The sequence below is a fragment of the Patiria miniata genome, unplaced genomic scaffold, assembly GCF_015706575.1.
Source record: "Patiria miniata isolate m_02_andy unplaced genomic scaffold, ASM1570657v1 HiC_scaffold_3, whole genome shotgun sequence".
In the NCBI taxonomy this organism is placed as follows: Eukaryota; Metazoa; Echinodermata; class Asteroidea; order Valvatida; family Asterinidae; genus Patiria; species Patiria miniata.
This window is the reverse complement of record NW_024037069.1, coordinates 31090177-31234355: the sequence shown is the minus strand read 5'-3', so window position 1 is coordinate 31234355 and position 144179 is coordinate 31090177. Positions and strand designations below refer to the sequence as shown.

At 39.8% G+C, this 144179-nt stretch overlaps 8 protein-coding genes and 1 long non-coding RNA gene across 11 annotated transcripts; 4 read left to right on the top strand and 5 right to left on the bottom strand.

The window, feature by feature from the left end:
- Positions 1-4477: 4477 nt before the first annotated feature.
- Positions 4478-4998, top strand: LOC119736663 (scavenger receptor cysteine-rich domain-containing group B protein-like). The gene is made up of 2 exons (XM_038210679.1): positions 4478-4508; positions 4646-4998. Exons 1-2 carry the CDS (start codon positions 4478-4480, stop codon positions 4996-4998), a joined length of 384 nt encoding a protein of 127 aa, XP_038066607.1.
- On the top strand, positions 4604-18512 carry LOC119738785. The gene is made up of 18 exons (XM_038213745.1): positions 4604-4993; positions 5675-6013; positions 6472-6927; positions 9444-9695; positions 10256-10367; positions 10959-11108; positions 12662-12842; positions 13142-13184; positions 13330-13487; positions 14027-14249; positions 14645-14755; positions 14898-15064; positions 15250-15363; positions 15601-15671; positions 15801-15841; positions 16010-16106; positions 16889-16994; positions 18142-18512. Exons 2-18 carry the CDS (start codon positions 5776-5778, stop codon positions 18211-18213), a joined length of 2592 nt encoding a protein of 863 aa, XP_038069673.1. The 5' UTR covers positions 4604-4993; positions 5675-5775; the 3' UTR covers positions 18214-18512.
- An 11891-nt stretch (positions 18513-30403) lies between these two features.
- LOC119737808 lies at positions 30404-67346 on the top strand. The gene is made up of 43 exons (XM_038212424.1): positions 30404-30762; positions 31578-31841; positions 32547-32684; positions 32993-33148; positions 34944-35108; positions 35837-35980; positions 36701-37006; positions 38545-38871; positions 39397-39464; positions 39765-40002; positions 41195-41521; positions 43103-43402; positions 44562-44867; positions 45213-45512; positions 47071-47397; positions 47921-47988; positions 48271-48508; positions 49286-49621; positions 51332-51631; positions 52323-52628; positions 52951-53250; positions 54012-54238; positions 54565-54634; positions 55175-55426; positions 55917-56060; positions 56843-57103; positions 58191-58319; positions 58432-58544; positions 58940-59174; positions 59908-60019; positions 60240-60389; positions 61520-61700; positions 62019-62061; positions 62179-62336; positions 63081-63300; positions 63625-63735; positions 64333-64499; positions 64660-64773; positions 65245-65315; positions 65515-65555; positions 65752-65848; positions 66193-66298; positions 66488-67346. Exons 1-43 carry the CDS (start codon positions 30627-30629, stop codon positions 66557-66559), a joined length of 8124 nt encoding a protein of 2707 aa, XP_038068352.1. The 5' UTR covers positions 30404-30626; the 3' UTR covers positions 66560-67346.
- Positions 67347-75341: 7995 nt separating this feature from the next.
- Positions 75342-85368, bottom strand: LOC119738449 (fibroblast growth factor receptor-like). Of its 3 annotated transcripts, none has more exons than XM_038213346.1 (19): positions 85282-85368; positions 84688-84837; positions 84310-84456; positions 83976-84079; positions 83270-83492; positions 83053-83164; positions 82653-82802; positions 81982-82168; positions 81391-81433; positions 81092-81255; positions 80679-80898; positions 79902-80012; positions 79414-79580; positions 79145-79258; positions 78801-78871; positions 78526-78566; positions 78260-78356; positions 76640-76745; positions 75342-75828 (listed from the first exon to the last, which is right to left on the bottom strand). In XM_038213346.1, exons 2-19 carry the CDS (start codon positions 84758-84760, stop codon positions 75757-75759), a joined length of 2202 nt encoding a protein of 733 aa, XP_038069274.1. In that variant the 5' UTR covers positions 84761-84837; positions 85282-85368; the 3' UTR covers positions 75342-75756. The 3 variants fall into 3 exon arrangements, with proteins under 3 accessions (XP_038069274.1, XP_038069273.1, XP_038069275.1); XM_038213345.1 differs by lacking the exon at positions 85282-85368 and adding an exon at positions 85084-85267; XM_038213347.1 differs by lacking the exons at positions 75342-75828; positions 78526-78566; positions 85282-85368 and adding an exon at positions 85084-85267.
- A 1256-nt stretch (positions 85369-86624) lies between these two features.
- LOC119736662 (fibropellin-3-like) lies at positions 86625-92867 on the bottom strand. Its single transcript, XM_038210678.1, has 7 exons — positions 92816-92867; positions 91818-92096; positions 90248-90361; positions 89288-89401; positions 88334-88444; positions 87636-87749; positions 86625-86755 (listed from the first exon to the last, which is right to left on the bottom strand). Exons 1-7 carry the CDS (start codon positions 92865-92867, stop codon positions 86625-86627), a joined length of 915 nt encoding a protein of 304 aa, XP_038066606.1.
- A 2226-nt stretch (positions 92868-95093) lies between these two features.
- Positions 95094-103650, bottom strand: LOC119736661 (angiopoietin-1 receptor-like). Its single transcript, XM_038210677.1, has 13 exons — positions 103199-103650; positions 101855-102041; positions 101120-101162; positions 100671-100816; positions 100133-100352; positions 99604-99714; positions 99005-99171; positions 98709-98822; positions 98376-98446; positions 98098-98138; positions 97847-97943; positions 96977-97082; positions 95094-96162 (listed from the first exon to the last, which is right to left on the bottom strand). Exons 1-13 carry the CDS (start codon positions 103648-103650, stop codon positions 96091-96093), a joined length of 1827 nt encoding a protein of 608 aa, XP_038066605.1. The 3' UTR covers positions 95094-96090.
- Positions 103651-105061: 1411 nt separating this feature from the next.
- On the bottom strand, positions 105062-107591 carry LOC119736660. Its single transcript, XM_038210676.1, has 2 exons — positions 106759-107591; positions 105062-106388 (listed from the first exon to the last, which is right to left on the bottom strand). The coding sequence occupies exons 1-2, from the start codon at positions 107589-107591 to the stop codon at positions 105062-105064; spliced, it is 2160 nt and encodes a 719-aa protein (XP_038066604.1).
- Positions 107592-111093: 3502 nt separating this feature from the next.
- On the bottom strand, positions 111094-130093 carry LOC119736659. The gene is made up of 19 exons (XM_038210674.1): positions 130036-130093; positions 129523-129618; positions 124103-124360; positions 122920-123063; positions 122429-122551; positions 121757-122005; positions 119495-119638; positions 118725-118985; positions 118109-118237; positions 117160-117288; positions 115675-115977; positions 114967-115269; positions 114192-114485; positions 113673-113822; positions 113112-113270; positions 112704-112807; positions 111955-112189; positions 111603-111714; positions 111094-111247 (listed from the first exon to the last, which is right to left on the bottom strand). Exons 1-19 carry the CDS (start codon positions 130091-130093, stop codon positions 111094-111096), a joined length of 3405 nt encoding a protein of 1134 aa, XP_038066602.1.
- Positions 130094-132713: 2620 nt separating this feature from the next.
- Positions 132714-142536, top strand: LOC119738716. Its single transcript, XR_005272494.1, has 4 exons — positions 132714-132891; positions 134282-134340; positions 141887-141975; positions 142447-142536. It is a non-coding gene; the product is annotated as an uncharacterized LOC119738716 (long non-coding RNA).
- Positions 142537-144179: the final 1643 nt, after the last annotated feature.

Sequence of the window (144179 nt, the reverse complement as noted above, 5' to 3'; positions counted from 1 at the left end):
ATTAGATGGCTTTCTTTACTCATAATTGTTTTGGAGTAGTAATATGGCGGACGGTGACTTCACTTCTAACTATAGTACCAGCCAACGGACTATCAAAATTTTTATATGGCGATTTCGTTGAAGCTTGGTCAATAATGCGACGCCATTTCGGGATATACAGACGTGCATATGCTACAAGTTTATTATGCTACAAGTAAAAAATTACACAGCATTTCATATCTAAGTAAAGTTACTCCACTGCTACATTAAACGGGATTTTTACTAGTGTTTGTAGTTTGTACCCACAAAATGGCGTCTTTACAGCGCCCTCATCGCTCAAAAATATGGCAAATTTCTTAGCAAATGTATGTTCTAAGCAAAAGTCAGCTGGGAACGAATCACACATGTTAACACCATGCAATTAAATTTGGCTGGTTACCGGCTTTTGCTAAAAAAATATTTTCTGTGCTTAACAAAATCGTCATGCTCAAGCAGCTCCACGAAAGGCCCCCTGTTGTCTTCTCCGGAATTTCAAGGTCGTTGCCCTCCAAAGTTGAAATAACAAGTTTGTTCGTAATTCCTCGTCAAATTCTCACTGAACCGTGGCGTGCAGTCGGCACCCTGCGGTTCAAACATGCCAAAAGGAAGACAAGTCTAAGGTTAATTGTTTAAGGTTCTCGCTCGTTTAGCACGAACTTTTGCACGGATCGTGTATTTTAATCTGATGTGCCACTGAGCTGTTACGAGGATTGTCAAATCCTCTCGACAGCACTGATGCCCTTACATCTACACATAATTTAAGACTTAACACAGTCGATTTAGGTCTATAGTAATTTCAAGGCAATTATTTAAATTAAACAGTGTGACGTAATTTTGAGATTTACTGCTTCCTTTGAGGGAGCCATTCTTCAGCAATATTTGTAGTATGATTTGCTATTTTTTCATTCGTTTTGATTTCTACTTGTGCACATTCTGATCGATGTTCTTCCTTAGGTATTATAATGCGTCCCAGCCAAGGTTAAAGTTTGCCTGTAATGTTCGGCTTGTTTACATATAAATTTACTTCAGTTAGTTTCCGGTATTAAAACCTTTATAAACTTCCTCGTTGCTGAATGCTGATGTCAAGGAAAATCAATAAATATTCAAATAAGTTAAACATAAATATTCAATAAGAGATGAATATTCATATATAGCTTGACCGTTGGAGTTGTTTTTATTCCCAGATGCATCACTATCTCAGCACTCCAACTCCTCACTACCAGGTAAGTATATCCGTCATTTTAGTAAGCTTTACTTAACCCTAAAGACCCCCCTCCAAAAAAACCTTTTTGCGCGATTGCTTTAAAAAAAATCGCGACCCAAGCTGTTCAGACTTTTTAGCCTCGAGCCTTGCGCATCTTTTGATATCAAAACATAAAAATTGGACCAGGGGTTGCTGCACAGCGAAAAATTTGCCGTGAAAAATGTATTATCACATACACGTAGTGTACACAGAGCAGAATTAACATTCATGAATATGAATAATTAATTACCCATAATTCCAAAACCCTTTCACCTGCAGTCATGACATTTCTAGGGTATGATTATGATACGTTGTTCTATGCATGTACCGAGTTTCAATTTTTTTCGTCACTCGATGGCCGAGATCCCCCCCCCCCTCCGGCTGAGAGATGATCAAAATAGCCCGGCCCTTTAGGATTAAAGAAAATAGTTTGTTACTGCTGATTTTCTCGCAATACAAAACGTATTATTACTTTTTAATTAGACATCGAATGAAGTTATTGAATAATTACTTTACGAATTTCGAATTATTTGTGAGCCGACAATAATGCAGTTCCCGCAAAGGGTAGACAAGTTCCCCTTATCAGAATCTGTAATGTAGAGACTGGGCACCAGTCGCCCGCAATGTGTTTGTGAGCATAACAGCATTTTAGAAGGTTGCTTACGAAAAATTGAAGGAAAAAATCCCGAATTAGTTGAAAAGACTATATAACACCTACACGCAACACTGCGCTTTTGGTGTCTCTTTATTATTCTGTCCAGTTAGACTGATCATGAATTACACATTCGACTTGTTTGCAGATAAATACATCAATCTATAAGGCCCCATGATGTTTGACCAGTGATGATTAATGTCCAACATGCGCGCACGTGCGTATGACACTCGTGCGCGCAGCAGCAGTGGCAAATTACCCACGTGTGCGGGGGGCGGGGCCTAATTAATCAGCTATCCGGTGCGTTATAGTAAAAACGTCATACAGGCACGCGCACCACTGATCACTATCGCTCATTGGGTAAACACTCAAATTGCGTTAACTTCCGGTTCCAATGGTTCAAATGCTACTTAATGGGCAGTGGGCGTGGTTTAAACTGAATATACGCCACACTAACAAACAGGATTGAGACCAATGAGACGGGACAATTAAAGAAGGATGTTTCTGTTCTGTGCGGGAAACAGGTACAGCGATTCTGAGGATTCATTGATAAACAATTTCAAAAGTCTTTCAAAACTGTATCAGAAATGGACACAAAGGCAGACAAGAAGGGAATATTAAGCTACAAAAAGGAAAACAATAAAATGACAACAAATTTCTGTTTTCTTATTTGCCGCTTTTTGTCTTCCCACATTCGATGCTGAAATGCGCCTTTTTCGGCTCTAACATGCGATTATCGCGAAATGATAACAGTTGGGAGGATCGTTAAATGAATAAATGCAGAATGTAAACTCTGTCGTCCTTTGCTTCTCAGATGGCACTGTGCGTCTAACGGGCGGATTCCAGCCCTATCAGGGGCGGGTCGAGATCTACCACGAGGGCGTCTGGGGGACGATCTGCGAGACGGACTGGGGTACCAGTAACGTCCTGGTCCTTTGTCGTCAGCTGGGCTACGGTGGGGTCAGCAGCTCTGGGCTCGACAGCTTCGGTGAAGGCACCGGGCCGATATACCTGGAGGGATTAAACTGTGGCGTGTACGATGACGGGCTGGCGGACTGCCCCAAGACGGCATGGGCGGGGCCTGCTTCTTGTGACCACGCCCAGGACGTGGGGGTGACGTGCAGCGTGGGCGGGGACCTAGCTACACCCGCCCCGTCTGAAACTAAAGGTGTGCTCGTCATCTTGACGTGACCTGTTGCGAAAAAACTAATCTTATATAATGGCACTTTTTAACGGAAGGTGCACTAAATACCATTCACTTAAAAACAATTATCTTATGAAAAGAAGGGTATGTTTTAACGAAAGCGGAATGAAAACGTGTAAAATATGTTCGTATGGAATCCTATCACCTAAAAACGTCAGCTTTCTCCTGCCGTCTACCATTTATCACCTTTAGCTGGAAATGGTTTGTCATTACAATTTTATTCATGTTGACAAATGGAAATAAATACATTTAATACAATGTAGAGTAAAGGCAGAGATATTATCATGTTATCTGAGTGAAATTGCAATAATGGGGTTCCCAAATAACGAAGTTACAAAATCTACTCTTTTCTGTTTCTTTTCGTGTTTTTACAAAATTGTCTTTGTAAGTATTGATCACATTCAATTTACGCAGTAACTGAGTGTCGTGGGGGTTTTGTCCACTGGTTAATTGCGATCACTTCTTAAAAAAAAATGCTTTTGGCTTTCTCATCATAAAAAAGTTTTCATTTATATTTAGATGGTTCACTTCGTCTTGTCGGTGGTACCCATCTGCACAACGGCCGAGTGGAGATCTACTACCAAGGAGTCTGGGGAACCATCTGCCGTGACGAGACGGACGTGCAGGCTACGGACGTAGTCTGCAAGCAGCTAGGCTACGAGTCTGCCGACCCGCCCGCTGCTGTGCCTCCTGGGGGGTACGGACTGGGGTCAGGGGTCATCCACCTGGGTCACGTGATATGCGAGGGGAACGAGGCCAAGCTGGCGTTCTGCGCCCACGACAAGTGGGGAGAGAATGACTGTACGCATGCTGATGACGTCATGATTAGCTGCGAGACATACACTCCACCTGAAAGTATGATGGAAACATAGCGACACTTCATTGAAACCTCAAAATAATTTCAACTTGACAGTTAAATTCTCATCACATTTACCGACAGTTTCTTGTTTTTACTTTCTACAAGTCGATAGCTCTGGCTGAAATTATTGTGTATTAACCTTTTTTTGCAAAACCACCCCTGCTCCCAACGCCAGAGATACAATTTGGAAAGGTTGTCGGATATACCACGTGAACTGACAAAAGTTAAAACGATGTAATACCTCTGTTTCGCCTTGGGATAGCCCTTTTCCTTTAGAGTATTTATTGACCGATAGAAGCCTCCAGTTAGGCAGTCAGTTTCTTTTGATTTAGTGTCTTCGAATTTGTAAATGGAACTCGCCCTTTACGAGGCTTAGAGTCGATCACTACGCTTTGGCTACAAATTTAGAGCAGGTATCACACCTCATTTGTGTGGTAGAGGTAGGTGCTATCTCAAAGCATCCACTATGGACTCATAACAGATTGTTTTGAATAAGGAACCATGTACCACTTAGCCAAGGAAGGGGAGATGAGCACATCAGATGTTGTAACTATTCCTCTAAACTAACAAACTTCTCAGTCCCAATTTGTACGGTACGAGCATCATGATCATGTAGAGCATCAAATCACATTCAACTCACCACACCTATCGTGTTATCATCGTTTACAGATGGCGACCTCCGTCTGGTGGCAGGGGGCGACTCCGCCCAAGGCCAAGTCGAGATCAACTACCAGGGAGTTTGGGGCACCGTGTGCGACACCGACTGGACCATCAAGGATGCCACGGTAGTCTGCAGACAGCTAGGCTTCAAACCAGCTCGGGCCTCCCTCTCCTACTCCTACTTCCTAGACGCGGACTCCATCAATCCTATCTTCTTCGATAACGTGGAGTGCGAGGGTTCGGAGGCTAAGCTGGAGGATTGCGTTCACTCCTGGAGGGGTGGGGCTTGCCAACACGTCGAGGATGTTGGGGTTATCTGTGGAGCTCCTTTTGTGTTCAAGCCAGTCACTACGGAAGGTTAGTGGAATGTTTTCCCTCATTTACCAGTCGTCCTATCCACGGACGATGGAACGGTTCACTTCTGTGAGCTCTTGTATGGTACAATTTTTTTTGACGATGACCACGGGTCAACACTTCCACCTTCATCGATCCCACGATGTTTTCCGTTTCCCTCGCCAAAGTTTGTTGAAGAGATTTTCCATCACAAGCACCTCTGCATGGGGCGGAGCTAGGGAATGAATGAAGTCTTAAACACAGCAGCCAATTAAGAGCATTCATTAACTTTCTATTTCATATCTTATTCTGTAAGTTTTTTGACTTTTACTCCACTTTGCTCCGTAAGGTTTTTTTTATTGAAATAACAACCAAGAAATAAAGATGCATCTGTTTTGGTTTTTTGTTCAGAGTTTTTAATTTTGTAAAATCAAAATTTAGTTGCAAACATTATTTTCACCCTATTCCATGACCCATTTCAACATATTCTATAGTATCAAATTATTCAATATGCGAAAAGAAATGACCGTGTATGGTATAATCGTTCGTTTTTTCTTGCCGTTTGGACAGATAGGTCCTATTGCTAATTTTCAGATGACCTTGATATTTTATTTTTCTTACTTAATTTACATTTTCATTACTTAATATATTCAGTATTTAGTACAGTCAATTACTAACATTTTTACTCATTTCTTTTTATCACAGACGGTCGAGTCCGCCTTATTGGTGGCACCTACCCTCATAATGGGCGTGTCGAAATCAAATACCAGGGGGAGTGGGGAACCGTGTGCGACCAAGGATGGAACATGGAGGGGGCAAACGTGGTGTGCCGTCAGCTGGGCTACCTCTCAGCGGATAGCGCCCTCCCGAGGGCGTTCTTCGGTGAAGGGTCAGGGGTCATTCATTTGGACCAGGTTACGTGCGAGGGCAGGGAGTCCGAGTTGGCGTTCTGCAATCACGCCAGGTGGGGCGAGAATCAGTGCGAGCATGGGCAGGACACCAGCGTGGTGTGCACTGCCCCGCTGCCGAAAGGAGTGATGCCAGGTGAGGTGCTTGTCTGTCCATCTGATTGTCTGTTTTTTTTTTTTTTGTCTAGCCTGTTTCACAAGTAGGAAGGCTTCTCTTGCCTCAGTTTATTCTGTCCTTTCTGCTCCAATGTAAGTCGAGATCATCACAAGTCTATCACAAGTTTAGTTGGCTACAAGTAAAACACGAGACAATTATTCATAAATGAGTCTTCCACACAATTTCTCATTTCTTATTTTGTTTTACATACAGCGGGAAGCGTATAGGTTGCTCTTCATTTTGATAAACATGTATCACTCAGTTTGAGACCTTGATATATGCAGATATTAAGAATGAAGAGGTACACTTCTCCTTCAATTGATTTCCATTGTGAAAGATTCTGGTCAAAAAGAAGGAAGTTCTTGGATTTGTCATTCATTTTGTTCAATTGGGTAATATATCACTGCTACTTTGAAATCATGCACTCTCCATTGTAGATGGCTCCGTTCGGTTAGTTGGCGGCGAAGCAGCCAATCTGGCGGGCCGACTACAGGTGGTTTACCAAGGAGTTTGGGGCACAGTCTGCAGAGACAACTGGCTCGACATCAACAGCGATGTAGCCTGCAAACAGCTTGGCTACAGGTCCGCCCACCCAGCCAGACCCGCCTACGATGATCCCGATCATGGCTCCTCTTCACCCATCATGCTTAGTGAGGTCAGCTGCTCTGGGGACGAGGAGCGTTTGGTAGACTGCTCCCACGGCGGTTGGGCCGTGAGTAACTGCACTCACGACGGGGATGTTGGGATAACTTGCATGGATACCAGACCTACAACCCCGGGCCCAGAAACTACAAGTAGGCCTGTCGACGTCATTACTACAGTCAAACCCGCTATCGCAAGTCCTACTTTTGGCAAATCAACCGTGAATGCCCCATCTCCCCCACCAACTCCTCGTAAGTATGTTAATCACATAGCTTTTCTTGCTGCCTCTTTTCTACTGACTTAAAGTTTGTATGTAGGCATGTACAACTTAATTTCAAGACATCTATTCGTGAAGGTATATAGAAGGTTGGAGTTAAGAGATATCGATATGACTGAAACTATGTTATTTTCAACCTTTTTATTCTTAAACTTTTTAGGAAGACCTCCCATATGTTTTGTACACGAATCCAAATTGGGGATAGTCGACCTCTCGGGAATTGGCGATCCTATTGTCCTCTATTGTTCAACGTCCCCTATTGAATGCAGAAACAAACTCTCATACACACACCGGGTGATCGAGAAAGGCTATTGGATCATCCCACAAAAACGTGTTTTTTTACTTCCCAAAAAACAAATTGTATTCGGTAGCACTGAAAATGGATAAGGTTGAGTACATTCGTATCATGAACACCCCCACCACTCCCTTTCCCCCGCTTTTTCGACTTTTTACGGTCGGGAAATGTTTGGATTTTGGTCATCCCCATTCACCAGCGCAAGGGTCGATGTTCATACAAGGTTTCATCTTCATCCCTTGCAATCCCTTCCGTATATACGGAAAGACATTTTTAAGTCTGTAAAAGTAATATGTTTGACCTAGTAGTTATTTCTCCAACAAAAATCAAAATGGGTTATCAATCTGCAGTTTCATTTCGACGTTTGGTCTATTTTATTTCTCGTATTCATTTCCCGTTTTAAAATGCTGGTGCGAGTTCCTTAAAAAACTCTTGTGTCCAGTTGTTTAAAGCTAGAGTCCTTCATTTGCAGCTATCCAAAAGTGACTGGCGTAATTATTGTTGAAAAACATACTTGGTTGAAAGATAGTAAGGGAACTAAACTCCCTGTGAAATTATTCTTTCTGGAAAGCTGTAATTTTGAAGAAATCAGCAAAAGAAGGCCTTTTTAAAAAGCATCGTAGAAAATTCAAATTAGTAGTTCGTTTTGTTTTTCGGCGAAGCGCGCGCAAGCATTGGCACAATGCACACGCGCGCTCGGTTGCTATGATTCGTCGGATCAGTGCGCAACATCGCGTTGCTGCATTCGGCTCAGTGAGAACGTGTCTTGGACGCTGGATTCATGCCCAATTCAAAATATGATTCAGCAACTTTTGATTTGAAATCGAGATCCTAGAATGTTGTTTTTCTCGAAAAATACAGCTGAAGCTAAGCTGAAACTTCATCAGATTGGTTGTTCACATAGAGCTATATTACATTACTAGAGCGCTAACTTCGTGTACAAAGTAATGCCTACTGGGCGCATCCATGTTTGTGCACAAACCTATGGAGACCAAGACATTTTGTACGGCTTTTGTACGGCTATTCGCATATCTGCGTTTGTATTCCATACCGGTGCGTCATCGAAGCCGATACGCCCAAAACCAAAACGCACGATCAGCCCAGAAGACCATTTTAAGAATGAAATTAAATTATACTCCTGTCATGTTCCTTACTTCTGAATAACTTAATTAACTCCTCAAGTTTATTTACATTGTGCTCTACTTTTAGTACCCATTTTGTTTTAGATTTTTGCGCCTTCTTGAAGATTTTCAGATGCTGGATACGCCACTAGAGGTCCAGAGCAAAATAACACAAATTTATTTGTTCTAATTTTTTTTTTTTACATTTTAGTGAAGGGCTGGGATAGGGAGGGGCGTGCATCCCCGGCTCCCCCAATATCCAACAGTACAAAACTGCAATCTGATTACGGTGTATGTCATACTCTGAGGAGGGACAATGGAAAAAAAGTTCTGGGTGTTTTCCCTTATAAAAGCTGCCGTGAATTTAAACTAAAGGACAGCGCGGCAACTACGGAAATAAGACGTTCAAAATGATCATTTTTCTGTTTGTTGATGAAGAAAATAGCACTCAATCAAACAACAGCAGGGTTTTTTAAGTAATGCGCACGAGCATTTTTAAACGGGAAATAAATACGAGAAATAAAATGGATCGAACTCAAAACGCGCGGCCCGTCGGATCACCGTCCGTTTTTCACCAATAGTAAACATTTTAAACTTTCTTGCCGGGGGCGTGCGCCCCCTGCCCCCCCCCCCCCCCCCCCGATTGATCCGCCAATGCTTACGTCACAAACCAACCACCAGTTTCCTTGTAGGGGACTCTTTGAAAGATGACGTACTAAAACAAGTGCACAAAGTAGTTCATTAAATAGTTCAAACATTAAAGAGTTAGAGATCTCTCTATGAATGGGGAGAATACACCACAGTACACCAATTTCGCACATATCAAAATCCACTCATTTATGTTTAATTGAAAATTTCAATTGAAAACTTTTCTAGTAGCGATGGGTATTTTCAATTTTTTGGCGATTATTAGTCAAGTCAACAAACCATTGCTACAGGCTGATGTAAATGTTGCATTTCGTTCTACCACAACATAATCAAAAAGATAAGATGTCTGTAACATTTGTTAATAAGTATCACTTGTAAGTTAACTAACTTGGATGCTAAATTAAATATTATATCAATCTTTTTCAGATACAGACGCTCCAGTATTCACAGCCAATTCCTGTCCGTCACCAATATCTCGTGTGGCTGAACCGCGAAGCATGGTAACCATGGTAACATGGACTGATCCTACAGCCACTGACAATGTTGCTCCTACTTTGGAATGCACACCGGCCTCAGGAACAAACTTCATGATTGGTCCGACACCTGTCACATGTACAGCAACAGATGCTGTTGGAAATGAGGCCACACCTGAATGTACATTTACTGTGACTGTTACAGGTATTGTTATATACATAATTATATTCTAAGTGTTTAAAATAGTTCAAAGACATGCGTTATGATAGAGAAATGGATTTTAAGGTGCGTGCACAGGTATGGGCCACCTAATATAGGAATAAAACTTAATGACGTCTCTCACAAACATGCTAACATAGTCATAAATTGTTGCAAAAAGCATGCAATTACAACGTGTTCAAAAGTTGAACAAATAGGTTTTATAGCTTAGACATTGGGATACTGTGTTTATCGATTTGTATTTTAAGTTCAGCCGCGGGTCATAACTGTTACGACTCTTGGCCAGTTTACACCTTCCCAGTTACAAACCAGTATCAAGTATTGCACATCGTGTGTGGAATTTAGGGCAGCTAGGATCCTGCATGCAAATAATGAATGCTGAAATAACTCTTCCAAGGCAATTAGGTGCTTAATAGATACTACTCCAGTTATCTGTAATGATACTTATGTTTTCACATTAACAACATTTAAAACGGTTGACCTATTGTAAAAAAAAAAAAAAAATCAATTCTATTCAATGTTCTCACGAAACCTTTTATGTATAGTTCCTGCAAAACCCCTTCCTCTGGTCGTGTCTGACAATTCGACGAATCATATCACCGAGACCACAATCAAATTGAGAATAGCACCAGTGAGTCAAAGAAATGGGCCTGTCAGGTAAGACGAAAGGAAAGGTTGAAAAATCAATTAAAACACAATCACTTAAAACATTAAAGCATTAAGTTAGGAATAGGATTTCCTTCGTTGTAAGTACACAATTGCAATTGGACATATTGTTTGGATATTCAATCTCTAAATAACTCATCTATGGAAATGTCAGCATGGCCGACATGTCAATCGTCATGGCAAAATCACACCAGGCAATTTCATAGGCAACTTGGAGGCAACCAATTAGATTATAAGCTAAAGGATTAAGCCTCACTGTGAACAAATTACATATTTTTTTCATCAGTTTATTGACCTTCCTCAAAATATTACATGAAATTTCAATTTGCTTTCGTATCTTATTGGAGATTTCCCGGAACAAGCTGCGTGTAAAATGCCCCAGTGTCATGGCCATAATTACAATGCTATACTACCTATCTTGAGTTACTTTTGCAAACACTGTTCACAAGAATAAAAACAGTACACGTTGTGTTCTGATACAGTAAATACATGTACTCGGTATGAAGACCTTGCATGACTTAACAGCCTTTCTCTAATAATAGGTCTTTAAAATCGTGTTCTTGCAACCTATACTTTGAGCAGTTGCGTGGAGGTGACGGTGATTCGGCTGACTGACGAGGAGGGAATTGAAGGAAAGGATCCAGACGTTTTGTATCATCCTGATCTCCTTCGTAGCTTCGATAAAGCACAGGAATCGACAGGTTTACCATACGTAGCCATGGTGTTTAAAGCGTGAGTTTCTGTTGCAAATAAACGTCTTCTGCGTGACAACCATCTTGGAGGTGCAGCACTTTTGTTGCACAGCGAATAGACTTTTTGTGCATTCATTGTTACTAAATTAAATATATCCAAAACAAATTACCTTCCAGATAATTGCTGTATTGTTGGGACTATCTGGTATCAGTGTTGTGCAACCTCATGTCGAGCTGACCTGGCGTTTGCGAACGATGTTTATTCATTTAATTTTCAAGACGAAATTGCATTTATCGGGAGAACCAATTATGGGAACACAACCAGAACAAAACAATGCCGAGATACACATGCAAACAATTATTCGTCTGGATGTCTTACAAAATGTTCATCATGATGTTATCAGGTTCAGCTGCCCATATAAATAATACCATACATGTCCTGCTGAATCAAAGTATTACAAAAGATGAGCAAAAGTGTAATGCAATCGCAAAATCATTTACTAAAAGAAGTATAGGCCTACTATAGGGTGACTCAAAAAGAAACTGGCAAGGATTAATTATTTTCCAATAACCCTAAGAGTCGCGACCCAAGCTGTTTTGACTTTTTAGCCTCGAGCCTTGCCCATATTTGGATACCAAAAACATAAAAATTGGACCAGGGGTTGCCACATAGCGAAAAATTTTCCGACGCTACGCGCCGTGAAAACTGAATTTTCCCATATACGTCATGTACACGGAGCAGAATTACTATTCGTACAGATGAATAATTAATTAGCCATAATTCCAAAACCCTTTGACCTATAGTCATGAAATTTCTTGGGTATGTTTATGATGCGTTGTTCTATGAATGTACCGAGTTTCAAAATGTTTCATCACTCGATGGCCGAGATCTAAGGGAGGGGGGGTGCGGAATCCCCCCCCCCCCGGGCTGAGAGATGGTCAAAATAACCCGGCCTGATTAGGGTTAAAAAGCAGTTACAATTGACACACCAAGAAAGCATGCATTCAATAAAAATGTCCTTCCACTCATTTAAAAAAAACACCTAAGTATTGTTTATACTATGAGAAGTAATGCATATTTTACTGATAGAAACCCATTTATACAGCTGTCCATGGACTGCTTTTTGCCAATTGAACTGAATGAGAACCAGAGATGACACATAGAACGGTGAATGAACAGCAGGTTTGCACATAGAAATGGACATAACTTGTGAAAAAATGTATGCAAAATACGTGAAAATTTCAGTTACTATTCAATAACATGTACTGTATACGTATGTCATTTGTATTAAATGCAGCGCCGGGCCAGATATTTAAAAAAATCCCATTAGGTCACTTTCTTTTGAGTCACCTGCGGTATAAATTGTGTGGAAGCGCTCACTATAATCATACGTACTCAGAAAAAGCAAAAAATAAAAACAAAAACAAAACTAATGAGATAATCTGAACAATTACAATTGCCAAGGAGATTAGAGATTCATAACATCATTTTACTTCAGAATACTGATTGGGAAGGTTTTGACTGCAATTCAGGGCGTCAAATTATTTCATCACAGATTCATAACTTTATGTTATTCTTACTTTTTAATGCAGAAATGACTTGAGCGAATCTGCCGAGATTGAAATCGGGAGCAGTGGGAAGTCTTCATGTGGTGGCTCCAGACGTAAGAAGAGGCAGATGCTACCGAGTCATTCGGGTGAAAACGGCCCTCTCATTCCCAAGACCAAATACACAGCGTTCATACGAGCATACGTCATCTTGGACAATCAAATGGTGAGAATTACTTTGACGATCGAGTGCTGAAATCTGAAATTTGCGTAGTGGTTTAACTTCCTAGGTTTCCACTTGTGGATGCGGTTGTCACTCCTTACCTTATTATCTTGCCCCACCTTTCACTCTACATGTCTTCCCTCATTATAGATATCGTCAAGCTTCTGAGATACTGTGTTACTTTGATTTAAAATGATTAATGTCGTCGCTGTCATCTTTAAGTAATTTATTTGATCTTTTTACCTTTCTTGATTTCATGAAACCCATATTGAAATACTTGGTTTTTTTTTAAATACTTACAGGAGGATTACATCACTAGTCCACTGCTTAAGCCTGTGTGGACCGGTAAGATGTACTTTTCATATGATATGAAAGCTCAATTAAAAAAATCTATTTACGATGCATTATTTTTATCTTTAGTTGTACAATTCATTATTTGTAATCATGTATATCCCGATGTTTTGTTTCTGTGGTTTTACATCCATTTTAGACCCTTCCGGAACGGGAAACACTGCAGTAATTGCAGTGGTTAGTGTAGTAAGCACAACACTCATCATTGCATTGATTGCATGTGGTGTAAGGGTGTGGATACGGAGGAAGAAACGAAGAAACAAGTACAGCCCACCGAAAAGGACATCCATAAAAATGGTTAGTGGCCTATTGACGTACCCTTTGGTCAATTTATCAGTGCGTCAGTGTTCACCGTTTCAGTCATTTCTTCAGTATTCATTAATCGTTTCTTATCTTAGGCAAATTTGAGCCAAGGTGCAAACTATGGAAGTCTATTTTTTTCTACCTAGTATACCAAGTAATTAACAAGTGATAGTCGGTAAGTTAGTCAGAAAGTTGGTTAATCAATGCGGTACAAACTTAGGATTATAGGTTAACCCCTATCGGACTATTTATTATTTGCTCAAAAGATGACCTCGGTAGAATCCGCTCCGTTCACAAGTACCCCCTCACAATTTTGCCGCGACGCGCGGCCGTACCATCTTGTACTACAAATCCCCTGGTGTACGTGCGGCACACACAAGGAACGGTGCGCGTCAACCAGCTAAATGTCGACCGATGGGACGTCGTTGCTAGGTGAAAGGGCGCCCTCCTGTTGGCGCACGGAGCCCATAAAAAGGGATGAAACATTTAGTGTTTCAACATTCCTTTGCTTTTGGAACCTTTTTCCTGCCCAGGATCGCATCGACTATGATGACGTGAGTCTTCCTGAGGACGGCATGACATCCACAGTCTACGAGGACGTTGGCCTGCCATCGTGGGCCCTGCGATGGGAGATTCTCTGGAAGAACCTGGTGGTTGATGACAAAGTCCTCGGTCAAGGGAACTTTGGTGAAGTGAGATCAGGAACTGTGAACATCGGCGGGAGGATGACCAAAACCGCTATTAAAATACTGAAAGGTAAAAGATTTGGTATGAATGACTGTTATTTAAAAAAACATCGATTTTCATCCTGCAGTTTACAAATTCCAAACAATAACGACCAAATGAAATGTTGAAGGAATACTCATCAGTATAAATTTCGTACGAAAAAGACGAGACCAAACTGGACCAAACATGACAAAATGACAAGTTCAAAGCGAATGGTAAATCCACTCTGTTCGAAAATAAATTTCACACTTTTTTCCTTTTCGTGTTGTAAATGCGGAATAAACGAAATCATTCCTGATAGTCGGCTTTACTGTATTAGAAAGGGTAAAACACAGTCACAGTTAAGTATTTAAAATGGAATTTTACGTTATTTATTTAGTTTCGGCACATTTGTAAAGTTACACTTGTATATATTTTGCTCAAAGGTCACGCCTCGAAAACTGACCGGGAAGATTTCATGGAAGAATTTCGTACAATGACCAACATCGGATATCATCCCAATGTTGTGTCGTTGCTGGGGGCTTGCCAGCATGAAGGTATTGGTATAAGATAATAATAAGAAGATTCCTTTTCTCAAGAAACATGATTTACAAACGTTGACAGTGTGATTAGTTATATAAGAAATGGTAAAAACAATGAGTCATGTTAATTTGTCGAAAAATCGATGTTTTCTCTCAGATGTTCTGTACGTGGCCCTAGAGTATCTCCCAAACGGCGATCTGCGCAGCTATCTGCGCACGGCTCGCTCACAATCGGAGTCAGACGAGGGCGCCCTCTCCTCCGAGATGCTGATCAAGTTTGCCCTGGATGTTGCCAAGGGAATGAATCACCTCTCTTTGTCCGGGGTATGTCACTAAAAGGTTCATAAATTGATCAACTTCAGGAGCTCTTCAACATTGACTATCCTTGATTCATCCTTCCGCATAAGGAAGGTTAACCTTTAAATTTATAAACCTATAGCTACTCAAAAATTAGAGCAGGCCTCAAGGTTTGATAATGTTTCCTTTTGTTTTCTTGCGTTCCGTGACAGGTAATTCATCGTGATTTGGCGGCCAGAAACATCTTGCTCGGTGAGCAATTGGTCGCCAAAGTCTCAGATTTTGGGCTTTCGAGAGGAGAGGATACTTATGTCCAGACGTCTACGGTAGGTCTTATAACATGTGTAGTTCATAATCCACCGTTGGTTCTTAGTATAACTTCAAACCAAATCAAGATGTTTATAAGCAAATGGATCAAACTATTAAAGCACATTCTTTTAGTGATCTAGCCGGTATTATGCCAACCTGATCTGAAAAATCAAATGATTCCTTAATGTTTCAGAAAATCAAACCATTATGAAATATGAATCTCACTGGTGTACACGGGTTTTTTTTTTATTCAGCGCCGTGTGCCTACCCGTTGGTTGGCCATTGAGTCTTTGCTGGATCGCACCTACACAACTCAAAGTGACGTGTAAGTATGGTATAAGGAGAATACAAAATATCCTTGTTTAAGTATTTTTGCAGCCTAGAGGATTGTATGTGGGTTTCTGTATGGTTCTGCATATTGCTGACAATTGCTTCTGTTTTTGTCTGTTATTAGGTGGTCCTTTGGCATTCTCCTTTGGGAAATCGCTTCAATTGGTAAGATCTTTGGTTGTCATCTTGGACAGTTCATTCAGACAATGCAGGGATGAACTCACAAATCATGCAATGTTTCCAGTTAAACAAAATAAAAACGAAAGAGGTGTGTTCATTGGAAGATTTTGTTCATTTCTAAGATTATTTTCCAAATTTCATTATTTTGCGTAGGAGGCACACCATACCCAGCCATTACTACCAGGTCCCTAGTAGGTCGGCTGATGGAAGGATACCGCATGACTAAACCTGCCAACTGCGATAAGCAAATGTAAGCACATCGTGTTAAACCTATTGCGCGCATAATGTTAAAACATTTGAGTGTAAAAAAAAACTAATGTAATCCTTTGTTAGTTGCCAATTCATCAGTGTATGCTAAGATTTACATAAGCACGGTGTTTAATTTGGGCACTTTTTCCCAAATACCAAAGTATATCAAATGATTATGCAAAATAAAAATTGTGTTTCTGATGCCTCATTAGCTTGTACAAATGAGACTTTTCCGGGGTAAAAAAGTGCTTAAAGAACACCATAATTACAAGATACGAATAACCGGGACCGAAAAATATTTTGATGACCCTTACTCGCCCTCGTTTCTGAACTAAAGGGCGCCCCCATGGCCCAAAAGCCTATGGAAAACCGTCAGACACACTTAGGTGGTGTTGTCGATTCCATCACAAGTCCCGTCACAAGTAAATTATAAGTTAATTCACTAGTACATTCATAAGTTACTGGAAATGAACAGCGATATGGGAATGCCTTTGCTACCTTTCATCTGAAAAGCTTGCTACTTACCATAGGACTTGATGACTCGGCATGTACTTGTGGCAGGCTTTTGAAAACTTCGTGAAGACGGACTGAACTCATAGAGCTGTATACTAATTACAGCTCTATGACTGAACTCCATAATTGAGGAGTGAGGAGTTACGATGGACTGAACTCCATAATTGACACTTATTACACCCACCGCGGTTGAAATTTGGTCAAGATCATCCATATAAAAAATCATGCATGCCGTGGTTTTGTTCTATATATTTTTGTTTATATATTTAGCTACTCCTTGATGCTTCGTTGCTGGGAGGAGGACCCTAGCAACAGACCCTCCTTCAGTGATCTGATCCGCATCCTCAGCAAGATGGATGAGAATAAGATTGAACAGGTGAGTAATGTTTGAACCAATACTCATTTTGTTCTGGTCCCAGTTGAATTCTCTCTTTGGCCCAAATGATTTCAAATGAAAATATCCCTTAATGCAATGAATACATCCCATTGTGTAGGTCACATGCATGAGAAGACTTCCAGTAAAAGGTCATTCTGAATCGATTGAATAGAATATTGTACGCTTTGGGACCTGCTTTATCTGGCTTGCTTGGTCTTGTTTGTTACTTTTCAATGGTAAACTAATTGTCACGTTTTGAATCATCAGCCTTTGTAAAACTTGAAGCTAATTGTCCCGCTATTGTTAAGCTCTAATGATTAATTGTGGGTCATTGGGCACCTGTTCCTTGCCAACATTATGTAAACATTAAGCGTAGTCATTAGCAATTCCAGGATGTAAAGGTTGACCCCCAAAAATGCAATCCTAAAACATTTGCCCTTTAAAAAAAAATGTATCAATAGATATTTATGTTCTCGGTATCAGACTACAGCTGAGAGCATTTTCTTTCAAACACTGAAAAAAAAACCCATGAAAATAGCACTTTCGGTTGCTGAGAAAATGCCATTTATGTACAGGTAGTAATATATCATCCTGAACTCCAAAAAAATACCACAGTAAGGGATTTTCACTGTACATATTATTTTGTGCATGTCTTAATCATTACAAACAACATGGCACATATTAATATGACTAATGTACAAATGAATTTGATGGAAATTCCTTTATATTTTCCACCTGAACAGGTATCTCATTCTTTTTTATTCCTATTTTAAACACTTTCAGCAACATAAATATGTCCAAAAAAACAAAAAAACAAAAATCACTATTTGACGTTCTTGAGCACAGGATGAAAATGACTACTTTTACATCAATGGCATTTTCTCAGCAAACCAAAGCAACCCAAAGTGCTATTTTCATGATTTTGTCAGTACTTGAAAAAAAAAAGCTTTCTGCTTTAAATCCACCCATCCCATTTGTTAAAGGCAAATGTTTTAGGGTTGCATGTTTAAGGTCACCCTGTATAGGGTGGAATAATTTACTCCGAGAGTAGTTTGTGAGATTATTGATTTGCATCCGTTTCCAAGTGAGTTCACCAAATCTACTTACGTAGAAGATTAAGGTCATGATATTATTTCTCTCGTTGCAGACGTACATGGCGATCGATCGCGCTCACTATGAGAACTTCTGCGTGATCCGCCCGGAGCTTGACGACAACTAGACGGATGTACGAAGTCCAGGGGCGTAAATCCCGGGTATTTTAAGGTATTTTTCGAACATCCCAACAACTAAAATGTATTAAATAGTACTGAAAAATGTAGAAACAAAGTACACAAGCTTTATAATGCGCCGTTTTGATGTAAGCGCGACTATACACATTGATATGCATTATCCTTAAGAGCGCCCCCTATTGTAATGTGATGTCCAGCCCCCCCCCCCCCTCCCCTGCATTTGAATTTCCACGGCCGAACAATTTTAGGATGTTGGTCATCCCCCATCTCCCCCCCCCCCCTCACTTGCCGACACAAATTTACGGCACTGGCGAAGTCCGATTCTGCCTAAAGATAGAGGAAACGACTATCAGCAATAAGATAAGAAATTTAAGGGTAATGCATATACTCCAATGGTTACGATGGCTATTTTTACACAGGCAAGTGATTGACATCACGGTTCGGTGTCAGGAAATGTAATACTTTTACGTCAACCATTGTGTGAAATGGGTTTCGTTATAACTTGTTAATACAAGTGTTTGATTTTGAAGTATCAGTATAATTTTGTTTACGAGTATTTTCTTCATGTTTGCAAGTATTTTTTCTGTGCAAAATGCCAATTTTGATATGTGAATACAGATTTTCATGTTATGGGAGATGATGAATTAACTACTTTTAAGCTATCTTGAATATCCAGATGAGAACTTAAGCATGAATAATATCGTTGTAATGTTTAAAATTTAAGCATGAATAATAACGTAGTAAGGCCCAAAAAAAGTCTTCGGTTTCTGGTATGCGCGCGCGTCGCCGTAGCCATGCGCGTCGGCAAAATTAAAAAGTTTTTTTTTTTAATAAAAGATTATATCTCAAAACCGCCAAACTCACTGGTTTGACTGAAATCCTGCTGCTGCACAATTTAAACGTCTTTTTAGATGGGGTTATGATCGAGAATAAGCTTTATGTGGCCTCTCTGGACTCCCATATATTTGGACTAAGTTTAGTCGGGCACCAGTTTGCAGTCATCAGCCGACATTTGAAGCAAAAAAAAAACAGGTTAAAAAAAAAAGCCGCGTCGCCGCACCACTTTTTGGGCAAGCTCCATACCAGAAACCGGAGACATTTTTTGGCCTAATTTTTACAAAACTTGTGAAAAGAATACTGGGGCAAAAGTAGCGATAACGAAATATGCTCAACAAAAGCAGCAGTGTAAATAAACATTTATTTTGTAACAATTAGATTCTTAGATGTTTAATGTATTGAATATATACCTACCAACTAGCGTATACATACAATCTAGATTTTGTATGAACATAATTACACAGAAACTCAGACAGTTTGACATGTGAAGAATGTACACGTTTTTATTGTTTTATTAATATACAGATACCCATACGATAGGATTGTTTAACAGCGCATCTAGAATCTTTCTGATTATTAAATAAGGATGCTTATACGATATGATTATTTTACAGCAATCGATAATTTCTTTTATATGATCATAATTTGTATAAATTAAAGACTTAATTACATATGAGGTAGCAAGTAAATACTCAGTACTTAAACGTAGCTTATACTACTGAAAAAAACCTTACAATTGAAGGTATTGTTATTGTTAACCACACATTAACCATGAAAAGAGAGAAACTCAAGATAAACAAATATGTATGTTGGTGGTGTTAGGGTGGGCGGGGTCTGGAACTCGGTAGGCGTGGCTGCATGCTGCTATTGTGTGTCATTGGAAGAAATTAAAAAACAACATTTTTTGGCAAGTAGTCCCCACATTTCAATAATAGACACATCAATATTTTTTAATGGAAATGGCAGACATTTCTGTATATCAATTAAGAACGAATTTCTATGAATATTTTATAATATAATCAGGAGTATTGAAATAAGAGAATATCACAATTTTGTTCGGATCAACAACAGCAGTATATTTTTCAATGTGTGATGCTCAACAATGGCGTAAGTTATATTAATCGACTATTAAATCTCTAAAAACTGAAAATTGGGTTTCGAAGCTCACTGAAAGTCCAGACTAGAATTTAGTCATTATAACTTGTCATTGTTTAAAGTGTGAATATTTGCATTTGCTTTGAATAGGCCTATATTTGCAATTGCGTTGTAAGGAATTTCTACCATATAAGGAATTTATACCATATACGGAATTTATACCATATGGAATTTATTCCATATAAGGAAGCCACCATTTAGAAATAAAATGCATTTTGAAGACATTCGTATACACAATGCCTTGAGAAAACCGAACATAAGGCATTATATATAAAACCAGACACGGTAGGCTTGGCTGACTCATGATATCGAACTTCATCTATGCTTGTGAAATTTGGACCCTCTATGCTGAGCTAAACAGAACAATACAAGCCATGGAAATGGGGTGTTATCGCAAGATCTTGGGCATCTCATACAAACACCGTGTGACAAATGAGGAGGTTCACAAGATCACACACACACAAGGATATCGGGATATCTCATGACCACTGTCAAGAATCACAAGCTAAACTGGTATGGACATATCTCCCGATCATCTGGCTGAACAAAGACCATCTTGCAGGGCACAATGAGAGGGGGAAGGAAACGGGGTAAGATCGAGGCAGCAAAAGAGGTGGCAAGATAAAATCAGATAGTGGACTGACCTTTAGTTTGCCGATTCTCAAATGGGCAGCGCAGAATCGAGAGATGTGTGGAGAGCTGGGTGCATTGTCATCAGTGATGCCCTAACAATCTCCTTAATGGTTATAAGAACAGAAAGAATTAAATCTCAATCCATTCATCCAAAAATTGAGAAGGGAATCAGACAGTGATGTAAAGATATTGGGCCCACAGGCAAAATAAAAGTTGTACAGAATCCTATGGCGAACGGGAATGCATCATTGTCGTTCCATCATGCATTATAGGACTTCCGGTTAAGCCTATCCTATACTAAGGAATATGCCAGGTGAACTGATGCATTGGGAAGGCAAGTCATCAACGGATGGAGTTTTAAAAAAAAATAGGTGAAACATATTATTCAAGGAAAAGATTTAATTGAATATAAGTTGTCCCCTATGTCGAAAACGTCGAAGCCACAGCTGTAAAATCACTGCGATCTTCAAGTTCAAAGCGGCGGGAACGTCCTCGTTCCAATTTGTTTGAAGATGTGTAGTTGAAAGACGTGACGTGTTTGGTGTTTGTGTCCAGAGTGCGAGGTGGAGTGGACTCAAACAAATGACTTAATATGTATATATGACCTTATATGTAACAATATTTGCCATGATATTTTTGAAAACTCAGCATGTTGCGCAAAAACATGTATCGGAGCAGCGCCTTACCAACAGTGCAATGTTCGCGAGGCTTCTCGAATTTTGACGGAAACGGGTGGTGAATCCGGAAACTAGCAATGTAATCTAAACGTGCGAACAACTTCTTTGCGAGCAGAGATCATCTAGAGGTCAGTGGGAAACCCCTGAAAGTTGATGTGTAAACAGGCCGTCTGTACGATATTTCCTGCTCCAGTCGAACGTATGCTCAGTTTTAGGCATAAACTAAGCAGTTACTGATGCGTTTGTTCAAAAGAATGGACGCCGCGTGAGCCGTGTACGGGTGGGATTTATTAACTTCGGTGAGAAACAAGCCATGGAGACGAGTCGAGCTTGCTATCTCGGCGTAAGGGTACTCCTGCTACTATGCTTCATCCCAGACCAAGGTAAGGCTTGATTTCTAAAATGAACGACAATATAAGTAAACATAAGTTCCTGCAGGAGTATACTTCCTGCACACTTTTGTTGGTCATGTTATAACACATGCAAAGTTTGTTTGCTGAGACTTCTTGTCCGTGAACCAAGGGCCCACAGCTGGGTCCCGTTTGCGGGGGAGGGGGGGGGGGAACACAATGAGTTTGGTCATAGTTTTCAATATGGTTTTTAATATTTCAATATCATGGTTAGGTTCTCCAAATTTAAGGGGGATGGGGTGGGGGAAGCAAGCCTCGGGTGAGGCAAGTTGAACTATAGTATTGCTACTTTTTCGCTTCCTCATTACCAAGTGTAATATCTTTTGCTCATTGACTATTACACGCAATAGAATTTAATGTACATTTTTTTTCGTAATCAGTAATTGTAACAATTTACATGACTTGGGGCTGCAATAAGTTCAAGTTTTCAAAAGGAATAAACTGCACGAATAGATGTTGATATCTTCCTATTGATGGGTACCGTTTGCAGGAGGAACTGTTATGGGACTTTAATTTTTTTTAGTAGTCTGTCAGTTGTTTTGGACATTAAAATAGGCCTAAAGAAGGTCTTTCAAGTCTCATAAATGAGCCGGGGGCACATGCAGGACAAAGAGAAACATTTTTGTGTCGGTCAAACTTTCTTTCTTGGCTCTGTTTGGTCACTTTCTGTGTGCACTTGTCACTTTAAGTTTCCATAAAATTTTCCGTGATATTAAAGGAGCACTTTTTTGGGTCGATTAATTTCCTTCACGAAATGTTATAGTTTTCAAGGTACAATTGTACCTTTAAAACTTGGTTTTAAAATGTTGGTCCACGAAAATCGAGTGGTTGGAGTGCTGGTCGTTATTCCAGGCATTCTAGTCAGACAGGACTTGCGCGCTATAGGATCGCCACTGCGTGTCAGTCTGAAAGCACAGCAAGGGTGAACTGCATGGGCGTCAATCCGGGGGGGGGGGGGACAGGGGGACATGTCCCCCCCCCCCCACACACACACACTTTTTGAAGGGTGGGGGACACAATATCAAATGTCCCCCCCCCCCCAGATATTTGAACTCGTGTCTAATTTGCAGGGCCCTATTATGTACTTCAATGTATCTTTTGCATAGAAAATATTGGTTAAAGTGGTCAGAAATTGCCTCAGATAGCACCACAGAGCATTTAGAATCCAATTTTTTTTCAGGGCCATTAAGCGGGCATCGAACCCCACGCCTGTCGCTCAGGAACCTGGTAGCTGATTCAATAACTCCAACCTCAAAAACGATGTTCAAATAATTATCTTATTCCTTTAGCTGAGCAAACCTCAAAAATTATGTTTAATTTATTATCTTTTGCTAAGAAAACTATTGGTTAAAGTGGTAATAAATTGCTTCAGATCACACGACAGAGTATCTAGAATCCATTTTTTTCGTTGCCCTTAACGGGCCCCGAACCCCACGCCGTAAGGGCTTCGCGCTTCGCGCTAACATCAGTTTTGATCACGATATGTCCCCCCTCCCCCACCTTTGAGAAGCGATTGACGCCCCTGGTGAACTGTCACTTATGATGAGATGTGTTTTTGTCAGTTTGGCTCAGATTTGGATAGCTCAAAACTGGAAATACGTAGGCTTATAGGTCAGGCAAAATATAGCTGGAAATACGTATAGGAAAGGCAAAGTAATAGTTGTCGTGTCAGATGTTAAAAACAGTTTTAATTTGTTTTGGTAAACTTAAGACTGTTGATTTTCGAAATATGGCTATTAAACGGCATGAAACAGCAAAATTCTGTTTTGCGACTACCGGACGAAAGTACAGTGCACATTTATGATCAACGTCGTTAACTTTGTTTAATTGTAGGCGTGGCCCTTATTAACCTGCGGGACAAATACGTCAGTCAGAGCAGTAACTACTCGCAAGATTTCGCCAGCCTTGCTGTTGATGATGACACCGACACGATTTCACATACACGTGAGTTTCTTTTCTTTGTCGTTTTGAAATGTGTAATTTATATATATTCATCTTTAGAATTTGACATTAAGTTCTTCGATAGGGATTTCGTGCGACATTAATTTTACATCAAGAACATTTTTCTATATATATTTTAAATTTCGCTTTTAGGTTCATAGGCAACCTGGCCTTGAGACTGTACTGACGTAATGCTTTGTTTACATGTGCGCTTTCCCATGGGAGCTTGGCAGCTCTCGCCTCCACTTTGCCCCCATAGGAAAGCGCATAATATGTAAACAAAATTGATAAACTTTGCTATGCTGTCAAAGCTAAGTTGTCACTTCAATACCGAATTTTCATACAAAAAAAACACAATCTGTATGTCCACAAGAACTGAACAAAACAGTGAACGATGTTGTATAATATCACTTTTTTAATATTATTTTTTCAGTGTGCATTGGACGCCAATGGTGGAGGGTAGATCTGGGGACTACCTATCGCTTGCAGCGGATCACCATTGTTAATAGAAAGGGAACACATGGTAAGCAGGCGCGGCTCTACGAGGGGAGGGGGGGGGGGGGCTAAGGGCGCTTTAACCCACCCCCCCCCCCCCCCCCCCCCCCCCCAAATGCGAGCCCCCCCCCAAAAAAAAAAAAAAAAAAAATTCATGAAAATGAATGGCAGTAGCAAAATTTTACAAGACGTCAAATGTGAAAGGTCTCCCCATAAATAAATAGTAGTGAGAAGGGGGCATTTGCACACTATTAGTTGATGTAGTGTGTATGATTGTAGGAGTTTATCAGCGCTCCCCTTACTACGAGCCCCTCTGTTCTTCTTACAATTGAAGGCCTACGTGTAAACCAAACGCTCGTCTATGAGTCCCTAAACCTGACATAAAAACGGGGCATTCAAAGCTTTTGTACTGCTCTCCGTTTTTCAAAACCATTTTATAAATTTGTACCGTAAAAGTCCTGAGGGGTAGCCTAAATTCTGTGACGTCTTTGTGATTTCAAATAGGATTTTCAACTATTTATCACCCTAGGTGTCCGATTACGAGGTGCTGTTGTACGAGCTGGATTGGATGCGGATCACTCACAGAATGCACCAATCGGATCACCAGTCAGTTCTTCTCAAGCTACCCCTGGCGGACAGACTCTAGATTTCGTACCGGACCCTGTAGTCTCTGCTCGGTACGTGAGCGTGGACTTATACAATGCCTGCTTGCAACTGGCGGAACTTAGGCTGGAAGAAGAGTCCATTGTATCATCAGGTGAGTGCACCAACCTTATCCGTTTCGTGAGTGAACAGAGAGGGCGGAGTTTTTTTTACCACTAACGCCCCGTGGACGGGACACAACGCATGCGTCCTAGTTCGCGTGTGTATAGTGCGAAATACGCACGACTTAGTTTATTCTGAATGTTCACATTGCCATACGTCCTTGTATGCGAGTAGTCTCGTCACCGTTTTCACGAAGAGCCACATATGTCAAAAATTACCATTTTTTCGATTTTGATTTTTTTCAATATTTTGATTTAAAACAATGTACTTTACCATTTTGACATGTTTCTGTAAGCAAAACATCATTAATTTCCAAGTTACATTAATGTTGCAAGGGGCCAAAATCTCGATATATCAATTTTGTGTTTTCACGAAGAGCCACATAAATTTTGGCCCTTTGAACGCGTACAAAACCCATTGCACGGAAATACGTAAAAGTAGGTCAAATGAGATTTGCGTTTTCACGAAGAGTCACATATCTTTGTTACATTTTCAGCTGCGCGCGCGTGCTCACGCGCGCCTATGGAAATACACATTGAACAGAAAGGGCCAATATGCCGGAAACCTGAATTAGCGTTTTCACGAGGAGCCACATATCTTTACTGATTAATTTTCACTAATTAACTGCTGAATTAAGTCTTATTACTGGGTTCATGTAAAAAATCAGCTCACATAGAATAGTGTGATGGTTTTCTTGCTTCACAAAGTTGTTGCAAAGTGGTATTTTTTGCAGTTTTAAAATATGAGAAACTTCTTTTGCGATTATCTCGAAAACGCTTTTTCTTCAAAATCGACATATGTGGCTCTTCGTGAAAACGGTGACGGTCTGGGTATCACCCGTTGTCCACAGAGTCCACCGAGTAAGAATACGTTTTTTTCTGTCGTTCTCAGTCGATGTACGATATACACGTTGTGTGTGTCTATTACAAAACACGTACAAAACACCGTGCCTCCAAACAGTGGTGACCAACCACCAATGCACACGATGTGGGGTTTTTTACACGTCCGTAAAAGGCGAACACTTTACGGATGAAATCACAACTAGCACCCAAACAGCATGACTTTTTGGGGTCGCAAAAGTGGACCCCGAAAGTCATTCTCGCACGCATAATACAGGAATAACACAAAACGTCCAGTTTTTAAAAGGAAGTTGTGTGGATGTTTCTATCATACTTTTAATCGTCGGGTGCCCGGCAGAAGGGCATATGCATGAGCGTTCTGACGCAAAAGAAATAATTTTCAAGAAAATTGCATTGAAGGGTTTCATTGTTCCCCTGCGCGCATTTTGAATCAAATGTTTAAATTTCATTAAAATGGAGGCAGTTTTCTGCATATGCCCTTTTGCTGGGAACATTTTGGTCATTACGCGCTATTGCATAAGGATATAAGCACATATGCCCTTCTGCCGGGCACACGACGTAATGTTCTTTCAGATTAACATCATTTTGTTCAAAGCGCGTTTTGTAGCCCAATTAGGCTGTTTCAGGACGCACAGTCTGTCCCTTGAATAAAAATTGCGCCATTTTTTAAAAACTGAATCAAGTTGTCTTTGACAAAACTACATCACAACAAACTCAAGGCTTTGAATAGTTCTCCTGGAACCACATTTTCCTGAACAAAATTGGGTCCTCCTATCTGGCTCAAACTTTGCTGACACTGTGTACATTGTCAGAAATTTGGACCAGTATACACATACATTTGGAGACTTTGCAATTGCCAATGTCAGTTTGGCGTGTTGCCAAAATAGGAATTGACAATAGAAAACAAATCATTAAAAGAACACAGTATTTACTGTTTTCTGTCATGATTTTTATGGAACAATGTCCTTTTTTGAGAATTATTGTTTATTTTTAAGAAAACATGATATTGCAAGTCCCTGGTATAAATGTGGTGGTCTGTCCTACTTTGATTCTAGGGTTGGGGTGCGTCCACTAATTAAATCAGTGACTTCTCATTGTTTAATTATTCAAAGATGTTAGGAAAAGAGGGAACCCCAGGGACAGTCTAGCTTTAATGTTGTCTCATAAGTCGAGTGGTGACTGCACGTTCTGCCTGCATTCCTGGAACTTTAATCACCAAAGTTCCAGAATTCCTTTCAATTTTAGGATGGCTGTCACTCCTTGATCGTGTTCCATCCCATGCATGTGTGCAAATTTCTCACCGTGCTCTACACACAAAACGATTTCTCATCGCGGAAAAACCCTCAGCACGCAATACACAGCAGCGGTGTCACAGCAAAATGGAACCCCACATAATTTCCGAGCGATTACGTATGCATGCACAGCTGCGGTTTCCTCTAACATCGGGACTCCCACATAAATACAAACTAACCGTGTAAATAACGTGTCTAGGAAAGATGAAAGAGATATTTAGCTTTAGTGTAATACAAGTGTCATACATGTGCACAGCACCGACCTACCTCCAAGAGCTGCTACAACGCCATGATTCACACCGACGCCTTCGTTCCTCTGACACAAATCTTCTTCAAGTACCCCGCTCACATTCCTAGGGAGACCGATCTTTCTCCCAGTCCCGCCCTTCCCTGTGGAACTCACTGCCAATCGACCTTAGAAAGGAGTCTTCCTACCTCACATTCAAGAATAAACTCAAAACCACTTTCACTTTACTAAATCTCTTTTACTAAGATGTATCACATTGGTTAATTTGAATAATTTTTCACTCAGGTGACAGCAAAGTTTTCTTCGCCATGAGTGTCACGATGTGACAGACATGGCGCATTACAAGTCTCCTTTATACGTGTAAATGTACCATTAAGGAGACACGGTATCGTAATTTCTTCGAACGGTGGGAGTCACTGGTCATTAGGGAGACATTTTCAGGGAGACATTTTCATGTCTCCCTAATGTCACAGCAGCCCTTTAGAGGCAAAATTTTACCGTCGCAATTAGGTTATGTTTGTTGCCCGTGGTCTAATTAGTAAACATACCGAAATTCGTGGGGAAAGGACAAGGGAATATTGGGTCAGGGCACATTTCAGTTTTGTAAAATTGTGTGCACAAGTCTACGGGGATGTCTCCCAAATGTCCAATCCAGGGTAATTATTATTATTGTTACATGTACAAGTAAATGTGAAATGTTACTATTTCATTAAAACAATCTTGATGGGTTAAGGTTCTAAATATTCCGGATTGATGAAAACTAGATGAGCTGATTTCAGTTTCTTCTTCGAGGTGACCACAATGTCTACCGAATCCGACTCGGTGTATAAAGGGAGTGAGAAAGAAATCCTCTGCATTTAAAGTTTTACATTGCTTCGAGAACATATTTGTCGGTCCATTTTTGGCCGGCGAATAAAATTCCGAAAAGATACAGAGAGAGAAAACACAGAGGTATTATGTGCAAACAAATCCATATCAGTTATAAATTGTATTGAATTTCTGGTTTGCCTGAAACTCTAGGGAAGAATTTTTGTATTTCTGGAAAATTAATAATGAAATTATCTCTATCCACAGCCTTCTGAAGTACTTTAACCCGTGACCCCATCTTATTATAATATTACAATCAGTACGGTATCTTTGATTTTAAACAATAATTTGGAGTTGATCCATGGCCTCATTTCCTTCCTGTGTCGTTGGTGTATTTTTCATGGAGTGTTTGCATTCTCATGGGTGAATCTTACAAGGAAGAAGGAACTGCCGTTTGTAGATGGTGAGACATTTCCATTATGTGTTGGTATTGACCATGCAATTTCCTGTAGCCTTGAACATATAGCGTAAGAGGAAAGACCTACGCTCTGCTTGTACAGTGGCGTAGCACGGTCATTTGGATGGGGGGGGGGGGGTGAAAAGGGCACTTGCACATCCGTCGTAAAATGTAAGCCCGTTTTTTTTCCAGGACACTTGGCCTCCGTAAAATAAAAAAACCGGTTTTTTCAGGGCTTTTTTGTGGGGGGGGGGGGGGGTAGAAGGGGGTTGATGTTTTTGTTTCTTTGACACTTGTTACTGGTTCTTGTACATGAAAAAATGCACACCGTGTACATGTGACAGTACCATACCTATAATTATATATGTGTCAGGAGATGCGATGGGCGAGCCCTGGGGTAGGTGACTAGGGTAGCTCATCACCGGGTCGAATAATTCCTTCTTCTCCGTTAAAAAGCTATGCCAATCCACATCCTATACATAGCACTGCTAAACCAACCAAATTAATCACAACCACAGAAACATTTCGTGATTGTTTTTTGATCAGATGAAGCTTTAGTTGTTAACATTTTGATACCCTTCGGTTCTGTACTCGTACAAACTGGATTTGAAACTCCTTGCTCTTTTTCCGCAGTTAACAATGTTACGAATTATCAAGTCGGCCATAATAACCAGGTTACGCTTTACTCGAAGCGTAAAGAAGAGTACAATTACAATACCTTTCTCTTTTGCAACAGGATAAGGATAATACAGTAAAACCCCAACAAGAGAAAACTAATGTTGTACAAAAAAGTTGTTGATACAAAACAATAGTTGACAAGAAACTGTCAACAATCATTACATTAATATAGAAAAACAGCAATTCGTTGTATGACCATTTTACATTAGTGCTTTACCTTGTGATATAAATCATAAAGCTTCCGATTATAAGATAGCTTATGTTCCTTATGGTTAAGAAATGTGTTAAACTTAAAATGTCTCAGAAAACTTCATAATCGGTGCTGAATGTTCCATTATAGTCTCTCATTGAGAGCAAAGACCACACGATCTTCAATGAAAATCAAACAAGAGCTGAATTCCACTCTCACATCAATAATATTCCACTCTCACACCAATAACAATGTTCCGAACTTGACGGATATATTTATTCACCCCCTCCGCATTTAAGTGATATCCAGCAGCTAAATACTTTGAATGGTTTTCCATTCTCTGAGAACAAAGATACATGCCTGGTATTGTCCCCAGGGCTCTGTCTAAAAAGGAATTCAAACGCCGCACGCCAGTGATTGAAGGTTTGTACCGAAACCGGACCCGAAAATCTGCTTAAGCTTGCGACCTGAGTATGACACATGAAGACCCGGCATTTGGGATAAATTCCGCGCGCTGACAACGTGTCTAAAAACCTCAAGGCTTGTTGAACTATACCATCACTGGTTAAGCATCTTTGTTAGGATATTATTGGTACCCAATCAATGCACAGTAGGTCAATATTGTCAAGCGCTTCCATTTAATTCCTCAAATAGTGGTCGAGATTGATCGAAAATGCTTGTATATATGTTAAACCAAAGTGTTACCCAACTTTTTACAGTCTTGCTTTTAATGCGCAGGTGAACTGGTGGACTTTACATGCTACAACTCAAACCCTCTCCTTTCCATCACCAACACCGAAAACACATACATCGGCGGCTACAAAGGAAACGTGGCATTGCTAGGCGATGCAGTTACATTTGGGAGGACTGTCTCCACGGCAACCGGCGATGGTTTGCCCTCGTGCTCATGCATTCCCAACCCTGGAGACGGGAGAGGGTCTGCGACCGTTCGTCAGTATATGAATTGCCCTAGTGGTTTTTGCTCGTGCGGTGGGACTGGTAGTTCTTGTCTGTATAGGATTGGAGCATTCTACTGCCAGATTGATACTGGGACCACGGTGGAGAGGATAACAACAATAACTCTCAACTCAAACGGTAGGCATCTTTTTGTGCACTTTTTTTTGCGTTCTTTTGGATTTTGCCAACCCTTGAGCCAAAGGCTACTCGAAGCGACGGCTACAAAGAGGAAATATGCAAATAAAGAAATTTAGTATTCAACTTAAACTGAGATGGGGGCGGGGCTTCATTATGCCAATTTGATGACACACTGCTGTGCAATATTTTCGCTTGTATAAACTGCCTTATCCAAGGCAGTGCAGGCACTACGCCACTTGCATAGCACGATATGGGACAGAGGAACCCCCCCCCTCTTTTATGTCATTGTTTTAACAGAATCTCAGGAATTCTTTTCAGATATCTAAGGGGATGTGTTAGGTAATAATAGTGTAGGGTGTGTGGTAGGAGATGGGGGGGGGGGATTTACCCCTCTTTCCCATATCATGCTATAGGTATACACTGCGTAGTTAACTTCAATTGTACCTATACATTTTATGTGTATGTTTCTTGCACCTATGCGAAGTGTTGACCCTCTTTTCACAAAAGTTGATCCAAATAGAGAGAAGAGATTTGCTCTCTCCAGCCTCTTGGATAGGATGGTTGGTATAAAATGAAATATGGGAGTATATACCTCATTTTAGTGCAAGTGTAATCATAATGAATCACACTGAAAAACATGTAAGGGCAAGGGAATGACAAGGGCCATCCACCAATAACTTACTAACAATCCGTCTTTTCAAAACTGCAACTACTTTCATGGTATAGTAGTCTAAAAGATACATTCACTGTTGTGAAAGCTGTTCGCGGTAAATTGTGAATACATTCAATATGTATAAGTACATTTCATTTTGCAGCCGATATTATGCCAAAGCGCCAGACTATCACGGTAAGCCTAGGAGAAGCGCTCACCCTTCAAGTCACCACCACCTTGTCTCCGCTCCCAGACTGGCAATGGAGGAAGACATCGGCTGAATTTAACAGCTGGCTAAATGATTGGTCTGGTATCCAGTCTCCAACTATAAGTTCTGTCACTGCAGCTGATGCGGGTGTGTACGAATGCCATGTACCACAACAGAGAGGCCAGGGGCGCCATGCTATCTTCAGAGTAATAGTCAGAGGCAAATATGTATTCATCATTTTCTTCATAATAGTTTTTTCCGGCCAAATTCTCTAACACTGTGGCCACCATCTTTATATTCAAATGCTTTGATAGGGATGTGTTTATGCCCATGACATTGGCATATCCAATGACCTAGAGATACTCTTTGAAAAAAAAAACCTCTAAAACATTATTGGGTCTCCGATGACCGAAATGACATTGGATACGCACATTAAAACAATATATATTTCCCTTTATCAATGAACTTGGTCAACCTCTTGCTACTGGCTCCAACGAAATTGAATTAACAATACGCCCATTTGCAGTTGAATGAACTTATTCGTCGAAAGAATGCTAATCAAAAAATTTGAATGGCCACTTACTTTGACGATTGAATTGCTAAAGGCAGCAATAAGTTTCATTTGAAAATGAATGAGGTTGGTATTAAATTGTCTGTCTTTACGTTGTCTCTTATTTTGCAATGACCATGAAGTGGGTGTCTTGAATAAACTTAAGCACGTAAACACTCGCCTGCTAAATACCCTATGGAAAGCTCCATAGATCGCCCTCGGTTACCCAAGGAACGTTCAATTTCTCTCGGCTACGTCTCAGGAAAACAGAATGCAACAAGGATCACCTATGGTAACATATGCTTATCACATCTCAGCTTCAGAAATTCAAATTTGCTCGTGTATACCAAACAATATCCTTTATATACCATCAGGTTGCCCTAGTAACATGTGGGGAACTTCGACTGGCTGTCAGAACGCCTGCCCAGTGTGTTATAACGGCGGTATGTGTCATGACGTTACCGGGCAATGCATCTGTGCTCCGGGTTTCAGTGGCTCCATCTGTCAAATCGGTAAATTTTGAGAGAACTCCACTACCTTTAAGCCTTTTGGTTACTTTCAAAATATTTTTTTTACTTCCATTGTTCCAGTGTTTTAACACCTGTTTCAGACTGGGATGTCAGAACCGCGCCAAACCAAATTACTCTGAAGATTTGTATTTCATTGCAAAATCTTTTGCCTAGTTGTTTATTACTGCACAGTGTTGGATTTTGGCAGATCCAGGAAGGGTTAACGCAACATTGGAATATGCAACAATGAAATGGTAAAATTAGGTATCTGACTTTGTTTGATCCATCGATTGTTGTTTCAATGTTCCCAGCGAATGGAAGAAATGGATGGGGAATGAATGGCACACTACCATGTGCAGGGGCTGAGGATCGTCACGGTGCGTCATGCAGAGGACGTCTGTTTTGCCTTCAAGATCCGTTCGGTTGCTCCTGTGCGGCCGGCTACAAGGGAATTGGCTGTGACCAGGGTAAGCTTAAATGCTCATCACATTCAGACTAGTAACTGATTTCATAGATCTGCTTAGCCATAAATATTGATTACCACCAATGTTTACTGATTAGATAATCAGTCCAAAGAGAAAACACGGCATGACATTTCGGCTGGGGCCCTGTTTTGCTCATTAGATTTTTCTGTAGTGAGCAAATGTCTGTGCTTTGGCATGCTTAATAAGCAGTTCCTTGAAAAGAGGCAACATGCACCAGTTTCACCGCAGTGCTAAGCATGCATTTACACTCTACCAACAGAACCATCATCCATTTTATTGAAAGAATTCGCCCAGCGAAAGATGCTAAGTCCAGATGCGAATATTGCTTAAGTGGTGACGCAACGAAAACATATCTTGATCTTTTACACAATTTGTTTTCGAATAAACTGGGTTCATTCATTTTGTTCCACCGGGTGAGTCAATCAGAAAGTTACCCAAACTTATGATTTTGTTTATCTTAAAAAGCAATCAAATAAAAAACACACCAATGGAGGATATCTGAAAAGAACATCTTCTTCCACTCCTATAAAAAAAACTAATTACTGAAATTGATCAATGCTATCAGGAGTTATGAACGTTTTACTAAATGAACCAATTTTTATAGCTGTCCATGGAATGCTATTCAAAGCTATTGAGCTGGGTGAGTTTTGTAGATCACACGTCCAGTTTAATAATAGGCATTCATCGGTTTGTAGAACGGTAAATGATCAGTGGTGGACAGCCGAGTTTTGTGATCTTTTTATCAAAACGTACATAACTTGGGTATAGAAACTACGTGAAATGTTCACAGTTAAAATACTTTATACCAATGGGGTTTTGTGTGTATGAAATGGAGCAAGCGAAATATTTTGACAAATACTTTTAAAATTGGGTAACTTTCTTGTTGACTCACCCTGTATAGTTTTCTTTAAATATTAAAAATTCAGCTTTTCATGAATTGTAGGGGCTAAAGGCTGAAATTACAACGCTTTTGTTCAATGAAATGGACAGCAGCTGGATTAAAAATATTTTATCACTGGCGTCTTTTATATACCCTTACCAGAGTGATTTTTTTAAAACAAAATTAGACAAGTTTATATTTGGCCTTTATCCAAGTTATCACCATATAATCTTAACCTTGGTTAAACATTGTTTTAGAACTACGGCTTGCAATAGAACATAAATCTATGGAAGGGGATGAAGCCACTTCTCGTAAATAGGTGTATAATGGCAGCCGTAGCCCTTGGTGATATATATAAATCATTATTTATTTCATTAAGAATAAAAGACTGTACACAAAACCCAGGACACGGTTTTGAAAAACCAAAACCCATGCAGGGTGGACACAACGAGATAAATACTTGTACTATACGATCCAAATTACTACACAACCATTAAGCTCATTAGAATGTCATAAGCAAACTTCAGGCAGGTCGACAACAAAGGTAAATTGCATTGAAATTAAATTATTAACTAAGAATAAAAATAAGTTACGTCAGGTATACCGGTGTCACATGAAAATCCGACTCCTATGAAAATCGGACCCCTATTTCCCTATTATTGGTTGATCCCTCGCACGTGACAGGTCACTCTCCCGAAACGATCCTAAAAATAGCATAGTATCGTACTCACGCGTGCGCAGCACTACCAATGAGTCCACATTTCATGGAGTCGGATATCCACGCTACACCTGCCTTGTTCATGAGACAACGGACAAGAATTCAAAACACGGTTCAAATATTTTGTCGCTGGCGTCTTTTCTAACCATACCAGTTTGTATTTGAATGATTTATTGAAGAGTGCGATGAACCCAACACCTTTGGACCATACTGCACTCAAACCTGCCACTGCGCTGAAGGCATCAGGTGCTTAACGGACACTGGCGAATGCAACGATCCATCATGCACCGACGAATACTGCCCTCAACGCTGCGCTTCAGGCTGGAAGGGAAGGAATTGTCAAGGTATGACATATTGCAGACTATAGGGGGCGCAATACTTATAAAACCAAGGCAAAGGGCAAATAGGATACTGTTGTTGTTAGATACTTTTTTAACTCGATCCCAGAAAATGAGTCTTACGAACAACTTCATTGATTTAGCTAGCGGGGGTAATGGGGTGTTTAATCGTGCCTTTTTTTTTTTTTACGAAAGTGCATTTTTCCGCAGCAGCCTTTTTTAACGAGTGCCCTGTTTAGAATTTCGCGCGAATGTCGGCAATGGAGCATGAAAGGATGCAATTTTGCCTTTGAGCTTCCGGACCCCTGGGCGACCCTTATATGGGCATTTTATACGGGGTTGCCCTTTCTCTTGCTATAATTTTGGACAAAATGATTTCTAACCGTAAGCATCAAAAGAAACATTCATATTGGACTTTAGTCTTGGCGTTCCACAAAGAAAAAAAACAATGAGAAATCAGTTGGAGATCGGTAAAAACGAATTTTACTTACAACCGTTCACAGCTAGATTGTCGTACATAGTAGGTCTCCTTGTTTGATCATGTTTTTTTTTCAATCGTGTAATTGCGAGAGAACGAAAACTAATGACAACGACGCAAATATTTACCTACCTACATCCGATGAATTATAAATCAAGTCGGGCTAAGATATCTTAGATATTTGTCCTTTTTACATTTTAACCCCCTAGGTTTTTTTCCAGGAATTTTAATCGTCTGTTTCTCTTCATGATAATAGTTCAGACGCCGTGCCCGCTCGGTTACTATGGCGAGATTTGTACACAAAGCTGCAATTGCCGTGACAACCAAGCATGCAATGAGGAGTCAGGAGACTGCATCGACGGCTGTGCAGACGGCTACAGGGGAGCGGCTTGTGACCAAGGTTAGAAATGTTGCCTTTGAAAATTCGAGCGATTCACAATGCAGTGCGCCACCAAAAGTTTTCCGTGGAGAGTCCATATTTCAAGTTTACGGTCGACAAAACATGGCCCATTTGAATGAGTGTCAGCAGACAACTTGAGCCATTTTGTTATCGATTGGGGTAAAGTGTTCTACCACCTTACAAAAAAAACACCATATTAATAAAAAGACAATAAAAGGGCAAACAGATACTCGAATCATATGCTTACGAAACTATAGTTGACTGGAAAAACTAACAACTTCAAATGTCCCGCGCTGTGAATTTGTCGAGCATCTCCCACAATGCACTGGGACAAATAAACTCTCAATGGCAAACTCATGGCGGTGCACTGCATTGTGATTCGCCCGAATTAGCTGCCATGCCAAACTAAGAAATATATGACAAGTGTCTTAATAAACTCAGTTGTCAGGTTTTCAGGTCTTAGAAATGATCTCATGAACCTAGCTTTAACAAAAGTCCCCCCCCCCCACAATAATTCTAAAAACCCAAAACCTGAAGTGAATATCCGTATGCTGCAACTGGTTTTGTAAACACGTTGCCAGAAATTCCAATTGGCATGAAAATACCAAACTTGCATTATTTAGTGTTCAAACTTAGCAAAACAAATATCGGAAATTGTTCGCTATGTTGGAAAGCCACTTACCTATTCTAAATTCTACTTTACCTTTTTTTTTTTTTTAGATGTAACCAGAACCATTGTCGATTTTGGACAGACCGGTAAACCCAACGCCGGCCAGCCAGTAACTGTTTATTGTGAGACAGTGGGGAACCCCCTACCCACAGAAGATGACATCATTCTACTGGATGCCAGTAATCAGCAGATCGATCCCTTTAGTTCCATCAACTCCACTGGTTTCAATGACTACAGGAGAATCAACGAGTACGTCTTGACTGGAGACGATGCAGCCTCGGGAGCACGATTGACTTGCAACCTTCGCCAACTCGACAGCACCTCTCTCGCTACATACCTAACGCTGGATGTATATGGTGAGATAGCATGTAGAAATGTTTTAGGGGCACTTTGTCAGAGGGTTAGAACAGACACAAAACTGCTAAGACAAAAAGACCTCGAAATGTCAATCTCCTTGAAGATACATACTCTAACACAGTGCAGAATGTGTTCAAGAATGGTTGGTAAATGTCAGGTTTATGGCCAACCGTCGTTTCGCCCTTCGCTACTTTCCACTGCATGATACTTGAACATTCAATTGTTGCCCTTCACCGACGTATTTACACTGTATACTCAGTGTGTTACCACATATAATTCCATCTTAACAACTTTGCTTAATTCGGAATTTAAAATTGTTTGCGAAGTTCAACATGCGTGTGTGTGTATGTGTTGGTGAAAATGGGGTTGAAAAAATGGCATCCAATAAAAATACTAATGTTTTATTAATTTGTTTATGTATTTCGTTTTATTTTACCAGGGTAGCCCCATCAGTAAAATGATCTCCCTGGGGGCCCTGGATTACATAAAAACATGATAACATGATATAATAACTGCAAAATTACCCCCCCCCCTCCAAAAGACACACACACACACGCACACACACACAGACTTGTTTCACATACCTAGTGTGGACTTTCGTTTCTTTTCGTGTAGTTAAGGAACACCAGTGGAAAAACTCATTTTTCTCAAACTGTGAAAACTCTTACAACCCAATTTTTTTTCAATGATTCCCTTTAGTGTTTCTCTTCATTCTTCTACGGATAAACCTAACCCAAAAATGCCTCTAAACCTGTTTTCCAGAAATGGGGAAACACTGTGTGGACGTGGGCAAGTCCACACTTCGTCGCTGCTACCTACATTATGTGGACGTCTTTTGTTCGGAAGTCCACACTGCGTATGTAAGACAAGCTCACCCACGCACGCACCCAAACAGTCGTTTTTTGCTATGCTTCCGAGGATTGGCTTTGTGTTTTCCTTTGTTCCCTGATCTAAACCTTTCCCATAGACTTAGTGCACAAACCGGCGTTCGAGGACAATATGCACCGTCGTTCGAGGATGAATGGCCCCTTTGTGCTCCTTTTGTTGTCTGTCCTGGAGCGTAATACAATACAGGAACATTCGTAAACACCTTCAATCGTGGACCCTCTATTGTCCCTCTTTTGTTTGTGTATCAACTTTTTAGGAAGACCTCCCATATGTTTTGTACGCGATCGTCAATTGTCTTCTATTGCTCAATGTCCTCTATAGACCTTTATCGTGCTGCCACCATTTCAGTCATGTTCCCTGTATCCAATAGCAGTACTGAATGCTAATGTTTTTTGTGCAAAAGGGAACCAGACTATTTTTCCTTCCAGCCTCGCTTTGGTTGATACATTGATTTGAATGGGAAAAAAATCAAATGGCTGCAACATGATAATGGTCTATTGAATGCAAAAAGAAACCCGTACAGACACACCCACACACGTCTGATAGTTGCAGGTTACATTGTGACAACCAAATAATGATTGAAAAGGTGTAAAATGCAATGAAATATCAAGGATTAATAGTAACTTGTGGCGTTTTTTTTCTCTGCCAGATCTGCCGTTTCTTGCATCAGCCCCGTACATAGGTTTCACTGATTCTGCAAGCATCATTGTCAGATGGAGTCCGTGGACCTCTACGCAGGGTCGTGGGGACGGGCCCGTCCTACGCATCGAGGTCCATTACCGGCTCCGAAGCGACGACGTGGACGATACTACGTATGCGTTTGTAGAAACAGCGGCCACCAACACTAGCACCTCATTGATCATCAGGGGACTGGAGGTAGACACCGAGTATGACTTTGTCGTCGTGGTAGTGAGGGAGGGGGGTGGTGGGGCTGGACCCCCTAGCCCTAAGGTGACAATCGGAACGACCTGTGCAAGTAAGATAATAGTGCAGGATTGAGATTGGAAAATGAACTTTGAAAGGTTTGCAGTATCACACAATAACGTGCAATTTTTATCGTACGATGAAAGCCCGGCGATGTGTCAGTAGATGCAAGGTGATAGTTGGCATTATGAAGCATTAGGGGCCAGCAAAGTTGTTCACTGTTGCAAATTCAAAGCACAAATGCTGGCCGAGACAATTCATGTTTGGGATTCCTTTTGTGCCAAGTTTGAATTGGAGCTGAACAGCCCAACGAGTTTACTGCGATTGTTAGGAGATGTATTCAAATAAGGTTGAGTTCAAGCTTTTGTAAGAAGTTGAAACAAAATTTGGATAGTTTGCAGTAGCAACATCCAATATCTGTTGAAACAAGGCCTGTTCATCCTTCACAGGATTTCCCAGCTGTGGGTGTCGGTGGATGTTAGAAACTAGTGCGGTCGAATGTCCCCCCCCCCATCTATGTGTTTAATGTAAAGCTAATCCTTCCGTCTTATACAATGGTCATGTTTCATTTCTATAGCTCCAACGGCAGACCCGATTGCGCAGCTTGATGTTCTTAGCGGCACTGAACTACGTCTTTCATGGCAGGTTTGTATAGAAGATGTATTGTACCGTGATTCATGCCCTCGACAAGATCGGGGTTATTTAAAGAAGTAGTTCTTACTTGTTGATGTTTTGATGTACTGTCTTGAGGATTAAGCTCATTAATTATCTGGAACAAGTAATGGGCAAATTTGTCCCCAATGTGCAATAAAGTGGTTGACAGTATCGCCCCGTAATGTTGACATCGGGGTGTATTTGTTGGAAAATTCGATAACAATTACAATGCAACTATTGCAGAAAAATTATCGAATGCCCTGTTTATTCACCTCGACTTGTTTATATTAGTTCCCGCCTGAATCCACGTGGCAGTGTCGCAGTTTGCAGTATGTCCAGGTCTACCAGAAACAAAGCTCCGATAGTGAATTTCCCAGTAACGCCATAGAGTACGAATCCACGGGAACGTTTACCACTCTCGGTTCCCTGGTACCCTGCAACAGCTATGATGTGTACGTTACGTTCAGCAACCGAGATGGGTTCTTCAGTCCGGACAGTAGCGTAGTCAGTGCAGCCACTGCAACCACAGGTAGAATGGATTGGTGGTATTCAAGGAACTTAAGTTTGGCCTAATAAATCCTACAATATAGTATTGATTGCCTTATGTGCCTCGTGCGTGAACCAGTGTGCTTTTTTGACCATTTTTGAGAGCCCGGTTGACGGGACACACCACGTGTGCGTTTACTGGTTCTCTCGCGTATCCGGTTCGTATACACGCGCGCGCGCCACTGACGACTAGCGCCCATTGGATAAACACTCAAGTTGCGTTAACTTCCGGTTCAAATGCATGGCTCCAACCACTGATCTGAGAAATCAGTGGTTCCAACGCTACTAAATGTGCAGTGGGCGTTGTTTAAATCGAAGTGACGTCAAACTAACGAAAAAAACCATTAAATTTGATCATTGTTTTATTCCTTGTGTTTAACAGTTCTTGTAAATTTGAAAGACTATTTAAACGTTGAAGAAACGGGGAGCCAATATAATATTGCACCATTTCAATTGTATCCGTCTATGCATTTCAAAGTACATACACTAGCTTGGGAAACATTCCTCAGTACTCTTACAGTAGAACCTGGCCAGGAAAGTGCCAGTGTGCCAATCGAGTTGAATCTTTGCATTCTTAGTTGTTAAAAAAACAAATACAAATGTCACTACCAGTATATGCCTCTCACGCCAAGATGCTAGGAACTTGTGCTCATTCGTATGAATGTAAATAATGCGAATAATTGTACTCCATGCGGTACGCACAAAGCCAGTATGAACGCGCAGTAAGGCCAAAAAAAAAATATTCGGTCTCGGGTCAGACCAAAGTTCCGGAATTGACACGGGGACGCGGCTTTTTTTGGGGGGGGCTTTTTTTTTTCTTCAAGCTTGGATTGTACAGACAAGGTGGGGTACTATTTTGCTTTTTTTTTCGTGTCCTCATGTACACTGGTGTCCTCCATAATTTGCCTTGGTGCTCTCGATCATTTGCCTTGGTGCAATTTCCCATTCCTTGGTGCTCTTTGGTAAAAAAAAAATTGAGGAGGGGCAGCAGTAGAGGGCGCTGTTGGAGCTACCGCGGAACGTTTTGGAAAAAAAAAATTGACGCGCATGATTAAAATCGACGCGCGCGCTGACCAGAGACCGACTTATTTTTTGTTGGCTTAACCTACGCTTGAGTGGTCCATTTGACTTAAGCATTTGTCTCTTACTGATTTTTTGTTCAATTTGTTTCACAGCTCCTGGTCCGGTGACCTCATTGCAAATGTTTCCCCCAACCGTTGGTTCACACCATCAGCTTGGAGTCAGTTGGTCGTCACCGTCAGCAGCCGACAACAATTGCCAGGTCGATGCTTACATCATAGGTCACTCTCTGACGAGGATAAAGGCATGCGGCTCATCCGGCACTGACCCTGGTACCGTATCGCAAAGAGTCTTTAGTGTTGTCACTGCAGTGTCATTGAACAACCTTAAACCGTACTCCAGCTACAGGGTGTCCGTGGTCGCTGTGAATTCAGCAGGGAATTCCACTGTTATCACATCGTCGGCAGACACAAGTTCAACAGGTCAGTCCATGTCGTTGAAAAAGTTGGGCATTTTCCTGCAATACGAATACAATTCTGAGCATGATGAACGAAATTTGTTGATAGTCTTAATGTAAGTACAACAGAATAACCCATCAGAACCTCTACCTCATTGTCTTACATTATCGTTACTTCTTGAAGGGCAACTTATGTTCCCAGGTTAACTTCTATATTCCCCGAAACACCAGAAAATCAGGAGACAGAGCATTTTCAATCGCATGCCCTAGCAGGCTCCATCAACTTAAAATTGTGCTCCGTGGCCAAGTTTAAAGGGGCACTGAAGACATAGCCTACTTGTTCAATATGTAACTTCCTTGTCAGACCTGTCCTGCGCGCATGCTCGTCTCAGAGAGTCCATTCACTCCTTGGTTTTCCTGTGATCGCTTCCCTTTGCGCTTTTATCGCTGGGCTGTCTTGTCTGAGCGCCGCGGGCTGGGCCTGGCAGTGGTTTTAACATTTGATTTTCCCTTATTCTATCTTTGTCATTGTTGTATTTTATTGGTCTATTTCTGAGCTATACAAATTGTGTTATTACTATGATTAATGATATTTATTATTGATGAATGCACAAAAAACCAAAACCAGTGCAGGGCGGTACAGGGGCTAAGGATTCAGAGGTTTTTTTTAAAGGGACTAAAATTGTATTAATTAAACTTACAACAGCGATAATATTTTAAGTTATTTGTACAGAGAAACTAGACGTTCGGAGGAAAATGGATTTTCTAGCCTGAAAAAATAGACTAGTTCAATTAAATAAATTCATTTCACAAGGTAGCTAGAAGTAGAAAAATATGTCAAACACTAGTGCACATGTCAAGATTGTGGCGATCGCTTTAAAGACAAACTATTGCATTAGACTTTTGAATTTATAGTATGTAAGCCTACATGTAAAATTCAATATTCCTTCTAATTATCAAGTTATACATACATGCATGAGCACAAGTTTATGGTGTAAGTCGAGGACACACATTTGAATCATCATCGAGTAATCGAGGACAGGAGTCAAATCGAGGACGACGTCTATCAGAAAACGTGTACAAAACCAATGGGAGCTGTTGCCAAAAAAAGTTAGTATAAACGAAAGATCGGTGATGAGTAACAACAGAAAATCCTCGATTTTGTTACACCATAAACAAACCCTGGAGGGTCATCACCGCATGATGAGGAAGTTGTTTATTGTTAGGCAAATTAGGACCGAGTTGGGGGAACTTATTGCTGTCCCCATAGCGTCTCCGGTCCCCATAGTACCATGGGACAACACGTGTGTAGTCCCCACAATTACGGAACAAGAATGAATGTGTATACATGTACATGGGTCTTAAGTAGAAAACACAGTAAAACCAAAAACCATAAGGACGGTCGTTAGAAATCAATTTACCTCATATTTTTATGATATTTCAATAGGAACAAAAGAAAACAAAAGAAGAGAAGCAGACGTCTTCCCCACAAGTATAGGTTTGTAAGGATGTGTGACTTTATTAGGACATTTGAGATTTAATACAATTTTTAATCCTTATTTTGTCCCAGGAAATCTATTTGATTCTTCTTTTTCAATTTTGACAGTGCCAAGCTTTGTACCAACGGTGAACGTACTGGATTCCGATATTACTTCCAACAGCATACGTTTCACATGGGATGAGGTTTCCTGTGAAGATGTGAACGGTCCGTACTCAAGCTACACTTACCACCCTGTGTTGACAAACCTTGCAACTGATGATTCGTCAACATACTCCACAAACAATGAAGTAAAAACGGTGATTGGGCTGACCCCCTGCACAATGTACAGTTTTCAGGTCGCAGTTGTCAATACTGTTGGAATCGGAACTTACAGCAATGCTACTGAGGTGACTACCAAGACAGTGGGTAAGTTGAGACTGAAGTGAAGATCTTGAAATCGATTTGGAGAAATCGATTTAGAGATATGTTGAAAAGAGATATCATAAAATGATTTAGAGATATCTTTAAATGATTTAAAACATCTCTAAATCATTTCGATATATCTCAAAATCGATTTAGAGATATCTCGAACGAAATCATTTCGAGACATCTTGATATAACTAAAAGTACCATAGTAACTTGAATAAATTGCGCGCCATAATGCAATCCCAATTCAATCGCAAGTGTATCACAAGTGCATCACAAGTCAATCATGAAGCCAATAACCGGCCAATCACAAGTCCATCAGAAACCATTGCAATCAATCAGAAGTCAATCACAGGCCAATCATCTGCAGCTCACAAGTAGCCGGGGATGAGCAATGCAAATGGAATACATTGGCCGTGTCATTAGCTTGTCAATTATTGGTTTGAGACCGGATATGACTTGTGATTGCCTTGTGATGACTTGTGAATGCCTTGTGATGACTTGTGATGACTTGTGGATTGTGATTGCCTTGTAATGACTTGATAACAGTTCTTGGTTCAGTCACTTGGTTCAAACATCAAAAAATAAAACTACCAAATCATTTTGAAATACCTTGCTGGACTGTTAGTGAATGACAGTGTAAAGCATCCTGTAAAATCATGGCACCTGGTATACTGTCATTTCAAGAAAAGTGGTATTTTTGTATCAATTTCCAACGCTGGTCGGCCGACCAGCGTTGGAAAAACTTTTTTTCAAATACTGGCCCAATTGACCATCGCACTTGTTTGCAATTGATTACACACCTATGAACGGGTACAAGCCAGCTAGACTGGTTCCCTGACCTTACAATTCCCCAATGTATGTAAACTGCTCTGTTTCTTCTTATATGGAGTCAGGGAACCAGACTACGGGAAAATGATTGTTTTTCTTGGTTTTTATAGCATTTTCGAACCCAAAACCTCAAAAAAAAATCAGTGTAACTATATTTGCTATATATTTCCAACCCCCCAATTCCATCCATTTCTGAAAATTCCAGCAAAAGCAAATGATGTATATTCCGTTTAAGTACCTTTTTGTTTTGTTTCAATTTAAATGTTTAGAATGACAAGCAGTTGTCTTCAAATTCTGGTATTTAAAGTTTCTTTCCTTTTCACTACAGTTCAATCTCAGGTTAGTGATTTATCCGCTGAGGCTGTTGACGGCTATCCCACTGTCCTCCGTGTTCGGTGGAATCTACCGTTTGGCAACTGCCCCATAGATCACTACACAGTCAGCTATGACTTGTATTGGTTATTGCGGTGCGAATATCCAGCTAGCAATCGCATCGTAGCAGGAAGAACGACCGATATGGAGTACAACATTACCAGCCTCTTCCCAAACTCTAGGTATAAAGTGTATGTCAGGGCAACGACCTCAGTCGGTGAGGGGGTTGAAGATGTTGCATATGTTTATACTGCCGAAGCAGGTGAGTAAATTTAAAGTCGCTCTTACTTTGATTTGTTTTCACCCCGTAAAACATATTTTATTTTAAAAGCTTTTAGGAACATTTTTTCACATTAATTTTGAAAATATCAGAACATATTCTTTCACAATTGAAAGGAAATTGCTAAAAACGCATGGAATTCTTTTGCTTCGGAAAACCAAATCAAAAAAACCTGCCGAAATGTCACATTCCTTATTATTGGTTCTTTTAACGCAATTATAGCTGCATGGTCTCATCTAAGCTTCTAAAACTTTTCAGTTATGTTTTCTGGGTCCTTCCTTTTTTTATGGTTTTCATTTTTGTTTGGGTCATTTTTTCTGTTACCAGCCCCATCCGAACCTCCCCAGAACGTCATCAACACGACAACGCTAAAGCGTAGTCTGAGGTTCGCCTGGCAGTCACCGTCATGCCCTGGTCGTCGTGGTGTGATTGTCGGCTACACGTACCTACTAATTGATCTAGAAAGAGGCGGGGAGAATGTGACAGAAGACACCAGCTCATCTGTGACGGACGCTTACATTGATGGTCTGGTACCATACACCCTGTACTCATTCCAAGTCCTGGCACGCACCGCGGCCGGAGATGGTCCCTATAGTGATGCTATAAATCTACGCACAGACCAAGCAGGTAAGTAAAAAACAAAGTCCTTCTTGCTTAACTTTTTAATTTACTGAGAATTCAGCAAATCTAAGAATACAAGTTTGCACGGTAAACTACATGTAGTATGTAGAAATGAAGTACGACCTACACACTTTCTACTAAGGACAGTTCCAGAGCGTTGCAAAAACAGGAAAAAATACGAAGTAGACTTGTATGTATTTCAGGCCTGAAAAACAATAATAGGTGTGTTAGCACACACTATATAATGTCACTTTCCATTCGGCATCTATCTCCTCATGATATTATTCTTACCATTGCACTAAAACTATTCAAAGTTTGTTTACCGAGTGACCAATAAAACTAGTGCCCTCGAAAGCATTATGTCTTAGAACGATCCGTTTGGTCCGCCCACTATAGGATTTTATTCGGACATTCATCACGGTTGTAAATGGTCAAAACGTCATGGGGCTGGGAAATGGACCAGTCTATTGGTTTCAGGATAGGATGGTGAATGTATATAACTGTAGGGTCCTAGTTAAATAACCAATTGGAATATTTGGTGTGTGTTTTGGAGGTGTGGGGGGGGGGGTAATTTTGCCGTTATTATATCATGTTATCCTGTTTTTATGTAATCCAGGGCCCCAGGGAGAACAGTTCACTGATGGGGCTACCCTGGTAAAATAAAACGAAATAAATAAATCAATCAATCAATAAATACATAAATAAAACTTGTGTATTTTTATTAGATTCCATTTTTCTCAACACCATTTTTACCCACACACACACACCCACACACGCTATATAGGCATATAGAAGTGGGGTACTTCCTTTGTTCTCGTGTTCTAACATTTTGCAACGTCACACACTAATTTCAAAATAGTCTTATTTTAACCTGAATTCATTTCCTGAAATTCGGACTTAATACCCCTTTTCTAAAACTCTTGCATTTGCGACAGATCAACCCACCTTGGAAATTCCTAGTTTTGGAGTAAAATTCATATATCTATTTCATGAAAAACGTGTGGGTCACCAAAACGGTACCCCGCAAGTCGGTGGGCATTCCTTGTGGGGTACCTCCCATTGTTCCGGTACCCCACAAGGCAGTGGTTGTACACGCACAAGTTCGTCAACACCTTCAATCGTGGACCCTCTATTGTCCCTCTTTTGTTTGTGTATCAACTTTTTAGAAAGACCTCCCGTATGTTTTGTACGCGATCGTCAATTGTCCTATATTGCTCAACGTTCTCTATAGACCTTTATCATGCTGCCACCATTTAAGTCATGTTCCCCGTATCCAATAGCAGTACTGAATGCTAATGGGTTTTTTTGTGCAAAAAGGAACCAGACTAAATTTTTCCTTCCAGCCTCGCTTTGGTTGATACACTGATTTGAATGGGGAAAAAATCAAATGGCTGCAACATGATAATGGTCTATTGAATGCAAAAACAAACCCGTACAGACACACCCACACACGTCTGATGGTTGCAGGTTATACATTGTGACAACCAAATAATGATTGAAAAGGTGTAACATGCAATGAAATATCAAGGATTTATAGTAACTTGTGGCGTTTTTTCTCTGCCAGATCTGCCGTTTCTAACATCAGCCCCGTACATAGGTTTCACTGATTCTGCAAGCATCATTGTCAGATGGAGTCCGTGGACCTCTACGCAGGGTCGTGGGGACGGGCCCGTCCTACGCTTCGAGGTCCATTACCGGCTCCGAAGCGACGACGTGGACGATACTACGTATGAGTTTGTAGAAACAGCGGCCACCAACACTAGCACCTCATTGATCATCAGGGGACTGGAGGTAGACACCGAGTATGACTTTGTCGTCGTGGTAGTGAGGGAGGGGGATGGTGGGGCTGGACCCCCTAGCCCTAAGGTGACAATCGGAACGACCTGTGCAAGTAAGATAATAGTGCAGAATTGAGATTGGAAAAATGAACTTTGAAAGGTTTGCAGTATCACACAATAACGTGCAATTTTTATCGTACGATGAAAGCCCGGCGATGTGTCAGTGGATGCAAGGTGATAGTTGGCATTATGAAGCATTAGGGGCCAGCAAAGTTGTTCACTCTTGCAAATTCAAAGCACAAATGCTGGCCGAGACAATTCATGTTTGGGATTCCTTTTGTACCAAGTTTGAATTGGAGCTGAACAACCCAATGAGTTTACTGCAATTGTTAGGAGACGTATTCAAATAAGGTAGACTCAAAGCTTTGGTAAAAAGTTGAAACAAAGTTTTGATAGTTTGCAACAGCAACATCCAATATCTGTTTAAACAAGGCCTGTTCATCCTTCACAGGATTTCTCAACTGTGGGTGTCTCTGGATGTTAGAAACTAGTGCGGTCGAATGTTTACTCAAGCTATGTGTTTAATGTAAAGTAAGTCCTTCAGTCTTATACAACGGTCATGTTTCATTTCTATAGCTCCAACGGCAGACCCGATTGCGCAGCTTGATGTTGTGAGCGGTACGGAACTACGTCTTTCATGGCAGGTTTGTTGAAGTCTTTACGTATATGTACTGTGATTCATGCCTTCAACAAGATCGAGGTTATTTAAAGGAGTAGTTCTTACATGTTGATGTATTTATGTAGTGTTCAGCTAATTGATTATCCGGAACAAAGTATGGGCAAATTTATCCCTAATGCCATATGCATCATCCGATAATGTAGTCATTGGCTTTTAATTAACGTCATTGTTGAAAATTTGATACCTGGTACAATTCAATTATTGCTGAGTATTATTGACTGCCCTGTTTATTCACCTTTTTTATTAGTTCCCTCCAGAATCCACGTGGCAGTGTCGCAGTTTGCAGTATGTCCAGGTCTACCAGAAACAAAGCTCCGAGAGTGAATTTCCCAGTAACGCCATACAGTACGAAGCCACGGGATCATTCACCACTCTCGGTTCCCTGGTACCCTGCACCAGCTATGATGTGTACGTTACATTCAGCAACCGAGATGGGTTCTTCAGTCCGGACAGTAGCATAGTCAGTGCAGCCACTGCAACCACAGGTAGAATTGTTTGGTTGTATTCAAAGAACTTAAGTTTGGCCTAATAAATCCTACAATATAGTATTGATTGCCTTATGTGCCTCGTGCGTGAACCAGTGTGCTTTTTGACCATTTTTGAGAGCCCAGTTGACGGGACGCACCACGTGTGCGTTTACTGGTTCTCTCGCGTATCCGGTTCGTATACACGCGCGCGCGCCACTGACGACTAGCGCCCATTGGATAAACACTCAAGTTGCGTTAACTTCCGGTTCAAATGCATGGTTCCAACGCTACTAAATGTGCAGTGGGCGTTGTTTCAATCGAAGTGAAGTCACACTAACGAAAAATCAGTGAATTCGATCATTTCACTATTCATTGTGTTTATAAAAGTTCTTGTAAATTTGAAAGACTTTCAAAGGTTGAAGAAACGGGGAGCCAATATATTGCACCATTTCAATTGTATCCGCTCTATATGCATTTCAAAGTACATACATAGCTTGGGAAACATTCCTCAGTAGTCTTACAGTAGAACTTGGCCAGGAAAGTGCCAGTATGCCAATCGAGTTGAATATTTGCATTCTTAGTTGTTAAAAAAACAAATACAAATGTCACTACCGGTATACGCCTCTCGCGCCAAGATGCTTTGAAGTACTGCACATTCATATGAATGTAAATTGTGCATAGTCGTACTCCATGCGGTACACACCAAACCAGTACGTGCACATGCAGTATGCTTGAGTGGTCCATTATTCATTAGCATTTGTCTCTTACTGATTTTGTCTTAAATTTGTTTCACAGCTCCTGGTCCGGTGACCTCATTGCAAATGTTTCCCCCAACCGTTGGTTCACACCATCAGCTTGAAGTCAGTTGGTCGTCACCGTCATCAGCGTCATCAGCCGACAACAATTGCCCGGTCGATGCTTACATCATCAGTCACTCTCTGACGAGGATAAAAGCATGCGGCTCATCCGGCACTGACCTTGGTACCGTATCGCAAAGAGTCTTTAGCGTTGTCACTGCAGTGTCATTGAACAACCTTAAACCGTACTCCAGCTACAGGGTGTCCGTGGTCGCTGTGAATTCAGCAGGGAATTCCACTGTTATCACATCGTCGGCAGACACAAGTTCAACAGGTCAGTCCATGTCGTTGAAATAGTTGGGCATTTTACTGCAATACGAATACAATTCTGAGCATGATGAACGAAATTTGTTGATAGTTTTAATGTAAGTACAACAGCATAACCAATCAGAACCTCTACTTCACTGTCTTACATTGTCGTTACTTCTTGAAGGGCAACTTATGTTCCCAGGTTAACTTCTATATTCCCCGAACCACCAGAAAATCAGGAGACAGAGCATTTTCAATCGCATGCCCCAGCATGCTTCATCAACTTAAAATTGTGCTCCGTGGCCAAGTATATAGGGGCACTGAAGACAGAGCCTACTTGTTCAATATGTAACTTCCTTGTCAGACCTGGCCTGCCCGCGTGCTCATCTCGGAGAGTCCATTCACTCCTTGGTCTCCCTATGATCGCTTCCCTTTGCGCTGCTATCGCTTGGCTGTCTTGTCTAAGCGCCGCGGGTTGGGCCTGGCAGTGGTTTTAACATTTGGTTTTCCCTTATTCGATCCTTGTCATTGTATTTTATCGTTCTTTTTCTGTGCGTTTTGTTACCGTAGAAAAAGGCGCTATATAAATTGTATTATTATCATGATTATTTTTTATTTTTGATGAATCGACAAAAACCTAAATCAGTACAGGGCGGTACAGGGGCTATTAAGGATTCAGAGTTTCATCAAAGGGACTAAAATGTATTAATAACACTTAGAACAGAGGTAACATTTTAAGTTATTTTGTACAGGGAAACTAGACTTTCGGTGGAAAAGGGATTTTCTAGTCTGAAAAAAATAGACTAGTTCAATTAAATAAATTCATTTCACAAGGTAGCTAGAAGTAGAAAAATATGTCAAACACTAGTGCACATGTCACGATTGTGGCGGTCGCTTTAAGGCAGACTATTGCATTAGACTTTTGAATTTATAGTATGTAAGCCTACATGTAAAATTAAATATTCCTTCTAATTATCAAGTTATACATACATGCATATGAGCGCAAGTTGATGGTGTAAATCGAGGACACTCGTGACATTGTGAAGCATCATCGAGTAATTGAGGACAGGAGTCAAATCGAGGACGACCTCGATTGGAAAACGTATACAAAACCTATGGGAGCTGTTGCAAAAAAAGTTAGTAAAAGATCGATGATGAGTAACAACAGAAAATCCTCGATTTTTTTACACCATAAACAAACACTGGCCGAGGCCATCACCGCATTTTGAGCAAGTTGTTTATTGTTAGGCAAATTAGGACCTATTGTGAGGACTTATTGCTGTCCTCGGGCCCCATAGTACCATGGGACAACACGTGAGTAGTCCCCACAAATACGGTGTAGCGTGAATATCCGACTCCATGAAATGTGGACTCATTGGTAGTACTGCGCACGCAATAATAGGGAAATAGGGGTCCGATTTTCATAGGAGTCAGATGTTCATGTTACAACGGAACAAGAATGAATGTGTATATGTACATGGGGTCTTAAGTAGAAAACACAGTAGAACAAAAAAACATAAGGACGGTCGTTAGAAATCAAAAACATTTTTTTTTTTATATGATATTTCAATATGAACAATCAAAACAAAAGAAGAGAAACAAAGGCCTTCCACACAAGTATACGTGTGTAAGGATGTGTGATTTTATTAGGACACTTGAGATTTAATACAGTTTTTAATACTTATTTTGTCCCAGGGAATCGATTTATTTCATTCTTCTTTTTCAATTTTGACAGTGCCAAGCTTTGTACCAACGGTGAACGTACTGGATTCCGATATTACTTCCAACAGCATACGTTTCACATGGGATGAGGTTTCCTGTGAAGATGTGAACGGTCCGTACTCAAGCTACACTTACCGACCTGTGTTGACTAACCTTGCAACTGATGATTCGTCAACATACTCCACAAACAATGAAGTGAAAACTGTGATTGGGCTGACCCCCTGCACAATGTACAGTTTTCAGGTCGCAGTTGTCAATACTGTTGGAATCGGAACTTACAGCAATGCTACTGAGGTGACTACCGAAACAGTGGGTAAGTTGAGACTGAAGTGAAGATCTTGAAATCGATTTGGAGAAATCGATTTAGAGATATGTTGAAAAGAGATATCATAAAATGATTTAGAGATATCTTTAAATGATTTAAAACATCTCTAAATCATTTCGATATATCTCAAAATCGATTTAGAGATATCTCGAACGAAATAATTTCGAGACATCTTGAAATAACTAAAAGTACCATTATAACTTGAACAAATGTCACTATTGCGCGCCATAATGCAATCCCAATTCAATCACAAGTTCATCACAAGTGCATCACAAGTCAATCATAAAGCCAATCACCGGCCACTCACAAGTCCATCATGAACCATTGCAATCAATCAAAAGTCAATCACAAGCCAATCATCTGCAGCTCACAAGTAGCCGGGGATGAGCAATGCAAATGAAATACATTGGTCGTGTCATTAGCTTGTCGATTATTGGTTTGAGACTGGATATGACTTGTGATTGCCTTGAGATGACTTGTGATTGCCTTGTGATGACTTGTGATGACTTGTGAATTGTGATTGCCTTGTGATGACTTGATAACAGTTCTTGGTTCAGTCACGTTTTGACCAAAGCTACGTTAAGTACTTTTTATGTTTTACTTCAATTTGAATGTAAAGAAATGACAAACAGTTGTCTTCAAATTTTGGTATTTAAAGTTCCTTTCCTTTTAACTGCAGTTCAGTCTCAGGTTAGTGATTTATCCGCTGAGGCTGTTGACGGCTATCCCACTGTCCTCCGTGTTCGGTGGAATCTACCGTCTGGCAACTGCCCCATAGATCACTACACAGTCAGCTATGACTTGTATTGGTTATTGCGGTGCGAATATCCAGCTAGCAATCGCATCGTAGCAGGAAGAACGACCGATATGGAGTACAACATTACCAGCCTCTTCCCCAACTCTAGGTATAAAGTGTATGTCAGGGCAACGACCTCAGTCGGTGAGGGGGTTGAAGATGTCGAATATGTTTATACTGCCGAAGCAGGTGAGTAAATTTAAAGTCGCTCTTACTTTGATTTGTTTTCACCCCGTAAAATATATTTTGTTTTAGAAACTTTTTAGGACATTTTTTCACATTAATTTTGAAAATATCAGAACATATTCTTTCACAATTTAAAAGAAATTGCTAAAAACGCATGGAATTCTTTTGCATCGCAAAACCAAATCACCTGCCGAAATGTCACATTCTTTATTAGTGGTTCTTAGCGCAATTATAGCTGGTTTCAGCTAAGCTTTTCAGATATGTTTTCTGGGTCCTTCCTTTTTCATGGTTTTCATTTTCGTTGGGTCACTATTTCTGTTACCAGCCCCGTCCGAACCTCCCCAGAACGTCATCAACACGGCAACGCTAAAGCGTAGTTTGAGGTTCGCCTGGCAGTCACCTCCGTGCCTTGGTCGCCGTGGTGACATTGTAGGGTACACATACCTACTAATTGATCTAGAAAGAGGCGCGGAGAATGTGACAGCAGACACCAGCTCATCTGTGATGGACGCTTACATTGGTGGTCTGGTACCATACACCCTGTACTCATTCCAAGTCCTGGCACGCACCGCGGCCGGAGATGGCCCCTATAGTGATGCTATAAATGTACGCACAGACCAAGCAGGTAAGTAAAAAACGAAGTCCTTCTTGCTTTTTTAATTTACTGAGAATTCAGCAAATCTGAGAATACAATTTTGCAAGGTGAAGTACATGTAGTATGTAGAAATGAAGTACGGCCTACACACTCTCTACTAAGGACAGTTCCGGAGCGTTGCAAAAGCAGGAAAAAAATGTGAAGTAGACTTGCATGTATTTCAGGCCTGAAAAACAATAATGTGTGTGGGTGTTAGCACACTTTATAATGTCACATTTCGTTCGGTATCTATCTCCTCATGATATTATTCTTACCATTGCACTAAAACTATTCAAAGTTTGTTTACTGAGTGACCAATAAAACTAGTGCCCTCGAAAGCACTATGTCTTAGAACGATCCATTTGGTCCGCCCACTATAGGATTTTATTCGGACATTCATCACGGTTGTAAATGGTCAAAACGTCATGGGGCTGGGAAAATGGACCAGTCTATTGGTTTCAGGATAGGATGGTTAATGTATACTGTAGGGTCCTAGTCAAATAACCAATTGGAATATTTGACTCATTTTGGGCACTTATAACATTCCTACCGAGAGAAATAGACACTGTGCTTTAAGGTGGCGTTAGGGAGCAATGATTTCCTATCGATTCGATAGACTTGAGTTACCCTGTGCATTTGTTGTTACAATGTTATTAAATAATAAAAAACAAAGAACATGCACCCTCAGAGATACTAGCAATGCATAATGTCTAGTCTACTTAAGTTGACAATTATCGGTACATTTTATGTAGAACCACCTGAAATCACCTCCGTCACGACACCTAGCGGCAATGCCACTTCCACCACTGTCCAGTGGCCCAGGCCAGACCATAACGGCATCATCATAGCCTACTACGTAGTCTACGGAATCGTATCCCAAGGAAACCAGTCGACGCTGCAAGTCACTGAAGGACTGAACGATACCGCCATTGAAGTCGAACTGACTGGTTTGGTAACTGACAGCAATTATTCAATACAGGTATATAATTCACATTGCTTTTTCTGACGACGAACGCAATGTATCGCTCCGAATCTCATGGTTCCCTTTTTCTCTCTGTGAAATCGCAGACAATTTTACAAAAAAAATAAGATGCCTAATAATATTTAATGAAAAATGGATTCTATTTGTTGCTTCGTCGAGTTGGTCCACCACCAACTCAAATTTTTATTACTTTATAATGTTGTTCCAAACTGTGCATTGTTTGTTTGTTGGGGTGTTGGGGTGTCTGTTGGGTTGTTGGGGAGTTTGTTCGGATTGTTTAGTTTTTGTGTGTGTTTGTTTGTTTTTTGTTTTCTCAAATGCAGATCCAGGCCGAAACAATAGTGAAAAGAGGTCCGTTGAGTGAACCAATCTATCGCATCATACATTACCGAGGTGAGTAATTTGTGATCATGAAAGGAAATATAAAAATTCTGTAGTGGCTATTTGATTTGCATTTGCAATGTTGGAAATAGTAAACCGAATGGAGAAAGACCGCTGAGCACATTTTTACATGTATGGGAATCTTGGAAAGATTATGTAGTTCAAAACTTCTCAAAGTAGGTCAGTCAGAGAGGAAACATTATATACAGTTAGAGACTGGCTATAATAGTTGTCTCGGCCCCTCTCCATTAATTGGGAGAATAAAATGCACTGATTTTACAAGATCTAAATCCACATGTTCTTTTAATTGAAATCTGGAAACTTTCTTTGTAGCAACTAATGTTTCCAATTTATTACAAATAATTATTCAAGTCAACCGTGGAGCAAACCGTGGCCACTGGCCGATGTAATATTCAATTGTTTTCTTCCAAAATAAGCTTTGATCATACAGTAACGGTAAAATGTTTTTAACATTTGTAAATCAGTATCACTTGTAAGTTAATTTACTTGGATGCTAAATTAAAAAGTTTATATTAAATCGATATTTTTTAGACACCGTCCCTCCAGAATTCACAGCCAATTCCTGTCCGTCACCAATATCTCGTGTGGCTGAACTTCGAAGCATGGTAACCATGGTAACATGGACTGATCCTACAGCCACTGACAATGTTGCTCCTATTGTGCAATGCACACCGGCCTCCGGAACGAACTTCACGATTGGTCTAACACCTGTCACATGTACAGCAACGGATGCTGCTGGAAATGAGGCCACTCTTGATTGCGCCTTTAATGTGACTGTAACAGGTACACGTATATGCTTGAGTATGTTCTGAGCGTTTGAAGTAGGTCATTTGCTTGACGATTGAGAATTTCATCTTTAACGTTTGATTCACTAAATTGAATTTGTTCTGTTATACAGCCTCTATACTGCCAAATTATTATCATAGTGGAGTCATTTCTTTGTTCTTGTGTACTAAAATTTTGAGTTTGAAAATCTAGTATCAAAATGCTCATATTTTAACCAGAATTAATTTCCTGGGCTGAAATTCGGACTTAATATCCCTAACATATCATACTTCAATTTGCGACGGATCAACACACCTTGGAAATTCCTATTTTTTGGAGTAAAATTCATATATCTATTTCGTGATAACCTTGTGGAGACGTATCCACCTATAAAATTGTTCCCTATTATACACATGTCTCCACAGGGTACCGTGTATCAGACCACTTTTTGTTCAATAGTTTGTTTTGTATTTCACAGCCGATTGTGGTTGCTTTCTTCTCCTTTCAGATTTCAATGAGTGTGCAGCCTGGCTGGGTGCATATGGTCGTCACGATTGTGTCCATTCAGAGTGTAATAACACGGATGGAGGTTTCACGTGTATATGTCACAATGGCTTCAGTAAACCTAACATGAACGATCACACGTGTACAGGTAGGATGAGTCTGAACATTGCCCACTTATTTAGAAACCATTTTAATAGAAAGAGTAGTGTGATGACAATTCCAAAGTGAAGAAGCTCACATCATGAATCCAATGGCCATTCTTCAAGTATTCCAAAAGATGCTGAGATGAACAGTAAACAAATTAATAAGTGAAAGAATTCGTCGTACCAAATTGCAATTTTGATTGAATGTTCCTTTTGGAAATTGGCAATCCAGGTTTTTCATAAACGCTTTTCTTTCAGTTATACCTGAAATAGGCATTATTCTCTCCAATAAGTGCTGCACCAATAAAAAATATGTTGTCATTGTTTTGTTAAAGTATGACGCATGCATTGCATACTTCAAAAGAAAAGAAAAGATCTATCCACTTTCTGAGATTATTATCGTGTGACAAAATACCGCTGCAAGTTTGGTCCGACGAGAGGGTGTGTGTGTGTGTGTGAGTTTGTTTCTGCATTCAATAGGGGACGTTGAACAAAAGAGGACAATAGGGTCCCCGATTCCCGAAGGTCCCCAATCTCCGATCGTGTACAAAACATATTGAAGGTCTTCCTAAAATGTGAAAGTACAAACAAAAGAGGGACAATAGGGGGTCCCCGATTGCAGGCAAATACACACTTGGGCGTGTGTGTTTACCGAGCAGTTTTTTATTTAGATTTTCAACGGGGTCAAGCAATGAGGCCATAGATGTACTAATTTCTGAGTGGACAATCTGAGATAGATAATAAAGAAAATTTCTTTTTTCCCTTTTCCTTTATTTTTCATTTAAAGACACTACGCCTCCAGTCTTTCTCGCTAACACCTGTCGGTCGCCGGGTTCCAAGGTAGCATATCCTAGAAGTATGACATCAACTTCAGTTACTTGGACTACTCCTACAGCCACGGATACTACAGGAATAGCTCCTACTGTGACGTGTACACCATCAACCAATCACGCCTTTAGGATTGGTGATACTGCTGTCACATGTACAGCAAGAGATGCTGCTGGCAATATGGCTCTGATTAACTGTTTATTCACAGTCACCGTTATAGGTAGGTATATGAAATGAGTGAGATCCCTTCGTATTTCAATTATTTATTGAAAAAAAAAGGGACCGCATGCTATTGAGTCGACTTTGCTACAAACAAAACTTTCTTGCTGTTATAAATAAAGTTGAGTTGTAGAGGCTAAAAAAGACATCCAGAGAGGCCCATATTTTAAACAAACGCTAAACAAAACGACCATCAATGTGAAGTAAACACCGCAAAAAAAAAAGTCCACACTCATTAGAGGGGTTATGATCATCTTATGATAACGTCATTGATATAGACCTTTCGGGAATGTTGTTCGCTACATTTTGATACCAAAGACTGTAAATCGTCCAACAATAATAACGGTTTATGAAAAGTGATGCCGTTTGAAAAAAGTGGAAATTGCTAAGCGTGACAATGTCACACTGCCGGAAACGAACGGCAGGGAATACCGATCGCACAATGCTTGCATGCATGGGAGCATGAGAATTGAATTACCTGCGCTTTGTTTGGGCACTGTGCAGTCGATAGGGGCCAATTACGGGCATGTATAGTCACGCTGAGCAAGTTCTCCTCGCGTACTCTTTAAATTTGCAACTTTTCAAACTGCATCAGTTTTCATAAACCGTCGTCAATCTTGGACGATTTATATTCTTTGGTAGCAAACGGGGTAAAATTTAGCTAACAACATTCTCAAAAGTCTATACAAATGACGTCATCATAAGACGGTCAGATTCAAAATTATGACCCCTCCAATGAGTGTGGACTTCTTTTTTTACGGTGTTTAGTAGGCCTATGGTAGGCCTATTGTGTGTAAACTGTGCTGCCTCCATCTTGTGTTGATTGGTTAGAATAAGTGGGATTTTTCTTGTTGTTTGACGCTGATGAATTTAATATTTGTGGTATTTAGGTGATATATGTCACCCCAGCGTTTTCTTTACTATAACCTGTTTGTCAGTAAAGTTTGATTTTTTTTTGTCAATCACTGTAAATGATCAAATTGTAATTTTCCCTGTTTGGCTTCAAAATGAAGTGAACACTTGCTGAACATGTCATGTATATGCTTATTTTCTAAAGAATCCCCTTGATTTTTTTGTTCCACTGATAGATTTTGATGAATGTTCTGCAGTGACGAATGGAGATAATTGTGATACACACGCAGACTGTACAAACATTGATGGAGGTTTTCTATGCAGCTGTATAGTTGGCTACATTGGAAACGGAGTGACGTGCACAGGTATGGCGATCCATAACTAAAGAATATTATGAACACAAATTAAACTGAATTTTATTTTTTGACATGATTGAGTCTTTACTTCTGGTTTTCCTTGACTTCTCTTTTATTTAAGACGTTCCCTCCGCACCTGTCAAGGTTCTCTTGGATGATGAAGGAGACACCTGCGTGGTCACGTGGGATCCACCCGAACAAGAAAATGGCACACTTGATATAATTTCCTACAAGGTACGAAGGGTTACAACCTGTCATTTGTTTTTAGCAGCCCCCCCAAACAAACAAAAACGCACCAAAAAAACCCCTAATTCAAACAGTCCGCTTCAATTGTCCATATAACAAATGTACCGTTAAGTATAGCAATTATATTCGGTATCAGAAAAGATGGTGTAAGGGAAATTATAAAGAAGAATTTATATATGGTTAAGGTTAGGTTCGAAACCGATATAATTTTAAAACACTTTGGTAAGTTGTTCCATCGCAAAGTCTGCTTGCTCTCGTCAGTGATTCTGTTCATAGAAACGCATTGCGTTCTAACACGGCAAAGCCGTTAAGCGCGGCCACAGATACCAGCAATTAAACTTTGGAAGGCCTATAATTGAAACGTTATCACATTTTTATCGTAGATTTTCCGAAATGCGTACCTGTATCCAGACTCTGGTTCGAAACATTTGGGTGAAATCTCCGACTTGGCCGTGTCTGACTTCGTTGTCACCGATGCGACTCCAAGATTGTATGCCGTCAACAAGATGGACTTGCCTGCCTACACGCGCTACAGATTTCAGATCTCTGCGTCTACGTCAAACAGTGAAGGACCGACCAGTACAGAGACTGAGATAACCTGTGATTCTCCAAGAAGAGGTACATGAACATAGTAGTTCACGAGGCGTAAAACGGAATGTGCATATATAGTTTGTTTTCATAAACGTCAACTCTTTGTTGAACATTCAGCAGTGCTGTAGAAATTAAACCTGCTGTTTAAAGGGGTTTTTTTGGTACAGGGATATCTGAATAATGAATATGAATCAAACGGCGTCTCTCCCCTAAACATACAACATATAGTTATAAAGCAAAAAGCATGCATTTTATAAAGTGTTCAAAACACCATATAGGTTTTACAGTTTAGACACTGGGATACTGTATTTATCAAGTGTTACAACTCTTGGAAAAATTCACACATTTCAAGTCGCAGAAACAGACCAGTGTACTTGATACACGTATTGCACATCGCCTGTAGATTTTGACTTAAAGAACCTTCATCCAAACTGCTCAATGCATTTTCCTTTGAAAATGTTCCGCCTCTTGCCTTGCAATCGGACAGTTTTTTTCAGCATGTGCAATGACCTGTGCCCCCAGTCGCTAGATTTTAAATGTCAGCGCACTTTAAATTTGAAAACAAAACAACAAAAACGAACAATCCCTGCAGTAGAAGGCAACAGATTCTTAAATACCTCTACCAAGGGCAATCGTGCTTAATATATACTTTTATATGTGTAAAGATATCCATTTGTTCTAATAGTACTTAAAACGGTGGACTTTTTAAATTTATTCATATTACATTTGCGCTCACCAAACTTCCTTGTATGTACTATAGTTCCTGCCAACCTCCTGCCACTGGTATTGTCTGACATTTCGAGGTATCAAATCACCGAGACCACAATCAAACTAAGAATAGCACCAGTGAATCAAAGAAATGGGCCTGTCAGGTAAGACGAAAGAAAATATGTTTTTAGTTGAAAACAATCATGTCAAGCGATACCCTGAGTTACTTTTCCAAACACCTGTTCACAAGAATGAAAACAGCGTGTGTTCTGATACAGGAAATAATCCGTATATGAAGACTATGCATGGCTTAACAACCTTTTTTCCAATACTAATATCTTTTAAGTCTTGTACTTGCAAACTTGAGATGTTTTCTTTGAGTAGTTGTGTGGAGGTGACGGTGATTCGGCTGAATGATGACGAGGGAATTGAAGGAAAGGATCCAGACATTTTATATCACCCTGACCTCCTTCGCAGCTATGACGAAGCACAACAGTCGACAGGTTTACCATACGTAGCCATGGTGTTTAAAGGGTGAGTTTCTGTTGTAAACAAAGGTCTTCTGTCTGACGGCCATCTGTAATAAGGTGCAGTACTTTTGTTTAGAGTAGATTGTTCGTGCATTCGTTGTTACCAAATTGAATTATCCAATACAATCACCTTCCAGATGGCTGTGTTATAGGGACTTTGTGATATCAGTGTCATTCAACTTCATTTCAAGCTGACTCGGAGTTTGCGAGTGGTGTCCATTTCCAAGACGAAATCGCCTTTATCGCGAGAATCAATTATGGAAACACTTCCACAAAAAAGTAATGCATAGATAAAAAGGGAACCATTCATTTCTTTGGATGTCTTACAAAATGTTCATCATGATATTATCAGCTCCCCATATAAATAATATCATACCTGTCATGTCAATAAAAGTGTTTCAAAGATGAACACAAATGTAATACAATCGTAGAATTTACGAAAAGAAGTATAATAAGACTACAATAGGGTGAGTCAAAAAGAAAGTAACCTGGATTCATCATTTTCCCCTTAAAAAGGAATACATTTGACACACCAAAGAAGCATACATTAACCGAGCATGTTCTTCCACTCATTTGAAAAAAAGAATTACATAAAAAAATGTATCCATGCTATGGGAAGCTATGCATATTGTATTTAAAAAAAAAAGTTTTACAGCTGTCCATTGAATGCTATTTGCCAATTGAGCCGAGTGAGAACCAGATATTACACTACGAACGGTAAATTAATGAACAGCTGCAGTGTGGACAGCTGAATTTTGTGTTGTTTGTAATTATAATAGACATATCTGAAATGTCTGCAGTTACTAATCAATAATATGTAATTTATACCTATATATGTTATTTGTATTAAATGCAGTGAGCCACATATTTTTTTTAATATTGTTTTTCTCATTAGGTCACTTTCTATTTTACTCATCCTGTATAAAATGTATGGAAGTGCATGCCCACTTCAGTCATAACTGTTGTGCAAAAGCCAAAATCGAAAACCAAATCAATTGAAATTGGTAAGGAGATTAGAAACTGACAACTTTCACTGAACAAAAGACTAATGAGGAACGTTTTGACTGCCATTGAGGGTGTGACATTATTTCATCACAGATTCATAACTTTATTTCATTTTTTTTTTTTTTGCAGAAATGACTTGAGCAAATCTGCCGAAATTGAAATCGGGAGCGGTGGGGAGTCTTCATGTGGTGGCTCCAGACGTAAGAAGAGGCAGACTCCTCCGAGCCATACGGGTGAAAACGGCCCTCTCATACCCCACACCAAATACACAGCGTTCATACGAGCATACGTCCTCTTAGACAATCAAAGGGTGAGAATTACTTTGACGAGTGATGGAGTCTGAATTGTGCGTAGTGGTGTAACTTCTGGACCTGGATTCCATCATGTGGATGTGGTTGTCACTCACTCACTACCTTAATTCTGTGGTTTTCCTAGATAATATAGAATGTCATCCTCCCCTACTTTTTAAACTCATTATCCTTCCCTCGCTATATATTTTGTTGAGCTTCCGAGGTACTATATGAGTTTGGCTAAACATGATTAATATTGTCGTATTCATCTTCAAGTAATCTATTCTATTTGTCTTTGTGACATTAAATCGATATTGTAATGCTTGTTTTTGATTCAGGAGGATTACGTTACAAGTCCACGGCTTCAGCCCGTGTGGACCGGTAAGGTGTACTTTTCGTCACATTTGAAAGCTGAATTTAAACATCCAATTATGAGGCATCATGAAATGTATATCCTGATGGTTTGTAATTGTTTCTGTGGTTTTGCATCCATTTTAGACCCTTCTGGAACCCGAAATATTGCAGTAATTGCTGTGGTCAGTGTAGTAAGCACAACACTCATCATTGCATTGATTGCATGTGGTGTGAGGGTGGGGATACGGAGGAAGAAACGAAGAAACAAGCACAGGCTTCTGAAAATGACAGCCATGGAAATGGTTAGTTCCAGTTTATACTTAGTAAATTAGCATCATCACATTTGGGCGAGCGAGAGATTATAATCGCAAAAGTGTATCAAGGATCGCTAAGCACTGTTATCTCTGAAGCAGTTCCATAAAATGTAGGCCCGATTGGATGTTTATTTAAAATTCTTCAAACAAAAGGTGTTGCTGTCGAGCAATATATTAATGGTAAAAACACGTACAGGCATTGACCTCCCCCTTATAAATACATACAAATTTAATTTGGCCTAGGATGTAATGAACCAGGTCCTATTTTTTTACAAATTACTCTATTAATACCAGGGTTCGACCTTCTCTTATTTGTTCACTAGCCAGCCGGGCTGCTGAAACAGACTCTTAACTAGCCCATGGGCAATTTCACTAGCCAGCATTCTTTTTAGCTCAAATACAAAATGGCGTAATTTCAGGCTCAACTCTGAGGCAATTTTGTCGGGGTTTTTTATAAACAGATCTGATAATTAAACCTTTTCAAATAGTTCATAAAATTAGACAAAAATTGATGAGGCTTTCTGAATGTAATGATTTATTTCCTTCTCTCCGTTCATCTTTGCCGTATCGAAATATTTTTTCACTCGCTAGCCGGGCTAGTTAAGGAATGTTTTGACCAGCACGCCTCTGTTTTGACTAGCATTTTGGCTGGCGGGCTACCGCTAATTTCGAACTTTGTTAAATTAGCATGATACCGTCATTATACCCATTTGTTAATCTCTTCCTGGAAAGGGTCGCATCGACTATAAAGTGACTCCTCCTGAGAGCGAAATAGCAACCGCAGACTACAAGGACCTTGGCCTGCCATCGTGGGCCCTGCGGTGGGAGATTCTCTGGGAGAATCTGGTAGTCGATGACAAAGTCCTCGGTCGAGGGAACTTTGGTGAAGTGAGATTGGGAACTGTAATCATCGGTGGGATGATGACCAAGACTGCTATCCAAGTACTGAAAGGTAAAAGACAAAAAGGATAACTGCTTTTTAACTACTAAAATGATAACTTTCAATAACAATAGATCGAAATGGTGCAAAACAAGCGTACTGATTTTTGGTTTGGATTAGATTGATGGACTAAACTGGACAAAACGGGGAAGGGTATAATTTGACTGTGAATCTCTCTTCACATTTACCTGAACCCTTTGCAGAGGAATATTTCGGACCTGTAATTCTGGATGAAAAAAAATCTTTCGAGTAATGCTATAATTTGATATTATTAAGTAACAAGTTCACTTTGGAAAGAATTTGTTTGGACACATCTTTTTGATATTTTGTTCACAGGTGATGCATCGAAAACTGACCGGGAAGATTTCATGGAGGAATTTCGTACAATGACCAACATCGGATATCATCCTAATGTGGTGTCGTTGCTTGGGGCATGCCAGCATGAAGGTATTGGTGAAAGAAAACAAGACATCATTTGGTTAAGTTCCTTGTCCTGGGATGTCAACTTTTAAATATATAAAAAGATGGAAAAGAAATTTAAAGATTCAAGTGACTTTCGAGTTAAATAGTCACAAGTCTGATATTTTTTGACACAATGTACAGCGCTGGAACCCAGTCCAAATTTTAGCAATTTAAATTTCTTGTCCAATTTTTAGCAATCAAACACAATAATGGTATCTCATTGTAAACATGTTTAGAAGGTAAACATTACGTGTCCAATTCCTAAACATCCATGATCACTTGCTAGACTCTATCCATCAATAATCTAAACATGTTTAGTATTTAAATATGTTTGCAAAGTGATAGCTGGAAAATGTTTAGAAAGATGTGTAAAATTGCTTAACAAGGTTAATTTTTAAATACAACTCAGACTATATTTGAATATATTTCCTTTATAGGAATTTTGCTGTTTCTTTTCATTTATAAGGTGGAGTTTAAAATGTCTCTTCATGATTAACAAAAATTGACTCTTTGATTAATTCAAATTTAATCACAAATGCTGTAATGAGTCGCTAAGTCGAACGTTCTGTCTTTTTTTCTGAGATGTTATGTTCGTTGCCCTTGAGCATCTCCCAAACGGCGATCTGCGCACTTATCTGCGCAAGGCTCGTACACAATCGGAGTCGGACGAGGGCGCCCTGTCCTCCGATCAGCTGATCAAATTTGCTCTGGATGTTGCTAAGGGGATGAAGCACCTATCTACGTCCGGGGTACGTCACAAAAGTTTCATAATTTGGTTAACTTAGTAAGATCTAATTCGTATTTTTGAATTTATCCTTCCGTAAAAGAAAGCTTACTTTTTGTTTACCTTACCTAAGAATCTTAAGATTGAAAATATGTTTCCTTTTGTATTTTCGCGTTTTGTGACAGGTAATTCATCGTGATTTGGCGTCCAGAAACATCTTGCTCGGTGAGCAATTGGTCGCCAAAGTCTCTGATTTTGGGCTTTCGAGAGGACAGGACATTTATGTCCAGACGTCTATGGTAGGTCTTGTATCTTAATTAAAATCAGTGCTTATTCCAATATCAACTTTTGCGAGAGTTAGAGTTTTAACATAAAAGGAATCACTTAATTGGATCAAAGCTTGTTATAAGTTAGCCAGCCAGCTTTAGTGTCAACTTGATCTGAAAAGTAAAAATGACCCTCTCCGTATAGCAGAATATCAAACCATGTTCATTATAAATCTATATGACTAAAGGTTCATTCATTCATTCATTCATTCTTAATTATTTTTACCACATCTCATTTTGATCACATTACGTGACAAGGCATCAATAAATAGTTTTAGATATTAAGGAATTAATACTGGTCTTACAAAATACTTGGAGCACATTATTTTCAAATTAGAACTGATGAAAGTTATGTTAAAACTCTAACTCTCGCAAACGGTTCTTTTCGTTCAAGCCCTGATAAACGTCCTGAAGTCTTCTGAACTTTTTTTTTTTTTTCCCCAGCCTCGTATATCAACTCGTTGGCTGGCCATTGAATCGTTGTTGGATCGCACCTACACAACTCAAAGTGACGTGTAAGTATAATTTAAGGAGAGTGAAGATTTTAAACACCTGCAGTAAACGCCTAATTTGCTTCACCACAAAAGGAACTCCAGCGAAGCTCTTGGGCACTTAGCCAGCTCAGTTTTTTCCCCGCCCCATTTAAATATGGGACTAGTCTATTTAGGTTTTATTCGTGTAATCGCTTATAATTGTCTTTTTTTCTGGTATTAGATGGTCCTTTGGCATCCTCCTATGGGAAATAGCTTCAATTGGTAAGACTTTGCGTATTTTCTTTAACATTTTATTTGGGAAATAATAGGAATGAATTTATAACTCATGCAATATGCAGAGTACAATTCAGGACTATAAGACCTTAAATGGCTTACCCCTACCAATCAGGCACTATATTCTCGTAATAAAATTGTTCTTACATCGTTTCTCTAAATTTCATTGGTTTATTTTGCGCAGGAGGCACACCATACCCAACCATTGCCACCAAGTCCCTAGCAGATCAGCTGAAGGAAGGATACCGCTTGACTAAACCAGCCAACTGCGATGACCAAATGTAGGCATATTACATAATACCGATCGTATTCCAAACCTATAGAGTGCATGGTGTATAAGCACAACTAAGGTTGCCTTTTATTATTTTGCCAATTCATACACAAAAACACTGCTTCTAATTAGTTATGTTTGCAAGTATCATATTATATGATTATGAAATCACATTGTTACAGCTGCCCTTTGGTGAAAGTGATGTGACTTATTGGTGTAGGTGTGACTTTTCCTATTATGAGATATGGATATAAACCAGCTCTGAAGATAATGACATTCCTCTGTCAATAACTGTCGGCAATTATAACTTTCACAAATCATGGCGTGGAATTTGTTTTATATCTTTATATTCAGGTACTCCTTGATGCTTCGTTGCTGGGAGGAGGACCCTAGCAACAGACCCTCCTTCAGTGATCTGATCCGCATCCTCAGCAAGATGGATGAGAATAAGACTGAACAGGTGGGTAATGTTTGGAACAATCATTTTTGTTGAGGTCATACGCCAAGTTTTATAGATTCATACGGACGTGAAAAGAAGGTTATTAACGTATGTTTACATGTCAATATACTTCTACTCATAAATAGGTAGAAAAGGTTCATGAAATCTACTTTCATTGAAGATTAAAGTCTGATTGTTCTCGTATTGCAGAAATACATGGCGATCGATCGCGCCCTAAGTGAGAACTTCAGCGTGATCCGACCGGAGCTTGACGACAACTAAACGGACGTGCCAGTTCTGAGTCTTCCTACTGGTAGAAGAAAAAGATCAGCATTTACATGAAATATTAACAAAATGCACAACCTACTCAAATACATAGCTTGAGTTCAACCAAAGTGTGAAATGGATTTTGTTATCAACTTGTTTACTATATACTCATGGTTAATTTCATGGTTTCAGTATATTTTTGCATGTCTTTTTTTTTGTGTATTTTTGTCGCGAATAAAGACGTTTAAATTTAAGATGATAATCGACAATGAATTTTTTGATTAATTAAAATTGAAGTTTCGAAGCTCACGGAAAGTCCAGATTAGAATTTAGGCAAAATTAATTGTAATTGTTAATAGTGTGAAAAAATACTGTGGCATAAGTAGTTACACGGAAATAGGCGTATGTTAAACAGATTATAGCGTTGTGCCGATTTTTTTCTTTAAGAATTAGTTTTGTAGAAGTGTTGTGTGCATTTGAAATAAATACACTACTAATCAGCCTGTACATATTTATGTCTGTAGTAACATTTTTTTACAAAAAATCTCTCAACAGTTTTTTTTTAAAGATTTCTCTATAAAATCGTTCATTAATACACAGATATATTCATAAATTGGATAATTGTTAACTGCTACCGAGATCTACCGTTTTTATGTTTGCATTTGGTTGGTACACATTAATGAATTTATACCATGTGGAAGCTTTCATATCAGGAGGCATTATTAAATGCTGAATTATATACTCCAAGTGTAGTTTACGTTGTATTTTCATAGCATCGGCATATAAAGTGGCTTTTTCTTCTTTAAAAAAAAAAAACATGTATAATCTATAAAACTAAGAAAACATTTAAAAGTCATCAATATTGTACATTGATGATGTGAGCGTGGGCGGGGCCTGGAACACGGTAGGCGTGGCTGACTACTACTGTAAGCCCTTAGCTTCCAAATAATATAACGAGTTTGTTTTTACGAGTAGTTCACACATGAAACAGGAGCATTATACATTGGTTTTATTGATGAATTTCGTTGTCATTAACACCAAATAAATAGTTCTAAGTTAGAGCATGACCTATGCGGTAATTATTCTTTTTAAAATATATGTTCAGTAATCAATAAATACAAAAAATACTATAAATAACTTAAACTTACTGCGCCTTAAATTTAGATTTAGAATTTAGATTGATAGTCCATAATTTAGTTACATCCTTCAATTTGGTAAATGAATTTATTAACAATTTGCTTTTTGGCTAATTGTCTTTTGTTAACCATTATCTCGACAGTAAGGAAATAACAGTTCCAGTTTTAATTGGTTACTAATCTGTTGACTTTATGATTTGTCAGCGTTACTAATGGCTTGAACTGAAATCATACAGTAAAGATGTATTGAAATCGTTCAAGTCTTTCATCTCTATACTTTGCTACTTGTTACGAACGGACCCCAGTTTCTCATCCTGCCCTACATATTGTTTCACCATTAGGACTCCTGAAGTCCTGGATGATGCTGAATGCTACATCTCTTGGAGGTGGAAGGTTGTGCGTAGGCGGCCACAAGTTTGTTCCTGGCAAGCACAAAAGGCCTCTCGCGTTGCAGTCACAACTATTAAAGATGCCTCTCACCACTCCCTTTATATTGATTATTCCTTCTCTCACAGCACGCAGCAAAGCTTTCCTTTTTTTCCTTTCCTTTTTTTAATATGCTTTTTATTATTTTTGTTCAGTTTACATTTATAGCTTAAGTAGATTTTAATCATTTTAATTGTTCGTATACTTGTATTGGCCTATGTAACTGTTTTTATAATGTTTCAATGTTTTTTATGACTGTATGCGCGCGTTTTAAGATATCCTTGTGCGATATAATAAAGATTACTTACTTGACTTCTAATATTCAATATTTTGTAGTTTCTTTATCTTCATTGTTATCTTTGCCCGTCTGTTTTCATCTTGCATAAGCTTGGTTTTTCTACCATAACTTTTCTACAATGGATTCGTTTGTCTTTTGTTTGTTTGTCTGTGTGTTTGTGTTTGTGTTTGTTTGTGTTCTTGTTGTGTTCATGTTATTTGTTCTTGTCCAGGCTGCTCTACTTACAAGCCTTGGCTTATGTGAACAACCCCGTCCTTTCCTAAATATTGAACTTTCTTTTCATTTTTCATATTTATTAATCTTAATCTCATAAACATTTCATGGAACCCAACCCAAGAGATAGGGTTAAAACAAACAAAAGCAAAAATACAGTCAGTGTAACAATTCTGGTGAGCAAAAAGGTTACACGAACCTAATTCCTGTTGCTTTAATTATATTAACTATATTACCTTATAGTGTACTTTATATAAACACGGCAACGGTGCCATGCACCCCCCCCCCCCAAAAAAAATGACAACAACAGCAACAACAACAACAAAACAGCCACTACGTATAACATCAAGGCAGCCACTACGTATAACATCATATTTTCACCAAAATTGGTTTAAATTGTCAGAAATTGCCTCAGATCGCACCACAGAGCATCTAAAATCCATTTTCCCCCGGCCCCTGAAGCGGGCCCCGGGCCCCTGAAGCGGGCCCCGAACCCCACGCCGTAAATTTGTGGAACCACTTTTTGGGACCACATTTTTTTTGCCCCCCGCCCCAAAAAAATTGTTTTCTGAATCCGCAATTGCGTAGGCCGAAGGGCTCTCACTTTCACACCTTTTAGATAAGTGCCCCTTTTTGGTGTTGCCCCCCCCCCCCCCCCCCCCCGTTTGAATATCGTTCCGCCGCCCATGGAACCCAACCCAAGAAATAGGGGTAAAAGAAAAAAAGAAAAAACAATTTCAGAGTAACAATTCTGGGGAGCAAAATGTTACATGAATGGCGTGCAAAGGTGTGAAACGACTGAAGCAAAACAAATTACATCGATGGTCAATTTAATGTTTCATTCCCAAACTCTGAAGAAAAAAATCGTCAGATGAAGCAAAACCTGTTAAACTTTCACCATGATGAACAGCTTTATTCAGTTGGATGAAAGTCTTTCAAGTCAAACTAGTTTTAAGAGTCCTGGTGCTTGTGAAGAATGTACATGAATGCAAACGCTTGGATACAATTGCGCCAAATTGTGCCTCAAATGCGGAAATGAGTCGCATTTTCACCGCCGAGAACATGGTTGAAAACTGAGACCATACCAAAGATTTGACCTATTATAGAAAAGAACAGTAACTCATCAAGGATTCGAAAGAAAAAGCATAGTTAATATCTGTGCAGTATTTCGACTTGAAAACGCTGCAAGAAGGTTCGGTTCTCAATTATATATAACAGCACTTTTTGCCCAATAGATGACAATGTTTGCATCAGCTACTTCTGCAAAGCTACATGATTGAGTATTAACATTGAAATTAACCGCTTTTCTTCTGACAAATACCGTTTGATTGACTGGTAACTGTCTGCTAGGCGTCGTTTTGGCGCAAGTCAGAGTGGTAGCAGTTTTCGTCATCATCACCAACCACCATGCTGGCGTCGTGCGTTGTCTCGTACAACTGGCAGATCTTCTCTCCGTGGCTGACCTGTCGCAGATTGAAGGAGCTGCATCGAGGCTCATCCCGGCACGCCGAACCACACGCGATGACACCCTCAGTGGGGAACTCCTGGATTGACGGGTCAGAGGAGCTGTCTTGAAGCAGCGTCGGCAACGTTATTGACAAAAATGGCAGCTTATTGGGTGTATTGCTCTTACCAGCAGGCTCTGTCGGCAAAGTAATGAGTTATAATACTTATACTTGTATTGTGACTTACGTTATTGTGAATTTTTCATTAAATGTATTTTGTGTCTTGTGTAATTTCAGGGTGATTCAGGCTTTTAATGTAATTTTTGGCAGCGAGAGTTTAACGAAATAAACCAGTGAACGGAATGTTTCCAAACTTATTACAAGAATCTGTTTAATGTTAGACCCACAACGCTTGGTATTTACCGCGTTGCTATATGAAGGACGGACGTCGATGTACAAATAATCTGTTACGACTCCTTTCGAGATGTTCAAACCGAAACCTACTTTATTATTCATACTTAAACGCTCATCTGGACTTCAAAGTGCTTTAAAACGCTGAATGTATATATTCATGTGAAAAAAATAGTTTATTTCTTGGTTAATACATAAAACAGTCATAATTTTCAAGGGAAAAGAAACAATCTAAATGCTAATTTCCTGAAGAAAATAAGGCACGATTTGCATTAAATTGTGTCAATACTATACAAACTATACTGTTGAAACCAATTTACTACACCTGTATTATCTGAATGCTGTTTCTACATTAATTAACATCCAATAATTCATTAAAATGTTTGTCATGCAAGGAAACCTAATATGTTTTACTTAATCAATTACACAATTGAAACATATAGGCCCACTGCTGTTGTTATGATCAAGAAACATTAAGGATTTTCCCTCCCTTCAATACACATGATTAAATGAAACAAATCTTCATAAACAAATGTCTCTCTCTATATATACAAACATGTCTGACGTGTCCATAAAAGATATGATGTGCACACAATTTTGGGACTGATTGCAAAGATTCAAAGGGCACACGGCTGTTGTCAGCCACGCCTATTCCATATTCCGCCCACCCTGACATCATCAACATGTATTTACGGGTTTTTGTTCTTGGTGTTCTCAAGTTTAAATGGATTATATATGGTTTTCTTAAAATCATTCTGTGCCTGTTTGATTACCAATATCGTCACATGTTAATTATTTCTGTCGTATAAGCTACATCTCAGCACCGAGTATTTACTTTTGCTGCCCTAATTATACAAAGCAAATGAAAACTATATACATTATATCAAAACAATATCGATTGCTGCAAAGAAATCATATCGTATGAGTATGCGTGGTCGATAAAACAATAAAAATGTAAACATATTTTTTTTTATTTAAACAAAAGATGTTCAAGGAGTTTTTCTGTGGAATTATGTTCATACAAATTCTAAACTTCAATTAAACTTGGATACTAATTAGTTGGTAGTAATACAATACTAAAACATAGCCTACGAATCTAATTCCTGCAAAAGTAACTATATTTAGGCCTACATGTACACTGCTGCGTTTTGTTTATTAAACTGAGCATGTTTCATTGAACACGTCTTTTGCCCGAGTGTTCATTTCACAATTTTGTTAACAATTACTACTTTATTATCCATGCTTAAACGCTCATCTGGACTTCGAGAGCTTTAAAACGCTGAATTTATATATTCATGTGAAAAAATAGTTTATTTCTTGGTTAATACATAAAACAGTCATCATTTTCAAGGGAAAAGAAACAATCTTAATGCTAATTTCCTTAAGGAAATAAGGCACGGTTTGCATTAAATTGTGTCAATAATATACAAACTCTACTTTTGAAACCAATTTACTACACCTGTATTATCTGAATGCTGTTTCTACATTTATTAACATCCAATAATTCATTAAAATGTTTGTCACGCCAGAATACCTAATATGTTTTACTCAATCAAATATATGATTATTACACAATTGAAACATATAGGCCCACTGCTGTTGTTATGATCAAGAAACATTAGGGATTTTCTCTCCCTTCAATACACATAATTAAATGAAAACAAATCTTCGTAAACAAATTTCTCTTTCTATATATACAAACATGTCTGAATTGTTCATAAAAGATATTGATGTGCCCACAATTTTGGGAGCGATTGCAAAAACTGTTCTTTTTTATTCTTCAAAGGGCATATGGCTGTTGTCAGCCACGCTTATTCCATATTCCGCCCACCCTAACATCATCAACATGTTTTTACGGGTTTTTGTTCTTGGTGTTCTCAAGTTTAATGGATAATGTTTGGTTTTCTTAAAATCATTCTATGCCTGTTTGATTACCAATATCTTCACATGTTAATTATTTTTGTCGTATAAGCTACATCTCAGCACTGAGTATTTACTTTTGCTGCCCTTATTATACAAAGCAAATGCATAATATATACATTATATCAAAACAATATCGATTGCTGCAAAGAAACTATATCGTATGAGTATGCGTGGTCAATAAAACAATAAAAATGTAAACATATTTTTTTAATTTAAACAAAAGATTTTCAAGGAGTTTTTCTGTGTAATTATGTTCAGACAAATTCTAAACTTCAATTAAACTTGGAAACTAAGCCCGCGGTCTCGGATCCTTTCAGGAGCAAACATCGTCTCGGAGGCGAGTAAACTTCTCTTTTATATATATAGATTCCACCGAGGGACGGTACTTTTGCATGAAAATGTTCTGATTGTCAAATTCGTATCCCTATTCGCTTCAAGAAAGAACAACAGCGGTAACAGTGCACAAGTCAATGCAGTCATATCATTACAGCAGTCAGTCCGATGTTTTAGATCGGCCTGTGTGTGTGTGATTTTTTTTTTTGGCAATACAACCGCGAAATGCGGAAACACTCTTGCATAATTCCCCGATAAAAAATAAACATCAACGGCTGCGCTTTCTAAACATGCATTGTTTGACCATGCATAGTTTGAGGGTCGTTGTAATTCTTCCATAAACATACCTCAAAGGTAATTACACCTGTCTAATTGGTCAACACCCAGTCATGAGCCGACGATTATTTTAAATCGTGCTTTGAACAATACCGAGAGCTGGTTAAAACCATCGTTACAAAAGTGATCCCTGAACCAGGACAAGTTCTTAATTATAGTTTGTTTTTGTCGAGAGTATTTAATTCTCCGCCATACCTTTTTAAAGTTTCAATTTCGTATTTACATATTTCTCATTTTCCCCAACAAACTAAACAGTTTTTATTTTAAGTTTGAAAAAAAAAATTGAATGGAGCGGGGTTTCAACCTGCATATATGGGTCTATGGCTTCTGACTATATAGCGCCCCTTGAAGAACAAGCTTGATCGGCTCTCGAAAGCTGCAGGGCCAACGAATGCGTGTTCACCTTATTCTGACCTTTGACTCCACAGCTATAGGTCAGATGAAGATGTCACAATACATATTTTTTAATGTTTGACCAAGGCCAACATGTCGACAGCGCTACTTCTGTCATTTGAGTTTCCTTGAAATTTGACATATTTTGACCTTTGACCCCATAGCTGCAGGTAAGACGAAGAGGTCACTGTGGACATTTTTTTAATGTTTGACCAAGGTCAACATGTTGACAGCGCTACCTTTGTTGAGCTTATTTGAAATTTAGCGTTATTTTGACCTGGACCCCATGATGACCTTTGACTCCAGTCTAGTCATATAACATGTTGGGGCTCGGCTACTGATACTTTTGACAAGGTTTGGTTGAAATCGGTCAAAATATGTAGGAGCGATAGACAATGTCAACGTTTGTTACTAACTAACAAACGAACTAACGAACGGACTACCGGAGAGACATGATGATTTGTTGAGACTATATCCGCAGCTAAAAACACTGACAAAATGGGGAACCGTCAACATAGGGTTGGAACGGTAGAGCACCAGAACAGCAGTGCGGGGTCGCATGTTCAACCCCCGCTCCAGTCAATTACTTTCTTCTACGTTATAATAATAACAATGCACCTAGTCAGTTTCCATATATGGTGTTTTTGAAAAATATTTTTTATGATTACAAATAAAACGTTACAAAATTAATCCACATTTAGTCTATAAAAATATATACCCAAATCCTTCAAGCCATTACAAGTAATGCGCCTGGTTATGGTGTTTTCTAATAACGTGTTTTGTAAAAAAAAAAAATCTTCTTAGAAGTGCAAACATGCAGTAATGTGTTTTTAATCATGTGTATTTTACAAAGCGCACATATCCAGCATTCTTAGTGTTCAAGGCGCTACATTTGGGCCAATCTATGCTGCCATTTCAGCGCAAAGCTGCTAAAACGTACACAATTGGGGAGGTACCTGGGTGGGGAGAAGCAGTGAGTGACAAAGCGCCTTGATTAAGGGCACACGCACCATAGCCGCAGGCTGGACTCGAACCCACAACCTGCAGAATTACCCGCAGACTAGACCACGAATTCAATGATCCAGACCACGAGGCCACGGTGCACACAGGAGTCAGGTCAATCGTTTTTCTGACCCAACCAACCCTCATCATCTCTCCTGTCATTCGTGTTGATGTTTTTCCTTCGTATTTTCGAGTTTTACGATTGAAGAAGGGTCGCCTTTTTCTCAACAGCATTTTCTTATCGATTTGCTTATACATGTAATCAAACTAAAATATCACTATGTCATTGAGTACAAACTTCAACACTGACAAAGTATTAATGCTTCCTCATAGTCATCAGTTTATACAAAGCAAAAGCATAATGTACACATAGTATCAAAACAATTCTTGATGGCTGTAAAAAAAAAATCCTATCGAATGAGTATCTGTGTATTTAATAAAACAATAAAATTGAACCATAATTAGTTTCTGTGCCTATAATTCATACAAATTCTACATTCCAATTGTATTGTGCCAATACATAAAACATCTACGAAACTAATTCCTACAAAAAATAAGTTATTTACACTGCTGCGTTTTGTTAGACATATTTCATAATCGCTGCTTGTGCCCAAGTATTCATTGGCACAAATTTGTTAACAATTAGGCCAATTTGAAAAAAAGGAAGAAGGCCCTTTTTTTTTCTTCTTCCAAAAAGGCCGCCCGACCCATCTATTTTTTCAAGATGGCTGCCAGCTTTTTCTTGAAATGGCCGCCACTTGGACTCAGGAAATGGCATACCAGCTTTATATGGGCTGGATACAACAGACAAAGAGGCCAAAATGATGTCACTGTTTAAAATGTATCATTTTGTGGGTTGAAAAGAAAGGGGAAAAAAAGGAGGGGGTCTCCAAAAAGGATGCAGGCGGGGACGCTAAACAGGATTGTTTTATTTGGCCTAATAACTTTATCATTCATGCTAAAATTTGCATCAGGCTTTTCAGAGAGCTTTAAAACGCAAAATTCCATTTTCCCCCAAAGTATTTCATCATCTACCATTATAATGACATCTTTATTCGCAAAGTAAAATTGACATTTTACACAGAAAAACTTCATTATACCGATAGGTATACAACATAACCAAACACTGAGTGATTTAGCAAATTTATAACAGAAACCCACTTCACACAATGATCGACTTAAAATACCGTGATATCAATCACTTTCTGTGTAAGAACATACAGCTGAACCACTCTACTTTAAAGCTAATACTCTTTTCCTCGGTCGTTAGGGAAGATTTGGGTTTGGTATGTCCGTCTAGTTGTCATCCAGCTCTGGGCGGATCACGCTGAAGTTCTCATAGTGGTCGCGATCGATCGCCATGTACGTCTGCAACATGAGAAGAAATATCAGACTTTAATCTTCAATGTAAGTAGAATTAGGGAACTGCAGGAGAACATTCTTCAATCCTATCAATGATTCATCAGATAATTACTAATGCGAGAAATGTATTTATTTCTCCAAGCTAAGAATTGAGCTTAAGAAAGCAAGACAAAGCAAGCCTGATAAAGTTGGCCCCAGAGCGCAGAAAAAGTATATTCAATCGATTCATTATGGCTTTACACTAGAAGTCTTTTCATGCGTGTGACGTACACAAAGTGGCCGGATTTAGCCTATTCAGTGGCGTTAAGGGGTAATCCTATTTCAAACCTATTCGGCCAAGCAAGTCGAATTCATAGGTGAAAGTCAGTGGGTCGTTCAGTGATTATGCTACAAGGAGTGACTTGTGACAAGACTTGTGATTGACTTGTGATGGATTTGACAACAATTTTGAAGTCCGACACACCCCAGCGCACATGCATCCAGTCACACCCCACTGCACACGCACAGCCATAAAACCTCCAGCATCTTCCACATCTCATCACTCAACCTTTTGAGGACAGACAGAGCACACCGTCCAACACGTCCAGTTCTACACTCAACCAACCAGTTGCTTTCAGAACCAGACTTCTTCCAAGAAGAGATATCTCTCCACATGGTGTTACCCGCAAACTTTATAATTTAATACTAAAGTGTGTCTGAAAGTACAAGGAGAGACTTAATCAAGTATAATCCACAAGTGAAGTGAAAGTCAGTCAGATACCAAGAGACTGTCCCTCTGGGACCAGCACAAATGAATACTGGTTCAAACATGACCCACCTGTTCAGTCTTATTGTCATCCATCTTGCTGAGGATGCGGATCAGATCACTGAATGAGGGTCTGTTGCTAGGGTCCTCCTCCCAGCAACGAAGCATCAAGGAGTAGCTAAATATAAAGATATCAAACAAAACCACGGCAAGATTTGTGAAGTTATAATGGACTGAGCATTAATATCACTGACAAATTAAATCGGTTAAGGTGACGTGGTAATCTTGACCAATATTTAAGAATGGTGGATGCAATCATTTTCAACGTTGGAGCTCAGTCCATCAATATTCTTGTCAAGTTTTTTCAAGTCTGCCACAAGTGCATGTCCAGGTCATCCAGGCAAATAAATAGGGTTAGTCGCAAGCTATTTTAAGTAGACAGTGACAAAGGTTTTCCTATGTCATTATTGTTTGTCCCCTGTTATTTGAAACCAGAGTTGTGAATTGACTTGTGATTAACTTGTCACATCACATGACATGTGATTGACATGTGATAACCTCGACAACACTGAAGTATTGTTAACAGTTTACATATGCTCCGTGCATGTTAGTCTGGTTCCCAGACCTGACAATTATTCCCGACGCTCACGTCTTAAATTGTAGGTCAGGCAGCCTCCGTGGCTAAAAATAAACATGACGACATTAATGGCCCTTTTTCAAAGCGCGGCTTCGTTTCCGATTTCGCTTTATCACTTGTAGCTTTTAATGTTCTGATCAAATCTTTAAATAAATCACTTGCTTCGTAATATCATACAGTTATGATAATACAGTTTTATGTTTTTGTAAAATAACATTGAGTAATGTTGATCTGGAATCTTCAAAATTACGGAACCAAATAGCACTGTGAGCAGGCGGAGCCGAATGAAGACCGAGTTCTGGAAAATCTCGGTAACGGTCGTCAAATTCAAAATTGTACATGACGCAGCAAAAAGTTCGCCCGTACGATCCGAGTATATTTGATGCACAAAATCGTCGTTGAATTTCAAGTTTTCTAAATGAAAACATTGAATATTAATTATCAACTCATTAAAAATAAAATTAATAAGCAATTAGCAGTTAATTAAACCTAAATTATATACTCGGAAATACTCGGGCGCTATCCAATTGTCAACGAAACGACTTCGGCAAATTTCGGAAATTTTCGGAAAAAGGAGGAATTCCTCCCGTTTTTGTTACGTGACATAAATTGTAATACATTGTATTACCGGAAGCTACCGGACCTAAGATTCATCAGCAATAGTCAGAATCTTTTGGTCTGGGAACCAGACTACGTGCATGTCAGAGAGGGCGCCCTTTATTTAAAAAATGAGTGCGAGTAAAGGTCATTCGGATCTTTATCGGTCCTGGTTATATACATCTTTTTGATGGAAAAGTCACATTTTTACAAGTAAATGAGGCATATATGTAACTATTTCATTTTTGCATCATTATATGAGATGTTACTTTATTCAGATGTTGAAGAAAAACTGTGACCAAATTCAACACAGTGTTTGTATAAATCTTAGCATACATTGATGAACTTGAAATAATAAAGGATAAGCTAGTTTTGTTTGTACTCCAATATGTCAACGTTGTGCACGCAATTTATATATAGGTTTGGAATGCGATTGACATGCATTGTGATGTGCTTACATTTGTTCATCGCAGTTGGCTGGTTTAGTCATGCGGTATCCTTCCATCAGCCGACCTGCCAGGGCCTTGGTGGCAATGGTTGCGTATGGTGTGCCTCCTGCGCAAAACAAATCGAGCAATCCAATTTAGAAAACGATCTCAACAATTGGAAACAATTTACTAACACGCCCCCGTGTCCCTTTAGCATTCATGACTTGGAATGTGAGACATTAATTAATTTGTTAATATCCTGAACTAATTGTTAAAAAAATCGTTAAAAATCTTACCAATTGAAGCTATTTCCCAAATGAGAATGCCAAAGGACCACCTAATACCACAAAAGAGAAACAATTAAATGGGCCATGACAAGGACAACATATAATTGAGAAATACTTGAATAATCCAACATGAACCTGGCCAAAAATCATATTTAAGCTTCGATGAATACTTGTAAGAAATCTGAAATAAGGCTCGGGGCTGCTGTTCATGTAGTTCCTTGGGTGACTGAAGGTTAACTCTGATCTCGATGGGGGTATTTATATGCTCATTATGCCATACTTACATGTCACTTTGAGTTGTGTAGGTGCAATCCAACAACGATTCGATGGCTAACCAACGGGTAGGCACACGGCGCTGGAGAAAAAAATTAAAAAGTAAAAAAAAAAAAAGTAGTAACGTTTTATCAGGGCTTGAACGAAAAGAGCCTTTAATCCGACAAATTCATAAAGAACATAGTTTGATATTCTGTTGTGTCTATGTGGTCATTCAAATGTTCAGATTAAGTCGGAAAAAGAGCCCGAGCTGAATGATTCATGAATGAGAAATTGTGCTCCATATCATTGCTTTCATTTTAAAATTCCAAATATCGCAAAACTTAAAATGAACAAATATTGATAAAAGACCTACCATGGATGTCTGGACATAAATGTCCTCTCCTCTTGAAAGCCCAAAATCAGAGACTTTGGCGACCAATCGCTCACCGAGTAAGATGTTTCTGGCCGCCAAATCACGATGAATAACCTGTCACGGAACGCAAGAAAACAAAAGGAAACATTATCAAACGTTTTGGCTTACTCTCATTTTTCAGTAGCTAGGTAAACAAAAGGTTACGGACAGTGGTTAATTGTTGTTCAGCTCTTTAAGTTGATCAACCTATGGCCCTTTCTGTGACGTACCCCGGACATTGATAGGTGCTTCATTCCCTTGGCAACATCCAGAGCAAACTTGATCAGCTGGTTGGAGGACAGGGCGCCCTCGTCCGACTCCGATTGTGAACGAGCCGTGCGCAGATAGCTGCGCAGATCGCCGTTTGGTAGAAACTCCAGTGCGACGTACAGAACATCTGTAAGAGAAGACACGATTTTTTTTTTATTTTGCTACACTTTTTTCTTTCTTTTTATTTGACTTCAATAAATCAGTGTCAACTTTTGCAAATTATTAATCGAGAGACAGTCATTGCGAAAATTATAAACCCCACCTTTGTGTTATGAAATGAATGGCAAAATTCCTTTACAAAAACTGTTTAAAAAACAGTCTGTGGCTAGGTAACTCAAAATTCACTTCAAACATCCATCCGGAAGCTTTTTGGATTGCAAAAGTGTTGACAGAACATTCAGGTCATTTGTTCCCCTAATACTCGAAAGATTATTATCTTCACCAATACCTCCATTCTGGCAAGCCCCCAGCAACGACACGACATTAGGATGATATCCGATGTTGGTCATTGTACGAAATTCCTCCAAGAAATCTTTCCGGTCAGTTTCTGATGCTTGACCTGTAAGCAAAATACGAGAGCAACTTTTAAAAATGTGCCAAAACTAAACGCATATTGTCATATTCCACTTCATCGTCTTTCTATACTGTGCAGAAACCTCCGCTGGAGTATACTCGCACATGATGTATACACATCATTTCTGCCAGAAACACCGGGGCGAACCCCTTTTCTTAGCGATAAGTGTTACTGGGTTCTTTTACGTGCGTTAGGTCTTATACAACACACGGGACATACGGCTTTGCGTCCCATCAGAAGGACGAAGCAATAATGGTTAGGTGCCTTGCTTAAGGGCACAAGTGTCCGCCGGCGGGCTCGAACCCACGTCACCGTTGCCTCTGAAACACCAGAGCATGAGTCCGGTGCTCTTAACCGCTAGGCCATGACACTCCAACTTGTGATTGCTGTTATTCTTTCTACATGTATATCAATTATACCTGTCTTTGAAGAACACTTTTGCTTACCCTGCATGTGCAAAAGAAAAACATGGTGGTAAGAAATTTTCTTGTCGAAAAAAATTGTGGAATCTTCTCTCGCGTAAAGTGCATTTTGCCATTTACTTTGTAGGCCAATTTGTGTCATATCTGGTCTGGTTTGATCCCGCATTTCACACACAAAACTAATACTTTATGATTGAGTATGCAATCACAATTTCCTTTTGTCTTTTACCTTTCAGTATTTTAATGGCAGTCTTGGTCCTTTTGCCGCCAATATTCACAGTTCCCGATCTCACTTCACCAAAGTTCCCTTGACCGAGGACTTTGTCATCCACCACCAGGTTCTTCCAGAGAATCTCCCATCTCAGGGCCCACGATGGCAGGCCAACATCCTCGTAGACTGTATATGCCATGCCACCCTCTCGAAGATTGACTTCATATTCAACATTATCCTGTGCATGCAGGAGAAAGAGTGGTCAACACTAAAGGTCTCAGGCAGCGATGTGACAAAAATACCATGTCTGTGCAAAGATAAGAAATAATTAAGAATGCTGACGAAACGATGAATGGTAAAAACTGACGCACTAATAACATGAACTTGACCAATAATCCGAGTTTATCAATGTACAAAAATTGTTCACTAACCATTTTAATGGCTGTTCTTTCAAGTTCCGGCCGGTTGTTGTTGCGAGCCCTTCCTTTCTTCCTCCATATTAAACCTACTCCGCATGCAACCAGTGCGATGATGATCAACGTGACTAACACACAAACCACAGCAATCACTGCAGGATTGTCGGCCTGTGCATTAACTGATGAAATAAAATGTCCATTATGTACTGATGAAGGCGTTATCCGTTCTTTAAAAAAATTCAGTAGTACTGAAATTAATAAAATATGTCAAATTCTAATGATCTTCTCTAGTTTCAACGTTGACGAGTTCTTACCGGTGTAGACTGGTTGTAACAAGTCACTCGTCACGTACTCTTCCTAAAATTTAAAAACAAAAATTATTCAAGGTGCATCCAAAATATATTCACCTAAACATTCAAAGAAACGAAAAGGGACAGAGAATGCTTAATTTTGTATTGAACATGAATGTTGGAGACGACATAACCTGTTAAATACTTCTCAAAGTGATAATATGTGAAATACGTGATACTATTTTCTGCACGTCTGTTGAAACTTAACAAGTTAACAAGCACAAATTATATCATGTTCATTCTCTTATCTTATTCTCTAAGTTTCAAAGAGTAAAATCAGATGAATTAGACTTGCTAATCACTCTCATTTTACATTTATACTCTGAAAAACAATCAATCCAGTTAAAAGTCGGGTGAAAACTTTAGTTATTTTATTGACCATGTAGTCCCTACTTGCAGCAGTGGGACAAAATCTTCACTCAAAAAGAGTGAATTGTCAGGTTTTTTTTTTTTTTAAATAAGTAAGTACATATAACAAGCGATATCAAGTGGCAGGTGTTAAACAGGAATCGAAAAGCAATATTTTACAGAAAAAACAAGGGTGTTTGTCTTTACCGTTCCATCTTCCAGCACAGCGTATGCTCGTATGAACGCTGTGTACTTGGTACTCGGTGTCAGGGGACCATTTTCCCCCTCGTGGCGTCGTGTTGTTTGTCTCCGTCTACGTCCTGAGTCATTGCTACCACACTCACTGGTTCCACTGCTTCCTATTGTTATGTCTCTTGCTTTACTCAGTTCATGCCTTATGAGGAAAAATTAATGGGAAAGGTCTATAACTTTGTCAGTGCGATTTTGCAAAAATCATTGAAGAAAGCAGCGTAAACAACCGTTTGCGAAATTTGTCCTGGAACTTTACTTCCAACATATCTTTATTAACTGAAGCCTTTTTACAGAGAATTAGCTTAAAACAGCTCCTTCGACCCAAGGACTAAGACGCAACTCATGAAATAATCAATTGAAACACACATGTGCCAATTCTGATTGGTAACTAACAAATTATGAGAGGTCCTACACTGATAAAAAAAAGTTACTTTTGTTTTCATTGCGGCATAGATCTTGACCCAACTGGCTCGAGTAATTGGCAGTACACATACAATAATTTGTGTACACGTTTGCAAACTTACCCAAAAAAATACCTCCCTATAGCCGTTTGCCCTATTTTTAAGTAGAACGCATGTGCACAAGGACCGTTGAGAGGCTAGAAATAAGGCAGAACAAATAATTACCCTGCTAACACCAGAGCAACGTAAGGCGTTCCCACTGTATCGTGTGCATCCTGGAAGCTACCAAGCATGTCCGGGTGATACAGAACATCTGGGTCTACGTCACTGATGACGTCATAATCACTCAGCCGTACCACTGTTACTTCAAAGCAGCTAGATGAGAAAAAATGACAATCTTGAAACCCGAATCTTTGTAGTATTAAAGTTCTTCATAAGGCCTTCGTAATATATACCTATGGCAATTAACCTTGCGCCGTGCGTGGGATTGTATACATATGTATTATGTAGGCCTATATTTACCATTCATTTAATCAGTAGTGCATCTCACAAATATAATTCATCGATGAAGATTTAAATTCTTGATATAAAAATAAATATGTTTTTTCTTAATAGTTTGTTCTACCTGATTGGTCCGTTGCGTTGACTGACTGGTGCCAGTCTCATTATAAAGGTGCTCTCAGTTACAGGATTTCCTTTGTCGTTTGGCTCGACGGGCTTCTCAGGTTTGTCGGGAACTTCAAAATTGAAACACGAAGAAAATATTGAATTGATCTTGTGACCTACAGGAGCAGTGGTTTGTTTCTGGGCAAAGGAGATTTCGTGTATCTGTAAAGACTTACCTGCAGCGTTTGTGGTGCAGCTGCCGACTGCTTCCGTGCTGTTAGCGCCCTCTGTGGTTGTCGTGGCGCTGACTTGGAAGCGAAAGTCTGAGAAACTGGCCAAGTCACTCTTGCTGAATGAATACCATTCTTGGCTGCCATCAACAACCGTCGCACCAGAATTCAGAATATCGGCTTCTACACTCAATCCCGTCCCGGGCCTTGGATATGCCGTGTAGTATACCTAGCGAGAAAATTTACCTTCTTACTGCGAGTAGCATCCCTCCATCATTTGAACATTGAGGGGAGGGGTGCACGGTAATCGTATTATAAAGAGAAGTGACGAGATAAAGACCCGTGCAGGACATTCCATATATTTAAAGTCCATCATGTCAATAATTAAAGACACTTAAAAGTCAGATCAAAAGGCCTACTCTGTCATGCATAATATTATTTTTGAAACGATCCAAGTAGATAAAATCCACGTAGTAGGGCAATATTCAAGGCAAAACGATTAATTTGCTTGATATCTTGGTTGGATTGAATGCACAAAGACACTTTCAATTTAAAACGAAAAACCTCGTCATCAGAACGAAACATTAGTTTTATCTGGAAAGCAATCATGTGCCAGTTAATAAAACACAAACAAAAAAATGGCCTCACTTCGCGTATTGAGCCTCAGGTTGCAAATTTCAGTCCATGGTGTTTAAGGTTTAAACCGTTGTACCTTGAAACTTCGAATGATCCCGTTTGCTTGTTCAGGTCGGTCCCAGCCTACAAGGCAGGAGTCTTCTTGCTGTCGGCATTTGACATTCAAGGGACGTGATGGAGCTGAAAGTGAAGGAACAATCAGTTGATGAGAGTAATGGTTATACGCACTATATGCAAAAACTTGAAGTTGTCAAAGGAAATAATAAGACAGAAATGGCATATTCAACAGTTTTGCAAACTGGATGCGTATAGACCTATAAGGAGTCCACCTACCTAGATTAAAATTTGGATGGACTTGTTCATTTCATTAATTCATGCCTCTTCTGGAAGAAGTGTCAGTTACCACTCACCATCTTCAGTGGTTCTGACTATCTCCTGAGCTGGTGGGCTTGGCAGCTCCTGTCCACCTTCCGTGTTAAATGCAGTCACCTCCACAGTGTAATTGGTGTATGCTGTCAGATCTACAAATGGTGTAGATAGTCCCTGTAATAGACGTTCTGTTAAGAAAATGCAATGATTTTCAATTCTGAAGGTTTTAATCATTAAACTGAAGATTATGTCTTACTTTTGTAAGAAATTCCACGAATTAGTTGATTTATGTGTATATTTTGAGCATGCGATCTAATATTTTCATTGTCGTGATCATTTTGGCAATGCAGCTTATCACAAAACCTAAGTAAAACTTTATATTCTTCTAAATAAGAAAGACACGAAAGTCTGAAACTTACTCGATGTAAAGCCAGAACCATCTGAGGTTCTAGACACACTGACTGTGTAGAAGTCTATTGGTCCATTTTTCATGGCCGGCTCGTCCCAGAGGACAAGAAAACTCTCTGGTTGGACATTGTCATAAGCGAGATTCCGAGGCTGAGATGGATCTGTATATGAAGGGTTTTTTTTAAACAACTGTTACTTGATAAGTAAAACGTACGGGGAAAAATGTATATAGATCAGATAATTACTTTTTTTACGGTGTCATTAAAGTGGACGAATTCATAAACAAAACATACAACCCAGCTTGGCTACATTTTAAGTCGGAGGTTCTGCCCAACTTCTTTTTACAATGACGATCAGCGAGTTTCGTGTTGCAAGAATAAATAAATACTTGTTTTAAAAGTGTTTACTTGTCTTTAAAGTGCGTTCAGGTCCGCCATTCAAGATGTTGCTGAGTCCACATTGAACTCGTACTTCATACTGCGTGTATGGTTGCAGACCCATGACAATGTGAGTCACATCAACGACTGGACTGCCTGGGGACGGCACAAATGCATCATTCGTACTACGGTAATCCACCTGGCAACTTAGAGACGTTTGGTTTATACCAGCGAATTCAATGTCCCAGGAAACACTAAGTTGGTCAAAACTCAGAGTGGACACCGAAATATTGGCAATCACGGGCCTCCCTGTGGAAAAATAAACAGAACAGTGAGCTCATCAATATAATGACGACAAAAAACATTAAAAGCTAATTTTCATTTATGCGGCGAAAGGTATTGGAAGGCTTATTTCACGTGCATGTGTGACTGAAATAACCAGAAAGCATAATAGTCCGGTCAATTTAAGTTAAGACCTAGAACAAAATTGCAATAGAAACCATTCAAGCGTCAAACGACTTTAAATAAATGCACAAACATCATGTAAAAAAATCTAATTGTTTCTATGGAGTAGAAGGGTGTTTTTTCAAACATTTTTTTTTGATTAAAATTTTGGACATTTTGTCCTCGACCAATTCGTCTGATGACTTGCTGCGATTTACTTGTTTATATAAGCTAATGATTAAAAGTCATGACCACATGGAGTGCAGCAGACGACTGTTTCAAATCATAATTTTATACAGTGCACTATACGGATGCATGAGTGGAAAATTTTCCACCGAAACTCTGCGCAATAAGTCCACAGACGACATACGATTATTTGCAAAAAGGACCGGGGATGTTTAAACTTCATTTTGATCATACACAGATGGAACGGTTGGGCAGTGCACGCATGGACCGTTTTGAAAGTAAAGCGAAAAAAAAAGATTATTGAAGTTGAGCGCCTGAAAATGATGTGTTGGATTTGGTTACGAAAATTCAGGAATTACTGGGCTCCTTGCGATGCTTACAGTGAATATGAAACAAAACATCTCGAAACACTTGGATCACAAAGAAAAAAGTTTAAGGCCTATTGGCGTAGACACCTTCAATTTACATTCAAATGGAACTCTTTGGCATATCATTTCCCGTAGACCTGTTTATGCAAAGATTTTCCATAAAACAATGGTTTATTGGACAAAAGGTGATTTGTTTTAACCCATAAATATTTCGGGCAGCAAAAACATCTCAAACTTCTTGATTTTTTTCAAGAAAATATCCTATAGTATTGTGCAGCAGTGTATTACCATATATTTTAATAATTGGTGGACATAAAAAGTCGTCTGCTGTGACCAGTCGTGTCTCATACGTGATGTGAACAGATTTTCTGACGAGTAACGGACGCAAAAGAAAGCATGACGCTCCCCACGGCTGTTTACGTATGATGAAAAATTAGTAGCAAAAAAAGTGAATAAAAAACACTTTTCCACTCCTTTGATGAAATTGGATTTTTAGTTTGTTGAATAGTGATATTATCTTAGCGTGATAGCATTAGAAACAAAATGAAGTCCAATTTGGTTGTGAGGTTCCATTCATTCACCATACCAACCTCTTTCACAAAAGTGTCCATCGAATCCTGGTAGACATAGACACTGGAAACCGTTGATCAAATCTAGACAGGTGCTTCCGTTGTTGCAGAGATCGCTCTCACACTCATTGATGTCTTGAAGGTAAACGAAAAAAAATATGAATATTCCTTGTATTACAGTGATGAAGCAATTCGTTCAAGATTTTTTTTTCCTTGCATGACACAACATATATAAAGACATCAACTACACAACAACAATGATAACTGAAGCACTTCAAGAGTGCCTAATGGTTAACCCTTTCACCCCTCCCAAGAAACACGGCACATTGAAAATTATACCGCACATTTTTGTTAGGGTATATGTGCCAAAATAGGTTGTTTATTGATACCAATTGTAAGTCATACGTGTTCTTGATGACAGCGCCCCAAATATCAATGTAAAAGGTTTCACTTTCAAAAGTAGGTATTTTGTGGAAGTGGACAGCTGCCAACAACTTTTGTTTTTCTTCACGAGGTGATGATACAATGTTAGGTATGCAGATTCTGGTAAATGAATGTTGACTTATTTTATCAAGAAGACTAGATGCAATGAAAAGCAATGTGAACCTCATCAAAGTTTTTTTTTTAAATGCCTCTGAAGAAGTCCTTGCTAACGATAAAATATCAGGCCGCTCTAATGTTTTGAAATCAAAGATTATTTGCTAACATAATACCAAATGTGAATTATTAAATCTAGTTTTGTTTTAATTCTCCAGAATTTTTTACTATTCTGTTTTCGCTGGAAACACGCTATAAATATGTCACAAACTACATACTTATTTCACACCGGTAAGTCCCCTGGGAATCCTGGTCCACAAAAAAAGTATAAGAAACCGTTGATGGACTACATCGAAACAAATTCCTCCGTTCAGATGACTGCAAGCGCACGCTTGCCATACAACACAAGTCGATTTCTTGAGGAAAATAATCAATTGGAAGATGAATTTGCTCAACACTTACACTGACTGATACAAACCTGTCTCGCAGTATTTCCCTGTGAATCCCAGTACACAAAAGCAAATAACGTCGTTGGCTGCGTCTTGACATGTTGCTCCGTTGCGGCAAGGATCGCTATCACACTCATTAAGCTCTTGAGGGAAACGAAATATGAATATATTATTTTTTTTTCTATTATGTTAATGAGGCAAATCGTTTAGCAAAGTCGTTAGCTTTGTGTGGGGCCGGCCTGGACTGGACAGGACTACGGTTTCAAATAAGGTATTTTGTGGAGTGGTCAGCTTCCTAGAAATTGTTTGAAGGGATAAAAGAATGTCAGGTTTGAAGATTCTGGTCAATAAAGGTTCGTTAGTTTTAAAGAAAAGGTATGTGAATTCCAGTAGTTTTTTGCTCCTTCTCATTTTAGATACAAACATGTATTAATAGCAGTTGTCGTTCGGGATGTTATTTTAATAAGTAAAATAAATATTGAGGGTTAATCGTCCTCACTCACATCCGCGAGGCTGAATTGCGAAGAACGCCGCTAGAAGGCATATAGGGCGGTCTCAGGTCGACCTGCGATTTGCTTGCGCCGCAACGTAACCGTCGCCATCGAGCCAATACTCCAATGAATCCCAGGTAAATCAAATGCTTCAATCCAATGAAATTTCCGATACACCACATCAAGTTTAAGGAGTTATTCTTGAACTTGTTACTCGACTCATTACCAATACTAACCTACTCCACAGAAGAACCCTGAAAATCCTGGTCGACAAAAACACCGAAAACCGTCGACTAAATTGTCACATAATCCGTTCTGACAAGGGCTGCTAGCACACTCATTGATATCTTGAGAAAAGTAAAACAATATATATATAGAAACTGTAATATCAATTAGACAACTAAAGCAATGTGCTCATCCTGGATTCCTTTAAAATTTTACAGAAGTGAATTTCCAAAGAAGCTGTGCAACAAGGCTTAATTGCCCTTCATTCCTTTAAAGGGACATTCACTGCATGGGACAATTATTATCCAATGCAAAAACAAACAAACAAAAAATTGTCAAAAAATAAATACGCCTATCTTTATCAGCGTGGAATGACTGTTCGCTCGAGAGTAATTTCTTTCTTTTATATTGATGAGGCAAATCGTTGGGCAAAGTTTACTTGGTGCGGGGTTCCGCGTCTTTGTATCTTAAAAACAGGACTGCGGTAACAAAAAAGGATTTGTGGAATGGGCAGGTTCCTAGAAATTCTTTGAAGGGGATAAAACAATGTAAATTTCGAAGATTTTGGTGAATGAAGGTTCGTTAGTTACTGCTCGTTTAAGGAATGTGAATTCCAGTAGTTTGATTGCTCCGTCTCATGTTCGATAAAACATGTAACGATAGCAGTTTTCACTCAGGATCGTTAAGTTATAAATTATGTTGAGGGTGAATTGTCCTCATGCACATCCGCGAGGCTGAATTTCGAAGAACGCAGCTAGGTACAAATGGTCAAGCTGCAGGCATATAGGACGGTCTCAGGTCGACCTGCGATTTGCTTGCCCCGCAACGTAACCGTCGGTATCGAGCCAATACTCCAATGAATCCCAGGTTAATCAAATGCAGCAAACAATAAAATGTCCGATACACCTCATCAAGTTTAAGGAATTATTTTAGAACTTGTTACTCGACTCATTACCAATACTAACCTACTTCACAGACGACCCCATCGTATCCTGGTGCACAAGTACACTGGAAACTGTTGACTGCGTCTCTACATACCCCTCCGTTCTGACACGGGCAGCTGGCACACTCATCGATATCTTGAGAAAAGCAAAAACAAAAGATACATAGAAACCTTAATATAAATTAAACTACTAAAGCAATGTGCTCATCCTGGATTCCTTTGAAACTTTACCACAAAGGTGAATTTCCAAAGAAGCTATGCAGCAAGGCTTAATTGCTTTTCATTCCTATCAAGGGACATTCACTGCATGGGACAATTATTATTCAAAGCAAAACAAAAACAAATGTCCAAAAATAAAAACGCCTATTTTTATCAGCTTGGAAAGACTGTTCGTTCCAGAGTAATTTCTTTCTATTATATTGATGAAGCGAATCGTTGGGCAAAGTTGTTTACTTGGTGCGGGGTCCCGGCGTCTATGTATCTTACAAACTGGACTGCGGTAACAAAATAAAGTATTTGTGGAATGGGCAGCTTCCTAGAAATTCTTTGAAGGGGATAAAACAATGTAAGTTTCGAAGATTTTAGTGAATGAAGGTTCGTTAGTTACTGCTCGTTTAAGGAATGTGAATTCCAGTAGTTTGATTGCTCCGTCTCATGTTCGATAAAACATGTAACGATAGCAGTTGTCACTCAGGATCGTTATGTTATAAATTATATTGAGGGTTAATCGTCCTGATTCACATCCGCGAGGCTGAATTTCGAAGAACGCAGCTAGGTACAAATGGTCAAGCTGCAGGCATATAGGACGGTCTCAGGTCGACCTGCGATTTGCTTGCCCCGCAGCGTAACCGTCGGTATCGAGCCAATACTCCAATGAATCCCAGGTTAATCAAATGCATCAAACAATAAAATGTCCGATACACCTCATCATGTTTAAGGAATTATTTTAGAACTTGTTACTCGACTCATTACCAATACTAACCTACTTCACAGACGACCCCATCGTATCCTGGTGCACAAGTACACTGGAAACCGTTGACTGCGTCTCTACATACCCCTCCGTTCTGACACTGGCTGCTGGCACACTCATCGATATCTTGAGAAAAGTATTAAAAAAAACCTTAATATCAATTAGACTACTGAAGCAATGTGCTCATCCTGGATTTTTTTGAAATTCAAAGAAAAGCTGTGTGGTAGCCTGAGCTGTTTTTACACCATCAGACATCAAATGATCAGCAAGGAGTCATCGGCGAATATAAGGCCGAAAAAAACCCATCCCTTCTTCCCGAAATAAAGGTGTGTTGTCCATTGTCCCCATCCCTCCCAACGGCCGGCGGGGGGGGGGGGGGGGAATTGAGTTCATCAATTTGAACGTTCGACATCCGAAAAAAATGCATCAAATTGGATTTCAGATATCTTGACACTCAATTCATTCACAGTATTAACGTATTTTACAATAAGTATGCTACAAATGCTACAAATTCCCTAATCCACGTTATGGGTTCCTGTTTTCTAAAGGTAGAATGTACATATGCTACGATAGGCCTTACCTACTTCACTACATACTACAACTTGTGACTTGTCGTGGTTTACCTTTATATTCGGCTTTTCCCGCCATGATAAAGTCACGGCTTCACCATAAATACTTCAATGTATAAATACAAAAAGAGATTTAATGCAATTTTTTAATTACGTTTCCAAACCCTAAATTGTATCATGGTTTCGGTTGAACAATTACACTTTACGGTCAAGAAAGTACGTTTTGGACTTTTGTGAACACAAAGTTGTGAATTCCGATTGATCAGTTGCTGCGTAATGAGATTCTCTGTAAATAAACATGTGTCCAAAAGCTCACCATTGCATTTAAACACTTTCCTAAACGCGTTCAATACAAATATGTAAACACTGTGTCCAAAAGCTGAGCACGTAGTTTCGCGACGTTAAAAAGTTAAGCGTTTGACATTTTAGGCTAAACACATTCCTAAATGCATTTAATTGTAAACCAAGGGCGGATCCAGGGGGGGGGGGCAATGTGACATCGCAATAAAGGCAGGCAATGAGTACACCACCATCTTTTCCTCAAAAAAATTGCCTCAGATCGCACCACAGAGCATCCAAAATCCAAAAAAAAATCGGAGCCCTTAACCGTAATTTTTTTGACCCATTTTTTGGGGGGACCAAACAGTTTTTGGCCCCCCCCAAAAAAAATTATGCGTTCACAATTGTTTTACTAATGAACGTTTTTGTGTTCAATTTATTGCTTTATAGTGGTCACAGTCTGCTTTTAGCATCTGCCATTGACAAGCTTAGGCTTATTATGGCTTGAATTAATTGCTTTGTCATTTACAATTTTACTTTTTTGTTTCTCCTAGACAAAATTTATATTTGTGTTCCTTTATTGTACATGCTATATGAATTATATTGTTCATGGATGGATATAAATAAATGTTATATTGAATTGAATTAAAATGAATACCATTTGGCACTATAGAGCTAGCCATGAATAGAATCGCCGGTAAATCTCTTACCAATTATCAACATATAAACCTGACGATCCGTTGTCATTAAGTCGGCTGAAGCTGTAGCAGAACAAGTATAATTTCCAGAGTCTGATGGCTGTACAGCATTCAAAGTGATTTCATACAAAGCTGGAGATGGTGGAAGTGTCGTAGTAGTTGCAGTTCTCTCAGTACCACTTGGATCAGAAATGACCACTGAACTGATAGCATTTGACGGTAGGTTGACTTGGCACTGAAGTGTAACATTTTGGGTTGACCCTGCCGTGACTAATATCGGACTGGCTGGGTAAGAGTCGAAAGACAATATCAGACCTGAAACAAAATGGATTTAAAACAAACTTAAAAACACACTTTACTGCCATAAAACGACATTATACTCAAGCGGAAAATTTTCCAATGGGGAAGAAACTCGTTATCCTATGATTTCTCACATTTTAAGAATAACAATTTCGAGGATTGATTGATTGGATAGGGAATCAAGTGCGGGGGGAGGGGGGGTGGAGACGGCCATGCATACCACGGTCATACAAATCAGCAGGTAAGTAATTTAGAAAACAGCTCACGAAATGGTGTTGCTTAAGGAAAACAAAATATCAAAAACAAAAGCAAGAAGTTCATGGCATTGCAAACATTACAATAATTTGCACATTCAAAAAAAAGTGAATTCAAGGTAGATCTGCATGCATTTGTAATATACTGTGTAAACTCCTTGTCAGGATATCCCGCACAGGTCATATAACACTGTATTCAGATAAACATTTACACTGCATTCAGAATTTATTATTCTCATTCATTCATTCATTCATTCTTTATTATTTTTACCACATCTCATTTCATTATGTGACAAGGCATAAATACATACATGTAGTTTTGGGTATTATAAAGTTCGAGCTTGTTTTACAAAATATATTTATACACTTATATTCTCAATATCATTACTGCAGGATGGTAAATTTAGGAAGACCAGAAGTCAACGAACATAATTTGTCAAATGACATATCGTAATGCTATTAAAAGATAACCCTTCTTACCACAACACACTTCAGGTATGAGCATCAATAGAACACACGAAAGCAACGCCATGTTATTGCTCGACATCTGTAAAACACAACAGTAAATAATGCTACACTAACAGTCTACAATCTGAACATCATAGTAAATACACTTTTTACGAAAATACACTTTTTACATAAATACACTTTTTACGTAGATGTCGGCAGAATGTGAGAAATTTACTTAAGCTGACACGAGAAGACTGAATACCCTTGACAAGGAACTAAAATCAACCCTAAATTTCAATAAAAAGAAAAATTTCAACAAAATGTTATACAAACAGTGGAGTAGCCGGCCGGGTGAGGGTGTACAGAGTAGCAGATTGCAATCGAACTGAGATTTTAAAAAAAAAAAAAAAATTGGGAAGCTGATAGAAGCAAAATCGGGACCGTGAAAAATGGGTATGGTTACACGGGACGAACAATTCCATACAGTAGCATGCAACGGGCACGCAAAAGTCTGGCTTTTCATACGCCTCAGTACTTTTTTTTAAGTCAGAATGTACTTCCTCGTACCGGGCCAGGGAGGTCAACTGTTCGACACTATTATAAATAAGGGATCAATTGTGTGCCCGTGGAATAGTTTTAAAACGTCTGGTTTGAAACAGGGTAGAGGCAATTATCGGCAACCCGGCAATTTATAAATAGCTTTTGGGTCAAAAGCTAAAACAAAACAAAACAGGGAAAAATGATAAAATTCTGACAATGATTCCATGATTACCTCAGCTGCAGGATTCAGTGGGTAGCCATTTTGCAAACAACTTGATTAAACGTACTACGGCATCGGGATATGGTAAAAGAAAAAAAAGAGTCACTTGTTTATGATCATATACGTACCTAGTGCCTAGTTGCACCGACAGTACAAGGCAGTAAAGTTCGACAAGACGTCCAGTTGTGTTGTTTAAGAGCAATGTCTGACACGAATCTCACTAAGCCACGTTTTTTTTCGCGGTGTATTTTGCCCGCCTCTCGTCTGCGACTGTGATTTCGTGACGCGACTACATGTATGCATCGTGTGCAGCTATAGTCAGTTGTGACGTACGTGTCTGTTCATATGCATGCATAGCGCGTAATACAATAGAAATCATTCAAGCGTCAAGCAAGTTCAAATAAATACACAATAAAAGTGAAAAATAATAATATGAAGCGGAATGGTGTTTTTTTCAAGCACAAAAAAGTAATGTAAAAGGCTTTTGTTTATTCATGATTGCAGCAGATTGCAGATGCGATTGCAGAAGACGACGGTCCATCGGGAGCACTAATAAGCGTTTACGTGTTCCTTACGGGTGCCACCGGTAAATAGGCCTAAATCCATCCACCGAGCTCTTGAATAAAAGTTATATCCTCATAATATTCCATATTAGAGAGTTTTGAGAGGCATTGAACCTCTGGCCCGGACTTGGGGCGTCCAATTTTGAGCATTTTGGATGCAATTGGGCTCGAAAGTGGCGCTAGATTGCCATGTTGTGGAGGGATAGTTTTTCAAGATAGCTACTTTTCCGCTTTGGGGGAAAAAAGGGGTTGTCTCCTTTAATGAGAAATTCTCGAAAAGTCAACGGTCAACCCACCAAAAAATGAAAAGAAAATGAAAGATGACATGTTGATCATTATTTTTCTGTGTAGCTTAAATACCTGCGAGAGTTCTGAGTATTTTTAAAAGAATTTTGAAGTATGGGCATTTAGCACTATAGAGTCCATGGGAATTTAAATGCAGGGTTGCACCCTTACATAGAGTTTCAAGTTTGCAAGTTGGTTCACATTTATTAATATGACGGGGAATTGTCGGATACAAATAAGAATTTCATAAAGGCCACTACGGACAGAATGGAAACCGCAACACTAACACTGAATTTGAGTAACTTTGATGTTATTTCTCCACAACTATAATAAGAGACATGACCTTTATCGTTTTCTCTGAAATTGTTTTTTCTTGGAAAAAAACTGGAAGATCGTGTCACTGAGCTGAGAGTTGCTTAAAAACCATCGTTACAAAATGGCCCCTGAATCAGGGCAAATTACTGTTTTCGTATATTTCAATTAAAGGACGTAATTATTTTCTCCCATAGTTGATGTTCTTGAGCTTCTATGTCAAATTCATTTATTTTCTCATTTTTTTCTGACAAAATATCTTTTATGAATCAAAAAGTAAAATGTTAGCCTACAGATCAGCCTTCAGACTATTAAAAATATTTACCACGCCAAATACCTCAAGATATTACACATAATGCTCCTAGTTGACTTCTCGTATTTGTTTTGTAAGAAAACGTATATCTGTAACTGAATTATGAAATGCACACATTAGTTAGATCAATCTGCTTTCTGACCCAGCCAACAGTCATCATCTCTCCTGTCAATCATGTTCATGTTTTTTTCGTATTTTCGAGTTTTATGAATGGATAATGGGGTCGTTGTATCCTCCAAAAGCATTTTATAATCAAAATTTGCTGCCAAAAAAATCTTCAAATTTAAATAGCATAATATTATCTATTCCTGGAGTATATTTTTTCAGCACGGACAAATTATTATGCTTGCTTTAACATTAGTATAGTCATCAGTTTATACAAAGAAAGTGCATAATGTTACATAATAGCCAAAAGATTCTGTATCGTCTGAGTATCTGTAGCTTTAATAAAACAATACAAACGAAAAATGTTCCAATGAGCAATAACTACTTTCTGTGTTGGCCTACATTAAATTCATACACATTCTAAATTTCAATTAAATTGTATTAATTCAGTACATTTTACATTTACAAATCTAATTCCTACAAAAAAAATACTTTTGCCCGAGTATTTATTTCACAATTCTGTCAACAATTACTAGAAATGTACTATATTATTCATGCTTAAATTCTCACCTGGACTTTCACAGCGATTCAAAACCGCCGGATTCCATTTTTTTCCAAACATTATTTTATTCATTATGTACCATAATATTAACAACTTCATTCAAATTGGCATTTTACAAAGCAAAAATTACTTGCAAACAAAACTATACTCATACAACAAAATTAAACAATGAGTAAGTATAACAACTACTGACAGCAAAATCTAATTCCCAGAATGGTCTACTTAATTAAAGTATGCAAACAGACTTTAAATTTTCTGAAACCAAACCGCGATATCAATCACTTTCTGTGTAAGAACATACAGCTGAACCACTTGAGTCGGTTGTGCATTATTCTAATATTTCTACTTTAATGCTAATACTCTTTTCCTCAGTCGTTAGGGAAGATTTGGGCTTGGTATGTCCGTTTAGTTGTCATCAAGCTCCGGTCGGATCACGCTGAAGTTCTCATAGTGAGCGCGATCGATCGCCATGTACGTCTGCAACATAAGAAGAAATATCAGACTTTAATCTTCAATGTAAGTAGAATTAGGGAACTGCAGGAGAACATTCTTCAATCCTATCAATGATTCATCAGATAATTACTAATGCCAGAAATGTATTTATTTCTCCAAGCTAAGAAATGAGCTTAAGAAAAGCAAGACAAAGGACGCCTGATAAAGATGGCCCCAGAGCGCAGAAAAATTATATTCAATCGATTCATTATGGCTTTACACTAGAAGTCTTTTCATGTATGTGACGTACACAATAATTGGCCGGATTTAGCATATTCAGTGGCGTTAAGGGGTAATCCTATTTCAAACCTATTGGGCCAAGCAAGTCTAATTCATAAGTGAAAGTCAGTGGGTCGTTCAGTCATTATGCTACAAGGAGAGACTTGTGACAAGACTTGTGATTGACTTGTGATGGATTTGACAACAATTTTGAAGTCCGACACACCCCAGCGCACAAGCATCCAGTCACACCCCACTGCACACGCACAGCCATAAAACCTCCAGCATCATGCACGTCTCATCACTCAACCCCCTGAGGACGGACAGAGCCCACTGTCCGACACGTCCAGTTCTACACTCAACCAACCGGTTCTTTTCAGAACCAGACTTCTTCCAAGAAGAGATATCTTTGCACATGGTGTTACCCGCAAATTTTATAATTTAATACTAAAGTGTGTCTAAAAGTACAAGGAGAGACTTAATCAAGTCTAATCCACAAGTGAAGTGAAAGTCAGTCAGATACCAAGAGACTGGCCCTCTGGGACCAGCACAAATGAATACTGGTTCAAACATTACCCACCTGTTCAGTCTTATTGTCATCCATCTTGCTGAGGATGCGGATCAGATCACTGAAGGAGGGTCTGTTGCTAGGGTCCTCCTCCCAGCAACGAAACATCAAGGAGTAGCTAAAAATGAAGATATCAAACAAAACCACAGCAAGATTTGTGAAGTTATAACTGACTGAACATTAATTTCATTGACAAATGAGAGCGGTTAAGGTGACGTGGTAATCTTGACCAATATATAAGAATGGCGGATGTAATAATTTTCAACAATGGAGCTCAGTCCATCAATATTCTCATGTCTGCCACAAGTGCATGTCCAAGTCATCCAGGCAAATAAATAGGGTTAGTCGCAAGCTATTTTAAGTTGACGGTGACAAAGGTATTCCTATGTCATTATTGTTTGTCCCCTGTTATTTGAAACCAGAGTTGTAAATTGACTTTGTGATTTACTTGTCACATGACATGTGATTGACATGTGATAAACTCGACAACACTGAAGCGTTTCTAACAGTTTACACATGCTCCGTGTATGAGAGGAGAGGGCGCCCTTTAGTTAAAAAAAACGAGTGCGAGTGAAGGTCATTCGGATCTTTATCGGTCCTAGTTATTATTTACATCTTTTTAAAGGAAAAGTCACATTTTTACAAGTAAATGAGGCATCTGTAACCATGTCATTTTTGCATAATATTATGAGATGTTACTTTGTTCAGATATCTAAAGAAAATTCAACACAGTGTTTGTATAAAGCTTAGCATACATTGATGAACTGGAAATAATAAAGGATAAGCTGGTTTTGTTTGTACTCCAATATTTAACGTTGTGCACGCAATTTATATATATATATAGGTTTGGAATGCGATCGACATTCATTGTGATGTGCTTACATTTGTTCATCGCAGTTGGCTGGTTTAGTCATGCGGTATCCTTCCATCAGCCGACCTGCCAGGACCTTGGTGGAAATGGCTGGGTATGGTGTGCCTCCTATGCAAAATAAATCGCGCAATTATATTAAGAAGATTATCTTAATTGAAAAACAGGTATATTAATGTACACCCCCTGTATCTCTATTGACTTCGAATTTACACACTGCATGAGTAATGAATTTCTTCTTACATATCCTGAATTAAAACCTTACCAATGGAAGCTATTTCCCACAGGAGAATACCAAAGGACCACCTAATACCAAAAAATAAACACTTTCATTAGTCATAACAAGGACAAAATAGAATTGAGAAATACATTAATCGAATATGCAACATGGACCTGGCCAACAATCCAATATAAGCTTCAAGAAATACTTGTAAAAAATCTGAAATAAGGCTCTGGGCTGCTGTACATGTAATTCCTTGGGTGATGGAAGAGTATATTCTGATATCGATAGGGGTATTTGTATTCTCCTTATACCATACTTACACGTCACTTTGAGTGGTGTAGGTGCGATCCAGCAAAGACTCAATGGCCAACCAACGGGTAGGCACACGGCGCTGGAGAAAAAAATGAAAGAGTTCAAAAAATATTACGGACGTTTTATCAGGGCTTGAAAGAAAAGAGTCTTTAATCAGACAAATTCATAAAGAACATAGTATGATATTCTGTAGTGTCGATGTGGTCATTTAATTAAATGTTCAGATTAAGTCGGCAGCAGAGCCCGAGCTGGATCATTCATGAGAAACGGTGCTCCATATCATTGCTTTTATCTTAAAATTCGAAATATCGCATTGATCTTAATAAGGATACAAGACCTACCATAGACGTCTGGACATAAATGTCCTCTCCTCTCGAAAGCCCAAAATCAGAGACTTTGGCGACCAGTCGCTCGCCGAGCAAGATGTTTCTTGCCGCCAAATCACGATGAATTACCTGTCGCGAAAACGCGGGAAAACAAAATTTAGGAATATCAACATTTTAGGCCTACTCTCATTTTTGAGTATCTAGGTAAACAAAAGGTGTATTCCTCATGTGGAAGGATTAGTTATGGAGAGTGGTTACTTTTTTTAAACGCTCCTTAAGTTGATCAACCTATGGCCCTTTTTGTGACGTACCCCGGACATAGATAGGTGCTTCATCCCCTTGGCAACATCCAGAGCAAACTTGATCAGCTGGTCGGAGGACAGGGTGTCCTCGTCCGACTCCGATTGTGAACGAGCCGTGCGCAGATAGCTGCGCAGATCGCCGTTGGCTAGATATTCCAGCGCGACGTACAAAACATCTAACATGATAAGACAAATATTTTTTTTGGGATTATGCGACTGTTTTTCTTATTAAGTTTCTAATTCGACTTCAATTGATCGGTGTCAACTTTTCTAAATCATGAATCAAGAAGAGCCACTCATTACAGAATTATAAAACCCCACATATTTAATTAAATAATGACAAAATTCGTAGCATTTTTTTCCACAAAAACAACAAAACACAAGAAACGGACTGAGTATAGCATGCTTTTAACAAAAACAGTCTGTGGGTATTAACCATGCACTAGCACTCAAATCAGGTTTGTTTTCGTCTTTATATTTCTAAAATATGACATCCATAAGGTAGCTTTCTACATTGCAAAAGTGTTGGAAGTACATGTCAATAGTTCTTCTATTTCTAAAAAAGAAGAAACCTTCTTATTGTTTTTTTTCACCAATAGTGCCCCTACCTTCATTTTGGCAAGCCCCCAGCAACGACACGACATTAGGATGGTATCCGATGTTGGTCATTGTACGAAATTCCTCCATGAAATCTTCCCGGTCAGTTTTCGATGCGTGACCTGCGAGCAAAATATACGAGAGAAACTTTTTTTTTTTTAAATGTGCCAGAACTGAGCACATATTGTCAGATTCCACTTGTGATTGCTGTTATTCTTTCTACATGTATATCAAATTACAACTGTCTTGGAAGAATCCTTTCGTTTACCCTGCATTTACAACACGAAAACATTGTGCAAAAGAAAAACATTGTGGAATTTTCTCTCGCATAAAGTGTATTTTGCCATTCGCTTTGAAATAAACTTTGTGTCATATCTAGTCTGGTTCGATCACGCCTTTCACACACACAAAAATTAATACTTTATGATTGAGTATGCCATCATGATTTCTTTTTGCTGTTATATGTGAAATTGTAAATTGCAGGGCGAAAATCAATGTTCTTAAATAACAGTCATTCATACCAAATATTGTGTCTTTTACCTTTCAGTATTTTGATGGCAGTCTTGGTCCTTTTCCCGCCAATATTCACAGTTCCCGATCTCACTTCACCAAAGTTCCCTTGACCGAGGACTTTGTCATCAACCACCAGGTTCTTCCAGAGAATCTCCCATCTCAGGGCCCACGATGGCAGGCCAACGTCCTCGTAGACTGTGGATGCTATGCCACCCTCAGGAAGAGTCACTTCATAGTCAACGTCATTCTGCAAAGTAAGAAATCGTTTCACTATATGCTCTATAGTTTCAGCAGCGCAGGAAAAGTATGGCAGCGTCCGAAATACTTGGCAAAGTACTGTTCGGCCGCCGATAGCATGCGCATAATTGTGACCTGTTCTGTCAAATCAGACTTTTCTGGGCATAATTCAGCCGCTTCCATCATAATTATGATGGAAGCGGCTGAATTCACTTCACATTGAGCCATGCATGCTTTAAAAGGTGCAGTTCATGTCTAATCATTTCATTCCCATTTAGAAGTTGTGAACGGAAAGCATTCATCCCAATCTATACGTTGATGTACTCACCATCTCTACATTAGTAGTTGGCCGATTGCTGCCCGCACGACGCCGTCTTCGCTGCCTCATCACTCCACAAACAATAATTGCAACGATCAGGGCTGTGCTTAGCACACAGACCACTACGATAACTACCGTATAGTCAGCCGCTTTGGCTGCAAAAAATAACCAGTACATCCAAAGAAATTTGGATACCATACGAATTGAATATCTACTCAAAAAACGTTAAATAACGTTATTAAATACCATTTCATCTGAGAAAATTGAGGTCATCTTTGATGCTGCTGCCAATAAGCAATTCAGGCTAAGTTTTTTTTAATTAAGACTGAATTTCCTCCAGCGTGTAGAACTTCGTCTATAACAAATAAATAAAATGGTGTGCTGTCATGGAAAAAAAGCTGCTCCTTGGGGCACATATAACACACAGAGCCATCGTGACGGTACATAAAGTTTCTTACCAGTCCACACAGGCTGCAGCAGAGGACTCGTTACAAAGACCTCCTGCGGTAGAAACATAAGATTTTCTGACCAAGAGTTAGGAAATACCTGTGAGTTACTTTTCCCCACCAAAGGTTCATCGAATGGATAGATGGTTGCAGACCAGTAAATAAATGTCCATAGACCCCAATGATAAATGCCCCAAATTCAGAAATTCAGGGAAAAAACTCACAACCCTCTGAGGTGTTAAAGACGTACATCAAATTAAAGCCTATTTCATCATCTTTCACTTTCTTTTCAATTTTTGGGGGTTAACTAATGACTTTTGGGAGAAAATTCCATCCAACGATGATCACCCCTAAAAGCAGTCCTGAAGCCCATCGCCATTTTGAAAATGGACGCCTACGCTCCATTGGGAAAAAAAGTCATTTTAGGACCTAGTCATCATCCACATTTCACAGAAATACGAGCTCGCAGTCCTCTGCGTGGCTTCCAACCTTCTTTTTTACAAATCATCAAGTTCAAGACCTTCAAAATGCTCTAATACTGAAGAATTTGAGGGCATGCAAATCGTGATTTGGCCGGCGTAGGCAATTTCGGACCGATTTACTGCTCTGCACCCAGATGAATGAAATGCACAGGGCATTTTTGATTCAGTAATAAATCCACTCTCACTTTTGGATGAAATATAGCAAACGGTGCTTTACATATGAATACGTCATATTACTAGCTGAAAATAGTTTATCCGATACTACCTTTCTGTTGTCAAGTACAACATATGCCCGGATGAAAGCTGTGTACTTGGTGTTTGGTGTCAGCGATCCGTTGTCGCCCACATGAACTGACTGTGTCTGTCTCCTCTTGCGTTTTGATCTAGTGCTTCTGCATTCAGTACTGCCCCCACTTCCAATTTCGATGTCTTTAGGTTCGATTAAATCATTTCTGTTTGAGTAAATAAAGACATATTATTTTAAATAACTGGAAACATAAAACCACTCAGATTTTCAGTCATTTCTCGGCCAATTGTACTCGACAGTACTTGATAATGCGTTAAAAGGTATAGGCTGAGCGGTTAGAAATCAGAGGCCTCTTATTAATGTTTTTGACCGAAACAGTATTGTAACGGGTCTGGTTGCGGTCAAGGGCTTTTCAGGGCGGATTTGCTAGGGAAAATTAGGTCGGGTGCTTATGACAAATAACTACGGACGTGGACGGCACACAGACAGACAAATGGCAAAGTAAAATAAACACGGACACAGATGTTGGGTTCAGGAACAATTCTTCTTGTGATCGATATAACTTTATTCCACTTTATTCCACTTACATCTTTCCTGTCAAATAAGCCTTGCACGAGTCACTGGTCTGCCGCACAAGCTGTCCGAATCGTTAGCACGATCCTCTCAGTCCGACGCCCAGCTGGAAAGTGAGCGCGCTACTAAAAGCCCGCGAAAAACCTGGCTTGTTGCCCAGTAACACAAGTACAACGCGCGTGTCACGTACGCAGCGCGCAGAGCAGACGTGACCCGGCCGTGTTCGTTACACCACCCCCTCCTTTAAGGGAGATGTGTCCTCACATCGGCCAATTTTAATTAATAAGCAAATCCAACAATTTTTTTTTTTTTTTTTAAGTGACTCGTGCTCGCTCATTATTTTTTTTTTCTTTTTTACAAACATCAATTATTTCTCTTAAAAATCAGGCAACAATTATTACTAATTATTGATAAACTCCTTATACTGGCACAAATTTTAATCAAAGTCTAAAGCTCAAACACTTAAACTTCAAAAACTTTAATGAATGGCAAGTTTTCCATCGGACTTTCTCAGAAGAAATAACTGTTATAAACTTAACAAAATGTCGTCTTTAATTCTCGGAAGACAAATTTATGCTTTCTAAACAAAATATGCCAAACTTTTGGTTCTCAAATATAAACTTCTTTTGCGCAAACAAGACATCAAAATAATTATTTTAGAAACGTCTGAAAGAACATTATTAATCAAGAAAACCCCTGGGAAGAAATCTGTCTGTTAATTCGCGTGGGCATTATTCGTAAACAAAACGTTCCTTGGTGATCTTGGCTACGACAGTCTTGCCGTCGAACAGCTCCTGTGTGGTGCGCTCCACAACTCGTCCTTCCCCATGCTCTGTCTGCACTCCCTTGTTACGCGTCTCCACCGAAGCCGTTGAAAGAGTCCCCACCATCGATGTCATAGTTGTCACTCTGCGTACAGGGGCCGGGCAATGGTCATTGCGAGTCTCCACGGCCCGACGATCAGCCTTGTCTGGGTGAAGTTGCAAGACGTCGAGGTTCCGTCCAGGCGTACGGGGAACCTCCGGTTCTGTCGAGGACTCGTGTGCGGCCTCCCAGTGGCGATCTAAGTCGTGCTTGCGACGAAAGAGGCTCGGACATGACGGACACTTCAACTTCCCTTTTTCGAGATGCTGCTCATCGATGTGTCTTCGCAGGCTGGCTGCACTTGTAAACTGCTTATGGCAGACTTTGCAGGTATGTTCGCCCTGAGGAGAACGGCTTCGAGCTAGGTCTCGTCCCATCTTTCTGAAATGATATAAACGAAAAGAACCTCTGGTTATGTACATGTATAATTTCTGGTTGGACTTTCCTGCTTGTCTGCAAGATAGGCTATAACTGCCATTCTCCATACCGCTGCGGGGGCCGCCGAGGCCGTTTGGGCCTTACTTCTACTACTGGGTTACATTGCAAAGCCAGGGGACCACCCTCATCTTGAGAAATTGGCATGGAACTAGCGGGTCTGTCCGGGGCCTCAAATTGACTGTTATTCTCTGGGCCTATAAGGTCGGGTCCTCGGTCTCCTCCACAGACATCGTCATTCTCCTGGTAGTCACAGTCAGGGCAATTATCACTGAGCCCATCAATATCGGAGTCGTCGTCCTCCGGGCTATGCGGTGATGAATTATCTCCGGGGTTTGGTACTGCCCTGTGTTCACCCGTCTGTGGTTTTAACCACGTTCGGTCTACGTCACCGTGGAATGGCTTCAACCGATTGACGTGAAGCACTCTTGGCTTGTGTCGGGCACTTTTCTGGACTCGGACAAGTACATCACTGAGTACCTTGGTGATAAGAAGAGGGCCGTCCCATTTCGGCTGCAGTTTGGGGGAAAGGCCGACTTTCTTTGTTCCCACCCTCTCCATAACGGCTCCACCAATCTCGTAGCGCCCTTTTTTGGCTTTGTGGTTGTAGTTGCGGCGCTGGTATTTGGCCGATTTCTTGAGTTGTTCTCTGGCTAACTCATGGATGGCATCAAACTTGTCCCGCAGGTCTTCTACATAGTCTATGGGCACTCTGTCGGATTCTGGCGGGAAACTGCACATCAAGTCCAGCGGGAGCTCCACCTCTCTTCCGAACAGCATCCGGTTTGGCGTCAGGCCAGTACTTTCGTGCACTGAGGCACGATATGCCATCATGACTAACGGAACGTGATTGTCCCAGTCCTTCTGGTTAGCCGCTGTATATGAGGATAGCATGGTCTTTAGCGTCCTGTTAAAACGTTCGACCTGACCATCGCTCTGTGGGTGAAAGGGGGTTGTCCTCGTCTTATCGATTCCAAGTAAGGCACAAATCTCCTGGAACAACCGGCTTTCGAACTGTCTCCCTTGATCACTATGAAGTTGGCGGGGAGTTCCAAATCTACAGACGAACTCCTTCACGAAGATTTCGGCAACTGTCCTTGCATCCATGGTGGCCATCGGATATGCTTCGGTCCACTTTGAGAAATAGTCAGAGATCACCAAAATGTACCGGTTACCATCGTTCGTCATTGGTAGTGGTCCTGTAATATCTAACGCCACTCTCTCCAGTGGCACACCAGAGATTTGCTGCTTTAAAAATGCCTTCTGGTGTTTAGCCGGTAGTTTTTGTTTGGCACATTCTAGGCATTTTCTGCACCACAGATCCACGGACTCCTTCATCTTTGACCAGTAGAATCATGCTTTCGCCTTCTCGTACAGCTTCTTGGCACCAAGGTGCCCTCCAGTCGGTGAGTTATGTAGCTGTTGCAAAACTTCCTTTTGCAGTTTTCGGGGTACGACAAGGCGGTAACGGACTTCATCGCCGGTATCGTCTTCCCACTTCTTGTGCAATGCACCCTCCCGAAGGCAAAGTTGATCCCAGGCACCCCACATGCTCTTTAACTCGGCGCTCTCCGGAGAGACTTCTGTCCATTTTGGTTTTGGTTCTTTCGACTCGATCCACCTGATAATCATCCCAAGGCTTCGATCTTGTAATTGCTGTTTGCGCAACGTTTGAGTGGTCATGCTTTGCAGCCAGTTTGGCTCCACAACCCGGGCAACGGCAAGCCTTATCGACAGTTCCCTTGTTGGACTGCTGCTTCCTTCCTTACTTTGTGGCATGTCCGTCTGCTGGTCATTTGCTGAAGGCTCCATTCCTGGCTTAGATGGCAACAGTACTTCGGTAGTGGGGCAGTCACTCTTTACCTCATCATGATCAGTGACTTCACCAGGAACCCATTCACACTGCCTGCACGGCATCCTGGACATGGCGTCCGCGTTCCCATGCCTGCGCCCGGGTCGGTGTTCGATCTGAAAATCGTACTCCGCCAAAACCTGAAGCCACCTCGCCACCTGCCCAACGGGTTCCTTGAATCCAAATAACCATCTTAACGCACCGTGGTCCGTCCGGAGCTTGAACCTCTGTCCATACAGGTAAGGCCGGAAGTGCTTTACGAAGAACACCAGTGCGAGCAGTTCCTTCCTCGTTACGCAGTAGTTTCTTTCGCTTTTCGTTAAGGCTCTACTGGCGTAAGCTATGACCTTTTCAGTTCCGTCCTGTCTTTGTGATAATACGGCCCCGATTCCATAATCGCTGGCGTCTGTGTCTAAGATGAATTCGCCGGTCGCTGAAGAATACGCAAGGACTGGCGAGGAGATCAGTCGAAGCTTCAGAGCATCAAACGCCACCTGACATTCATTGGACCAGACAAAAGCATTGCCCTTTTCAGTAAGTCTGTGGAGGGGTCTGGCCAGCTCAGCGAAACTTGGCACAAAGCGGCGATAATAGGACGCGAGACCGAGGAAACTACGGACTTCGTGTAAGTTGCTCGGGACTGGCCAATTCTGTACTTTCTGAACTTTTTCGGGATCTGTCTTGACGCCCTCGTTTGACACAATGTGACCTAGGTAGGAAACCTGTCGCTGCAGCACATGGCATTTTTTCGGCTGAAGTTTTAATCCAGCTTCCTGAATGCGGGCCAGTATCTGCTGCAGGCGTTCAAGATGTTCGTCAAATGTCCGGCTGTAGACAATAATTATATCATCAAGATAGACCAAGCAGGTCTGCCATTGCAGACCACGGAGGACCCCCTCCATGAGTCTTTCGAATGTGGACGGGGCATTACACAGCCCAAAGGGCATTACCTCGAACTGGTAAAAGCCGCAGTGGGCTGCAAATGCCGTCTTGTCTTTGTGGTCTTCATCCAGAACTCGGCTTGATGATTCCCTTCTTCAGCATCGACTGAATTTCCTCTTCCACTACGGCCCTTTGTCAGATTGGCAGTCGCCTTGCCGGTTGCTTAATAGGAGTGGCAGATCCTTTTTCGATACGGTGCTTAGCTAGCTTCGTACAACCTAAGTCTTCCGAGTTGGCAGAAAACTGATTTTGGTACCTGACCAGCAATTCTTTGAGTTGCATTCTTTGCCCGGCGTCTATCTCTTTAGAGCCTTGCTCATAAAGATTTTGAAGATGAGCTGGTACCGCAACTTCTACGTCCTGGTAGCCTGCTTCGCTTTCAGCTGTAGAGACCAAGTTAACGCGCTCTATCACATTTGTCCGATCGGATTCTGTGTCAATGGCGGGCCCTACTGCATCCACTGTCAGGAATGTCCCTGCTGTGGCACCCTTGTAGAGGGTCACATGGTCACTGGTTGGATTCCACAGTCTCACTGGCACTGTCTCTTCAGTCGTGCTCACGAGTGATGAGGCCACAATGAGGTTCTCTCTTTGCACCATTCCAGGTGTTGGCTCTATTAACCCATAGGCCACACCTACGTCACTTTCGCCAAGGCTCCCGACTATAACCATCTCAGTCTGTGGTGGGACAACAACTGTTTCCTGCACAGTCACGCGGCAACACTGCAGTGGCTCCGCTGTATCCCTTAGGGAGAGTTCAGTCCCCCTCCACTTCAGACTCTTCCCGTTGATGTCTATAATGCAATTCTCCTCCCGTAGAAAGTCAAGCCCCAGTAGCACGTCATTGCTGACATCAGCTATGATGAACTTGTGTGCTATTAGTTGACCTCCCAACTGGAGTTCTGCTCGTACCTCTCCGATTACTGTCAAGTCCTTTTCATCGGCGAGGTGAACCCGGACATCAGATTTGGTTATACCAGCCTGGGCCTCGACAGGCCACTTACTCACGACTTTCTCTGACAGAATAGACGCTGTTGCCCCCGTGTCAATCAGTGCTACGACGTCCATTCCGTTGATGACAGTGTCCATGTGCAATCCTTCTCCAACAACAGTAACACTCCGGCTCAGTAGATCTTTTGTAGGCCCCTCCCTAATAGCTGCGTCTTGGGCCACAGACACAGCTCCTAACAGTTTCCCGTGGGTTTTGTTGGGTTTGAAACTTGAACTGTCGCCTCCCCCTTCTCCTCACTTCTGTCCTTAGCAAGCTGGGGACAATTTGGCTTGATGTGACCATATTCGTCACACTTGTAGCACCTAGGTCCCTTTCCATCGGCTCTTCGATTTTTGCCTTTGTTTCGGGTGTTTATGGACTTCCGTAACTTTTGCAGTTGGTCTGCCAGTTCTTGGAATTGTTGTTGAAGCGCAGTTGGTGTTTGCTGAACATCACTACTGCTTTGCCCTTCTGGAATTACCTGTGCTGCGGCGGCCCGTTCTTTCTTAGGCTCAAAGGTGCTGCGGGCCTTTTCGGCCTTTTGTAAAGCTTCTAATTCAACTGCCGCTGCCACTGCGTCGTCAAGGGTAGTTGTCCTCATTTGAATGACCCGAATCCTGATTTCGCTGTCTTGTAGAGCGTCCAGAAAATGATCCCTACCCATGCGGTCTCTGCTGTCTGCCGAGAGATCGACATAGACTTTGTCCACCAATCGCCTTATGTCTTCAGCCATTTCCACCAAGCTCTCTGTGTTCTTTTGCCTGCGGCTCCTTAGTTGCGCTCTGTGCAATTCCAGTCTGCCCGTAGGGTCGAAACGTGCCTGCAGAGCCTTTACCAACAATTTGTAGTCACTTGTTGTTTCCTTAGGAAAACCACCTAATATCTGTTGAGCAGGACCATTTAGCAACACTGCCAAGTATTGAAGTTTGTCGCGCTCACGCCAGCCGTTCAGTTCGGCGCACAGTTCAAAGTGCTTGTGGTAAGCTGTCCATGATGTCTTTCCGTCGTAACGGTCCGGTTTCATCAAAGGTCTCTCCCGCGGTTGGTCTTTCCCTTTTGGTGTTTTTGGATTTGGCTGACTAGGCTTTTCCCGATCTACCGTCGGCTCAGTTGGTGTTCCTTGGGTTGGACTCAATCTTGACACTTTTTCACAACCTCCTAACGGTTTCGCGATAGGCCTAGGTGCCGTTCCTTTGTCACAGTTAGCAAGCGGCTGACTGCTGGTGTAGAAATCCGGTGTCCTGCCTAGGTTACGCTCAGGCTCATGCAAGTAGCAAGACGGGTCGGGAAACAGGGTCGTCCCCAATGGTGCAAACCTCACTGGAGGTTCTATCCCAGGCCACGTAGCGTCAGCAATTCTGTCTGCACGGCCTGGCTCTCTACCTGGACTGTAACTCATATACTCTGTGAGTTGAGGCAAAGGAGGGAAAATTTCGGTCAGCGCCGGCCCTGGTTTCTGGTGAGCAGAGGTAGACTCGCGGGTCGAGGTATTTGTGGCCATCAGGTCACGGCGATTTCCGGCCGCTGCATTCAAAGATGAATTGTCAGCTTCCATGTGATTTGCAAAGGCTGGGCTCGCATTTCCAGACTGCACACCGTAATGCCATGGGTTCATTCTGGCTGGCTTGCCGGCACCGGGGGCTCGGTCAGCTGGCGCTAGTTGTTCGCCGGTGGAACGACGATCACTATATTTGCTGGAGTGCATTTTGTCAGAACGCAGTCCAAAATTGATTCCGCTGTGGTCTGTAGCACGTGATTTTCCAACCTGCACCTCTTCTGCGAAATGGGTGTTCGCTTCTATGCAAGCATCGGGGCAGATGTGGTCCCTAGGCAGTTGTACGCTGAACCGACTGGGTAAACTTTGGGTTGGATCCGCCCGGAAAGGTTGGTAGCTCTCCATCGGCGGTGAATCAGGAACATAGCTAAACCTTGGTTCGGAGCCTGCGGCGGCATGACTGGAAATCCTGGAATCTGGAACACCATATGGGGTGCTCTGTCGAGGCGCCACTTGCTCTATTCCGGGTCTAGCGGACTCAGTTCCGCTATTCAAGAAATATTGGTCCGGCTGTGAAGCACCACTGGGTTCCTGTTGCATGCTTTTGGTGTTTACTGACTCACATTTGCTGGCTATAGTTGCCGACAGGGTTTCAATTTCTTTACCAACCTCTTCTAACTCTCTGGTGAGAAGCTTATACAACCGACTTTGTCCCTGTGGTGATGAAAGCAGGTGGAAGTCAGTTCCACAGTTCATCGCAAAGGCCATCGTTCTTTCTCTCACAGCAAAATTAATTCTGTCTTTTATTTATTTAGCAGACTACAATGTATGTCTTTCTGAGCGGCTTTATGATTTCCGGCTGGTTCTGTGATTCTCCGGGCGGCTTTTGAATTCCGGCCGGCTGTCTGGCTCTCCGGGCGGCTTTGGAATTCCGGCCGGCTGTCTAGCTCTCCGGGCGGCTTTGGAATTCCGGCCGGCTGGCTGGTTTTCCGGGCGGTTTGTCGGACACGGGGGGGGATTTGGTTTGAAAATTCACTACAACCTACGTTCTAAGCCTAGCTTCGATTAAAATCATAACACAAAAGAGTTCATATCCCGCTGCTGCCACCAATGTAACGGGTCTGGTTGCGGTCAAGGGCTTTTCAGGGCGGATTTGCTAGGGAAAATTAGGTCGGGTGCTTATGACAAATAGCTACGGACGTGGACGGCACACAGACAGACAAATGGCAAAGTAAAATAAACACGGACACAGATGTTGGGTTCAGGAACAATTCTTCTTGTGATCGATATAACTTTATTCCACTTTATTCCACTTACATCTTTCCTGTCAAATAAGTTGCACGAGTCACTGGTCTGCCGCACAAGCTGTCCGAATCGTTAGCACGATTCTCTCAGTCCGACGCCCAGCTGGAAAGTGAGCGCGCTACTAAAAGCCCGCGAAAAACCTGGCTTGTTGCCCAGTAACACAAGTACAACGCGCGTGTCACGTACGCAGCGCGCAGAGCAGACGTGACCCGGCCGTGTTCGTTACAGTATCTTAAAATAATTATCAAATTTTGTTTGTATTTTCATCATTAAGGCGAATGGAAAAACTCTTTCGGATAGGTTTACCAGAGTTGCTGGTATTTCAATTATCATTGTTGTTGTTTTTTTAAATGCAAGGGCGGATCCAGGAATTTTTGCGGGGGGGGGGGGTATCAGCAATTAAGTCTGAAATGTAGACAGATTTTTTCTCCGAACACTTGGCCTCCGAAAATCAATGGGTGGTTTGGGGGGGGGGGGGGCTCGTGCCATACTTTCAATGGGGGCGCTGTTCAAATCCGACGGTTATTAACACTATATTACAGAATTGTGTACATATACCCCCTAACTAAGCTGGCTCTGTCCGTATTTTGTGTACAGGCGGACGTTATTTCCAGTATAAATGTTTCTGGTGTCACAGCGGGGGGGGGGGGGGGGGGGGGGGGTTCGCACGATTTTTATTGAATTTCTATGAAGAAAAAAAAAGGAAGAGCCGGGGGTTTTGACCCTCCCCCCCCCCCCCTGATCCGCGCCTGCTATGAGATTCAGAAATAATGCTCTGCCAGACATTCAGAATGGGATGCTTACCCTTCTAGCACTACAGCTATGTAAGGTAGTCCTGGTGCCGCTTGAGCTTCCTCGTAAGATCGATGGATATCAGGGTGATACAAAACATCCGGATCCTTGCCCTCAATAACTTCATCATCATTCAGTCGAATGATGGTCAACTCCACGCAGCTACTCAAACATTGATGCGAACATTATTTTTAGTGATATTATTATTTTTAGCGAATTAGTGATAAATAAAACAGATTCATACTGAGTCAATGTAAGTAGATGTCCCGACAACAACAAAAGTGGTTCTTTATTTTCGGAGTATTTTTTCTGGAAATTTATTTAAAATACAAAATAGAAACGCATATCAGCCGGGGTTTCAGCTACCTTTTCTTGGCGGAGTGAACATCTTGATTAATAACGTTGGAATAAGAAGGTGGACAACAGTCAAAAATAGAATTTGTTTGCTTTCAATCATTATCTGATAGAAGTTACAGGTATGCGAGTGGACGAGAAGCCCTCTTAGTTTAGAACTCACCTGATGGGTCCGTTTCGTTGACTAACCGGTCCAGCTTTCATCGTGAAAGTGCTGTCTGTGATCTGATTCTCGGAGGAGTCGGACACCATCGGTTGTTGTAGCTCAGCGGGAACTGTGTTTTGGGGAAATTCAATTAATATTGCAAAGTAAAAAAAAACCTCAAAACTAAAGTCCTGGAAAAGCAGTAGGTCTTTACTGTTTTTCAAATATATCGCTGCTTTTCTTTAACAATTTATTTCAAAACTGATCAATCATTGGGACAGTTGTAACTTGTCTCCTAAAACTATACACAGTAACATACAGTCACTCTCTCAACACAAAACATATTCCATGATGATCGCTACGGATATACCTGCTCGCGGTGAATCACACGTCAAATCGGTCTCCGTACTGACAGCTCCCTCACCGGCTTGAGTAGAGGCACGGACTTCAAATCTGTACCGAGTGTAGACAGTCAAGTCGACCTTTCTGACAGAGTACGATCTTGAAGTCACATTGGTGACAACGAAGTCAGACTTTTCCAAATCAGGGATTTCATCCATGTTTTCTGTTCCAGCGTCTGGGAACAGGTACGCATTACGGAAAATCTAAAATAAGAAAACCAAAAACAAAACTGACGTTTAATCATAGACCTCTACTGACGAAGTTGCTTTATTTGCTTGCCTGAAAACATATCTTGGACGGAAATCAAGCTGAACATCGCTCGAGACGCGCTAGCGAATCAGCACCTACAACACACCGCTCGTAACTGAATGAATACTTTACCAATTCAAATAGCCATCTTCGCTGGCCAGGGTACTTCATTGGCAAACGGGGTCCAAATTTTCACTACATTGTATTTTGAAACTCGTCGTCAGCCAATCAGATTGTCACCCAATCAGATTGTTCAGATTGTCTTCTGAACCAACGCTTCTTCACAAAACACATTAAATTTTGTCACAAAAAAATACTTTCCAATTTACCACTCAACCATGCAAAACTTCAAACAACACTTCTGTCTTATCTGATTGACAGATTATGTACCCTCACTTTTACCTATTTTCGTTGCTAAACAATGGCAGGGTAATAATTTGCTCTTGCAACTAATACGATTCGTCATACCTTGTAGGAAACAATGATGCCATTTTCGTGTTCAGGTGGATCCCACGTGAAGATGCATGTGTCTCCTTCATTGTCCAGAAGAACGTTAACAGGTGCTGATGGAACTGGAATTCAAGCATGAATATTAAAAAGAAAATAGTCAGAGGGATCTACAACATCACACATTTAACTTTAGACTGATCAGGATAGCGCCCCTTAAACATAGACATTGACAAGCTGGGGACCCGCCAACGTAGGGCCGGCTGGATAGCTCAGTTGGTAGAGCACGGTGTCCCGGAAGTCGCAGGTTCAAACCCCGCTCCATCCATTTTCCCAGTTCAACATTTAAATTATTACAATACACCTTGTCAGTTTCCCTTGTGGTTTATTTTATTACATGAAACTTAAGGCATAATTTGCGGTTCTTACCACTCTGTGCAGTCTTGTGTGCAATCATTTGAGAATCAGCTCCCTTCAGCTCATTGCTTCTTTCCACGTTGAATGCCGTCACAAAAATAGTGTAGTCTCGGTACGGACTCAATTCACTCACGACCAGAGATAAGGGTGCAGGGTTTCCTGGTCCAGGGGCTTAGATGAACAGAATATGCATGAATGAATAATTACTAAATTCCTGCGCTAATTATGTCGGATCACTTGATAATAAATTTAAAAACAAAAACAGCCCAGACAAATGTTTAAGATGAAGGGTTACTTAAGAACAACTTAAACTCCCTCAGCCCACTGAGATATAGCCTTTGGGGTGACTTCTGAAACAAACTTGTAATCCATAGACCCCTACACCGTATCTTTACCTCATGAGATAACTTTTGGATCATGCCAGATGTTGGGTCTAAGTAATGAATGAAACGATATAGCTAGTTAATGGAATTTTGACCAATCATTCAAACAAACTGATGAAAACAAACAAAAACCAAATCTCAAACCATTATGAAAACATGAAGATGTTTGAGTGCAAGTTAATTATCTCACTTCGGTGTGACTTTGGCTCATCAAATGCGGAGTCAACTGTTACAACGTAGTAAGCAATAGTGCCTCTCTTGATTACAGGTGCATCCCACTCCACAGTGAGAGAGCTCGAAGTAATCGCTGTCACTCGGACATTCTCTGGGGCATCAGGTGCTAAATACAAAATAAATTTGAAGAAAGGTTTACTTAAAGATAAAAAGTAACCTTACTGTTGCCATTTGCATTAAGACATGCATGTATGTATTCAGTACGTTTTAGACCAATGACATATGAAAGCTAACAAAATTCACAGCTGATAAGGCCTGTTTTAAAAAAAGGATATAAAACAATTTCAAATATAAGGAATAAAACAGGATATAAAACAATTACAATTATAAGCAAAAACAAAAGTCTTATTAGAAAATCAAACCTGCTTTAGCAATCATGTCAAATTATGTAAAAAGAAAGGTCTACGCTTTGCCTTGCAAAGTTTAAAAACAGTACCTATTTTTTCACTTATTATCAGTCAGACCTGATTCTTACCTGCCTGTAGAGTTCTAATTGGGTTTGGTAGCATTACTTCCAAGCCTACACCAGCTCTGTTCCGACAGATTACCCTGACTGGGTAATCAGTATACGCATCGAGGTTTGTAATGCGTCGTGATAGTGGTGGCTCCTCAGCGAATGCCCCAAGTGTCCAATCAGGACGTCCAGGTTTTCGGTAATCCACCTTACACATGAATGGCAGAGCATTACCATCATAACTGACTCTCCAAGTGACCTCGACTTCTGTGGCACTAACGGCCGTGGCATCAACATTATCTACCTCAGGAACCTCTGTAAGTAAGATTGAGAGATCATTGTTATTGTCACAACTGAATTTCTGATTCAAGAGAATTGAAAGTGCATCATTACACTTTAAAGACATGCACATGTTGACATGTATATCATTCAAATAATTAAACACAAAATGGACAAATCCTAGTAAGCAACATTTTAATTCATTTTTTGGAAGAGGCTGTCCCAAATGATGGTTTCTGCTCTCTGTTCATTTAGATTCAAAGAAATAACCCAGTAGCTTTTAGTAAAGTGCTGGAAATAGATACTTTTATTCTGTGCCATTCACAAAAAGTACTGCATTACTTCTTTAAATCTAAGTGAGTGGAGGGCATTCATCCCGTTCAATATTATTTGAAAACATTCCCAGTGGAGAGTATTTTTTCCCTCTCGCTGCACAGTGTGATTCGAAATATACATTTAAACGAGCAAAACAATCCCTCCTTTGAGATATTTGAATGCATCTACTCATCTCACTTACCGATAACAATAATGGCAGCCTCCCTTCGATCTTTATCCTGAGTAAGACTATTCGAAGTCTCACAGATATAAGTTCCATTATCAACTCGGGCAAGATTCAGCACACTCAGTGAACTAGTCAGACGTTCTTGGCCATCAACCGATAAAATGGAATACTTAGGATCAGTAGCCTCTATGACTGCATTGTTCTTATCGTACCATGTGATCACAGGTCTTGGTCGAGCATTTACTACGCAGTAGACAGTTGCAGTTTCTCCTAATTTACCCTCGGTGCTCTCATTTAGTGATATGATGCGCCCAGGTCCTACAAGAGCAAGGGCACACAGTTAAAGACACAACGTTTGGGTATTATGTCTACTTTTATTTCCATAATGTGTTTTCCAGATTTCCAAAATATGTTTTCCAACTAAAAGAAAAGTCAGCATTTATTGCGTATTTGTTCACACTTGTTCCTGTTTCATCTGTGGATAGTTAAAGTGTTCTTTTTCCTAAGGAGTTGTTGACCAAAAAGGACAAATAAAGACCAGGAGAGCTGGTCCATGAATGCATCAAGCAGTGTGGTATTTATCAGACAGGCTATTTACATGCAACCAAGGTTCTATTCAATTTTAACAACAACTCGTCCGAAAAAAGTCTACCAGTTAGACCAGGAAATTGGGTTATAATTATTAGGGATACATAATGATAGTGATTGACAGTATTAACTTACCAAGGACATCTAATTCAAATTCATCTGAATCTGACAATCCAACTCCATTTATCACCGTTGTCGCTGTACATGTATATTTCCCACTGATGGCTGGGCTGATGTCATGTACGATGATCTCATACAAACCCTCCATTATCATACTGGCAGTCTCTGATGTTCCGTCAGGATTGGTTATTATCACGGGATTCGCAGGATCCAGATCTCCTGAAGGTAGATTGACTTGACACCGCAGTGAAGCGTTATCAACAGCAGCTGTGTCCAAGACTGGTTCCTCGGTCACAGATAATTCTACGTCCAGGTAATCTGCACGGAGGTTCATGGAAGTAATGATTGATTAGACATGTATATGTCCATGACGAAGTACTTTATCCATTATGTATGAAGCCCGGGAAGGGACAGGGTGGAATTTTTTTTTTGGAACTTCCTAATTCGTTCGCACGAATTACTAATTCGTTCGCACGAATTACTAATTCGTTCGCACGAATTACTAATTCGTTCGCACGAATTACTAATTCGTTCGCACGAATTACTAATTCGTTCGCACGATACTAATTCGTGGGAACGAATTAGTAATTCGTTCGAACGAATTACTAGGGCTAATTCGTTCGCACGAATTAGTAATTCGTTCGCACGAATTAGTAATTCGTGGGAACGAATTAGTAATTCGTGCGAACGAATTAGAAATTCGTGCGAACGCATTGGTAATTCGTGCGAACGAATTAGTAATTCGTGCAAACGAATTAGTAATTCGTGCGAACGAATTAGTAATTCGTGCGAACGAATTACTAATTCGTGCGAACGAATTACTAATTCGTGCGAACGAATTACTAATTCGTGCGAACGAAATAGCAAACTCCAAAAAAAAATTCTACCCTGTCCCTTCCTGTGCTTCTTAATTATGACCAATTCTCAGCATTATTTGCATTTTAAAATCCTATATAAAAAATTACCAATCTAAAAGCTGGCACCAAATCAGTCAACATTTTGCCGTATATCCGGTGTGGCAGCATTACCAACATAGCACATTCCCTATTATGAAAGTATTCACTGAAACAATTCTCTGCCAAAGGCGGACCGGGGGACCAACGAGGGGCAATGGCCCCCAAAAACGAACCCTTTTTTTTTTTTAAGTGACGTTGCCATAAAAGCGAGCACTGCGTACGCTACCATCTTTCTCAAAATAATGTTCGTTAAAGTGGTAAGAAATTGCCTCAGACCGCACCACAGGGCATCTAGAATCAAAAAAAGAAATCCGGGCCCTGAGGCGGGCCCCGAACCCCACGCCGTAAATTTTTTGGACCAACTTTTTGGGGGACCAAACAAATTTTGCCCCCCAAAAAATTGGGTTCTGGATCTGCCCTTGTTCTCGGCCATTATTATCGATTCTCCTTTTCAATTTTATCAGAAATAAAAAAGGCTCAGACATCAAGATAGTATTAATTGGAGAAGTGAAAGTAAATTGTACTAAATGTACATCTTTCTTACCTTTGTCGCATACAGCATTTGTAAACCCAGGAGTACAGGTGCATGCACCATTCACGTTATTACAATCTGCGCCTTGTATGCATGTGCAGCGTGACAAACATCCAAGTCCAAAGAAACCATCAGCACATTCTAGGATAAAATACAAACAATAGCAAATTGTTAAAACTGTTATTTTACTATTCACTGTAAGTAATACACCCCCATCTCTCCCCAATTTAACCTAGAAAATATCAAACATTGACCAAAAATGTCTTGACACTATTTGCTTTGTTTGTGCTGGTCCCAGAGGGAAAGCCTGCAGTCCTATTGTACCCAACTGACTGACTGACTATCACTTGTGACTACTTCTGGTTGTTGGTTTGTGAAGAGAGCCTGGCGGTGCTATTGTGTAGGATTACCTTGTAACAGGCTTAATCCAGTCCACTGTGTAGACCAGATGCATCAACAGACTACCAGCGAATACCCATTCTGCATCACTTGAATGGGATATGGTTTGCTATGGGATCAGCTTTACTAGGCTTTCCCTGGTCTAGTTTTAGTATCAGAACAGCATCTTCCATAGATGTTTCACAAATTGCAGTTTCAAGTGAAACAGGAACCTAACCCATTATCACTTGTATTACACTGTAGTATATACTGTATCTTTGATGAATTCAGAAAACCATAGAGTGGTATTAGGAGTAATTGGCAGGGTGCTTCACTACGGCACAGGGAATAATGGGTTAAAGTTTCAAGGCACTTTAAGAAAGTATTTTTCAAATGATTACTTTTCAACTGATTGCATGACGTCACGGTGCATGAAGCTATGCAAAAGTTAGCATCAACATCCAGTGCATACATTACTTTACACAGACACTTAATAATTATTTTTGGAAGTCATTATCATTTCATTCATGCTTTGTTAATATTTGACTTTACTATGGATTGTTTCCTTTTAGATCACCCATACCTGTGCACGTCACTCCACTACCAGTGTAGCCAGCTGTACACGTGCACAGAAAACCTCCATCTATGTTTGTACAGTTTGCAAAGGTGTCACAATTATCTCTATTCATCACTGCAGAGCATTCATCGAAATCTATCAATGGAAAGAAAAATAAACAAGATAAATGCAACAATGAGATATACATTATTTGTTTTGGTCCAATCATTTTAAAAATGACCCAAAACAGGAAAAGTGATGTAAAACTATTAAATTAAAATGTAACTAACAGACTGACACACAAGTTCAATTAATAAAACAACAGTTGGTCACTAATACAGTAGTGTTTAGGCCGTGTCTGAATTACTTCGCCACGGTTTGAAATAACACACATAGGTCTAGGGAAAGTAGCTGCTGGACTACTCCCCATAGACCCGTAGACTTGTGTGTTATTTAGCCATAGCAAAGTACTTTGCACGCCGTCATAGCATGTGAAGGTCACAAAAATTAATTTCATTTTCAGCAGGGGAAAAAACGGCGATTGTAATTCCTAGAACTTATACAAAAAAGAGAAAAGGTTACATTTTGGCCATATGATAGCTACACCAGTACTAAAGCACATTGTTCAATTGGTATTCTATACCTATAACGGTGACTGTGAATGCACAGTTAATCAGAGCCATATTGCCAGCAGCATCTCTTGCTATACATGTGACATCCGTATCACCAATCCTAAAGGCGTGATTGGTTGATGGTGTACACGTCACAGTAGGAGCTATTCCTGTAGTATCCGTGGCTGTAGGAGTGGTCCAAGTAACTGAAGTTGATGTCATACTTTCAGGATCCGCAACTTGAGCATCTGGTGACCTACAGGTGTTGGGATCAAAGACGGGAGGAGTAGTGTCTGTGAATAAAAAAGGATGTTTCATTAAAAAGCAATTTCATTTACTTTATTTATCGTTTTCAGATCATCTATAACGAAAAGTTACTAAATCATTGGACTTACACACTAAACTCGGTGAAATACAACACAAACTGTGAGGTAAAAGCACACACCATTTTCCGTGAGCTTGAAAAGGTAGTTTCTCCACATTATTAAGGTATAAGAAAAAACAATGTGCTATGAGAAAAAAACAACATTTGCGAAAGCAATGTTTGGAAGGTTTTCTCGCCAGATATAGGGTCATATGTCCATAATTACGACTGAAAGACAGCACTTTTTCTGAATGACCAGAAATGTTCCAGTTCTGAGGGGAGATATCGGGTGACAATTACAATTTCAAAAGGTGGATTCTGTTAATCATATGTTTACAATTCTCCATTTCTGCTACGTGAAGATATTGGACATTGGATTCATGATCAGATTGTCTTCTATTTAGGAATGTAACAGACAACATGTACATGTTTTCATACCTGAGCAAGTATGATCATCCATGTTAGGTTTACTGTAGCCATTGTTGCATGTACATGAGAACCCTCCATCTTCATTACTACACTCAGCATTGACACAATCATGACGACCAGGTGAACCCACTGAGGCAGTGCACTCATTGAAATCTGCAAGAAAAACAATTTAACCAACATTCTATATCACATAGAGAAGATAATAATTAAAGCGTGTTGTACTCAAACCTGACATTAATCTCAACAAATTTAAGAATTGCATATTGACATTTACATGTTCTTACAACATGCAAAGTCTTTCCTTAACATCAAGAACATCTTTCAAATACATTCATTGCACTCCTCTCCCAAAACTTCAAACCTCCAGGATAATTATAAACATACCCGTAACAGTCACAGTAAATGTACAGTCAGGTGTGGCCTTATTTCCAGCAGCATCTGTTGCTGTACATGTGACAGGTGTCTGACCAATCACGAAGTCTGTTCCTGAGGCCGGTGTGCATTCCACAGTAGGAGCAACATTGGTAGAATCAGTGGCTGTAGGATCGGTCCATGTTACCATGGTAACCATGCTTCTGGGATCAGCCACACGAGATATTGCTTGAGGACAAGAACCGGGTGTAAATACTGGAGGCTCAGTATCTATAATAAAAAGAGGAATAAACAGTATATCAATTATATCTTTTAATTAAAAAGGAATATAGACATGCAAGATGGAATAGTGGATGATGTCAAGTAACTAGCTCATGAAAGCCAGCGTGTGTGGGACAGGGTTGGTTTGCGCATTTCAGAATGGGCATACAATTAAAGTGTTGTCACAGATTGACACACCCCTGAATAATTATATATATGCGCACTGCAGAGACATGAGGTCAACACAACCATTAAGATACAAACTAACAAGTCGCGCTTAATGAATAAGATGTGTTTTACTTATTTTTAAATGGAGTGAAAGTAAAACCTAAAAAACTAACTGATTGACCAATACCTGTGCAAGTATGATCATTCATGTTGGGTTTACTGTAGCCATCGTTGCATGTACATGAGAACCCTCCATCTTCATTAATACACACAGCATTGACACAATCATGACGACCAGCTTCCATTGAGGCAGTGCACTCATTAAAATCTGAAATGGATCAATAAAAACATGACGGGAAACAAAAAAGAACAGGAAAACATTTGCCAAATAAGTTACATATATCACTGAATTATTAACAATGTGCTAAGCTATTTTCTGTTCCAATATTAGGCTACATAATAAGAGTGATTTGCCAACCAACATATCTTTACGGAGTTATATTAGTCTTTGTACCGACTCCCCCCCCCCCCCAACAGATATGAAGAGAGAGTTGAGAAGACCACTTTGAAGGACGTTTGAACTTATAACACCTCGCCCACAGATTCTGTGTCTTGATTGGGCGAGAGCGAGTCACATGATACTTTCTATTTTTGCTATCTTTTTGTGCACAGCCAAAAGTACTATACCCGTAGTAACCAAAGTACTATACCATTAGCAACCAAAGTACTATATCCCCGGCGCGGTATTTGTGTGCAAATGCATGCTGGTGTGCGCGTTGCGCGTAGCGCACTTTGTTCCAAAGAGAGCGCGCCGCAGAGTTGGGTTCAAACATTTCGTAAAGGGGTAGTTTGGAAGAGAGAAATACATTCTCCACCAATTTTGTATTGAAATTGAAGTTTATTTCAACTGTGTTCAGATTTAAATAATTTAAAATATTAAAACCAAGCAGAATCTGTGGGGGAAGTGTTATAAAACAAATATTGAATGCTTTATCTCGTGGTGAAGTAAAACTAGCCTCCCTCGGTGATCCATGGAGCATTCTATTTTCCCTCGGCGATGTCCATGGATCACTTCGGGAGGCTAGTTTTACTACACCACTCGAAGCATTCAATATTTGTATAATATTACCATTGGTACATGATGCACACATGCTGATATTCTTTGCAACTTAAGTGCACAAACCAATCTGCATACATGCAGCGTGTCCCTCCCACTAGGACTCTCAAAAGTAGTCACAAAGCATTATCTACTCAGGCACGTAGCCAGGGTTTTGTTTGCTTGTTGCAAACTTAAAGTTTCATTCCGTTAATCTATTTTAATCATTCCGATTTTGCTTCTCTGAGCGTCCTGATTTTCCTGTTAGAATCTCTAGCCCGTTGCATTCTGCCACTCTGCACTCTCCTGGTTACGCTACTGCATCTACTGCACACACACAAATGTTATCTAAAAATCTAAGATTAACGTCTTACCCGTGATGATCACATCAAATGAACAGTCTCGTGTATTTCCAGCAGAATCCGTAGCTGTACATGTGACTCTATGGGTGCCAATTTGTAAATCTCGTCCAGATGGTGGATTACATACAACATTTACTGATCCACCGTCAACAACATCAGATGCCATGGGATCGGTCCAGGTTACAGTTGTTGTGGTACTTCTTGGGTCGGCAAATCGATTGATGTCTGCTGGGCACTGGGTATCAAAGACTGGAGGATCATCTGAAAAGTTGAACAGAAATTCAATTAAACTTTACCCCGAGCAATTGATCAGAGGAGAAAATGGAAGTAACAATGTGCAACACATATCAGAAAATCTGAAAATGGAAATATAGCTTTAGGTCAAATTAAAGAAACTGGAAACTGAAGTACTGAATTAAATATCAACAAAAAGCAATAATTTTTTCAAAGACTGCGAAGTTTACTACATATATTACTATTTCTGTAAAACAGAGCAAAGCAAGAAATAGACTTCATGTTGCAAGTCCTACTTGGAAGTAGGAACATCAACCTTTGATTAGAGCACTCGAAAACCTGTAATTCTCTCAAATAATAAAGGGGGTTAAGAGAAAGACGTTACAAAAGCTTAGCTATTTGTGTTTTTGAATGGACAAAGAATTGTCCAACTGTCCTCCCTGTAAGTACCTATACACATTGTTGCATCTCCGCTAGATTGACTATAGCCAGCATTGCAAGTGCACGTAAAGCTTCCTGCGGTGTTGGTGCATTGAGCGTTGGTGCAAGGTGATGGCTGGCATTCATAAATGTCTAATAGCCACAGAAGAAGAGGGATCAAATGTTACATGACAGTGCAACTTGCCCAAATTTTTAAGCAAAAAATATACATCTGAACAATATGTGTGGGAAGATGTGATATGGAAGAACAGGAAAAGGTTCAAGTTGATGGGGTTGTAGTTAAAAATGAAGCTACTGCAGTGTGCATTCAAACAGCATGCTATTTAGGTGCAGCTAAGGTGTTCATTGGATCTATGCTTTTTTTGGTCTCTAAAATGCAGCAAAAATTAAGCAGTGGTTGTTGTTCTGTGGCAAAAATGAGACAGATTTTAATCAGAACGAAATGGATGGTCAAAAAAAGGAAGAGATTTCTGACTATTGTGCAAATTGCATCATTCTACCTTCGCATGTCTTCCCATCTCCATTGTTATTACTGTAGCCGGCATTACAGTTGCAGTTGTAGTCTCCATCTGTATTCATGCAGACTGATATACTTTCATCGCAAGTATGGCGGTCAGAGTTCGTTGCAGTGCACTCATTAAAATCTGACAAAATAATTCAAAACAATATTAAAACCAATGTCATATCACTGTATGCAATCCAGGTTTTAGACCATTATACATGTTATATTAGACCAAAAGGAGGATTACAACAAATGTAAAGTCAACCTCGTTCCCCGTGGGTATGATCTTGCTGCGCCATGTTGTTTCCCATCATGCCTTGTGCCATCATAACCCCTGGCTTTGTCTCATTTAATTGTGTCAGAATATGGCACATTATAATAAGGGCTGCAGTCAATCCGTTTAACGTGCGACGCCATCTTTAAAATGTTCAACATTGTGTTTTTTGAAGAATCAATTCCTTCAAACATGAAATTTCGATGTCGCATTACTTAGCAAGGATTTATATTACATGTACTTACCTCTGTCGTCCCTTTACAACACAAGATAGAGGGTTTTTTGGCCAAAAAAAATCATCCATAATCCAAATCGTACAGGCATCGCTCAGTTTTGAAAAAATATTCGTAAGTGACGTGACGGGCAGGAGATAACGCGCGGGTGCGAAGTCTTTGAAATACGTGCGCAGTATGCTCTGAATAGCCAGTCAGAGTCATTTACGTAATCATCCACGGCCATGGGTTAGTAAAGGCACGAAGGAACGCGCATGAACCCATGGAGTCGGGCTGATGTAAAGTATAAATGGTAATTTTTTTAAGGACTGATTTTTGAAAGTTGTTATTTTAGATTAAAGACAACAATGTGAAGATTACCAAAAAAGGGTTGACATGTTGCAGTCCTGAAGCATAACTCAGGAGTTCTTGGGATATAATCTCACTCATGTCCTTCAAAACTGAATTAGAAGCATTCTAATTCAAAAGGTGAAATTAAGTAATCAGTTACTTATCGTCGGCTGGATTTTTTCTTGCAATATCTCATTGGAAAGCTTATAACTAATGTAATGCTAGAAAATGATCAATTCAATTTGAAAATGTATTGTTCAGGGGTTGCCATACCCAAAAAACATGTATATACCAACTTTAAAACACTATTAACAAACTACTTATTATATTACATTACATTGTACCTTCAACAGTCACAGTAAATGTACAGTCAGGTGTGGCCATATTTCCAGCAGCATCTGTTGCTGTACATGTGACAGGTGTCTGACCAATCGTGAAGTCCGTTCCTGAGGCCGGTGTGCATTGCACAGTAGGAGCAACATTGGTAGAATCAGTGGCTGTAGGATCACTCCATGTTACCATGGTTTCCATGCTTCTAGGATCAGCCACTTTAGTTCTATCAGACGGACAGGAATTGGCCGTAAATACTGGAGGGTCGTTATCTATAACAATTAAAAGAGAAATAAATGTTATGTTGATTTTGTCTTGCATTTATCATGAATATTGACTTCAAGACAGAACGATGTGGCTACAATCAGCCACACCAGATGTTGATGACGGACAGGAATTGGGTGTGAATACTGGAGGGTTGGATCTACGAAAATAATAACAATATAATACTCAATATAAAGGCATCAAACAGATTTAAATTGCAAGTAATTTTTAAATGCACATGTAAATAAACTTTTACTTTTCCTGATTACATTTTGTTAGAAAAGGAATAATGTTACATCCACATATTACATCAGCCTTCGTAAGCATTGGTTTACTGACTTAGTTTACTTAGAATTTAAGAAATGGGAAAATTAGGTGCTGCCAAGAGCGTTTGTAGTGAATCTGTAATTAAACATTTGTGATTGTTTTATTGTAGAGTAAGTATATACTACAGCAAGTCAAATTCTCCCCATGGTTGAGAAAATAGCAATATTGAATGTACATGTATAATGTGTCTTCTTTGACTGAATAAGCCTCTGCACTGATGACATCACACTTTTGTGTGCTCTCCTAAGGTGCTCAATGGACCGTGGGCCCCCACTGACTCAGTAAACGAAGTGTGACCTCCTCAGTGCAGAGGCTTATTAGGTTTTTAACTTTCTGAAAATGTCAAGAATATCCTCCACTCGAACAGAAAAAGTTCAAATCACATAGCACGGTGATTTGTTTACCATTAATTATTGATGGTAAAAAAATCACCGTGCTATGTGATTTGAACTGTTTCTGTTCGTTCAAATCACATACCATTTGAACTGTTTCTGTTCGGCATAGGGGAGGAAATTCTTTACATTTTCAGAAAGTTAAAAACCTAATAAGCCTCTGCACATATACATGTATGTATGCCTCTAAACACATACCGGGTACTAATAAAGGCATACATACTGTACATGTACAGAAAGGTTTGGGATGATAGTGAATAACAGGCAGGGCTATTTTTAGTCCGTGAGACGAGAGGCCGAAAACGCTTTAGTTTTCGAGATACGCTATCTGTTCCGCCAAATTTTATAAAACTTTCTAGACATGTAGATTATAATGTACCATATCAAAAAGCTGTGTTCCCCGATCCACAGTTTGTTTGGGAATGGGAGAATTTGGGATAAAAACGCCGAAAATTCTGCATGAGAAAAAAACATAAAATACAGCGCCCTCTATTGACACATTCAGAAACATTTTCGCACACAATGAGCGCTTGCCAGATAATACCTCTTTCAAGTTCCCTTTGAAGATCATTACAGAACAAATTTGTTTAAGCTGTTGCCGAATGGCAGCATTCAGAAATTGAATTCGTTGATTATAAATCAATTAGACGAATTTAATTTTTTGACTAAAATGGTTTGGCGTAGACTAGACGAAATCGATACTCCGGTACGAAAACGTGTACTTGTTGTTTGAATTGCTTGAACTGAGTTTTATATTGTCACACAAAAGACGAAATTAAACATTGGAAGTGCACTAAATCGACAGTGATGGGCAAATATGAATAATAGAAACGTTTTAAAATAGCCAGGAAAACCTATATAATCTAATTTAATCCATTGATTGATTTATTTATTCTTTTTGTTGGGGATTTAAACCTGCACAGTTGTTACCCACACAAGAAGAATGGTACAGGTTTTCCCGGCCAATTTCTTAAAATGTTCATTCACTTCTGAAAATCGGTCATTCAATTTCGTCTGAATTTGAGAATCGCTCTGAATATGCGTTTCAGTTTTGCTACCAGAGCATTCGATTCCATTTCAGTGCAATCAATCAAGTGATCGAGCAGCACTTTTCGTTTATGTCCATTCAGATTCGTTTACAAGAATTCTATTCGCTTTTAGAGGGCGATTTCAAACTTTCACCATTTTATTTCACTTTTAGTTTAATGCAGGCGCGGTTCTACGGGGGGGGGGGGGCTGGGTGGGGGGGCTGTAGCCTGAAAAAATTCTGATCCACCGTGCTAGCCCCCCCCCCCAAAAAAAAAAAAACATTTGTTCTAGAACCGCGCCTGGTTTAATGCCATCGGCACCGGATACAATTAGTGGGTTTTTTTCATTAACCGTCAATCAAACTGGCATAAATGCTTGTTTGCGTAAATGCTTGCATATGCTTGCGTAAATGAATGCACAGGTAATGTAATTGACCGTCTGTTTCTCAAAACCAAATACACGGACAATGAAAACGATGAACTTTAGTTGAATTGAAATGGGATTCAAATTCACACAAAAACAAACGACCGATTTTCAGAAGTGAATGAACATTTCACGAAATTGGCCAGCAAATAAAAGCTATATTTAGATTACATAGGTTTGTTCAATCTGTACTGAATGAGCATTACTTGTTTATTTTGAACTATCCAAACAAGATTATGAGCACATGTACAGCCCGGATAATTGCTGTATAACATATCAAAAGTCTCATCAAATTGAAGGACCCACTTTTAGTTTGCAAACGTTTTTAAGAAATGAAAATTAATGTACCGGTATATTACCCTATTTTGAAGCTGTGAGCAAGCGTGGATCCAGAACACAATTGGAGGGGGGGCCCCAAAATATTTTGGTCCCCCAAAAAGTGGGTCAAAAAAATTACGGCGTGGGATTCGGGGCCCGCTTAAGGGCCCCGAATGTTTTTTGGATTCTAGATGCTCTGTGGTGCAATCTGAGACAATTTCTGACCACTTTAACCGATTTTTTTTTGAGGAAAAGACGGTGGTGTACTCATTGCCTGCCTTTATTGCGATGTCACATAAAAAAAAAAAAAAATTGGTTTCGTTTTTTTTTGGGGGGGGGGGGGGCATCAAATAACAACGTCGGCCAGAGTGAGAAATATTGATAAGTTCAGCAGAAGCAATGCTTGATCATCACACTCCACAATTGAGTTTACACACATAGCACGTATCATATGCATGTATTTGTATCTTATGCGTATGTGCATAACTGTTAAGCGACAACTTTAGACTTTGCAGAAAAGGCTTAGCATTCAGGGACCATCAGCGTTGGACGTTCAAAATCGCACTCACTAAAATCTGACAAAAGTAATTTATGGTTTATCCGAACAAAAATCATTCAAAATATTACAACCAATGTCATGTCAATGTATACAGTTTTTAGACAGTTACATGAGACTAAGGGAGAATTACAATAAAAAGGCAGTTTGTAGAAATAACCTTGTTTGGGGCAGATTTGAAATGTCATCATAGTTCATATAATTGACAATTTAAAGACTGCCAACAAAATACGTACTTTTGATTAACTACCATGGGTGCATAATTCCTGACATGTCAAGTTTCAGTCACAACCTTGTGATTCTTTCTTTTCTTTTTCTTCTAAAATTGTCACACAATGATGAATAAAAATGTTTGGCAGGGCTGTCAGGATTTAGATTTTGGAACTATTTCAGGGGCGGATCAAGGGGGGCTGTTGGGGCACACGCCGCCCCCCCCCCCCCTGTTTCCTTCAGAAAAAAAGCAAGATATAGATTATCTCGGTAGAAAGAGAACAATGCATTAATGATGCATCCACTTTAATATCCATCACCATTCTAGAATAGCACTTGTTGGGTGAATTGACTCGTTAATATTTAAAGAATTTGAAACGATTGCGCTACCAAGAAATAACAATTGTGAAATGACTAAACGTATTTGTGTGGATTTCATCTTGAAAAACCTTATTTCTCCCAATTTATGGGAGAGGACATGTTATGATAGAAGAATGAACTACTTTCCAACTTGTTAATTACGTGTCCCTCCCCTCCCCAGGCTACCGTTGTTTATCTCTGTTTGAGTTTCTTAAAAGCAAGAGTTGCAAGTTCAAGAAAAGATTTCTACATTGTTAGTACATTGAATGTAAGACTGTACGTGGCTCAGAGCAAGCCTAATGAAAAGACTACATCTGAACAAAGACGGCAAATCATGATAACAAAATGGAAAACATCAAATATCAGTTGAAGTTATACAGGGTGAGTAAAAATGTCCCTTTGGATGCGTTCTTGTCTCCCCAAAACACGGGAAGGGTTGCCAAATGTTTCTCTTCGGCCAACATTTGGTCTGGGTTTGGACCACAGCCTAAAACGGTCTGTGTAAGTTTCAGCCATGCATGATAAAGGATACAGGCCTTTCTTTGTGACTACCCAAGAACACTACCAACAAAATGTGTAGAATGGGCCTTTTGATATCAACATAATGGCAACAATGGGCCTCTGGACAGTGAAGGAAATAAAAGGAACAACAGAACAGGACATCAATTAATGAATTACATTTATTGAACAGTCTTTGGTCTATACCCAGATCGAATGTTGGCCGAAGGGAAACATACAGGGTGAGTCAATTAAAGCGGAACCCAAACCCCCCAAAAATATATATTTCATATTTAAAATATTATGTAGCGCCAAAAATAATAATAGCATTTAAACACAATGACCCTAAAACCGCTTTCCTCAAAAAATGCGATTTCAAGAATCGTCGTCACAATTGTCTTCAAATATCACCAGCGATAAAACCGCAGTTTAAAAGTAAAAAAATATTCAACAAAGACCTTTTGAAGGCCCGTCTTTTAAAAAAAAAAATTGGATTTTATAAATCATATTGCTTGCCTTACCAGGGTGTTAATAAAGATATTGTGTACTACAGTTGTTGACATTTGTTGAAACAAGTATTCTGTGGCATTATCTTTGTTGTTCCAAATAGTCAGAATACACAATAAATGGGGGCTTTTTGTCGAAACAGGTTTTAGGGTTATTGTGTTTAAATGGTGATATTCTTTGAACGGATTGAGCAATTTCATTAATTTTTCCTTCTAAAAGTAGCTTATGAAATTATCTTTTCCAGTCATTATTATTTTTGGTGCTACATATGTTTTAAATATGAAATATATTTTGGGGGGTTTGGGTTCCGCTTTTTTTTTACTCACCCTGTAGTTTGGTTACCTTTCCGATTTGGTGGGAGACAAAAACGTATCCAAAGGGACATTTCTTGTTCTCACCCTGTATTGCAGTAGGCCTATTGGACTCGATTCTTTGCTTATTAGGCCCTTGGTGCTTATAATTCAATTTTGTTTTAATGTGTTTGGTTTTGGTTTTTTATTAATTGTAATTTTACATGACCAATCTGCACTCTATATCCTTCGTCTCTCACCTTGACAATCCATTCCATTTCCAGTGAAGCCAGCATTGCATATACAGGTTCCAGCCCTACATGTTGCATCTTGATGGCAAGGTGCACATATCTGAGCTACATGTAAAGTTACCATACGAAAACTTCATTTACATATAGATGACTTTATACACAAAATGCAATTATATTGATTTGATTTTTTCCCAAAAAAAAACTCACCGTTTTCCTAAGTCTGTGTAGGCCTTAGCCATATGATCTGTTTGGTGGATAGAGAAGTTGATCTTGTGTGATTGAGAAGTGGTTTAAATATCCTGGAAGAGTACATTATTATTTTTTTTCTCCGACACTTTGTGACATTGCTCTTTTGCATCAATGTTCAAGTTCCTGTCATTAACCATAAAGGCCAATACAAGTATAGCCCGAAACCATTCCTGTCAGCAATGATGCTTATATTGAAGACGGAGTGAAATAGATCATACAGTATGTATTATGTCCAAAGGTTATGAACCCATCAAGTCAAACATTTTCACTTACCATAACTGCCTGATAGAAGAACACTTGTTAGACAAATCCACATGAACACAAGTGCCATGACTCACTAACAAAGCGTTACTGCTTCGTACAAATCAAACTTCAATTGCCACACGCAAGCATTGAAATTTACGAACGCTTAAACGAAGGAGAGGCCTATAGTCCAAAGCACAGTCCTTTGCACAGTCTTTCACTTCCTTATGTTATTTTGTACACATTGAAACTCGACAATTTCTTTTTTTTATTGTAAACCAATTTTATTTTCCCCTATTTCCTCATTCGTGAACCATTTGCCCACACGCAGTGACTGTTTGCATAGAAAGCCGACTGAAAAGGTTCGTGTGTTATTTGGCAAGGTCAGTGACGAATAATATATTTTGGATTTCTAGGTTTTGTTCCTAATCTCGTCGAACTAGTGAGGTCAAACCGTTGAGGGATGGTGCATCGCATTTGTAGGGAAGGTTAATGTGACTATCCGTGTATAGTTTTTTTCTGAGAAATTGACTCTTTGCATGAAGACAATTTCTGAAATCCTATTTTTTTTAATCGCCTTGTTATGGAAAGAAATTTCTCAGTGAAACCGTTTTAATTTATTTATTAATTCCTTTCCTTATCAGGGTATTCCCAAACAGATAAAAGCTGGTTTCCATTAGGCACCTGCATACTTAAACAAATGATTTAATAATGTTAAGTAAGGTTATACTCATAAGGAAAAGTACATTGATAAAACATACATCGAATATTATTATTTTCTATCTTTCAGAATTGTATTTGCGAGTCTATAACGATTTATTGTTGCGTGTTATTGTTTGATAAAATCTCTATTTTATCTCCTTTGTTTGTTTTTTTGGGTTTTTTTTCACTTAGGCCTACATTTTTAACGTTTTATAATTGTGTGTAATGTTTGCTCGCACGTCTATTTTATCTTTCTTGTTATTTTGGTTGGTTATATATTTTACCGTGTACATTTTAATTTTTCTTTTCTATACGTTAAATTTCAAATATTATCCTTTTTGTTTTACAGTTTACATGATTGCCTTAAGTTTTTGTCTTTAACTGATTACTTTTAAGTTTTTATCTTATTGTATACGGGAAGTGATTCAAGATGGTCTGTACAGTCTTTCCACAACCCATGACTTTGTCAAACTATTAATCATAACAAAAATTGACATCTATTTACAGATGCAGGTACATGTATCGCAGAAATATTAAAGAAAAGCAGTACATGGTACATATTTTAAACATTCAACTATAATAAAGCATGCATTACAGATCACGGGAAGGGCGAAAAGCCCACAAAAACTCTTCTGGGAAAAAAAACACGGGGAAAATCCCGATCCGGCTCCAACTTAATACCATGGCAACCAAGTATCAGCGCATTTTGAACTAAATATCACTCACTGATGGCTTTGCGTAGTTCTAATGGGAATGTACATAAGGAATTTATTGTTCTGAGTTGTTTATGCTAATTATTTAATATTATTTGCACCACTCACGGCGCAACGTTTGGCATGAATGCCTTGTTAGTTAAACTGTGTAAATGGTGTGAAACGATTCGTCATAATCGTCATGTACAAAAGAGTCTAAATTTGCATAAATCGTAAATACCTACCGTGTAATGGGTATTTTTTTATTTATTGAAAAGTATATTTCCGTGATTTGTTTTCTCGCGAAAACATAGAATCGCTAAAATAAAGAATATATATATTGTTTCTGAACGTATTCAAAGGCAGTTAGTAATCGAGTCGCTTGGGTCGAGTCCAATTCCGAATACTGTTGTACGAGTGCGGCAAAACTTTTGCCAACCATATGTCCCTCGTAGCAATGCAGCCCCACAAGTATTTTTGCTAAAATCTATCGGCATACCATTAAAAAAAGACCAAAAATGTTCTACTTCGGTCAAATTAGTGAGACCCTCCATTGTAGATGTCCAGGACAAATTTATAGGTAGTAGGGACAGTACGGTACATGTAGAGGGGGAGGTTGTCTCCTAATGTATACAAATTATATGCATGGCTTTCTGATAGCTACCGGTACGTGTTTTTCAGGTGTCGTCCAAGGATGCGTAAATATCGTTTTCACAAATATTCTGCGCACGGTACGCGCAGAGGTGATCCAATCAATGGCATCAACCGGTCCTAATATCTACTGGGCGGGGACCAATTTATGCGCCTAATCAAGATTCGCATGCTCACAAATTCTCTGTTATTAGAGCATGATGACCTTGAGGGTTTTTTTGTTTTGTTTTTAAGTGACAGTTGTAAACAGGGCTACGAGTGTGTGTGAAAGTTGGATGCCAAAATTGGGCCCTATATAAAAAGTTAGCTCTTCGAGTAGGCATCTCGAAATGTCGATGGACTTAATTCATTCAACATAACTACTTTTGTGGGTAATCATCTTAGGATAGAAATCTCTCCCCAAAAGTCATCAGATTACCACCACAAGATTTAACAGAAAATGAATTATGATGAAATAAGCTTTAATCTCGATTTTTGGGAGTGCGACTGGGACCGGTCACGTGAGAGGGTTTAACCAATAAAAGGGAAAAAGAGTCCGATTTTCATACGAGTCCGATTTTCATATGGGGCATCTCCATGAGTAGTGACAAATATTATTATTCGGGGAAAATCTCAATACCGCCCTCTGTCGTTAGGCCCTCTGCCGTTGAAAATGTGCTATTATAAGGAAGTGTATTGTGCAGGAAAACTTCCGGGACAAAATTGTTACTTTTCTTTCGTCATGTTCGTACCGCCGTTCCAGATCTCTTCCTTCGTGTAAATCATGTTGTGAATCTGAGTAAAAAGTCTGTCACTTTGGCAAGTTCATTTCATCCTTGTTTCCCTTATATATAGGAGGAAGGTAAGTAATTTTAAAGCTTTGATTAATGTGGCACGCAGTGTAGACTGTAGCCCCATAAATGTGGCCTATTTACTGGACTGCCTCCGTAAACATAGGCCACACATCCACATGTACAAAAATCGTGTCGACGGAGCCAAATTTTGATTTTCACATTTAGGCTTAGTTTGTAGGGTTTGTTTGCTTTAGAAGCATACTCACCCTCTTTATAGGCTAATCAGAAAGTGCTGCCTTTTTCAGATGTATATTTTTTGTGAAATTTCATGTTGAAATTTTGATACGCAAACGTGTAAAAATGAATCTGGAAATTTCACAAAAAATTCCATTTTGTTGTCTTTTCTGTCTTCACAAAATACCTCTCAACAACCCTTTTGCATAAAAAAAATGCTTGTATTTATTTGTTTTCTTACTTACCTTTCGCTTTTTTTCCAAAGAAACCTCAGTTATTTTTACAAATTCGCTTCGCGAAATAGCTACTTCGCAATGCGATGTCACGGCGACTATAATCACGTGGCGACGACTGGTTCCCGCCGCGCCGCGCAGGGGCCAATTTTGAAGACATGATGAAAATGCAGTTACCAGTCCATAGCTATGTGACCGTACCGATAGCACGCTAGCAGTGCAGGCCACTGTCAACTGGTCGGATTCGACATCGTAAAAATGCCAAGAAAACACTGATGGAGAAAGAACATTTTTGCAAGTTAATTTACAGAATTGATCTAGCTTGTCTGTGTATGTATTTTCTGTGTTCAAGAGTTCATTTTGAGATCGCACTACTCGTATTTGGAGTGATACATGCCGCGTGTTTCCCAAAATTTTTGACCTTAAAAACAGGTCTGTCGGCCCATGGTGGGCCGCTCGCCACACACGCACGCATCACACACCTCGGAGTTTCGGCCAGCTCCCCGCGTCTTGACTAGCGTTGTGCATATGGTGCAAACGACCTGAATTTTCCATTATTTTCCGAAATTATCGAAGGTAAATATAGGCCTATTTACAATAATTAAAGGTAGTTTTTATTCACTCTTTGTTGCCACTTCATGTATAGCTTTCGTAGTGCAATGGAAATAGTTCAGGCTAAAAACTTCGCCTATAATTAAATACCCCATTAAATCTGCATTAAAAAAAATGGCAAAAAAAAAAGGAAAATTCCGACCGACCGATCCTATTTTTGAAAGGCATGTAATCGGAAGCAGAACTTCTTTTTTTTTGGCCTAAGTGCTAATTATTGCACCTCTGCGGACCCATAAATTTAGATGTATTTTCCATAATAGACTAGTTGCAACTTTTTATTGCAACTAATTGTGACTATTGAAATTGACTAGTCGCCCACGCCTACTTTCTGAATTGTTATTTAAATTGTTATTTGTTAGATTTTTCATTTTTTTTTCAGATTAATTGACAACAGACAAATCTGCAAGACAACAAGTCACGAGGGCTCAGCCCATTAAGGTACAGTGCACCGAACAGTTAACTTTACAATTATTAAAGTTTTGTATATCGAAAACTACTTTGTAAAAAAGAAGTCTTCCTTGTGTAAGGTGCAAATAATGGACTGTAAAAATATTCTCAATACAAAAACCTAAAAATGTTGAGAAACTATTTCAAAAAGAAGTGAGATGAAAAGTTGAAAACAAACATGGTCGTACATGGTGGAAACGATGTGTGGATGTTACTGATTGATTATTGACAGTCCCACCACATTCACTGTGTAGTATTTGAGGGGCATCAAAGATCCACTATGTCCACAGAAACATGTTGATTCGCAATGAACATGTACAAGTACATGTATGGTAATTTGATTTGCCACAACTATCATGACTATAGCGTTGTAACACCTACATGTATAGCTACATGTAGGTCAATTCGAACTTGATCAAGCATCAATCCAAACTATAGTTGGGACTTCCCAAACTATAGTTGGGACCATAGCTGTACTTGGGACCATACATGTAGCTGTAGTTGGGACCATTACTATAGTTGGGACTGATGCTATATTTGATCAAAAAATCACTGGGCGACATTTGACCTGTTGCCACAAAATGAGCTGAAATTCACCAATTGGGCATTACAGGGGGACAAGAACAAAATTTCAAAGGAGTGATCATTTTTTGTGCCCCCCCCCCCATAAATTCCTTTTTTTGGTGGCAAAATTGTGTGTCTGTTGCTAACTTTGCTACGACAACATGTAATATAATGTACATGTATAACGTTCAAGATTGTCAGCTTTGAACAGCACCCCCCCCCCCTCCAACACCGCAGCCCTCCCCCCACCCCCCCCCCCCCCCACCCCTGTGGATTTTTGGGGCACATTTTTGAAATTCCTTGCTACCTTCCAGCACGAATGGTCAGTCAGCAAATTTGTTGTCAACTCCCTTCCCAAAAAAAAAAAAATTGGTCTGGCGATGCCCCTGAATTCATGTACTAGAGGAAATGCCATAATTTGGTACATGAAAAGCATGATGTGAATGAGGTGGTGTTTTTTTATTAAAATGTACTGAGCTTCAGAAGATTGGTCACAATCAGGAAGTAAAATAGTGTTTAACACACAGAACACGCAATTTAAGGCAGTATGTGAATTCGCTCAAAACGTTAATCATTATATTCACTTACCGGCAGAGTTGTAATGACTCGAGTCAATGACTCGACTCGAGTCCGACTCGAGTCACATTTTTTGGCGACTCGACTCGACTCGAGTCCCGACGGGTAAATGACTCGACTCGACTTGAGTCACTGCGAGCAAATGACTCGACTCGACTCGAGTCCCTCATCAGAATGACTCGACTCGACTCGAGGAAGGCTAATAAGACTCGAGTACCAAAATAAAAGCAAAACTTACTTGCGAATAATATTTGCAATGACTTACGCTGCGCCGTTCGCGTTGCCAGTTTTTGTTCACGTCACGTTAATGTTCGCGAATAATGTACGTTTATATACAGCGGCAGTCTGTTTCCTTCCTCCATAATGAAACAACAAACATACACCGTGTCGCGGACTCCCACCTTGTGGTTCTATAGCATGTAATGCTAAACCCGGAACCAGACTTAAAACGCATTTCTCAATCCGTGGTTTCATCATTGGTTTCGGGCGATTTTGAAGTTCTTGGTGGAACGCTGGCTAAATTCATGTCCCAATTTCACACACAAAAATGGATACGGACAGGCCCACCTTTAAATAATCAGAAACAGTTTTGTATAATGCAATTAGGTTTTAACGTTGTCAGCGATCAGCGAACAACAAAATCTAGACCCGAAGCCAAACCAGTTATAAGACCGAAGTTTCACATCTTCTTATCTGTGACGTGAGCTAGCAATGGAAACTGTTGGTTGGGTACCATACAGCATACTTTATGTCTTTGGATTTCCGTAATAGACTGGTGCCTTGTATTCTTTCTCTCTTGTGTTTGTTGCTTTTTATTGTAAGTAAGTGTTCAAATATTTGTGACTCGAATTGACTCGAGCTAAATACTTGACTCGGCTCGACTCGACTCGACCACACTCTGTGACTCGACTCGACTCGACCTTGTTGACCTAATGACTCGACTCGACTCGAGTCACTTCTTTAAAATGACTCGACTCGACTCGAGTCAAAAAAATCAGTGACTCGTTACAACTCTACTTACCGGTAGGCCTATTTGTTTGAGAGTTTCAGTAGAAGATGGTCGAATGTGATTTGAAATTTGTGCAAATTGTAAACATTCTATTCATAAAGATTTTGGAGGAAAGTAATTTTACTATCACTTGATAGGGTCTAATACTGACATGTGAACTTTGATGTGGAACATTATTGTAAATCATGATAATGTTTTTTATTTCCCTATGGGGACCTTTTGTGTTTACTGTGTTGTAGTACACTTGAGTCAATCTGAGTCAGGGTCTCGAGTCAGTTGGGTCAAGTCTGAGTCTGAGACATGAGTTATTTGATTCAAGTCCAATTTGTGAGTCACAAATCATTTTTGTATTTTATAAACACATGTACATCCGGCATGCAACTTTTCCTCGCCTCCTCGATCTGCTGATCTGCTGATTTCCTCTTTTTTTTACTTCCCATATGTGCCATTAAAAATCGAAAAACCCTGTACAAAGTCTTGGAAGGATTCAAATTTCCTCTTTTTTGTGACTTCACAGTTGCATGCCTGGTACGTATGTAATTAACCTTTCACAAATGAAAAAGGTGTCAAAATGCCATTTAACTAAAAGTAGAAACAACATATAAATACATGTACATGTTCTGTATTGAAAATTTTTTTTAACTAAACCGGAATGTTCAATAAAATTGTGTGGGAAACAACATATTGGTGTGATGATGGTGCATTTTGCAGCTGCCGATAATACCTTACAGGTATTTGTTTGAATTTCCTTATCGAAATGAAAAACGCACCTTTTTAAAACCAATTCCGCGACCCGGATTTTCCTGCTTTTCACACACAAAATGAATGCCTTAAGTTTGAACCCGGAGAATAACATGGTAACCACTTCGGGTAGGAACCTTTGTGTAAGTTTTTATTTTATTTAAAGACCTGATAAATGCATTTTACCTGTTCACACTCAATTGTTTACGATCAACAATACTTCTAATCTTAGGAACAATATTTATTTCTGAGAACTGAGTCATTTCGAAACATGTGTTTAGCCCCCCCCCCCCAAAAAAAATAGTTCTGTTTCCAATTACATGGCATTCCAAAGTAGGGTAGGAAGGTAGGAATTTTTTTTTTCGGCCAATTTTTTTTGTGTATGATTACATGTATATGGAGGCGTCTGTGTGTAGTCAAGGGTAAAAGGTACAAAATGATGGAGTGTTTTTTTTTTCCCCTCATTTTTCCCGTAGACATTTTCATGTCTCCCTAATGTCACAGCCCTCTTTAGAGGCAAAATTTTATCCTTGCAAGTAGGTGTTTTTTTTGCTCGTGGTCTAATTAGTAAACATACCGAAATTCGTGGAAAAAGGACAAGGGAATATTGGGTTAGGGCACATTTAATTTTGAAAACTGTTGTGCACAAGTCCATGGGAAAGTCTTCCTAATGACCCATTCCTGGTTACAAAATATGTACATTTAAACATTTTCACAATCTTTCAAAAATTGCATCTTTATCTTTTTTTTGTGTACATTTTCTTGAAACAGTTTAAAATGAATTACTTCCTCCTTTCCTATCCTCCAGAAAGGATCTATGGCTTAATATTAGGGAAGTACCGTACATGTGTAGTAATTTAAGTTCTGAGAGCCTTTAGATTGTGTCTTGTACCAAGATTGGCGCTATGTCAACACCAGTTTGTGTACTGAAGGTCTAACAATTCTGATATTTGTTTGGAAAGGGAACATTTCTGTTAGTGTATGTTTCATAAAATAAATAGAATGTGTCAGTGTCGGAATTTCTTATCATTTTAATCATTTTGGAGGATTCATTGAAGAGTTTAGGATGGTACGGATACATAATTATATTGTACCTAAATAAGTGGTGAAGATTAAAAAAAGGCATACATTTACATGCATGGGATTATTTGCAATTAATCTTAAAAGCAATCTACCAAATCATTTTTAAAAAGCAGATCGTGCTTTTTCTACATGTAAGTACACCTTGAAATTATTTCATCTGGCTTGCTGTCATTTAGAAGAACATGAAGAAATCGAGAAATGTAAGTGATTTCCAGTGATCAGTCAATTGACTGTTTGTATGGAAATAAAGAGTGTAGTTGATGAAATCGTGTTTCGTGATCAAAAGGTTTTGCATTGTTTTCTCTGTTTTCTTAAGTGTAACATTTATTATCCACTTCCTTCTTTGGATTCTGAGCGGCGTTATTATTTGAATGGACAAAATGCATGAAAAGCAAATGATCCCGTATACCTTGAAATGAAAATAACTTTTGAAAAGCACTTTTCATCTGTACTACATGTAAGTTTTGTTCTGAGTTGAGTTCAACATTTGTTTTGAATTAGGCACACACAAGTTTTGCTTCCGGTTTCCCTACCTTCCCTATTTTGAGAGCCCCTCCCCTAATATTTTTATGGGAAAAATGAGGGGAAAAAACACCAAAAGCCATCAATTTCTACCTTTTTACCCTTGACTACACGCAGACGCCTCCAATAGATTGTACACAAAAATTAGCCAAACAAGAATTTCCCTACGTACTGTACCCTATTTTAGAATGCCATGTAATCAGAAGCAGAAATTTTTTTTTTTGGCCGTAACAAATTCCATAGAAATGTGGTGCTTCATGTGAACGTGACTTGGGGAACTGCGCAGCTAGAGTGTGCATGGTTCAGTTATTAAAATGAATCAAGCATAACAATGGGTGGAGCTGCCCTTTATAATACAGAGTGCAAGTTTGTACAATTATGTCTGGCTGTGGCTTGGGTTTTGCTTTTGAAAGCATTGAAATCCACGCAAACACAAGGAAGTAACTTCGATAAAAATACAAATTGAACATGAACGCAGTACATACATGTACAGTATGTGTTCGTGTACATGTACATGTATGTGCATAATCATGGACAGTTTTATCATATTACATGTTTCAACATTTGTTGAAAATAAGAGTATGGATGTATGTGTACATACAGAGGACGTAAAATTTGTGTTTTTTATGACTAAATGTAGGCCCAACACATGCCGACTTATTTTTGTTTTCCTGCAAAGGTAGCCTTATCATCATATTTCATATGGAGGTATGTTAATCTTCTGTAATACTTCATTTGACTAAATACTCCAAGGAAAAAATGTTGCAACCTGACGCCACTTTTTTCTTAATACATCATCTCAATGAATGTTATTCATTGCAAAAATGATGATAAGACATGAATCTGGGACTGAGAAACATTTCCGATTTTGTTAGGAAATAAGAAAATTTTCTTGACTCTCCATAGACATTGTACACAATCGAGGAAGAGGCGTCAGGTTGCAACATTTTTTTTCCCACTTCAAAATTGTTCGCTCTTGGGCAATTCCACAGTAACGGAAGGATGTTTTCACTCATTAAACAAAATTTCAAATGTGTATATCACAGACACTGTTAATAGTTACAGCAAACAAAATCAATTGTATTGCTATAATGCTACCTTCAATTTCCACACTTTTGGGGGGCATGAATGCCTCCCGTTTATGAATTATGAATATTAATGAGGTCGGTAACGGAAGGACGGTAAAACGGACAAGGGTTTTCCAACTTACTCGCATTTTGCGTAAACTCTGTGAATTTTATGGGGCAATTATATTTTAAAGTTAGGAAATTGAATCCCTGAAGCTTTATCTATACTATACCACCTTTCATTTGACTTTAAGTGTTTCGGTAATATAATTACAACGTTTTAAGTGGATTATAATTTGGTAACGGAAGGACGGTAACGGAAGGACAAAAGGTTTACTCAATTATAGCATGAACAAAATGTGAATTTACACTAATTATACAAGTGAAACAAATTGCTGAAATGTGTAGCTGAATGTGAAATCAACAATATGCAGACCTGGCATAAATAATTATACCCAAAAAACTATTGAGATAAAGATAGAAGCCTGCTAATTAATGATAACAAAAGAAAAATGAAAACAACCAAAAACAAATCATTCACGAACACAAGACAACTACAGAAATGAACTTCAAACCTATCACCTCAATCCTTAAAAGTATAATACACAGTATTTGAACACTTGAGTATATTGGTTACATGTTCACCAACAACTTTTAATAATAATACCGGTAGGTTCAGTGGTTTACATAAAGAGTGGGGGGGGGGGGGGGCAACCAGCCTACATGTACAAGGTAAAAACATCTACTGGTAGAACTGATGGCTTCAGAATCATTATGCTTTTAGGTGTTGCTTTTAATTGAACTCTAAATTCAATGTTTGAAATCAAATTACAATGATTTAGAGTAGTAGGCCCTACCATAAAATAAATAAACATCCAAACTGAAGTTGTTAACTTGGGCATAATTTGTCAAAGATTGCACCTCACATGTCTTACACATGTAAATTGAAGGAAAGTGCCCCAAACTACGGTACCGGTACTTTCTTCCATCTCATTTTTGACTTAATTTGCTTCTGGAATGGCTTCACAGAAATTGTATCTTTCTCTATTGTCCATGAATGCTGGTGGCAGCAACTTTATGATTTGATTTTCTGCAACAACTCCATACATGAACAAGTACTGGTACATGTACGGTACATTGGCATATATGTACATATACATTGTACATATTGTACATGCCTGTGCCATCCTTTGTAATAAACACCTTGCCCTGCTTATCCCTCTTTTGTGAAGGTGGGTCACATGAATGTCCTTTCAATGCTCATTATACATGCATGTATTTGCAGTGATTGTCTTTTTTCAAACATGAGCACAAATGTTGTAACATTTGATAAAAATACGATTTGTCCTTCCGTTACCGTCCTTCCGTTACCAATTTGGTAACGGAAAGACGTGATTTAATTAATTGTAATTAAAAAACGAGAAGTACAGCAGTGTCAGTTATAATGTCATATTGAAGGCCTACCTAAACTTGCTTTGCACAATAACTTTCAATGCATTCATACTGCAAGTTTTAAAAAATAAATTAAAAATATGTATTTTTTCGGTAACGGAAGGACATTTTTGAAGGCTGAAATATTAGAAGTCACTGAAGCGAAACAAATTACGCAAAACATTAAAAACAAGTTTCAGTCAGTTTTTCAAGGCCAATACTTTCTCATGACAGAAACTGATGGCATTAGTACATATTTTTGTGTGTGTATTGGTAGAATACTTTCATATCACTTTTAATCACATTTTTAGGATTTAAAGATGAAAATCTTGAAAATATAGACTTTTAGCTTTCATTTGATGCCAAATTTGTTTAAGTCACATGTATTTAAATTTGTTGGTGTCATGTCCACTTTGGTGTGGAATTGCCCTCTTTCATGCCAAATAACGAACACATTCAACATGTTCAATTGAATGTCATGATAATTAAATCTTTGAAGCTGTAGTTGAAGAAGTTTATTGGAATCATGTCATTTTTGTCACAGATCCCCATTCAAACTGGAAAGCAAGTTCGCAGTCATGGCACTGATGTGGCTGCTTCTGGGGTTATCAATTATCCCCCTTTTATGCAATGGTAAGAGGATGTCTTCGATCTTCATGATTTGTACATAGTATACTGGTACTTTGAGTAGATACATTGTATCCTTGTACACATGTATGATGAAAATGTACATAAAAAAAAGAAAAGTCACCATACATGTACATGTCATGCATGTAGTAAACTTCAAACTAAATAAACATTAACATATGTACCCGGTACAAGACTTTATTGTGACCAACAGCACCAAAAAATATGTTGATATTTTGATTTGTGTTTGAAGTAATATGTTGTCACAGAACATTCAGTATGTAGTCCTGTAACTTAATTTTTAATTAATGTTGTAATATTTTCATGGCCACTCTGTCTGTCAAACAAACTTTCGTAGGACTTAAAGGCAATATTAAACTGGGTGTCACAGCAGGAGATTACTAAAAGATGATCTGGTCTGTAAACAATCATGATGTCTTTATCAATAATATTTTTGTGTTACCTGTACTTATACAGCTCAGACCTGTGCACCTTGCCATCAAGATGCAACATGTATGGCTGAAAACTGTACATGCAATGCTGGCTTCACTGGAGATGGAATGGATTGTCAAGGTGAGAGAGGACAGAATCCATCTAGTAGCTGGCTCCATAACAGGGTTCGCCCTTTAATTTGTTTTTTCCCACTAGCCAGTGGGACTAATGTAGTCCGGCACGCCTTTTTACTAGTCAGCACGCCTTTTCACTAGTCAGCACGCCTTTTTACTAGTCAGCACGCCTTTTCACTAGTCAGCACGCCTTTTCACTAGTCGGCACGCCTTTTCACTAGTCGGCACGCCTTTTCACTAGTCAGCACGCCTTTTCACTAGTCAGCACGCCTTTTCACTAGTCGGAACGCCTTTTCACTAGTTGGCACGCCTTTTCACTAGTCAGCACCCCTTTTCACTAGTCAGCACGCCTTTTTCACTAGTCAGCACGCCTTTTCACTAGTCAGCAAGCCTTTTCACTAGTCAGCACCCCTTTTCACTAGTCAGCACGCCTTTTTCACTAGTCAGCGTGACTTTTCACTAGTCGGCACACCTTTTCACTAGTCGGCACGCCTTTTCACTAGTCAGCACGCCTTTTCACTAGTCAGCACGCCTTTTCACTAGTCGGCACGCCTTTTCACTAGTCAGCACGCCTTTTCACTAGTCAGCACGCCTTTTCACTAGTCGGCATGCCTTTTCACTAGTCGGCAAGCCTTTTCACTAATCAGCACGCCTTTTCACTAGTCAGCACGCCTTTTCACTAGTCAGCACGCCTTTTCACTAGTCGGCACGCCTTTTCACTAGTCGGCACGCCTTTTCACTAGTCAGCACGCCTTTTCACGAGCCAGGCACGCCTTTTCACTAGCCAGGCACGCCTTTTCACTAGTCAGCATGCCTTTTCACTAGTCGGCACGCCTTTTCACTAGTCAGCACGCCTTTTCAGTAGTCGGCACGCCTTTTCACTAGTCGGCACGCCTTTTCACTAGCCAGGCATGCCTTTTCACTACTCAGCACGTTTTTTTTCACTAGTCAGCACGCCTTTTCACTAGTCAGCACGCCTTTTCACTAGTCGGCACACCTTTTCACTAGTTGGCACGCCTTTCACTAGTCGGCAAGCCTTTTCACTAGTCAGCACGCCTTTTCACGAGCCAGGCACGCCTTTTCACTAGCCAGGCACGCCTTTTCACTAGTCAGCATGCCTTTTCACTAGTCGGCACACCTTTTCACTAGTCAGCACGCCTTTTCACTAGTCGGCACGCCTTTTCACTAGTCGGCACGCCTTTTCACTAGCCAGGCACGCCTTTTCACTACTCAGCACGTTTTTTTTCACTAGTCAGCACGCCTTTTCACTAGTCAGCACGCCTTTTCACTAGTCGGCACACCTTTTCACTAGTTGGCACGCCTTTCACTAGTCGGCAAGCCTTTTCACTAGTCAGCACGCCTTTTCACGAGCCAGGCACGCCTTTTCACTAGCCAGGCACGCCTTTTCACTAGTCAGCATGCCTTTTCACTAGTCGGCACACCTTTTCACTAGTCAGCACGCCTTTTCACTAGTCGGCACGCCTTTTCACTAGTCGGCACGCCTTTTCACTAGCCAGGCACGCCTTTTCACTACTCAGCACGTTTTTTTCACTAGTCAGCACGCCTTTTCACTAGTCAGCACGCCTTTTCACTAGTCGGCACACCTTTTCACTAGTCGGCACGCCTTTTCACTAGCCAGGCACG

Excerpts from the sequence above, each read along its gene's own strand:
- LOC119736663 (XM_038210679.1), top strand. The coding sequence starts at position 4,478 with ATGTACCACTTAGCCAAGGAAGGGGAGATGA. Across the intron at positions 4,509-4,645 it reads AGCCAAGGAAGGGGAGATGA|ATGGCGACCTCCGTCTGGTG; the intron begins GCACATCAGATG and ends CATCGTTTACAG.
- LOC119738785 (XM_038213745.1), top strand. The coding sequence starts at position 5,776 with ATGGAGGGGGCAAACGTGGTGTGCCGTCAGCTGGGCTACCTCTCAGCG. Across the intron at positions 6,928-9,443 it reads ATCTCCCCCACCAACTCCTC|ATACAGACGCTCCAGTATTC; the intron begins GTAAGTATGTTA and ends AATCTTTTTCAG. Across the intron at positions 11,109-12,661 it reads GTAGCCATGGTGTTTAAAGC|AAATGACTTGAGCGAATCTG; the intron begins GTGAGTTTCTGT and ends TTTTTAATGCAG.
- LOC119736661 (XM_038210677.1), bottom strand. The coding sequence starts at position 103,650 with ATGGGACGAGACCTAGCTCGAAGCCGTTCTCCTCAGGGCGAACATACC. Across the intron at positions 100,353-100,670 it reads CAACTACTAATGTAGAGATG|AATGACGTTGACTATGAAGT; the intron begins GTGAGTACATCA and ends CTTACTTTGCAG. Across the intron at positions 99,172-99,603 it reads GGGGGCTTGCCAAAATGAAG|ATGTTTTGTACGTCGCGCTG; the intron begins GTAGGGGCACTA and ends TTATCATGTTAG.
- LOC119736659 (XM_038210674.1), bottom strand. The coding sequence starts at position 130,093 with ATGGCACTTGTGTTCATGTGGATTTGTCTAACAAGTGTTCTTCTATCA. Across the intron at positions 118,238-118,724 it reads ATTCACAGTCACCGTTATAG|ATTTCGATGAATGCTCTGCA; the intron begins GTATAGAATACC and ends TTCCATTGATAG. Across the intron at positions 111,715-111,954 it reads GTGTGATTCACCGCGAGCAG|TTCCCGCTGAGCTACAACAA; the intron begins GTATATCCGTAG and ends CCCAAAACACAG.
- LOC119736660 (XM_038210676.1), bottom strand. The coding sequence starts at position 107,591 with ATGGACACTGTCATCAACGGAATGGACGTCGTAGCACTGATTGACACG. Across the intron at positions 106,389-106,758 it reads CTCAAAGAATTGCTGGTCAG|CCGGACATTTGACGAACATC; the intron begins GTACCAAAATCA and ends TATTGTCTACAG.
- LOC119736662 (XM_038210678.1), bottom strand. The coding sequence starts at position 92,867 with ATGGCGTTGCTTTCGTGTGTTCTATTGATGCTCATACCTGAAGTGTGT. Across the intron at positions 90,362-91,817 it reads CGACTTAATGACAACGGATC|ATATCGATGAGTGTGCCAGC; the intron begins GTCAGGTTTATA and ends ACTTTTCTCAAG. Across the intron at positions 86,756-87,635 it reads AGGGAAATACTGCGAGACAG|ACATCAATGAGTGTGAGAGC; the intron begins GTTTGTATCAGT and ends TTTACCTTCAAG.
- LOC119737808 (XM_038212424.1), top strand. The coding sequence starts at position 30,627 with ATGAATTGCCCTAGTGGTTTTTGCTCGTGCGGTGGGACTGGTAGTTCT. Across the intron at positions 54,239-54,564 it reads ACAGCAATTATTCAATACAG|ATCCAGGCCGAAACAATAGT; the intron begins GTATATAATTCA and ends TCTCAAATGCAG. Across the intron at positions 59,175-59,907 it reads CTGTGATTCTCCAAGAAGAG|TTCCTGCCAACCTCCTGCCA; the intron begins GTACATGAACAT and ends TATGTACTATAG.
- LOC119738449 (XM_038213345.1), bottom strand. The coding sequence starts at position 85,177 with ATGGGTCTGCAACCATACACGCAGTATGAAGTACGAGTTCAATGTGGA. Across the intron at positions 83,493-83,975 it reads GGATCATTCGAAGTTTCAAG|GTATACTACACGGCATATCC; the intron begins GTACAACGGTTT and ends TTTTCTCGCTAG. Across the intron at positions 76,746-78,259 it reads GCCAACTGCGATGAACAAAT|CTACTCCTTGATGCTTCGTT; the intron begins GTAAGCACATCA and ends CTTTATATTTAG.